Source organism: Rhinopithecus roxellana, chromosome 14 (assembly GCF_007565055.1).
Source record: "Rhinopithecus roxellana isolate Shanxi Qingling chromosome 14, ASM756505v1, whole genome shotgun sequence".
Taxonomy (NCBI): domain Eukaryota; kingdom Metazoa; phylum Chordata; class Mammalia; order Primates; family Cercopithecidae; genus Rhinopithecus; species Rhinopithecus roxellana.
The window spans coordinates 7105656-7249834 of NC_044562.1; the positions used below are offsets into that span (position 1 = coordinate 7105656).

At 37.3% G+C, this 144179-nt stretch overlaps 1 non-coding gene across 1 annotated transcript; it reads right to left on the minus strand.

The window, feature by feature from the left end:
- Positions 1-17040: 17040 nt before the first annotated feature.
- Positions 17041-17204, minus strand: LOC115893363. The gene has a single exon (XR_004053375.1). It is a non-coding gene; the product is annotated as a U1 spliceosomal RNA (small nuclear RNA).
- Positions 17205-144179: the final 126975 nt, after the last annotated feature.

The following is a 144179-nucleotide window of genomic DNA, read 5'->3' on the forward strand; positions in this document are numbered from 1 at the left end:
TGCCAACTTGATAGGCTTGTGTGTAAGCCATCATAAGAATGAGTCCTCCAGCTGTGGCTGAGAAATCCCAGCTGAGGTCTCACAAAGCTGAGATAAACATCTCCTCAGAAACCTCTCCAAATTGCAGATTTGCAACAAGATAAATGATTGCTATTACAGTCCTAGCAACTGAGTGTTGGGTTGTTTGTAACCCAGCAGTAGACAATTGGGATAATATACAAGCACCCTCCATAGTTCTCACTTCCTTCAATTCTCTATTTTGTATCATGTATGTCTTTATATGTAGTTAAGCAGAGGGAATTAGCTTTGAATATGGGCAGTCTAGAGAAGTATCTGAAAGTATGGGGCAAACAAACTTAAATGACAGAAAGATCCACTGGTGTTTGCAAAAGTAGTAAAAGTATAAACTCAGAAAAAGTGACAGGAGGTGCATTGGTAATTTTACCACTATTGTTCATTCTCTATGTCAGCAGTCCCCAACCATTTTGGCAATAGGGACCGGTTTTGTGGAAGACAATTTTTCCATGAATCTTGTGGCGGGGATGGGGGATGGTTTCAGGATGAAACTGTTCCACCTCAGATCATCAGGCATTAGATTCTCATAAGGAGCATGCAACCTAGATCCCTCACATGCACAGTTTACAATAGGGTTTGTGCACCTATAAGAGTCTAATGCCGCTGCTGATGATCTAACAGGAGGCAGAGCTAAGGCAGTCATGTTTGCTTGCCAGCTGCTCATCTCCTGCTGTGCAGCCAGGTTCCTAAGAGGCCATGGACCAGGCGCACAGCGGGAGGACTGGTACTGGTCTGTGGCTGGGGGTTGGGGATCCCTGCTCTATATCATGTCTCTTACTTCTCTAAAGTTGATAATGATAGTTGTATTTTCAAGCTGTTGTGTAATGTATAAAGTTCACAAACAAAACACTAAGAAAGTTAATAGTTCAATTTTAAAAATATAAAATTAATGTTGAGGACAAATGAATATTTCTATCTATCATTTAACAACAACACAACAAAAATCTGTTGTCTTAAACTTCCTATGCACTTTACTGTGTACCAACCTTACAGCAAAGCACAATGTGTTAGATTCTGTTATTTCCCTCAAGTTGGTTAATGGCTGGAATTTTCAATATACTTTTGGAGGTCAAAATACTTAGACCAAAATAAGCATCTGCTTGATGTCAAATGCTTTACTGGTTATTTGTGTTTACATATTTACTGAACTCAGACAAACAGTTTTGAGTATGTAGGGTAAAATTAAGCAAGAACCCTCCAAACATGTTGTTTGTTTACCAGAAATCCCAGTTCAGAGACAAAACCACAAGCCAATGGCACCCGTCAGGCGAGGAACCAGACAGCGAGCTCTTCATCACTCTCTTGCTCTTCTCTTCAGGCTCCTCTCTCAGAGAGTCTAGAATTCCTAAACTGGGGCTTCCAGGAAAACACAGCCCAGTGTCCATCATCACAAAAAGTTCAGTAGTCCAATAGCTTGTGATCTTTGCAAATAAAGTTGCCATGACTGTTTCACTGGACACTTTGACAACAGAATTCAAAAACATTTTGGAAGTTCCTCAAAAAATTAAAAATTGAGCTACTGTATGATCCAGCAATCCCAATGCTGGGAGTATACCTCCAACAAAGGACATCAGTGTATCAAAGATGTCTGCACTCCTCCGTTTGTTGCAGCACTGTTTACAAAGCTAAGATTTAGAAGCAACCTAAGTGTCCATCGACAGATGAATGGACAAAGAAAATGTGGTGCTTATATACACTGGAGTACTATTTACCCATAAGAGAGAATGTGAGCCAGTCACTTTAAACATGGATGAAACTAGAGATCGTTATTTTAAGTGAAATAAGCCAGGCACAGAAGAACAATCTAGCTTCTTTATTGGTTATTGGGACAGATTTACATCCATATACAACTATGAACATTTGATCTCAAATGCAAACTAATAGAATAATAGTGTTTAGTTCAATTTACGTAGTTCAATTTCTTTTTCAATGAGAAGGTCAAAATTCAGGATTTGGGGATTTTGTTTTAAAATATATTTTTAACCTTACTCTTTTACTTTTCAGTATGTATTTTGCTCAGGATGTTAGAGTAACCCCCAAAAAGCTGTCGATAGACACTTGTAAGATAATATAATCACTGTTGATTTAGTGTCTGCTCACAGAACTATTTCCCTCTAAAAGAACTTATTTAGTGTGCTGTTACAATTTTATTCACATGTATTGTTATTATTTGACAGCAGCCTTCATTTGCTAATGAGTAGGATTTAAACTGTTCAATCTGGTCACTCCAAGGTGGAGTTATACTTATTGTCTCCTCTAGTCAGCACAAACCCAAAGAGATTTCTAGAAAAAGACCTCCAAGATGATAGAAGCTCAAATCTTCTCTTTCAGATATTCAGATTTTTGATCTCTAAAAAAGTTTCAAATTTTATAAAAATCATCATTTTTTTCTGTTTCATAGGAACTGTGTCTTTATCTTTCTAACAATTATCTACAACTGATAATAGATTTAAAATATATTATTTAGAAACTGTAAGAACACTAGAGCCGTTATACATAGTCATTTTTAACTCACATAATTTTTTTCAAAAAAGTCCTCTCTTAAACAATTACAAATGTTATTTGCAAAGCAACCAAATCTGTCTCATTCTCTGTAATTATTTTTATTTTCTCCTTGAAAAATTAATTTAAGTTACAATTGTGCTATTCTGAACACAAAGATTACCTCTTTGATGTATTTCTGGAAAAAAAAGTAACATTTGTAGTGATATATAAGTCTCTTACCTGTAATTAGTATAATTTTTGATTGTAAAATAATATGATTGAAGCATTATTTCCTTTGATATGCATAAAAATTCACTGGTATGTTTACATGTCAATTCTAATGGCTTTGATGAACTCCAATACAACTTTTCTGGAAAAGTAGATAGATTTTCACATAGGGCATCCTTTCTCAAGAGGAAGTAAAGCTGTCATCATCCACTTGTAAAGTAATGTCAGAAGACGCTATTCTTACATATACGGGTTCTAATATACTAAGATCACCAGCTAATAGATTTTGCCTTTTATTTTTTAAAAAAGAGAATCCACCAAGAATGAAGAAATTAAGAGACTATTATCTATTCTAATTTTGGCAATTATTATAGAATTTGATTTTTGCAGAGTACTAAGATCCACTGACTGAATACAAAGCCATGTGTATGAACTACATGATTCATCTTTTGTGGAACTATCAGCTTAAGGGCATATTACCTTTACTATAATTATTGAGGGCTTAAATTGTGATGATATTCAGTGTCTCCCATATGGATTAATTTAGAATTCCAGGAGAAAATAATATTTTATCTGAAAAATTGGTGTGCTTTCTCACTTCTGATGATAATCATACAATCAAAAATATTTTCTTTTCCCCTGATTACCAAGAAACTTAAGGTCCAATTACCTTTTCATATTATTATTTTATGATTATCAGGCAAACAAAATTTCTTTGTACTATGCTATTTCTGACTATTGTTAAATTATTGTAAATGAAAGATTGCATTCTAACCCAACCCTTGTCATGATTATTACACAAATTAAATTAGTAGGATCCAAATTAAAGGACAGAGGAAAGCTGTGGAAAATAAAGTATGTTCTTGGAATTTATGGTGTAAAATAACCTGTCTTAATATCTCAAGGTATTTTTTTAGATTGGCTTTTGATCTGAGATTCTCAAGGCTGGCAGTTATAAATAGCATATTCCTCTTAATTCTGTGATATCAAATCTCCTATTCTTTTTCATGAAGCAATTTGGTTTGGGGAAGCAGCTCACATACAAAACCAGTAAGAGACAGTACTGTTTTTCTCTAAATCCTTATGCTGGATCGTATTGCAAGATGAGTGTCAGGGTGAGAAATTATTTGGACAAAATCAAATAAGAAAATGAATATACATTCGTAATAAAGCTATTCATTCAGCATTTGTTTCTGTGAATACAAATCAGCTCTATTTCCTTTTCCTTATAATTCATTATATGAAGTAATTCTCATTATAACAAAGAGTCAAATTGCTTCTTGAAATAGTATCTTTATCCTAACATATTATATCAGTTTTTTAATGCAGTTATAGCAGGCATTTCTTTGAGAAAAAGGAAAACTGGTTGTCCTCCCATCATGTTCATTAACCCCTATGGTACTCTTAAGATGTCATGAATCATTGATCCTTCATTTTTCTGCCTAAGATAAGAGGGATCACTTCCTCATCCTGAGGGGACTGGGTAGTAGAGAAAGTAATAATCCTTCTTGTTTTATAAGTGACTTTCAGTTAAAATAACAAAAGCTCATAGACATCCCAAGGGTTTGCCCCTGTGAGTATAAGGCTAATAAATTAATTGAAGATCCCTAACAGAGAATGTTGTGTTAGTGTTATTTCAGGAAGCTGTGCAGCTATTTTTTGATATTGTATATGAAAAAGGAACCTCAAATATTAAACCACAAGGGAAATCTTTCATCAGAAAGTGGTTTCCAAGTCATGGACATAAGAATTGAAGAGGTATCCTCAGTGTATGTCAGAAAGTTCACACCATAACACTGATATTGCAGTGTAGGAAGTCATCACTCCAGTTAAGACAATTTGAGTTTCCCCTTTACATGGATTTTATCTCTGTATTTCAGTAATTTTAGTTATCCACACAGCTCTTCTCTGTTAACAGATCCTTTGTTCTTAACACTGCATGAATGTAGCACACAATTAGTCCCTAGGCTCCTGATATTTGCCCTGAATTGGCATTCAGTCTCATCTGTAACTTTTCTTATCTCTGTATGCCTTTGTCTGCCCAAGAGACTTTAGCTCTCTACATTCTCTGGCTTTGGCATCTTGACTGATCTACTTCTTGATTTTTTTTTTACCTGTTAGGTTTCTGGTTAATGGCTCATCTACTCTTCTCTAAAATGCCTCTTTTTCAGCTGCCTACACAAAACCATTAACCTGAATCCTGACCTCAGTCATCCTCCTGGAGTTTCCCCATCCATACAGTCTTCTCAACAGGCCCAGGGAACCATGCCCCAAATAAAACCCTGTTGAAAACACAGTTCCCTTCGTGTGTGTGTGTGTGTGTGTGTGTGTGTGTGTGTGTGTGTGTGTGTGTTTTAACCATAGTCCTTCCCCAGGTGTCTTCAACACAGCATCACATTCTGGTCTCACCTTATTGACCTTAGACCATATATTCAGAGACTATCTTCTCTTCTTCTGAAAAGTAATTACTCATAGTCTCAGTGGAAAGCAGAAGCCACATCTCATTGGCTCACAAGGGATGATTGTTAGATATTCCAATATTTTATGAGCAGGTTTTCAATCCATTAATGGCTTAACATCAGCCATGATAAGAATATTTACACCACAGAATTCGCAAATGCTTTAAATCAAAATTTTCTCCATCCTCCCACGCAATTCCCCATTGCCTGTCTCTCCTTCCAGCGAGTTTACTATGCACCACTGTTCTTTTTCCTGAGCACCATCCTATGAGGCAGAAATAAATCAGAAAAGGTATTAAATCTAGCATGTGGTAATGTGCTATAATATATCCAAAAACATTTGTGTTTAACAGAAATTCCCTGAAGAATTACATGAACTCAATATTTCCCAAATGTAGTACCCATCAGAATCGTATAAGAAGTGTATAAAATTGCAAAAGTCAAGACTGTATCCCAGGCTCTTCTGCATTTGAGCCCTGGACATCCTTATTAACAAGCTTCCTAAGCAAATTAGAGTCCAGCAAAGTTTGAGAACCATTCAGACAATAAATCTCAAGTGGTAACTTGTATAATATCAGAATAAGAAAATGGAGAGTCATTCAGCAGAGCCTTTCCCATGACACTTTGGAGATGATTATCCATCATATTCCAAAATACACCCAGATGTATATAAAGCAAGCAATTATACAGTGCCTGTACTAAGCCACATGATATTGATGTTCTTTTATAATTTATTCCATAACAAATCCCTAAACAGTGGTGAAAGATATAAACACTCAATTTTCAGACTCAGAAAAAACCACTGCAGACTTTAACAGTTTTACTGGGTCTTCCTATACAAATAAAAATAATTCAATTGTTTTTTCAGCTTTATCTATCTTAAGATAATTTTATTAGTTTGCAATGCTATGAATCTGCAAAAAAAATGCTTCTAAGGATCTAGAAAATTTCTAGGTTGCCCTGTTTATGCATGAACAAATCATTTTGATATTTTTCCCTCAAATATTGGGTTTGAATACTATGTTTTAAAAGATACTTACCCATCCTCTCTGTCTCCTTATTGGTTCTCATTTGAAAATGAATGAACAGAGAGAAAAGTAGGGGAAAAAAACAGTTAACAGAGAAAAAGGAAAATGGATGCAGTGATCCCTGAAGTTTAAGTAACAAGGCTCTTTATGTCAGTGCAATTTTTTGCCCTCTTTTGACACTTTAAATAAGATGTATATGCTGGTGGATGTCTCAAGTTTTAAATGATGAACCAAGGAGTGTAATATATCAGAAGAGCGTTCCTCTGTAGACATTTTTCTGAATGAGAAATGTGCCACCCAGAATGTGCTACAAAATGTTAATGGCTTTGAGTCTATACAAATTTGAACTTTATTGAAATGTGCTAATAATGAGATAGATTTAAAAATTATATACTGGTTTGTAGAACAGTAGGATTATAGCAAGGAAAGCACAGGGAACAATGTATCACCCTGCCATGTAAAAGGACCCTAGGCATTCAGCAGTCAAGAGATGGGTTCCACTAACCTTTCCCTCACTGTGTTTTCTCACAAACCTTAGCAGCTAGGGTAATTTTGCTTGACTTTGGTAATGAGATCAATAGTTAAACCAAGAGGCAGGAATGGCCAAAGGGAGTAGGTGTTTAAAAACTCATATTTTGTTGTGCTTTAAAGTCAGTGGGTTGGTCACGTTTAACCACCCTGCTCCCCCTTCAGCACAAGTCAGGAGAATCACTACTGAGTATCTGCAGGCAGAGATCACATTCTTTCCATCAAAGTTTTGAAAGTCATTTCTTGCCATTTACAAAATGGCCATTTTCTACAAGGAAACTAGAAAGAACTGTATTCTCTCTTGATGGCATTTGCATCTGAGTTGGTTATCACGATGCTCACCAGTGGCTTCTTACAAAGAAACTATGCTTGTTCTTTCCGTGTTGAAGCCTAGCCATATTATCATCATGTCATATTTTGTGGACTTCAGTTTGATCTGGAAAGCACTCCTTTTAAGCTTCCATTCATAACAATATTCTTAAAAGATTTATTTTTAAATTTCACTTTCAAAGTACATGTTACCTTCTGACAAAATATATTAAGCATGTATATGACATGGTCCACACTCCACAGATGAAATACTTAATGACCTCTTCTTTGATTCTGACATTTTTTGTTTTTGCCAAAAAATAAGCTTACAGAATAGGGTACAACTGAGAGGTCAATAACAGGTAAAAATAGGGAATATTATTTTAGACAGATAAAGCAGGCTAAATCCAAGTTCCCATTCTTTTTTGTTAAGATATCACCGGTGCTTTTAGCTATCCATTATTCACCTTCACAAAAGTGTTAAGTTGGAAAATAAACCCTGCCATTTATCTCCAATGCTCACTTAACAGAAATAAATGCAACTACCACCTTCCAACTCTAAATGATACGAGATGAGTGTTTGAGTTACTGACTGTAACCTTGACAAGGTGTCTCATCACTTGTATGAGAAACTCAATCAGCCAGCATCTAATCATACACTGGGATGAAAAATAGGGTTAGAATCTTTGAATCCAGCATGGAGAATGGGGTTTATATTTGAGGGGCAATTTTATTGGTTAGCAACAGCTTGCAGATTAGCAAGATAGAACTCTTGAGGATTGGAAGAAATTGCAGATTTGGACCCATGATTACCTATTTCTATAATCCTCTGTTATTACAGAAATAAGATGTGTGCATGTGTGCGCGTGTGTGTGTGTGTGTCTAATAATCACAATCGTCAACACCAATGTAACTGCACTTTTATACAGGCTTTCTCTTTCCTGTATTAACACAAATTCTTATGTGTATGATATATAATGTCAGACATCTTTGAGAACATATAACAAATTCAAAATTTTACTTGTATTATGTCTGTTTAAATACACAATGGACACCACATTTCAAAAACAGTAAATCAATCAAGACTTGTCAGCAGCATGAAGGTGAACTATTCAGCTCTGTAAATAATATTTGCAGAATATCTGAAAGCTTTCACTTCTGCTTATCTCTCCAAGGTATGATATAATTTTCTATTTGAGCCGTAAACCAAAAAAATGCCAGAAATGTATGTGACTAAATAAACCATACAGTCTAATACCATTATTAGAGTTTAAGTGAGCAAGACATTGTGAAGGTAGTTATTAACAAGCACCTATGTAGTAGTAATTGTGTATAAATCACTACTTTCAAAATCTATAAATATTAACTTATTTTATCTTCATAACAACTAATGAGAGTACTATTATTACACACATTAAATAAGTGAGTAAACAGAAATACAAAGACATTAAGCAACTTGCCCAGAATCACCAGCTAGTAAGTGGCAGATACAGGATATAAATCCAGGCAATCTGACCAAAGAGGATATACTTTTCTGCAATTCATGAAAGTCATGACAAGAACTTTTCAGGCCCAAAAGACACCCTATTTGCTGACCTCAGTGATTTGGTGACAAAACATTTTTCTAGGTACCATTATAATGTTCTTGCCCAAATAGGGGTAATAGCTAATATTAGTTGAGAAGGTACCACCATTTTTCAGGATGGATTTGTACTTTATCTCATTTATCTTCACAGAGACCTATATAGACACTAAAAAACAAACAAACAAAAAAACAGGTTCTCACTCTGTTGCCAAGGCTGGTGTACAGTGGTGCCATCGTGGCCCACTGCAGCTTCAAGCTCCTGGACTCAAGTGATTCTCCCACCTCAGTCTCCTGAGTAGCTTGGACCACAGGTACATGCCTCCATGCCTGCATAATTTTTTTGTAGAGACGAAGTCTCCCTATGTTGCTCAGACTGGTCTCGAACTCCTGGACTCAAGCAATCCATCTTCCTCAGCCTCCCAAAGTGCTGGGATATGGGTGTGAGCCAACTCATCTGACTCACATTTTTATTTATATTTTACAATTAGGAAATTGAGGGTTAGAAAAGTTAAGTAACTTTCCCAAGATCACACTGCAACCAAACACATTCTAGTCTACTGACTCATAATTTCACTCCCTACCACATACCACACTTTCTAAAATTATATACGACTGGAAGATTTGATCTGTGGATTTCTTTAGGAAAGTCAATTAAACTTACATTTTTGGTTTTGCCTAAAGACCCCAATTAATGTCTTGCACTTCATATTTCCATATGATACTTTGGAAATTATCATAAACTCAAATTGTCCATAACTAGTCACTAAGAAGGGAGAAAATCTTTAGACAAAGTCATAAAGAAATGTTCAGCAAATGTACATATGTAAATAATATATCCTCATATGTGAAGGCTTCAATCAAGTGAACAAATTAATATTTTCATTAGTACAAATAAGTAAACATAAATTTATTTAAAATCTCTAATAATTTGACTCAACACCACAACTATTACCTTTGACTGTTCTTAAATGTAAATGCCACTTTGAAGGCCTAGTGTCTCTGAACTCATGTTAATTACAAGGTCCAAGGAAACTGGAGTATCTGGGGTGTGGAGGGAAGAAGGTAAGTTCATAGACTATAGCAGTCTGCCAGGTTGTAAATCCTGGCTCATCCACTGACTTGGACAAGCTATGCAACCTCTCAGTGCCTCAGCTTCCTTATTTGTAAATGAAGATAATCATAGTCTATTACTCACTAAAGATTAAATGAGTTACATGTTGAATAAAATGACACATAATAATTGTTTGATACTCTTATAGAGGATATTAAAATATTTTTTGACCTGTATCTTACCAGTTTTGCTCTTTCTTAGATGCGGTAGGAAACCCTGAGTTTCCTATAGAGATTGAGTTGTTTCCCTAACACTAACTTGTACACCTAAAGGAGTTATAAACAAGTAAACCTAACTACTTTATACAACTACTGTTGGGTATTTAGCATTAATTGTTGCCATATGCACAAGTTTTGACTGAACTAAATGGAAATACCTTGTGATATACAGCTATTTGTTTGCAATTTTAATAAATACTATATTAAATATTAGTTGTCTTGTGGTTACTAGAAAGACCACCTAAAAATAAAAATTGGATATAAATGAAGCCTCTATGTGCTTTTGATCTACATTTGTTTCATGCTCCATAACCTTTGGTCAAGTATCGACCGAGTTTATTTAACATTATTATTAATAACAAAATCATGTGTCTCTCACATTTTAGGATTTCTGACCACCTGGATCAGTGCTAAGTAGTATTTCGATGGCCATACTATAGACAGTTCTAGAAGATAAGCATTTACTGGGTTGTGAGGACACCATGGCAGTCACTCCAAGATCTTAAATAGTGGGTTAAAATGGATGTGATTTCTTCTTGGCTTTATCCAGTAGCATGCTACTACAGCCTTCAAGGTAATTCATAACTCGGTATTCTTGAGTGTCATCATCATGATGTGCTAGAAGTCTAACTTATATGGCAGAGTCATTATCTATCCATCTGTCTCTCTACCTGCCTACCTATTTTTGCTATCTGTCTATCTATCTATCTATCTATCTATCTATCTATCTATCTATCTATCTATCTATCTACTTACCTGTCTGCTGGTCTATCTCCTGATCTATCTATTTATCTATCTTCCTATCTATCATCTATCTATCTGCCAATCTATCTCCTGATCTGCTGATATCTCTCTCTCTCTCTCTTTCTCTCTCTCTCTATGATTCTCCTGTAAGTTCTCCTTTTGCTCCTCTACTCACCCATTTTCCCCATATTAAAACGTTTAGGTTTTTCTTTGCTCTTTGCTCCAGGAGAAAGATTCAACCGATTAGAAGACAGGGAAAAAGAGTTGTAGTTTGAGATTTTTATCTCCACAAACCTTGTTCTTTAATGTAAACTAAGAAGATACCAGGCATATACACTAGGACATTTCCACCTATTGTTGGCTAGACTTGTGTAACCTCTGGCACTAAGGTTTCCGCCAAAATATGTAGTTTAATCTATTTCCATTTGCTGAAGTGGTCCAGATAGTTAAAAACAGCCCCAGTTTGAAGGAGAAAGGAGAGAAGAAACTAAATTGAGAAACTTTAGATACTAATGGGTCTTCTGCAGAGAGAACCTGCAATGGGGATTCTGAGAAGAGCCATGGGGATGAGGAAGTCCTCCAGGATTAATTCAAGACCAACTACCATCCAAGTGGCAGGTCTAGGGTAGCAAGTTTCCGGCATCCTCATTGAGGCTTCTGCCCTCCCAGGAAAGCAGAACATGGCAAACTAATCCCTGTGATCCCAAGTATATCACTAATGTGTCACTGAGAGCTCTGGGGCACAAAAGGACTGGTTAAAGAGCAATAAATTATGACCTGGCATTTCACAAGAGTGAAGAAATAACTAGAAATGACCCTTTGGCAGTTCTTTAGGCTCCTGCCACTTGAACACAGATGCATGGATCAAGAAAGAGCCTGAGAAATTATTATTTCAGTTTCTTCCATTCTAGCTGAATGAGGATGTAAAATATAAAATTGAGTAATAGAACAACTTATCATTCTCAATATACCTGAATTATGTGGCTTGAGATTTATACCACCTATGCGTATAATCAGATGTGTTTATGGTCATCTTTGCTATTACCAATACCTTTGTCATGGTAAATTTTTCAAGTGCTGATGTTCTACTATTGTTATTTTTTTTCTTCTTCACTTTTGAAACCAGCTCTTTCTAAAGGATGTTGCACTACACAACATTGTTGCACTGCCGATTGCTGGCTCACAGTGATGTAGCTCTTTGCCATGTGTCATGGTCCTCCCTTTCCCAAATCTACATGCTCACAATTGGGAATTTTAGGTGTGTGTGTGTGTGCCCTCTAATGGCCAGACACAGCCTTACACTTAGCCATAACCCCTGCTCTCTCTACCTCTAGGTTCTAATATGCAGATAGGTCCTGTCTCCCAGACTTCCACCTCACCTGTGGCTATTTTCTTTCAGAGGAGTCACAGTTTTTCCTTCCAGTTCCACCTCTTGAGTGAAACCTTGTCCATTTCCCCAATTTATGTATTTCTTATTCACAAATGTTAATTTGTTCAGAGTGACTGGTCAGTTTGGTATGGGTCAGTTAAATAACTTTCAGAGCATTCTAAAGCAGTAAGGCAGCTGGTTTGCCAATGGAACAAAGAGGATCTCTTGGGGTTTACAGGACCTAACTCCAAAACCCAGCTTAACTGACTCATGGCCAAATCTTTTGTTTCCTGACTTATTTAATCCCACTATCAAAGTGGTTTGTGTTTTTGAGAGCCACAAGCAATAAGAAGATGAGGGAGTAACTTGACATGTTTCCCTTACGAGTATTTTTCATCTTTAGGTATGAAAAGCTACTTCTCTCAAATGAGTCATTCAAAAACAAACTGACTGTAAATAGCTATTTTGTAAGAGAGGGAAAAAGTGTCCTGTGTCGAGGTCATGGTCCAGGTCTGGAGATAAATTGCCCTTAAAGCACCTCATGTCCGTAACTTCCCTGTTAGTATTTTGATCAGTGAGCTGACCTTGCTTGTGTGGTTATCCAGGGTTATTTCTTACATGCAGGACAAAAAATTATCATTTATTAACCTAGAGAAAGTTCCCTGATGAAACAAAGTCTTTCTGAATGTACAGTTTAAATGGATTGTAATCCATTAAATTTCATTATTAAGTCTTTATTCTCTTGTGTTTAAGCCCTTTAAGATATGAATTTATTAGCATAACCATGATTTAGTTAAGAAGGCTTTACAATGTTGTAAGAAATTTGAGTCTTTATCACTAGGGAAGGGATGGATATTAATTCTCTAGCTGGTTGCTAAACATAGGCACACATGGATTAAGTTAATGCACAGTCATACAGATTTCAATATTACATTTTCCTCAAAATGGTAGTATAAATGCTTACTTTGGAAGAACTCCACTTTACAAAGATCAGCTTAAAAAGAAGCCAAGATACTTGTATTTTCCCATTTTTGTCAAGTCTCTACAGGGTTAGTCTGTAAAAAAAATAATACTTTATAAATCTAAATTATTTTACACTGAATGTATAACAGTCTCGTACTAAAAAAGCTGTTATATTTCTCTACCTCATGACAGACCAAACCAACTGAATAAATGACAAGATTATATGAGAACTGAATTTCATTCTTGTGTAAGTTTATAATATGCTATTGATTATTCCTATAACCTACCCCCAAAAATTGTAAAGTTAAGATATTTAAAAAGTTGGCTTATATTTTTCTTCCCATGCAAGCACATAATAACTTAGTAATAGTTTTGAAATTACAAAAACCATATTAATCATATTATAAAACCTTTCCCAGTGGTTGAGTAAGCACAGAATTCTTTAGGCTTTAAGGAATTTTCTTTCTTAAGATGAAATGGAATATTTAACATAGTGTTTATGTATTTCTTGACCACTTAAAATGTGTAAAACTGCTACTATTTTAATTAGGTTCCTATCTTTATTATGTGTTACTAAGTTTTGGAGTGTTGTCTCAATCCATTTATCTCATAAGTCATGCGTTGTGTTCTTTTTAATTAAGCTTTCAATTAATTTATTTAATTTAATTAAGATAATTGTAAATTTACTTGCAATCATTAAGAAACAATGAAGACAGATTTCTTGTACCCTAATCCAGTTTCCCTAATGGTAACATATTGAAAAATACAATATCACAAACAGGATAATGACATGAATACAGTTAAAATACACAGTATTTTCATCAACACATGACATTTCATGTAGCTCTTTTGCAGCCAGACCTACTCTCCTTTCACCTTGACCACTTCCTTAGCACCTGTTAACCCCTAATCTCTTCTCCATTTTTATAATTTTGCCAATTCAAAAATGCTTTATAAAGGGAATTACACTATACAACCTTTTGAGAAGTACTCTTCTTCACTTAGGATAATTATCTGGACATTCATCCATGTTGCTCTGTGCATCATAAGTTTATTCATTTTTATTGCTGAGTATTCCAGAGTATGGAAATACCATATTTATTTAACCCTCTACCTGTTAAAGAATATCTGGATATTTTCTGGTTTGGAGCTATTATAAATAAAGCTGCTATAAACATTCAAGTCCAGGTTTTTGTGTGAAAATAAGTCTTCATTTCTTGGAGATAAAGCAGCTTCTAGTTGCGTGTTCAGTTTTCTTTAAAAAACTGCTAAACTATTTTCCAGAGTGACAGCAATATGTGAGTGATCTAGTTTTTTGGTATCGTTGCCATGATTTGGGTTATCACTATTTTCTTATTTTAGAATAAGAAAATATACCTTGACATGCGTATAGAGATAGCTCACTGTGGTTTTAGTTTACATTTCTCTAACAGCTTATACAGTTGAACGTTTTTTCATGTGCTTAATTATATCTGTGTATTTTCATCAATGAAATTCATCTTCATATCTTTGGCCCATTTTCTAATCAGATTGTTATTTTCCCCTTGACTTTTAAGGGCTATTAATATATTCTACACATCACCTTTTGTCAGATATGTACTTTTCAAGAATTTTTACCCACTCTGTGTTTTCACCCTGTTAATGGAGCTTTAACAGAGCAAAAATTTTTAATTTTCATCAAGTTCAATTTTTCAACTTTTTCTCATGAATTGTGCTTTTAGTACCAAGGCTAAGAATTCTGTCAACCTGTAGATCCTGTGTATTTTCTTCTAGGGTTTTTTTTTTTTTTTTTGTAACAAAACTATTTTAGTTTTATATTTTACATTGAAGTCTGTGAATTCATTTGGAGGTTTTGCTTTGTTTCGTTTTGTTTGTTGTTGTTTTGTTTTTTTAAATAAAGCATGAGACTTCTCCCACGGTCTTTTTGTTTGATTGTTTTGCCTATGGATGTCCAATTACTGCAGCATCATTTGCTGAAAAGGTTGTCTTTTCTCCATTGAAGTGCTTCCGCATCTCTGTCAAAAATTAATTGGCTGTATATATATATATATGGGGATATACTGTATTTCTGCATTCTCTGTTTCACTCCATTTGTCCTTTCATTCCACTAACACTACTTAGTCTTGATTAGTGTAGCTATAAAATGCATCTTAGGTCGATGGGTTCCTCCCACTTGATTTTTTTTCTTTTTCTTTTTTTCAAAATTGTTTTAGCTATTAAGACTTCTTTGTCTTTTAACATAAATTTTAGAATTCTATTTTCTATATCAACAAAAATCTTGGTGAGATTTTGATAAGAATTATCTAAAACCTGTATATATATCTGGGGAAACTGTCATCCTTACCATGTTGAGTCTTGTTTTGTTTGTTTGACTGTTTTTTGAGACAGGGTTTTACTCTGTCGTTCAGCCTGGACTGCAGTGGTGTGGTCGGGCTCACTGCAGCCTCAGCCTCCCAAGCTCAAGTGATCCTCCCACATTAGCATCCTGAGGATCTGGGACTATAGGCAGGTGCGTGCCACCATGCCCAGTTAATTTTTGTATTTTTTGTAGATAGAGGGTTTCACAGTGTTGCACAGACTGGATGTTGAGTCTTCTAATCTATGAAATCTCTCTATGTTTATTTACATTTCCTTTGATTTCCTTCATCAACATTCTGCAGTTTGCAGCATACACTCCTGCACGTGTTTTGTTAGATTTGCTCCTAAGTATTTTCTTTTCTTGAGTGATTGGAAATGACATTTTAATTTCAATGTCAACATATCTGTTACTGGTATATAGATATTCAATCCAACTTTGTATGTTTATCTTGCATTCTGTAACACTGCTGAAATCACCTATTAGTTCTAGGAGTGTTTTTCACAATTTCTTGAGATTTTCTTTGTAGGCAAATATGTCATCTGCGAATGGACACTATTTATTTTGTCTTTTCCAATGAGCATGCTTTTTATTCCTTTCTTTTCCCTATTGTACTGGCTAGAACTTCCTGTCCTAAGTTAAATAAGGGTGACTGAATAAAAGCAGAGACACTAGCCTTGCTGTTCATCTTAGGAGAGAACATTCAGTCTTTTACCATTGGTATACATTAGCTGTAGGTTTTTTATAGATGTTCTCTATAAAGTTCAGGAAGTTCTCCTCTATTCTCATTTTTCTGAGAGTTTATATCATGATTAATGTTGAATTTGGAAAAATATTCAAGCATATACACACACATATATATGTGTATATTTGGAATCCACTGATATGACCATGAGAGTTTTCTGCTTTAACTTGTTAATATGGTGGACTACACTATTTTATTTTCAAAATTAAGCCAGCCTTGTATCTCTAGATTAAAACCCACTTAATCATGATATTTTTAATATATTACTGATTTATATTTGCTAATATTTTACTAAAGATTTTTGTGTCTATATTCAAGACAGATAATGGTCTGCAGTTTATATTTTGTCTTTGTATTTTCTATGTCTTTGTATGATTTTGGCTTCAGGACAATTCTAGCTTAATAAATGAAATTGGAGTATTCTTTACTCTTTTATTTTCAGGAAGGGATTGTATAGAATTTATATTAATTTTTTAAACATTTGAAATAATTCTTCAGTGAAACCATCTGAACCTAGATTTTTTTGGTGTATTATTTAAATTAAAATTTTAATTTTCTTAAGAGTTATAGGATTATTTAACTTACTGATTTTATATTGCATGAATTGCAGTAGTTTGTGTTTTTCTAGAAACTAGCTCATTTCACCAAAATTGCTAAATTCACATGTATACAGTTCTTTATTGTATTTCTTGGTTATCCTTTTGGTGTCCGTAAAGTCTATAGTGATGTCCCTGTTTCATTTGTGATATTGGTAATTTTTTCTTCTATTTTTTCTCCATCTGTCTTGCTAGTAGTTTGTGAATTTTGTCAGTCTCTTTTTTTTTTTTTTTTTTTTTTTTAGGGGAAAGCGCGAACGCAGTCCCCCACTACCACAAATTATGCAGTCAAGTTTCCCACATTTGGGGAAATCGCAGGGGTCAGCACATCCGGAGTGCAATGGATAAGCCTCGCCCTGGGAAAACCACCTTCGTGATCATGGTATCTCCCCTGCCAGGTAAGTATTGTTGTCAGTCTTTTTAAGAACCAGCTAGCTGTTTCATTGTTTCTGTTATTTACTTTTTGTTCCAATTTCATTAATTTCTGCTATTTCTCCTCCTTATTATTTCTTTTTTTTTTTTTTTTTTTTTTTTATGTTACAAAGAAAGCATTAAGCTTAGACCTTTTGGTAACATTTGGATCTGTTTTTTTAAATTTGATTACATTTATATATAACAGAACTCCATGAAAATGGTCAGTACCAAACCTCTTACTATTCTGCCTTGTCACAACTCTAGGATGCTCTAGGGATACTTGTGTTTTGCAGAAATAAAATGGGAATTTTTAGAGCTTCATATACTTAAAATGAGACTGAGAAAAATGTATTAATTGGTACATACAAGAGAAATACATTCAAATGAAATTAAATAAAAATAGATAATTGTTTTTATATGACTTAAAAATTAAAATAGGCCAGACACGGTGGCTCATGCCTGTAATCCCAGAACTTTGGGAACCCGAGGCGGGCAGATCACCTGAGGTCAGGAGTTCAAGACACCAACCTGGCCAACATGGTGAAACCCCCGTCTCTACTAAATACAAAAATTAGCCAGGTGTGGTGGTGTGTGCCTGTAGTCCCAGTTGCTCCAGAGGCTGAGGCAGGAGAATAGCTTGAACCCAAGAGGCGGAGGTTGCTGTGAGCCAAGATCGTGCCACTGCACTCCAACCTGGGTGACAGAGTGAGACTCTATCTCAAAAAAGCCCCCCCCCCAAAATTAAAATAGTAGCAGATGATAGTGAAAAGTCCTTTATGACATCAGTATAGCTAATTATATTCATGGATTTCAGAACCATTTCTATATATATTTTATTTCAAGTTTTATAATAGTTAAAAGTATAAAAGTATTTACCTTCCAATTTCAATGATTATCAAGATGTTACTTTTTTACTTGCAGGGATGTTTCTTGTATTCAAAAAGCCACTACAAAAGTATTATTTTATTTTGGAGTGGGGAGGATAGTCCCAAAAATTTAGTGATAAGCCAATAATTTAGGATTAGATTTAGTAATTGACTTAATGCGTAGAATATCAAAGAAAATGACTGGCACCGCGGCTCACATCTATAATCCCAGCACTTTGGGAGGCTGAGGCAGGCGGATCACCTGAGGTGAGAAGTTCGAGACCGGCCTGGCCAATATGGTGAAACCCCCGTCTCTACTAAAAAATACAAAAATTAGCCGGGCATGGTAGTGCACACCTGTAGTCCCAACTACTCAGGAAGCTGAGGCCGGAGAATCGCTTGAACCTGGGAGGTGGAGGTTGCAGTGAGCTGAGATCGCACCACTGCACTCCAGCCTAGGCAACAAGAGCGAAACTCCATCTCAAAAAAAAAAAAAAAAAAAAAAATATATATATATATATATATATATACACACACACACACACACACATATATATAAAAGAAAAAGTTTTTGCATATTAATATATGTATATTAATATGCCTAGGTATTCACAAAGTTAGAAATCAAAATGAATACCTTTTTTATTCAGAATGTTAGTATATATGGCAGCTATGAATTTGTTTAAATGAAAGATACTTTTTTTTTTATTATACTTTAAGTTCTAGGTTACATGTGCATAACGTGCAGGTTTGTTACATATGTATACTTATGCCATGTTGGTGTGCTGCACCCATCAACTCGTCAGCACCCATCAATTCATCATTTATATCATGTATAACTCCCCAGTGCAATCCCTCCCTCCTCCCCCCTCCCCATGATAGGCCCCAGTGTGAGATGTTCCCCCTCCCGAGTCCAAGTGATCTCATTGTTCAGTTCCCACCTATGAGTGAGAACATGCAGTGTTTGGTTTTCTCTTCTTGTGACAGTTTGCTAAGAAAGATGGTTTCCAGCTGCATCCATGTCCCTACAAAGGACGCAAACTCATCCTTTTTTATGGCTGCATAGTATTCCATGGTGTATATGTGCCACATTTTCTTAATCCAGTCTGTCACAGATGGACATTTGGGTTGATTCCAAGTCTTTGCTATTGTGAATAGTGCCGCAATAAACATACGTGTGCATGTGTCTTTGTAGTAGACTAATTTATAATCCTTTGGGTATATACCCAGTAGTGGGATGGCTGGGTCATATGGTACATCTAGTTCTAGATCCTTGAGGAATTGCCATACTGTTTTCCATAATGGTTGAACTAGTTTACAATCCCACCAACAGTGTAAAAGTGTTCCTATTTCTCCACATCCTCTCCAACACCTGTTGTTTCCTGACTTCTTAATGATTGCCATTCTAACTGGTGTGAGATGGTATCTCATTGTGGTTTTGATTTGCATTTCTCTGATGGCAAGTGATGATGAGCATTTTTTCATGTGTCTGTTGGCTGTATGAATGTCTTCTTTTGAGAAATGTCTGTTCATATTCTTTGCCCACTTTTTGATGGGGTTGTTTGTTTTTTCTTGTACATTTGTTTGAGTTCTTTGTAGATTCTGGATATTAGCCCTTTGTCAGATGAGTAGACTGCAAAAATTTTCTCCCATTCTGTAGGTTGCCTGTTCACTCTGATGGTAGTTTCTTTTGCTGTGCAAAAGCTCTTTAGTTTAATTAGATCCCATTTGTCAATTTTTGCTTTTGCTGCCGTTGCTTTTGGTGTTTTAGACATGAAGTCCTTGCCCATGCCTATGTCCTGAATGGTACTACCTAGATTTTCTTCTAGGGTTTTTATGGTATTAGGTCTAACATTTAAGTCTCTAATCCATCTTGAATTAATCTTCGTATAAGGGGTAAGGAAAGGATCCAGTTTCAGCTTTCTACTTATGGCTAGCCAATTTTCCCAGCACCATTTACTAAATAGGGAATCCTTTCCCCATTTCTTGTTTCTCTCAGGTTTGTCAAAGATCAGATGGCTGTAGATGTGTGGTATTATTTCTGAGGACTCTGTTTTGGTACCAGTACCATGCTGTTTTGGTTACTGTAGCCTTGTAGTATAGTTTGAAGTCAGGTAGCGTGACGCCTCCAGCTTTGTCCTTTTGACTTAGGATTGTCTTGGCAATGCGGGCTCTTTTTTGGTTCCATATGAACTTTAAAGCAGTTTTTTCCAATTCTGTGAAGAAACTCATTGGTAGCTTGATGGGGATGGCATTGAATCTATAAATAACCTTGGGCAGTATGGCCATTTTCACGATATTGATTCTTCCTATCCATGAGCATGGTATGTTCTTCCATTTGTTTGTGTCCTCTTTTATTTCACTGAACAGTGGTTTGTACTTCTCCTTGAAGAGGTCCTTTACATCCCTTGTAAGCTGGATTCCTAGGTATTTTATCCTCTTTGAAGCAATTGTGAATGGAAGTTCATTCCTGATTTGGCTCTCTGCTTGTCTGTTACTGGTGTATAAGAATGCTTGTGATTTTTGCACATTAATTTTGTATCCTGAGACTTTGCTGAAGTTGCTTATCAGCTTAAGGAGATTTTGGGCTGAGATGATGGGGTTTTCTAAATATACAATCATGTCATCTGCAAACAGGGACAATTTGACTTCTTCTTTTCCTAACTGGATACCCTTTATTTCTTTCTCTTGCCTGATTGCCCTAGCCAGAACTTCCAACACTATGTTGAATAGGAGTGGTGAGAGAGGGCATCCCTGTCTTGTGCCAGTTTTCAAAGGGAATTTTTCCAGTTTTTGCCCATTCAGAATGATATTGGCTGTGGGTTTGTGATAAATAGCTCTTATTATTTTGAGGTACGTTCCATCAATACCGAATTTCTTGAGCGTTTTTAGCATGAAGGGCTGTTGAATTTTGTCAAAAGACTTTTCTGCATCTATTGAGATAATCATGTGGTTCTTGTCTTTGGTTCTGTTTATATGCTAAATTACGTTGATTGATTTGCGAATGTTGAACCAGCCTTGCATCCCAGGGATGAAGCCCACTTGATCATGGTGGATAAGCTTTTTGATGTGCTGCTGAATCCGGTTTGCCAGTATTTTATTGAGAATTTTTGCATCGATGTTCATCAGGGATATTGGTCTAAAATGCTCTTTTTTTGTTGTTTCTCTGCCAGGCTTTGGTATCAGGATGATGTTGGCCTCATCAAATGAGTTAGGGAGGATTCCCTCTTTTTCTATTGATTGGAATAGTTTCAGAAGGAATGGTACCAGCTCCTCCTTGTACCTCTGGTAGAATTCAGCTGTGAATCCATCTGGTCCTGGACTTTTTTTGGTTGGTAGGCTATTAATTGTTGCCTCAATTTCAGAGCCTGCTATTGGTCTATTCAGGGATTCAACTTCTTCCTGGTTTAGTCTTGGAAGAGTGTAAGTGTCCAGGAAATTATCCATTTCTTCTAGATTTTCTAGTTGATTTGCGTAAAGGCGTTTATAGTATTCTCTGATGGTTGTTTGTATTTCTGTGGGGTCGGTGGTGATATCCCCTTTATCATTTTTTATTGCGTCTATTTGATTCCTCTCTCTTTTCTTCTTTATTAGTCTTGCTAGTGGTCTGTCAATTTTGTTGATCTTTTCAAAAAACCAACTCCTGGATTCATTGATTTTTTGGAGGGTTTTTTGTGTCTCCATCTCCTTCAGTTCGGCTCTGATCTTAGTTATTTCTTGCCTTCTGCTAGCTTTTGAATGTGTTTGCTCTTGCCTCTCTAGTTCTTTTAATTGTGATGTTAGCGTGTCAATTTTAGATCTTTCCTGCTTTCTCTTGTGGGCATTTAGTGCTACAAATTTCCCTCTACACACAGCTTTAAATGTGTCCCAGAGATTCTGGTATGTTGTATCTTTGTTCTCATTGGTTTCAAAGAACATCTTTATTTCTGCTTTCATTTCGTTATGTACCCAGTAGTCATTCAGGAGCAGGTTGTTCAGTTTCCATGTAGTTGAGCGGTTTTGATTGAGTTTCTTAGTCCTGAGTCCTAGTTTGATTGCACTGTGGTCTGAGAGACAGTTTGTTATAATTTCTGTTCTTGTACATTTGCTGAGGAGTGCTTTACTTCCAATTATGTGGTCAATTTTGGAAGAAGTGCGATGTGGTGCTGAGAAGAATGTATATTCTGTTGATTTGGGGTGGAGAGTTCTATAGATGTCTATTAGGTCTGCTTGGTGCAGAGATGAGTTCAATTCCTGGATATCCTTGTTAACTTTCTGTCTCGTTGATCTGTCTAATGTTGACAGTGGAGTGTTGAAGTCTCCCATTATTATTGCATGGGAGTCTAAGTCTCTTTGTAAGTCTCTAAGGACTTTCTTTATGAATGTGGGTGCTCCTGTATTGGGTGCATATATATTTAGGAGGGTTAGCTCTTCCTGTTGAATTGATCCCTTTACCATTATGTAATGGCCTTCTTTGTCTCTTTTGATCTTTGATGGTTTAAAGTCTGTTTTATCAGAGACTAGGATTGCAACCCCTGCTTTTTTTTTGTTCTCCATTTGCTTGGTAGATCTTCCTCCATCCCTTTATTTTGAGCCTATGTATGTCTCTGCCTGTGAGATGGGTCTCCTGAATACAGCAGACTGATGGGTCGTGACTCTTTATCCAGTTTGCCAGTCTGTGTCTTTTAATTGGAGCATTTAGTCCATTTACATTTAAGGTTAATATTGTTATGTGTGAACTTGATCCTGTCGTTATGATATTAACTGGTTATTTTGCTCATTAGTTGATGCAGTTTCTTCCTAGCCTCGATGGTCTTTACATTTTGGCATGTTTTTGCAATGGCTGGTACCGGTTGTTCCTTTCCATGTTTAGGGCTTCTTTCAGGGTCTCTTGTAAGGCAGGCCTGGTGGTGACAAAATCTCTAAGCATTTGCTTATCTGTAAAGGATTTTATTTCCCCTTCACTTATGAAACTTAGTTTGGCTGGATATGAAATTCTGGGTTTAAAATTCTTTTCTTTAAGAACGTTGAATATTGGCCCCCACTCTCTTCTGGCTCATAGAGTTTCTGCTGAGAGATCTGCTGTTAGTCTGATGGGCTTCCCTTTGTGGGTAACCCGACCTTTCTCTCTGGCTGCCCTTAAGATGCTTTCCTTCATTTCAACTTTGGTGAATCTGGCAATTATGTGTCTTGGAGTTGCTCTTCTGGAGGAGTATCTTTGTGGCATTCTCTGTATTTCCTGAATTTGAATGTTGGCCTGCCCTACTAGGTTGGGGAAGTTCTCCTGGATGATATCCTGAAGAGTGTTTTCCAACTTGGTTCCATTTTCCCCCTCATTTTTAGGCACCCCAATCAGACGTAGATTTGGTCTTTTTACATAATCCCATACTTCTGGCAGGCTTTGTTCATTTCTTTTTCTTCTTTTTTCTTTTGGTTTCTCTTCTCGCTTCATTTCATTCATTTGATCCTCAATCGCTGATACTCTTTCTTCCAGTTGATCGAGTCGGTTACTGAAGCTTGTGCATTTGTCACGTATTTCTCGTGTCATGGTTTTCATCTCTGTCATTTCGTTTATGATCTTCTCTGCATTAATTAGTCTAGCTGTCAATTCTTCCACTCTTTTTTCAAGATTTTTAGTTTCTTTGCACTGGGTACGTAATTCCTCCTTTAGCTCTGAGAAGTTTGATGGACTGAAGCCTTCTTCTCTCATCTCGTCAAAGTCATTCTCTGACCAGCTTTGATCCGTTGCTGGCGATGGGCTGCACTCCTTCGCAGGGGGAGATGCGCTCTTATTTTTTGAATTTCCAGCTTTTCTGCCCTGCTTCTTCCCCATCTTTGTGGTTTTATCTGTCTCTGGTCTTTGATGATGGTGATGTACTGATGGGGTTTTGGTATAGGTGTCCTTCCTGTTTGATAGTTTTCCTTCTGACAGTCAGAAGGACTGTCTGTTGGTCTGTTGGAGATTGCTTGAGGTCCACTCCAGACCCTGTTTGCCTGGGTATCAGCAGCAGAGGTTGCCGAAGATAGAATATTGCTGAACAGCGAGTGTACCTGTCTGATTCTTCCTTTGGAAGTTTCCTCTCAGGGGTGTACTCCACCCTGTGAGGTGTGGGGTGTCAGACTGCCCCTAGTGGGGGATGTCTCCCAGCTAGGCTACTCAGGGGTCAGGGACCCACCTGAGCAGGCAGTGTGTCCGTTCTCAGATCTCAACCTCCGTGTTGGGAGATCCACGGCTCTCCCCAAAGCTGTCAGACAGAGTCGTTGGCGTCTGCACCAGCCCCCGCTGCTTCCCCTGTTGGTCTTCAGCTGTGCGCTGTCCCCAGAGGTGGAGACTACAGAGACAGGCAGGCTTCCTTGAGCTGCTGTGAGCTCCACCCAGTTCGAGCTTCCCAGCGGCTTTGTTTACCTGCTTAAGCCTCAGCAATGGCGGGCGCCCCTCCCCCAGCCTCTCTGCTGCCTTGCGGATAGATCGCGGCAGACTGCTTTGCTAGCAGTGAGGGAGGCTCCGTGGGCGTGGGACCCTCCCGGCCAGGTGTGGGATATATTCTCCTGGTGTGCCTGTCTGCTTAAAGCGCAGTATTGGGGTGGGAGTTACCCGATTTTCCAGGTGTTGTGTGTCTCAGTTCCCCTGGCTAGGAAAATGGATTCCCTTCCCCCTTGGCTTCCAGGTGAGGCGATGCCTCGCCCTGCTTCAGCTCTCGCTGGTCAGGCTGCAGCAGCTGACCAGCACTGATTGTCTGGCACTCCCTAGTGAGATGACCCCAGTACCTCAGTTGAAAATGCAGAAATCACCGGTCTTCTGTGTCGCTCGCGCTGGGAGTTGGAGACTGGAGCTGTTCCTTTTCGGCCATCTTCTATTATTTCTTTTTTCCTTCTGATTGGCCCAGGTTTATTTTACTTATTTATTTATTTAGTTCTTGAGACGGGAGTTTAGACTATTGATTTAAGACATTTTCTCTCTACTAATTATGCATTCAGTGGTGTAAATTTTCGTCCCAATACTCACTAACTTTGCCTTACAAATTTAAATATTTTTTATTTTTATTTTCATTCAGGCAATGTATGTTTTTATTTCCATTGAGACTTCCTTATTTATCCATGGATCATTTAGATGTATATTGTTTAGTTTCTGGGATTTGAAGATTTTTCCTTTATCTTTGTTATTGGTTTCTAGTTTGATTCCATGGTGTTTGAAGAACGCACTCAGTATGCTTTGAATTCTTTAAATTTGTTGAGGTTTGTTTCATGCCCCAGGATGTGATTTAGCTTGGCATATCTTTCCTGAACACTTGAAAGAAGTGTGCATTCTGATGCTGTTGGGTGGAGTGTTATAAAAATGTTCATTAAATACTTTTTATTTGATGGTGTTATTGAGTTATTCTACATCCTTTTCTATTTTTGGTCTACCAGTTGTTAACTTCTCCAATCATAGTTTTGTGCATGTGTTTATTCTTTCAGTCCTCTCAGTTTTTCTTCATCTATTCTGTGGTTCTGTTGTTTTGAGTATACACATTTAGCATTGCTTCCTAAATGGTCTCCACTACCACTAGCAGGAAAGACAATTTCTATTAGGTAGTGGTGAATGTCCTGGCATTCAATGAGGCTTCCTCTGACCCAAATAAGTGAAAGAAGGAAAAAGAGTAGAAAGAACAATAAATTTCCTTACCCTCAAACTAAAATTAGTGGGGAAACAAAGACTTCTCAAATAAAATAAAAACAAATTTTAGAAAACTGCCACACTTTACACAACAAATATAATACTGGGGAATTTCACAGGCACGAGCAAGTTGATGAGAAACGGCATGACATTCTGCAAGAGTATCAAACAAAGATCAAAATTTAACATGAGAAGCAAAAACATCACTCAGAAGTTCACTAAGTGATAGGAAATTTTAATAATAACAATAATCTAATTAAAGTAAGGACTAAAAACTATACGATAACATAAAGATAATAGAAGAGATTGCTAATTGAAAATATAAGAGTATTATTTTTAAAATCTAATAAATAGTTTTAAAATAACAAAGAGACAAGGCTGAAAGTCATAATTCTAACATGAAGAAATGCTTATGCAGTTTCTGTTCATAGACTGTTAATAAGGGTTTGGTTTGGTTTGGTTTTGAGAGGAAGTCTCACTTGGTTGTCCATGCTGGAGTGCAGTGGCCTGATCTCCGCTCACAGCAACCTCTGCCTCCCGGGTTCAAGCGGTTCTCCTGCCTCAGCCTCCCGAGAAGCTGGGACTACAGGTTCCCATCACCATGCCCTGCTAATTTTTTCGTATTTCAGATAGAGACAGGGTTTCACCATGTTATCCAGACTGGTCTCAAACTCCTGAGCTCAGGTAATCCACCTGCCTCGGCCTGCCAAAGTGCTGGAACTACAGGCATGAGCCACTGTGCCTGGCCTAAGATTTTAACAGAGAAAATGTAGTTATGAAGAAGAGGCAAAAAGGACCCAACACAAAGACAGCTGGTGTTTCTGAGGCCTCACGCCCAACAAATGGGCAGATACGAACTGAAAAATTTATTTCCAGAAACGTTTTATGACATAAAAAAGCCAATGTTCAGAATAAAAGATAATCTATGTTTCAGAAAAAAAAAAAAATGATATAGGCTGGGTGTGGTGGCTTATGCCTCGAATTCCGGCACTTTGGGAGGCCCAGGAGGGCAGATCATTTGAGGTCGGGAGTTCAAGACCAGCCTGGCCAACATGGTGAAACCCCGTCTCTACTAAAAATACAAAAATTAGCCGGGTGCTGTGGAGCGCGACTGTAATTCCAGCTACTCGGGAGGCTGAGGCAGGAGAATCCCTTAAACTTGGGAGGCAGAGGTTGCAGCAAGCTGAGATTGTGCCACTGCACTCCAGCCTGGGCGAGGAAGCAAGCAAGACTCTGTCAAAAAAAAAAAAAAAAAAAAAAGAAAAAGAAAAAGAAATAAGTGGTACAGATTGCTCACCAATGAGGTGCATAATAGTTAAATTAGGAAACTTCTAATATTAAAAAATAATTCTTCAAATATTTAGGCTGAAAAACCCAAACTATCTGCAAGAGAAAAAAAAAATCTGGCTTGACTCAAACTACCACATACTAAAATTCAGTGGCATAAATGTCTACAAACTTCTCAAGGAAATAAAGTTTGAACTGCAAATATCATATCCAATTAAGATGTAAGTCAAATAAAAAGGCAAAACATAAAGTATCTACTCCATGAAGCAATACAGATAATATCCAGCTTTAATTTATTCAACAAATATTTACCAAGCTCCTATTTTATACAAGGTAATGTGATAACTGCCATTATGAGTATTCTTTGGGTAAATTTCTTAAAGTTGAAATTCAACCAATTAAGACATGAATCAAATTAAACATATTTAAAGGTAAAAGTATTGGGGTACAAGAGCTCCTAGTAAGAATCAGTTTGCACACTATAATGAAAATATAGAATAGTATTTGACCATTTATTATGATGGAAAAACTTTATGTACACACATATATATGTATATCAATACACACAATTTTCAATTATATATAAAACTATATATATGCATGCATCATTCTGTGTGTGTGTGTGCGTGTGTGTGTGTGTATATCCAAATATAAATAGTTAAGAATAAGTGGAAGAGGGATTCTACTCCCAAAGTATTCCGACTTCAGGGCCTGGGCTCTTTACTTCTATACTAAACTTTCTGAAATAAATACTAAGTAAAGTTACAAACTTTGAGAACATAATTTAGAGAACATTAATGCTATATATAATTGTGTAATAATGGTCATATAACTAGTAAGAAGCAGGAAGTAAAGAACAGTGGTGGAAGAATTGGAAGAGGATCACTTTCCCAACCTTCATAGCAGTGATCAAGGGATATTTTCTTAAATCACGCCACTGCACTCTGTCGCCTGGGCGACAGAGTGAGACTCCATCTCCAAAAAAAAAGAAAAGAAAAGAAAACATGGTTTATAGGAGGTGGAGGTGGGTGGCTCACTCAAGGCCAGAAATTTGAGACCAGCCTGGGCAACATGGTGAAACCCTGTCTCTACTAAAAATACAAAAATTAGCTGGGCATGGTGACAAATACCTATAGTCTCAGTTACTTGGGAGGCTGAAGTGGAAGGACGGCTTGAGTCTGGGAGGCAGAGATTGCAGTGAGCTAGTATCATGCACTGCACTCTAGCCTAAGTGACAGAGCAAGACCCTGTCTCAATAATAAAAGAAGAAGAAGGGGAAGGAGAAGGAGGAGGAGGAAGAGGAGGAGGAGGAGGAGAAGGATGCCACCTTTTAATATTTTCAATAAAAAAATACACAGATGGAAAACTCCATCTGTCCTACACCAAGATATGCTGAGACCCTCCACTGATGGTGTGCAGACAGATGGCCTTTTCTAAAGAGATGAGACAATGATGAGATACCCTCTTTGGTAACCCAGATGGTTGACAGCAGCTTGCTTTAACTCCTTTTTAAAGGAAACTAAAAATAAAAAATAAAAATTAAATATAAAAGATATTTTTTAAGTGGCAAAGATGCATAGTTTATTATCTTACTTTAAAAGTTGAATTAGAATGTGCATGTACTATTTATTAAAAAGGAGGTAGAGTGTATCATCAATTGTCCCATCAATCAATCCCCCTTTCAATATTCTTGCCCTTATGTAGTCCCTTTCACAGTATCTTGGGCTTGGCCATGGGACTTGCTTGACCAATGAGACATGGGCAAACATGATACAAGCAAAGGCTTGGTGAGTGTTTGCACGTTGAGGACTGCACTCTTGTACTACAGATGCCACCAGCTGAGAAATCCCAGTCTTGTCTAGTGGCCTTAAGGAACAATGACCACATGAGGAGAGAGGTTCGGGGATTCTCCAGCTGAAGGATGCCACATGTGTGAGTCCAGGCGAAACTAGTAGAAGAATGCCCATCCCACTGAGAGAATTGTGAAAAATATTAAACTGGTTTTAAATTTATTTTTATTTTAAGTTTCTGGGGTACAGCATGTGCAGGTTTGTTACACAGGTAAACATGTGCCATGGAGGTTTGCTGCACCTATCAACACATCACCTAGGTACTAAGCCCAGTTTGGATTAGCTACTTTTCCTAATGCTTTCCCTTCCCCCACCAGACGCCCTGACAGGCCCCAGTGTGTGTTGTTCCCCTCTTTGTATCTATGTGATCTCACTGTTCAGATCCCACTTATAAGTGAGAACATGGAGTGTTTGGTTTTCTGTTCCTGTGTTAGTTTGCTGAGGATAATGGCTTTTGGCTCCATCCATGTCCCTGCAAAGGACATGATCTCATTCCTTTTTATGGCTGCATAGTATTCTATGGTGTATATGTAACACATTTTCTTTATCCAGTCTATCAGTCATGGGCATTTGGGTTGCTTCCATGTCTTTGCTATTGTTAGTAGCTCTGATATGAACATACACGTGCAGGTTTCTTTGTAATAGAATGATTTATATTTTGGAGGGGTATATAATCAGTAATGGGATTGCTGTGTCAAATGGTATTTCTGGGACTATAGGCATGTGTCACCACACCTGGCTAATTTTTGCATTTTTGTTAGAAATTGGGTTTTACCATGTTACCAAGTTTGGTCTCAAACTCCTGGCATCAAGTGATCCACCTGCCTCAGCCTCCTATAAGCTATGTTTTATGTAGGCATTTAGCAATCCATAGCAAATTCTTCAGCATGTTGTTCACTACCCAAGTGCTCTTGAATAAAGACATAAAATTAAACATTTGTGGAATATAATGTTATACCAAGAGCATGCCCATTTTGAAAGGCAGTAGGAAATAAACATAGAAACTCTACTCTGATATGTAGCATTAATTGAATGTGCATAATGTACACCCTATATTAAGCATTTCACATAAATTATCTCTTCAATCATCCCAACAACTCAATTAAGTAGTACTGTTATTCTTTATTTTACATATGAAGAAATGTAGGTTTAGAAACATGAAGTGGCTTTCCCAAAGCAACATAATAAGTAATTTGTGAATCTGGAATGTGTAGACAACTGGATCTGATTCAAAAGACTCTGATTTTTTAATTTTTAATTTAATTTTTATTTTTAAAACGTTATTTTTAAAGAGTATTCAGATAGGAAGAGAGGAAGTCAAATTGCAGATGACATGATCCTATGTCTAGAAAACTCCATCATCTCAGCCCCAAAGCTTCTTAAGCTGATAAGCAAATTCAGCAGTCTCAGGATACAAAGTCAATATCCAAAAGTCACAAACATTCCTATACACCAACAACAGGTAAGCAGGGAGCCAAATCATAAATGAACTCCCATTCACAATTGCTACAAAGAGAATAAAACACCTAGGAATACAGCTAATGAGGGAAGTGAAGAACCTCTTCCAGGAGACTACAAACCACTGCTCAAGGAAATAAGAGAGGACACAAGCAAATAGAAAAACATTCCATGCTCATGGATAGGAAGAATCAATATCATGAAAATGGCCATGTGGCCCAATGTAATCTATATATTCAATGCTATTCCCATTAAACTACCATTGACATTCTTCACAGAATTAGAAGAAACTATTCAACAATTCAATGGAACCCCACCCAAAAAGTTCTCATAGTCAAGACAAACCTAATCAAAAAGAATAAAGCTGGGGGTATCACGCTACTGAACTTCAAACTGTACTACAAGACTGGAGAGACCAAAATAGTATGGTACTGGTACAAAAAATAGACAGACTAATGGAATAGACAAAAGAACTCAGAAAGAAGACCACACATCTACAACCATCTGATCTTTGACAAACTTGACAAAAATAAGCAATAAGGAAAGGATTCCCTATTTAATAAATGGTGCTGGGAAAACTGGCTAGCCATATGTAGAAAACTGAAACTGGATCCCTTCCTTACACCATATACAATAATTAACTGAAAATGGATTAACAACTTAAATGTAAAACCCAAAACTATAAAATCCCTAGAAGAAAACCTGGGCAGTATCATTCGGAACATAAGCATGGGGAAAGATTTCATGACGAAATCATCAAAAGCAATTGAAACAAAAACAAAAATTAACAAATGGGATCTAATTAAATGAAAGAGCTTCTGCACAGCAAAAGAAACTATCATTAGAGAGAACAGGCAACCTACAGAATGGGAGAAAACTTTTGCAATCTATGCATCTGACAAAAGTCTAATGTCCAGAATCTACAAGGAACTTAAACAAATTTACAAGAGAAAAATGAAAAAACCCATTAAAAAGTGGACAAAGGACATGAACAGACACTTCTCTAAAGAAGATATTCATGTGGCCAACAAACATATGAAAGAAAGCTCAATATCCCTGATCATTAGAGAAATCCAAATCAAAACCACGAGATAACATCTCACTCCATTCAGAATGGCAATTATTAAAAAGTCAAAAAACAACGGACGCTGGTAAGATTGTGGGGAAAAAGGAACACTTTTACACTGTCAGTGGGAATTTAAATAGTTCAACCATTGTGGAAAACTACTGGGTTTTGTTTTAAGGTGTTTTTATTGAGGGTGGGGGGTTTCAAGCGATTCTCCTTTCTCAGCCTCCAGAGAAGCTGGGACTACACATTTGTGCCACTATGCCAGGCTAATTTTTGTATTTTTAGTAGAGATGGGATTTTACCATTTTGGTCAGGCTGGTCTCAAACTCTTGGGCTCAGGTGATCACCCACATCGGCCTCACAAAGTGCTGGGGTGACAGGCATGAGCCACCATGCCCAACAAGGTGTTTTTATTAACGCATAAATAGATAGCTGATGCACTTATCTTAACAAAGCACTTAAAAACTTGAGATGTCATGCCGAAAGAACACAAGGAATTATCAAGCACATCTGTTTCTAGATGAAGAAATAATTGTCAAATGATAAAGTTTCTGGAAATTTGTAGCCTGAATTTTCTAAAGATCTGACAAGGTTTGTTTTGTTTTGTTTCATTTCTTGGATGAAGAATTGATTATTAAAAGCTCAGCAATGTTTTTAATTTCACTTCAATTTCTCTTTTTCTTGGTAACTTTGTGAAGACTTTAAATTAATAATTTTATTTAGTATGATACGATTCAATGTTGAGTGTCGGTAAAACTTTCTTTTTCTCTTACTCTCTTTAATTCTCTCTCCATCAATATAAACATACCTGAAGTAAATTTTATTAAGAGATAAATTATTTTTAACACTATCCTCAAACTTTGGTCTATTGTTTAAAGTATTTATAATTAGTATGTGTACTTTTATTTGATAGTCATAATGAAATTTTAACATATACTAAACTTTTCTTTTTTGCAAATAGATTTTTTAATTTAGGATTTTAACTGTCCAATATATAAATATATTTTTCCCACAAATAAACTTTTTTTTTAAGGATTTTGTTTTGTTTTGTTTTGTTTTTGTTTTTGTTGTTTTGACAGAGCCTCATTCTCGTCACCTAGGCTGGAGTGCCGTGACTCTGTCTCTGCTTCCTGCAACCTCCGCCTCCTAGCTTCAAGCGATTCTCCTGCCTCAGCCTACCAAATAGCTGGGATTACAGGTGCCTACCTCCATGCCTGGCTACTTTTTGTATTTTTAATGGAGATAGGGTTTTGCCATATTGGGCAGGCTGGTCTCGAACTCCTGACCTCAGGTGATCTGCACACCTCAGCCTCCCAAAGTGCTGGGATTACAGGAGTGAGCCCTCACGCCTGGCCTTTTTAGGGTTTTAACTGTCCAAGATAAAAATGTATTTAACAAAATTTTCCAACATAGGTGGCCCAAAAGAAAAGAAACCGCTCTGTAGTCATTCACAGCCATCTTGCCTCAAAGAGCCCATCTAGAGGTTGGAGAAACTCTAGAAGATTTATAGTTTTTGAACTTACTTGTGATTATCATTTATTATGAGACTTCTGAGTAAGTATTCATATTATATTTCCTATTTAATAATAAACATTTCTGTGCATAATATAGCATAGTATCCTAATAAATACTAGAAACTCAGAGCTTGAATTCTGCTTATTTATGATTATGTTATCTAATTAAGAATAGAATCCCTTGAATCCAATTAGCTGAGATTTAGTGAATACATTACCAAAGCTATCTCAGTATAAGTCTCTCCAGCTTAGGTATCACCATGGTATGAAACATATTACCATTGGTCTCTTGTGCTATTGTAGCAACCTCTCAACTGGTCAGCAGTTCTTATTTGCATTTGCATTTCAAGATGGAGACGTCATTTACATCACTCTACCTTGCAGATTTTTTCAGTCTACTTCACTACACGTTAGACTGAATTTGATGCCTTTTCCTCTGGATTTGTACACGTTCTTCCAGGAAGATCCCACACATATTTTCTTTGTAAGCACTGCAGTAGTGTGGTTTCATAATTTACATAAATGTTTTACTCTCAAAGACTGCAAGCTCATGGAGGGCTGAATGCATGTGTTTTTCACCCTTTTCTCTGCAGCACCTAAAACAATAACTAGACAAAATGTTTCAATCATGAGTTAGCGAATACATGTATATCTGAAATAAATCAATGAACTAATTATGCGGTAAAAGATTATTTTTAGAATATTAAGTTCCAAGTTCGAGATAATTTAAAGACTTTCCTAAAATTTTAAAATGGGATGTTGAACCTTTTATACATTCGCTTGGGGTGGAGGGAATATGACTAAGAAAATAAACTATTCTCTTCATTCTTGATGATTTTAGAAATGATTAGGTAATATAAGGACAAGACAGTGTGTTAAGTAAAGACAATATGTGATGATATTTGCAGGTTTTAGCCAGACAGACAGAAAGTTAAATTAAACAAAAATTATATCTGTAATATCAAAACTTACCAGCCAAACTATTTAATCTCATAAGGATGCTGTTTAGCATAAAATAAAATTTGGTATTTTGTACGTATTAAAAATATGTATAGGGATTTTATTTTTACTTTTAAGTGACTGACAAAACTCAAGCTTTAAGCCATTTCTTTTTGAGAATTTCCTTTACTTTTCTTACATTTACCATGTCACAGTGATCTTCAGAAAGCAGTCAAGTTGATCCTGACAAGTAAACAATTGAGACAAGATTCTATTCATTATTGAAAAAATATTCCAGTACTGATGCTTACAACGACCTCAAATAGAAAGAGAATCTTCCCACTACTCAACTCCTAGCATTCATATAGTGGGTCAGGCTGTCCCAGATGGCACACTGCCCTGTGTTTAATGGTCTGAATATTTAAAACATTCTAGTTAGTAAATAAATTAACTCTTAAAAGCAGGTAGCGGCTTATCTGTGGCATTACTCTCGAGGGTTCAAGTAGAGTGAAAATATGCCAGGTCAGCTTTGAGAGAGGATCTTCATTAGGGTGGCCTTCATATCAATGTGGAGTAGGAAAAAAAGCAAGTCAGTGTCTTCAAGATCATTTCTCTGTATTCTTTCTCCTTCAGCGATACATTCCACCCTTTTGACCGTATTTTTTCTCTTTATTCTTTGTTTGAAAATAAACATTCAAAAAAGGATCTAAGACTACCTATTTATTTTCACACAAATTAAAATCAATATATACTATATACCCTCTTCCAAAGTATTTACATTTGAAACCTTACCTATGATAGAGAAATAAGTGATTACATGTCATTAATGCAATTTCAGGCATTAGTATATGGGATCTGCAGCAGTGAGGTTAACCAAATAATCACATTCCTGCTGTGCTACAATATTACCTAGATTTATCTCAGATGTTCACAATGTAAAGAAGTAATATAAAGTTAAGAAAAATGATGAATTATTTTGGAAAACTAGCACAGGTTTGGTTTTCACTTTTATATTTTTCTTACTGTAGAACATTCAAATAAGTTAGCAAAGATGACTTAAAATTTTTATTGGCACCAAATTCAGGGAAAAACACATTCTAGATTTCTACATAGTCATATAGAGCATCATGTAAATTAGTAAGTTTTCACTTCTCTGCTATTTTTGGGAAGGCTGGAACAGGGGAGGGAATTATTTTCCTATAAATTACTTTAATTCTGGAATTGACCTTCCATTTTTCTCTATTCACTGAATTGATTCAAACTCAATTCAAAATTACAGTAACCCATTTCTTGAAAGCACCCTAGTATTATAATCAAAATCACAGATTTTTCTTGCCATTCTTACATATTCTTAGAAAAGAGAAATGAAAAAAGAAATTCCTATTCTAAGAGTTCTTAAAATCTCTGGTGGAGAAAGTCAACAATGAAAATGCCAACACTAAGTAAATTAACATTAACAACACTGATTTTGTCAAAAACACATTTTTTTTTATTTTTTGCTTATTGTTGTTAAACTGGTATTGGACAAATATCACCATCATACTATCAGGACACAGATATTACATACCATTCCTACCAAAATACATTTTAAAAAGAAAGGATAGCAAGGTCAGGTGCGGTGACTCATGACTGTAATCCCATCACTTTGGGAGGCCAAGGTGGGTGAATCATCTGAGGTCAGGAGTTTGAGACAAGCCTGGCCAACATGGTGAAATCCCATCTCTACTAAAAACACAACAATTAGCTGGATATGGTGGCAAGCGCCTGTTGTCTCAGCTGCTTGGGAGGCTGAGGCACGAGAATCGCTTGAACCCAGGAGGTGGAGATTGCAGTGAGAGGAGATCAAGCCACTGTACTATGGCCTGGGTGACAGAGCGGGAATCCATCTCAAACAAACAAACAAACACATGAAAAAGATGGCAGAAACAACCAACACCTCAACCTCAGAGAGCCACACCTTATAAATCCATTATTGAACATGATACAGAAGGACTAAATAATGAGCAGAGGTTATATGTTTGTGTATATGTGTGTGTATGTGACACTTTTCCATTGTGCCTAGTTCAATCTTAAGTAAGCTTCCCAGAAAAACTCAACTTGAGGCAAAATACTTGGGTGGCTTCAAAATCTATTTAGTCTCCCAGAAAAATCTTGGTAAAGCTTGGTTTTATGGTTATCTTGCATTTATCTAAACTAAAGTCTTAAAAAAAGACAGGTCATCCATACTCCTGTTCATATCGACATCAAGCCTATTAGATCTAGTGCAATGAGCTCTGTACCAACAAGGTAAGAAACTTTTTATTTTTTAACTCAGGCATCAAACTTACTGTACTGTGCACTAAAGCTTAGTAGTAATGTTTCAGAAGGAAGCACCTGGCTTAGCCATGCTGTCCCACAGCACAAGATCAACTGCTGGTTTGGATATCAGGTTTATTTCTTTTTTGTACCCCTTTCTTGCTAATGGACAAATAAGACAAATGAGGTAGATGGAAGAAACTATAAATATATATTTGCCCTTTTATTTCTACTTGTCCTTTTGATTTTCTTCATGGGTTTTCTTCAGAGGAAAACAGATGGGATGATTTGAAGCAAGCTACAAGATGGTAGAAAATTTACAAAATAAGATCTGTGTGGGAAAGTTAAGAGAACTGTATGTGCTCAGTCTGGGGGATATAGGAAGACAACGTGGAAACATCAAAGCTGTCAACACATATATAAAAGGATATCAAAGCGATGTGTTGTTGCCATTGACCACAATCAGGAGAAATTGAGTTAAATGACAGCAGAAAATATTCTGAGGAAAGGCAAGCCTCACCCCCACCCTACCCTCAACCCATCTTAAATCGATGTTGCCACATTCTCATATAAAAAAATAAGGGAAATCTAGCCATTATTCACATTTAGTAAATTCTGAAATAGTTCAAGTCGTTCCATGACAACCAAATGAAGACAGATTAGCCAATCCAAGCACTTACTCTAAATGCCTGGCATCTATCTCTATGTATGGGTAACTACTCAGTTGAAAGTCACATTTGAAGGACAATCTGGACATATAGGGTTGAGGGGCCAGGACTATCTCTATTCTGTCATCACACTGCCATAACCTCCCCATCTGCGGGCACTGGGAACACAGCTTCCTGCAGAGAGACTTCAGGGAAAGACGGGGTTCAGGTTCTAGTGTGCAATTAAACAGAGTCACATGAAGAAGGTGCTGGGGAGTCTCTAGGTTCTTTCTAGCTGCATCGTCCATGGTGGGAGGGAGTTGTTTAGAGACTATTCTCTGCCTTAGTTTATTCTTTTATTAGAAAAGTTGTGAGCTGTGGTTTAAATATAAAAACTGTACTTTACAGCTTGCTTTCTTCCTGTATCTTATTTTACGGAATCCTCACAACTTTCTGAGGAAGATATTAACCAATTATACAGACTCTGAGAGTTTCATAATGGCATATTATCACTAAGAGCAGATTAAAGAAGAATCTTAGAGTAGAAGTCATGAATAGCCATGCTTAGCATATGGGCATAGAAATCCAGGGGAAGTGAAAAAAAAGCAATAAATTTATGAGCAAAGAGATGGTGGCCATGTCATTGAAGAAATATATGCATTATGTAATGAAATCTAATTTGGTATTCAATTACAATATTATATCAGCTAATTAATCAAGATGTCAGCAGTGTCATCCTTTCCTTTGTGACCTCAGAAGAATCATCTCAAGCTCCACCCTATTTACATGGAAAGCCCAGTGCCTTTTTCAACCTTTCTTCTAATTCTAGCACTTTCAAATGTTATTCATGTTCCTCATGAATTCTCAATTTTATGTTATGCATTTTATTCTGTTAATTTATTGAGTTCCTCCTGGAATACAGTTTTTACTTCTTGATTCCATTCCTACAACCTCCAAAAAACTGCCATTCATGGGATATCTAGAGCTTGCAATAGGCTTTTACAGAAAGGAGATTCATGGGGGTAATAGAGACAAGCACTTCATTGCAAGATTATAGAGAATATTATTTAAAACAAAACATTATATTTTCCTGTTACACAAATAAAATCCTTTAGCAATTTTCATCAACTTACCAGAGAAGATGGGCTGTCAGTTTCCTCTCTCGTCTCCTGCAATATCATGTTTTTAAAGCTTCACCATTTCTACCCCAATCGGTGTCTGTTTCTAGGTAAAGAAATTTCTTCTTTAAGAGAAATACATGTGTCGTGTCCAGCAGGGAAACAATTTGAACTAACCTTATTTCACAGGTGAAGAATTTCATAATGGTGTGTTTAATTAATGTGTCTGAGGTGTTCGCTTACAAAGTACCAAATTCAACACATGAACCCTAGTCATTTCAAACTTGAATGCTTCCAAAGACAACATGTCTTACCTTATGTGTAGCTTACCCTAAACAGGCCTGACTCATTGGAGAAACATATTGTTAGAGATTCCCTGTTATAGTTCACCTTTATGGAATATACTAGGCATATGGAAATCTTCCAATCTGTCAGCTATCAGGATTGAACCCCAATGATTCACTAATTACACAAGGCTGACATAATGATCTCCCTTCAGTGCTCATATATTTTCCATTCCTTCCTCCATGTTATGAATACTCTGGAGATATTTTCTCTTGGACTAACTCTGGTCTCACTGCAACTATGCAGATTTATAGGCAGGATAGAAACCTGACTTCCTGAAAACACCCTGGCACTCATGACTAGACAACAGCAGCTGAACTCAAGCCTATCGTTCTTCCGAGAGCTTATCTAGATCTTCAAGAGATCCTTCCCATTACTGCTTTTAGTATTGGTGAGCAATCTGTGTGTTCAATTGGCAGAAAGGATGTTGGACCATCTCAGCTAATGTCCCAGAGTTCTGACAAGAGTACCCTGTAGAAACCCATCCTTGCCTATGCCCAAAAGTCCTTTCTCTTTGGGATCTTTTTTTTTTTTTTTTTTTTTTTTTTTCCTGACTCGTGAGTGACACTCATGCAATGTGAGGGGAAAATAAGACACTAAGTCAAATCTACCTCGGTAATCACCAGCATGCTTTCATATACTTTAGTGCCCCTTTAACTCTAAACTTCTGGATCAGCAAGTGAGTGGTCTTTAAGAATCTTGACCTCATTTTCTTTTCTCATGACTTAACTAACAACCCCAATTAGGTTACCCAATCAGAAGGACCATGTACTAAATATCCTTTTAAAAAGCAAGGGCAGAGACAGGGCTCAGTGGAGGAGGACTTATTATCAGAAATGAGAGTGAATTAAGTAGACTTTAAATTATTTCTCTTTTCTAATTTCTCTTTAAATTATAATGAAAATTATTCATTAGCTTTCTGATTTAAAAAATGCCTATTTTAAGACATTTACTAGGTACCTTCTACATCATTATACAGTGGAGAGAACCCTGAAATATGCTGTGCACAGTTGCTAAAATCTTTCTTGGAATATGTTAATAGCATTTCTCTAGTCTTTCAGAATGATGACATTCTGTAGAATGATTATGAACTTGGATAACAATCCTGAAAAACAGTTCTGATAATAAAATATCTTTGAGTCTAATTTTCTGTCCAAAACTCATGTCTACTTTGTTAAGGTCAAATAGAACTTTATAAATGATATGACTAGAATAAAGTTGTTGTTTCTCTTGTGCCGTACTTTTCCTTTTATAGAAATATCAGCCTCTATCCTCCTCCTTTTCTGTGGTATCCTATATCTCAACAGATAATGGGGACCCAAAGAAGCTACAAATATCCAATAAATAAATAAATAAAAACATTGTACTAACATTAAGAATTTTCCAAAATTCCCAGACTCCTGTGAAGGACACCATGTGGGAGACACTCTGCAGTAGGCATACACCTCTTCCCTACTCATGGATATACAAGATTATTCAATGGATCTCATGAGAGATAAAAAGGTGACCCTTTCATTGATGCATAATTTATGTTCTACTTTCATGAATTGTGGATTTAAAATAGAATCTTAAAGTATACCATGCACATCACTATAGACTGTTTTTGAATATTTTAATAATCTCTCTAAAATCTTTCTATTATGACAGTCTTCTATAGAATGATTAGAAACTGAAATATCAGTTTGTAAAGCCAGTCTGATTGTAAGGTATTTTTGAGTCTCCTTTCTACTGTAACAGTGAGTTCTGCTGAGTTAACATGAGTTAGAATCCTTAGAGCATATTTTCATCAGCTGATGGGCTAACTTAACCGGGGTTGAAAGAGCAAAGTCATGTTGGAAGGGAAGATAATGTATATCAAGACAGAAAAATGTCAGATAAGGTCTGATAAAGTCTTTTACCTCAGGAAGTTATGATCCCTCTGGCACAGTTGAAAGTACAAGCCAAATGGGTTCATGCCTGTATTAATCAGGGTTCTCTAGAGGGACAGAACTAATAGGATATATATATGTATATATGTAATATATGTGTATATATTTATATATGTAATATATGGGTATATATTTTGTATATATTTATATATGTAATATATGTATATTTTATATGTATAATATATGTATATATTTATATATGTAATATAAATGTGTAATATATATTTATATATGTAATATCCTATATGTGGCACATTTTATATCATATATGTCTTATCTTATAAACGATATATAAATGAGAGCTATATGTCTCATATATTATATATATGTACACACACACACACACACACACACATATATATGGGAGTTTGTTAAAGAGTATTAATTTACATGATCACATGGTCCCATAATACGCTGTCTGCAAGCTGAGGAGCAAGGAAGCCAGTCCTAGTCCCAAAGAACTTGGAGTCTGATGTTCGAGGACAGGAAGCATCCAACACTGAAGAAAGATGTAGTCTGGGAGGCTAAGCCACTCTTGTCTTTTCATGTTTTTCTGCCTGCTTTATATTCTGGCCATGCTGGCAGCTGATTCCATGGTGGGCACTCAGATTAAGGGTGGGTCTGCCTTCCCCAGCCTACTGACTCACATGTTAATCTCCTTTGGCGACACCCTCACAGATACATCCAGGATCAATCCTTTGTATCCTTCAATCCAATTAAGTTGACACTTAGTATTAATCCTCACAGTGCCTAAAAGTTTTACCTGTGCAACTGAAACATCAAGGATTTTCCAAATTATTTGTTATGCACTCCTTCCTCAGTTTTCCTACCCCTTACATTTTTGTATCCCTTTTTAAATATTCTGAAATTATAAGGGAGTTGGGCCAGTTTTATGCTGATATCTGTCTCATTAAGCTCTCATTAGGAAATAAAAATTTTTCTAAGAGTTTAATTAGCTGATATACATACACCCCTCCCCAAACTATCCATAATGTAAAAGTGTCCAAAATCAAAACAACAGCATTAGAAATTCTAGTACAGTTTACCACTAATAATCAAATACTACATGCAGTTGTCCAGGAGTTAAATAACATTTAACTTAAAATGAGAATTCCTTCACTTTTCCTAACACAAATGCTAGAAATAGAAATCCCACCAAGTAGCCTGTTGGAAATTGTCAATTATAAAAATATACTGCTGAGCTGTCAGCCCTGAAGAAGATGCATAGGGCAAGGTATGGAGAATAAGGCTGCAGAAGCTCCTAACACTGAGATATTCCTCATTAAGAAATAGGAGAGGCATTGGTGAGCCCCAGCTCCTCTCTGCATCGTGAGTGTGTGATCTACTGCTTACCCTTCGCATTCTGTGCTAAATCCACCATCAGTGAAAGTAATCTTGGTCAAGGAGGTCAGCTCATTATTCTCAATTCTCACACCTTGACCAGGCTTTATAGTCTGGCCTAACTCAAAGTTCTTTTTTTCTTTTTTATTATGATTTGAATCTTTTAAACTAAGTTTATTATTTGCTACATTTAGAGGCTTCTTTCAACTTATGAGTTTTTGGAAGACTTTGTGTTTTTTTTTTTGTTTTGTTTTTGTACAAGGAGCATGAGTACAAAAACATCACTTGCTGCATGTACATAATATCTCTATCTATACATCTAGTTAGCCCACTAGCTAAAGGTACAATAACAGTTATCCTTAATTCTTGATCCTTAGGGAAAATGCTAGTAATTAAATGAACTTAGATACTTTTCACAGTTCAATCATCAAATCAAATATTTAGTTGAAGAGATACCTTCTGCCTTGACTGAAATCGTTTCTGGACTGTTTGAATTTCAGAGCAAATATCCTGTCTACACAAGGTGCAAAGTCTTACTGCAGCTGAAAATCAGTTATCCTTCATATTAGACATGTAAGCTAATATACAATTCAAGGAACTGGTCATTGTTCTGCCTGCAGACATTCGTGACAGGCCTTTAGCTGTAATGTAAATTGCTATTATGTCTCTAATTTTGGTTCTTTCCTTCCTTCACCGACAGTCATTGCTCTGTGCAGACCCTCATAATTTCTCACCTCGATCCTTGTAATCCCACTGAATACTGTCCCGTCTCCTGACTCACTAATTGTATACATTTATTATTTTTCTCTTGCCAGAGTCATCTTTCCTTTTCTCAAATCTGATCCTTCAATACTTTCTCCTAAAATTTTTTAATGGTTCTCTAACATCTATCTATGCAGTGAAATTTCTTATTCCTCTACTGGGCGTTTCCTATTTCCCTTTGATTCACAGTCTACCCTTCATCACCCTGCTCTGTGTGCCCTAGGAGCCTGATTTATACTGGCATCATCAGTTGCCTTCCTTCCCGTCTGGCTTCTGGTTGGGTTTAGCAATGAGAGGTAATGGCAGGAGATTGGAAGTAACAGAAGAATGAGTTTAGGGTGTTAATTCTCCCAGGTAGCAAGTTGGTGATATTTCTCTACTGAATAGGAACGCTTTCCTAGGGCTGCAATTAACTCTCTGTAATTACTCTTTTGTAATCACTTTCTGTCTCCATTTTAGGCCTATGTGTGATGCCAGCTGAGGAGTACTTCACTATCCCTTGTTAGTTTCCCTTAACCTGTTCATACATTTATAAGGAGCCCCTTCATTAATGTGTCCTCTAGGACCTGGTGAGTGTATCATCTACAAGTGTGTCATCTCCGCAGGGTCTCTTGCTAAGACATTGGTTGATGTACATGGCATCCGGGGTACTTCATCATCTTGCTCCCTTCTAGTATTTGAGTTTTTTCCTTTAAGCCTCATGTTTATTCAATATGAAATTGTCCTGCTTATAGTTCCTCAAACAAATTATGCCCTTCCAAGTCTCTCTATATATTTGCTTATGCTTTTCATTCTGCCTTCAGATCACTTTTCTTCCTTATTCACTAAGTGGGTTAGGCTGGTCCTGTATTACTATAAAGAAAGACATAAGACTGTGTCATTTATAAATAAAACAAATTCCATTGGCTCATGGTTTTGTAGCCTTTGTAGGAAGCATGGTACTAGCATCTATTCAGCTTTTGGGGAAGCCTCAGGAAACTTAAAATCATGGTGGAAGGGCAAAGTGGGATCAGGCATTCACATAGCCGGAGCAGGAGCAAGAGAGAGAAGGTAGGAAGGGCCCCGCACTTTTAAATGACCAGATCTTGTGTGAACTCGGAGCAAAAGCTCACTTATCACCAAGGGGATGGCCCAAGTCATTCATGAGGGATCAACTTTCATGAACAAATAGCTCCCATCATGCCCCACCTCCAACATTGGGAACTGCAACTCAAAATGAGATTTGCGTAAGGACAAACATCTAAAACGTATCACTTGGATAACCACAACTCATTCTTCAGGTCCCTGTTTGAAGTGTCTTTTCTGTCAAGCCTTGCCTAGCCTTCATGATCAGACTTGGAGAGCCCTTAGCATTTTGTGCATACCCTAATTTCATCACTGTTTGTATTTGTTTATTCACATATTCATTTATTATTACTTGTTCATCCATTTATCTTCATCCAACACATACTAAATACATGCTTTCTGTATGCCAAGCATTCCCTTAGGATTGGCGTTATCATAGTGAAAAAAGAAGATAAAAACCCATGATACATTTCAAGGGGGTGAGGATATAGAGAAGAAGAAAAATTGATCAGGAAGAACCCTCCGGCAAAAGACCAGGCAGTGCAAGTCCAGAGGCAAAAGCCTGGTTATGTGTTTAAAGCACACCAAGGCAGACAGCGTAACTGCAGCAGTAATAACAGAAAGGAGAGTAAGACAGGAGATCAGAAAAATGAGAAGATCTGCAGGATCAGGTAGGTCATTGGAAGGACATTGTGTTTTACATAAGTGGAAATGGACTTCCACTGGACAGTCTGAGTAGAAGTGTCGCATGATCTGGGTTATATTTTTAACAATATCACCTAGTTGCTGTTGAAAATGGAGTGATACAAGAGAAGAGACAAAAATTCAGCAAAGGCAGACCATAATATTGTTTTGTTCCACATATTTTCAATCATTTGTCACTGAGATGTCTGAACAAAGGGTAGAAATATATTTACAGTTATGAACAAAAATTACATGTGTAAAAAACACAAACTTTGGAATCAGATAATCTTGGTTTTAAATATCAGATCTGCTTCTTACTGTGGCATGACCTTGAATATTTTTTCAACTTTCTCATTTCTTGAAAAGAAAGATTAGTAATTCCAACCTTATAGTGTTATTATAGAGTTATTTTAGGATTGTTGAAAAAGTATGTAAATATTTTGACAGAGAGTAAATGCTCAGTTGGTTGTAGTTATTGATATAAAATCTTCTGCACCAAGTGAAGCATGCAATAAAGATAAATTGGTCAATAAATGTTTGTTAAATACGCTGATGTTTATATCATGCAGATTTTTTTTTTAAAAAGTCAGATTTCCAAGTCCACAGAATAAATGAAATGGCTGAAGAGAAACTAGGTAAGTGCACATCTTTTATGTGGTGATTTTTTTCTGATCTCTGCATATATTTAATTTTGCTTCCCAAATCCTGCTGATTGATTAACGAAATTAGTACACATTAACTTTGACAGTACCCAACAATGCCCATATCTATATATCTCCATTGTCCTTTCAGCCTTTTTCTCTCTCTCACTCTCCAAACACACATGTGCACACACATACTTTCAAATATAAAGCCCAAAATTCCAATAAAAGGTATAATAAAGGGTAGTTTTAAAATAAATATGCTTACATTTCAATGTCAACTGATTGCCGATGCTGTCCTTTTTTGATTACTGAAATATTTTGTAATTCTATTTGTATTCTAAGAAGCACACTATCTAGATAAGGGTTTGGATATTCAATTCCGAGGTTTTTTAGACTGAGATATTTTGCCTCTCTGACCAGGGTCTCCACATACAAATTAGGCCTGGGCCGCTGCATCTTCTGGCTCTTGTTTGGTGGATCTGTTCCAGAACATGAAGCTCTGTGCAGAGTGAGGAGGGTCAGAGGAACATAATTTATAATAATCACATGAAAAATTTCCAATTAGTTATGTTCTGATTCATTCTTTTGTTTATAAAATTGTGGTAAAATTTGAATTGATGCTTCTGCATGACTGAAACTGCTACAGAAATGCCCATCAACACAAGGGAAAGCACGCTGCTCCATTTTGTCATGGGCATCATAGGCAGTGTCTTCCCTTTGTAGAGTTGCAACATCAAAAGGATTTTATTCAGTGGCAATTGTCTACCATTTGTCATGCTTAAACCACTTCCTCAATCCCCTGAGGTTACTTCTGATTGATCAACATGCTATTTTTAATTCAATACAAAGCAGATTCCCCCAACCCAGCTGATACACAGTGTGACCACCTTTGTTATGGGAGAGCAATTTGGCAAGATACATTAAACCTAAATGTGAGCTTACTCTTCCACCAACAACTCTATTTTCAGTTGCAAAATTCTCATGCAAGAGATAGGAAGCCATTTGTGAATAACTCTTTGCAACTTTTGTTGTAAAATTATAAAATAAAAACAACCAAATGTCCCTTGGTACAAAATACTGTGTGATAACCACAACCACAACTGTATACAATTGATACAAAAGTTAGAGAGCAGAAACTAGGTCTGCAAATATCAACAGGAATACATTTTGAAAAATGTCATATCAAGTGAGAAAAGAAAATTGCAAAATGATACCTACAACATGCTGTTATTAAAGGAGAATTTAAAACAACTTTTGTAAACTACTAACACTGTGGCATAGAAATGCAAATAACAAGGATACAAACCACCTTGAACATGGTGCTTTCCTCTAAAAAAGGAAAATGGAAACAGAGTACAAAGAAAACTTCAAATCATTCTGTTATACTTTATTTCTTCCAACAGGTGTTCATAATATTATTACCTGTACTTTTCTTTATATTTGGAATAGTTGGGATTAGTCAATCCATGAAGAAAACCTAAAACCGATTTAAAAAATTCATAATTGTATACCCACATGAATGAACAGAAATGCTGTGAGACTGGTCTTAAAAGACTATTTCGTTAACTCAGGGGAACCTGTGGAATTGACTTTTGAGGACTTCTGATTGAACTATGTCTGTGTTTGCTGATTAGTATTTTGTAGTTGACTAATCATAACTTCAATGTTACCAAGAGAGAAAAAGATTCCTTGATTTCAGTTGATGTATAGAGATACATTTCTTATATTTGACTCCCCAGATCAGCTGGTGGATTCATAGACAGAATGGTCACATGTCTCATGCTTCTCAGAGCATTTAGGAATGACCACAGGAATACATACAACTACTCCTACACGCACACACACACACACACACCACCCCCAGGAGGTGTGAATCTTTAGTGGATTAGCACTCCAGCACTCCATGTTGACTGTACGTCACTTTCATGGGATTTGAAGACTGATAGTTTAGCTGATCCAAATGGTAAGGGTGACCAAGTGTCATACTCTCAGGAGCCATCTGTGGGTATTTATGTGTTTTACATCTTTTATTCATATTTGCATTATTTTGTCTGTCACTGTCCCTCTTGTAATAGCTGCACAAATGTAAAAGCTCACTAATACAATATTCACAAATTAAATCTAACATTATTAGACATTAAATGCATTTTTAAATAAAATATCATGACCACATAGGTTTAACATCCTGAAGTCTTTTGATTTTCCTCACTACATGAAAGTTTAAGTATGAAGAAAAACATATTCATCTCAATGGATGTACCATAATAGCATTTAATACATTTCATTACCTATTCCTGTTAAAAATCTTGATAAGGTAGAAATGGAAAAAAATTATAAAATACACTAAACATATATCTTATTGTCCACTATTGGCTGAGCAAGAAATTGGGGGCCAGATAAATGGTTAATTGTGGTCCATTAATTGGACTAATAGTAATTTGTTCAAAATACAGCAAACATTGGTATTTCTCCTCATATCAAACAAGGAAATGCAAATGCCTCAGATGTGTGAGTATAGCTACATCTATGTAGAAAATAAGCACACGAATATATGGAAGCCATGTGTATAGGAAAGAATATCACCCGAAAAGTCTGGAGACTAAGTCAGAACTCTTCAGGATGCCTGTTTCACTACTTCATACTGTGCATCTTTGTGTGAGATACACTTGAGCCTTACTTTTCTAACATATAAAGTGAGGGATATGAGTAGCACTCTCATGGATTAAATGTAAAGGTTAAGTGAGAAACCAAATGTAAGTCACTTAGCCTCATGTGACATGTAGCAGGTGTCCAATAAATGGAGTTTCAAATCTGTAAATTCCACATATATGCAGATAAATGTACTTAATGGAGCAAATGGACTCAGTTCATTCAAAGTCCATTTTTGTCTCTTCTCTAGAATTTATAATTAATGAAGTTTTACAATATCCTTTTACTGCTCACCAAATCCATGTACAATTTGCATACATTTACCCAAATAGCTCCTGTAAAAGGAAATGTCCTAGAAAAGTGGCTCTAAATGTGATGGTTTAATTAACCCTTTTCTTTCTGTGCATGTAAAATATCTCCTGCTTAATTTTGCCTGAGGGATTATTTTTATTTTAGCTACAATTTCTATTCAGCAAATATTCAAATGAACTTTTAAAGTAAGGAGTGACAGGCCCTAGGCAATAAAGAACTAGTATATAATAATATACTTCATTTCACTCAACATTAATATTCTTCTGATTACTTGAACAATGAGCACAAGAGTATAGATATAATTTCCTGAGAGTACTGTAAGCATGAAAATATTAACCTTAAAACTTTGTTATGCCTATGGTGACCCTGCATTTCTCATTTAGATTTGTAGGACTGGAAACCCATATGAGTTTCTTTTATTTGAAAAGATGCTGTAATCCATAATGCATCTTTGGGAAAGCAACATAGCTCAATAAACTAAAGGAATAGAAGAATGAAAAATTTTAATTTACAGTTCTGTCATTAATCCTCGTGCAATCTCAGGCCAGTTGCTTAATCAGGGTGCATGTCAAGAAACATTACAAAACACATCAGAAGTGTATTAGAGAAATATGTACTGGAAATCAAGCTAAGCGGACCAAGGGGAGTCAAAGCAGCATGATTAGAAACTTGAGTGTTTTAAAAGATGTGTCCTGGCACTTGCCCTTGCCCTTAAAAAAGAATAAAGACAGAAAGAAGTCAAAGCTAATGATGTAGTTTGGAGAAATGTAAAGATGATTCTTCAAAGATTATCACACATAACCTTGGACTGGTTATGTAACTTCTTTGAAACTCAGTTGCTTCATTTATGAAATGTTGACAATAATGCTTCCTGCAGTACAATTCCTGCACGATTAAGAAACTAAATTCATATAGATAGAATAGCACAGGGACTGTCTCTGGGCAAATCTTTTCATTTTAATCATTAGTAACAATTAACCATATGGTTGTAGTTCAACAAACAATTTTACCAGGACTTATGATTGTCATTCCACCTTCCAGGAGAAAATAGCCAGAATTCCAATATCATGTATCCTTGGTTAATTACCGATCTATGTTTGGTTACATACACACACACACACACACACACACACGTATATATGCATAATATATGCTATATACAAATATGTGTGTATACACACAAACATATGTGTGTGTGTGTAATATATATTATATATATATATATATATATACACATATTTATAGATATAGACACAGATTTGTAAATATATCCTATATTTTGCTATAAGGGGTTTTAGCCCCAAATCCTTTTCTGATCTCCTGCCCTGGAAAGCATGGCAAGGTCACAAGCAACCTATGTAGACTCATTTTGTCACTTTTATTTATTTATAGTCTAGGCTGGAGGCAAGCTGGGAATTTTGCTTCCTCGCTGCTTCTTTATGTCTCAACCTTGTTACAGGTCCCTCACAGCTTATATTTTATCTACCTGAGTGAAATAAGCCAGTCACAGAAGGACAAATACTGTATGGTTCCACTTACATGAAGAATCCAAAGTAATAAAATTCATATGCTTCTACAATGGAATGGTAGTTGCTAGGGGCTGGAGGAGGAGGAAATGAGGAGTCGCTAATCAATAGCTATAAAGTTTCAGTTAAATGAGATGAATAGGCTCTGGAGAGCTGCTGTACAACAGGGTACCTATAGTTGACAATAATGCATTATACACTTAAAAATTGTTAAGAGGGTAGATCTCAGATTAAGAGTTTTTACCAAAATAAAATAAAGTTTAAAAAAGAAAATAAAAAAAATATTTTTCTCAAAGCCTAAAGCCGAACTGTACTAATACTCTTCTTACGTGGTATAGATTCCTATTAGGGTGTCCAGAGGCAGAACCAATAGAGTGCATGTGTGTGTATACATAGATACATCTGTACTATATCTATATCACAGCTATACTCTTGCTATATCATATATATCTATATCTGATATATATATCAGATATTTTTGTATCTGATATAATTGATTATATATATAATCAATATATATTGATATATATATCAGATATAGATAGATATGATATAGCTAGAGTATAGCTGTGATATAGATATCTATACTATATAGATACATCTATACTATATAGATATCTATATAGAGATATAGTGTATAGATATCTTTAGATATAGATTTATGTCTATAGATATGATATAGATATAGTATAGATATATCTACCTATACACACATACACCCTATTGGATCTGTCTCTAAAGAATCCTGACTCATACACAAATTATTCATACATAGTCAAAGATTATAGAATACTTGCATTGGTGTGCACATATTCCTTTTCTAGTACACTTCCCTGTGTGTAGTATATCTACAAAATAGGCACACTAATGTATATAGATAAAGCATAGATACCTACATCTATCACAATATAGATAGTATATAGATATAGATACTATAGAGAGTATATCTATATTATATATATGATATATATATGATATATATAGTATAGATAACTAAATTTGCCATAATATAGATAGTATAGATACAGATATAGATACAAGATCTAGTTACACTATACATATATAGTATAGATATACATATAGAATAGATATCTATATACTATATATTATATAGATTTACTACCTTATATATGGATAATATAGACATAGTGATATATACACACATCTATAGATATAACTATGTCTATGTATTTATAGATATATAGAGAGACAAAAAGGAGAGAGAGAGATTTTAAGAAATTGGTCCACATAATTTTCGAGGCTGGCAGGTCCAAAATCTGCAAGATAGGCCTGCAGGCTGAAGGATCCACAGAAGAGTTACAGTTCAAGTCCAAAGGCACTCTTCTGGAAGAAATCTCTCTCACTTGTGGGAGGTCAACCTTTTTCCTATGGCTTTCAACTGATAGGATGATGTATTACAAACGGCAGTCTTCTTTACTCAAGATGTCAAGGTCTACTGATTAATATGTTTAGATCATCCCCCCAAAAAATACCTACATAGAAGCATCTAGAACAGTGCTTGACTAAATATTTGGGTACCATGACCAAGCCAAGCTGACACATAAAATTAGCCATCACAATTTGTTTAATTAAGATATGCAGATAAAACGCTAAAACCCAAATTCATCCCAAGTGCTACAATACAGGAAAAATATTAGTGTCTTTTGAATATTGCCTTCTTCAAATATAATATCATATTATATTACAGCAGAAAACATACAACCTGTTTCAATCTGTGATTCCATATTTCATTAAAATGCAAAAGGAAGGGCAAATCCTTACTTTAATTCCCTTGTCCATATTAAAGAACATAGTATATGATTAACCAGTTAATAATGACTGACCAGTTAATAATGACCAGAGGAACCAATTTTCAAGGGTATCTGTATCTATGTGACTTCTGTGCAGTTTAAAAATTAAGGAAAGGGGCAGTAGCGATGGCACATTTGTGACTCTCTCCTAATCCCACATAAGAACAGAGCAATGATATTGCAAGAAACAAACAAACAAACAAACAACAACAAAAAAAATGAATAAAACCTGTAGACAGTATTTACCAGAAAACAAGGCCACAAGGTTTCTCCACAAACCATAATATTGAAGCAGGTGAGGAGACTTGTACGGTAATAGTATCTGTGTGGAAGCAACAGAACAAGGGATGCCCGTGAGAACAGAAAAATCTTAAAATACCCTGCAGGTGCTTATTGGAAATCACACTGGTCCAATTTGATAATAGCTGTTAAAACGGGAGAGGTGTTGCCCAATCCAGGAGCCAATCAGTGCTAAGGGCCTGAGATAAAGCTGCAAAGAGAAGAAGTCTAGATCCTATAACTCCTTGAAACTGACCAGCCTGGCTGTCTTCCAGAACAAGGATTTACACTGGGAAGAAACTGATAGTGTAAAATTAAAGTGGAGCAGGAAAGGTGCCAATTAGAGGAGAGGAAGAAAATGTGTTGATAGGTCAGGTGCAGTGGCTCAAGCCTGTAATCCTAGCACTTTGGGAGGCTGAGGCACGTGGATCACCTGAGGTCAGGAGTCGTAGACTAGCCTTGGCAACAGGGCAAAACCCCGTCTCTACTAAAAGTCCAAAAATTAGCCAGACGCAGTGGCACACGTCTGTAGTTCCAGCTACGGAGGCTGAGGCCCGAGAATCTCTTGAACCTGGGAGGTGGAGATTTCAGTCATCCAAGATTGCACCATTGCATTCCAATCTAGTCTAGGCAACACAGTGAGATTCTGAAAAAAAAAAAAATAAATAAATAAATAAATAAATAAAAAATGCTGATAAAAGTGACTGGGCAGGGATGATAGGGATGGGATGAGGAAAAGAACCAGAAATGTAAGCAAGCCATCATAATTTTGAACACTTTACAAAAACAACAGAAGAAGATGTCTATGAAGTGAGAGAAGCTATCTTAAACCATGCTTTCTTCTAAAATTTTAGGAAACTGATTTCACATAAAAATGAGCAACAGAAAAATATCAAAATCAAATCTGAACAGTGTTACCACAGAAAAGAGGGAGAGAATGAAGAGCAAAATGAAATCCCTACAAACAATTACAAAATACAAACAATTGCAAAATACCAGAAAGACATGTCCACCAATCAGAGCTCTACAACATTCCATTTCAAAATGAGTTGAAAGACATTAATGAAATGATTCAACACATTAAAGAATAACAAAACTCAAAATTAGAAAAACTCAGAAACAAGATAATGGAACTATAAGAAAAAAACTATAACAAAAAGAAAAAAATAACTTTTGAAATAAAGACTAAATTAGAGGGAACACAAGAAGGAATACAAAGAATATGGTGCCTTAAGAGAAATACAAGATGAATTTTTTTTAATCAAAAAGAAATAAAGCAGAAGATATGAAAGATTTGAAAAAAAGGGCAAATGTTAACAATAGACGAAGATCTAACATATGAAAACAGGGGTCTTTAAGGAAAACTTAAGCAAGAGAACAGAATAAAAACTAAAATCATAAAAGCATTTTTGAAATTATAAAAAGAAACTCCATATTAAAAAAGTAAATCACATACCTGAAACTAATAAAAAGATATTTTACTAAAATTACTAAATGTCCTTTAGAAAGAAAGAAAGTTTCTTTCCTCTAGCAAAAACATTTAGTAATTTAAAAGTAAGGAAAAATTAGATTATCATTAGGCACTTCAATGGTGACATGTTATGTTAGAATAAAACAGTTACAAACTAAAGTAATCCCCCCAAATTAAAATATGCATAAATGATTTTATATCCAAGAAAACTGACTTTCAAAATATGGACCCAAATGTATATCAACACGTAAGAACCCACCGAATATTTTTTTCTGACAATCTTTCTTACAAATCTTACAGAGACTGAATTGCATAGAAGCTTGACATAAGGCTGGGTGGTGATAAGGCTACTTGTAGAAGGAAGACTAGCTGAGGTCTAAGAGGCAAAGAACATTGTAAAGGTAAACTGAGGCTGGAGCTGAACAGGGAATGAAGACACAAGGCAAATGGCAGTGAGAATAGCCTTTATTAGGACTCGCGGGCGAGGTTCCCCGGTCCAAAGGTGGGGGTCGAGGAAGTCGCGCTGAGGGAGGAGGGTAGGGGCTTTTTATAGCCCAAGAGGTAGGGAAGCTTCCTGTACAAACAGGGCCTGGGGGGTCTTCAAACTACTAGGGCAGGAGTTGAGTAAGGGTCACGAGGAAGGGGTCTTTGGAAACTGTTAACCGAAACTGCTGTTTACGAACTTGTGGAATGCAGGTGAGCTGCAGGTCACGGGGGAGTGTGGTTGCCCAGCCAGAACTCTGATGCATGTAAGTCTGCAGGTGTGTACAAGGGTGAAGGGAGTCTTTAACAAAAGGCCTGCTATGCCGGGTAACACCACCATGTTGGGTCTAGATTCTTGCATAACATTCCGACCTCTTTCTAGTAAGAAAATGGGGCAACATGTTCATCTGGCTGCTTCCTGCTGGTATGGGTCATCATGGGGTTCTTCAGAGGTCAGAACTCAGATATAGGGGTGGAGCAGCATCTGATTGAAAATGACCTGGGAGACTTCCTTCACGTGGTCCTGGATGAAGCGGGGGACACAGGGAGCTATGAGTAGCAAGAAGCCAATGCTTAGTAAGGGGCTTAGAAAGGGTAGGACTTAACTGGCCACAGACGACTGCCACCACCTAAGTGAGGGACTTGATCCGAGGTTTTTCTGGTGAAGTCTTTCCCAAATCTTTTCTAGAGTGAGGAGATTGGTTTCTACTAGTCCTGACTCACTGATTTAGTGTTCAACCGAGAAGGGGAAAGGAGGGGGTTAGGTTAGAGGAGTTAAAAGGTCTGAGTAAGGGTACCGCAACCAGTGGGGGCTTATTCAAGGCTGCACACAAGAAACAACGAGAGATATTGTGTACCTCGGCCATGTGTACCACTTGAGCCCCTTCCCTGACTAAGGTTAGCCAGGAAAAAGGATTGCTGCTGTCCTGGGGCTTGCTGCCTGGGCTAGAGCTGAGATGGCTTCCTCCTGTTGTCTGATGTCAGAGGCCAGGCTGACGAGGCTGCTTACAACTTTGATGTAGGCCTTAAAGATCCTGAGTCGGCCCATGGGATAAGACTCACTGTGCCCACCAGTCCTAGGAAGGACAAGATCTCTTCTGCATCCTGAGGAGGCTGGAGAGTTTCAACGAGGCTTATTCTATCTGCTTTGAGGCTTTTTGTAGTGGGTGTGAGGAGTATGCCTAGGTAGGTGACAGAAGGGCTGCAAAGTTGAGCCTTAGCCAGGGTAACCTGATAACCTCGGTTGCCTAGAAAATTTAAAAGTGTAGCAGTGTCTGCAAGGGAGCACTCCCAGGAAGGACTACATAGTAGTAGATCATCTACGTATTGTAGAAGGGTGCTATGGGTTAGGGGGCAGAGGAGGATGTCCCCTGCCAGTGCCTGTCTGAAAAAAATGGGGGCTATCTCAGAACCCTTGAGGCAAAACAGTCCAAGTCAGCAGGGAAGAAATATGAGTGTCTGGATCTTCCAATGTAAAAGCAAACAGAAAGTGGCAGTCTGGGTGTAGAGGGATGGTAAAGAAGGCATCCTTCAGGTCAAGGACAGTGAAATGGGTGGTGTCGGGGGAACACGCGAGAGGAGTGTATATGGATTAGGAACAACTGGAAAGGTAGGGACTACTGCCTCATTGAAGAGGCGTAGGTCCTGCACGAGACGATAGGCCCCAGAGCTTTTCCGTACAGGCAGGATAGGAGTACTGCATGGTGAGTTGGCGGGAACCAGAATGTGCTGTTGGAGCAGGTGTGTAATGATGGGTTTTAGTCCTTGTCAGTGTTCAAGGGAGATAGGGAACTGGGTTCTAGAGGGGAACTTGGAAGGGTCTTTTAGCTGGATGCAGACTGGAGTGTGGTGCTGGGCAATGATCGGGGTGGAGGTGTCCCACACCTTAGGGTTAATGGGGACTGGAAATGGGAGTAGGGGGTCAGCCTGGTGGGGTTTGTCAGGTGAGAGAAGGGGGAAGAGGAACGCGAGATGTGGGGAAGGGTTGGGTCAGAAATGAACTGAGGCCCCTAGCTTGGAGAGGAGATCTCGTCCTAACAAGGGGACTGGGCATGAAGGAATGATAAGAAATGAGTGCAAGAAGAGGGAGCCATCCAGGCGGCAAGACAGAGGAGGAGTCTGGCGGTAGGTGGAGAGAGTGGCATCAACTCCCATGACTGTGACAGTGGAGGGGTGGCTGGGGCCACTGAAGGAAGGCAAAACAGAGTAGGTAGCCTCTGTGTCCATAAGGAAGGATATGGACTTACCCGCAACCTGGAGCATAACTCTGGGCTCGGTGAGAGTGAGAGGGGTCCCCAAGTCTGGGCCTCTTCAATCTTCATCGGTGTTGAGGAACTGGAAGGCACCTCCAATACCTGGAGGAGGGTCGTCACGTGGAGGCGCAGCGACTGTCCTTAGGTTGGGGCAGTCTGACTTCCAGTGGCCCATCTGCCGACAGTTCAGACAGGGGCAGGTTGGCTCCTTTGGGGTGGGGCACTGCTTGGCCCAGTGGCCGTCATTGCTGCACTTGAAGCAGGCACCAGGTGGCGCTCGGGTAGTACCTACTTTCTGGGAGCTCCTGGATCCGGCCAGTCTCAGGGCTGCTACCAAGGCCTGGGTTTGGAGTTATACCTTCTGTTTTAGCCTGACCTGTCGTTGGGCCTCAGCTGCTTCCTCCCTAAAGTTGTAGACCTTGAAGGCCAGTTTTACTAAATCCTGGATGGGAGTTTGAGGGCCTTCCTCTCCTTTTAAAATTTGTTTGGATATCAGGGGCTGACTGAGAAATGAAAGTGCCTCAGTCAGCCGGTTAAGAAAAATGGCCAGATTTTCATCTGCACGTTGGACTACCTCCTTTAGCTTATTAAAATTGACTGACTTATTGGAGGCTGCCCGTATGCCAGCAAGAAGGCATTGGACCATCATATCTCGGCAGCGGCGGCCTGCCTGACCAACCTGCTAGTCCTAGTTGGGCTCAGCTGAGGGCACCGCCTCAGTGCCAACTGGCATGGTGTGGTCAGTTAAATGAACCTGGTCAGCGTGCTGCCTAGTTGCTGCTAGGATATGCTCCCATTCCTCAGGGGACAGGGTTGAGGTCATAACGACATGGGGATCATGCCAGGTGAGGTCATACACCTGGTACAGGTATCTGAACTCTTTGAAATAGTGAGTGGGGTTGGCCAAAAAGGAGCCTACATGCTCTTCAGTCTTAGACAGGTCTGCCAGTGAAAACAGCACATGGACCTGGACAACTCCTTCGGCGCCTGCCACCTCTTGCAAGGGACACAGGAGGTCGGTCCTGGACCGAGTATGGGCTGAGACAGATGAGGAAGGGGAGGAGGTGCAGGTAGGGGAGACAGAATCTGTCAGGTTTGGCAAGGGCACAGGAGGGGTGGAAGGGAGGTGAGGTGCTGACGAAGACGGGGATAATGGCGGGTCAGGGTAAGGAGGAGGTTGGGCGGGAGACCGGAAGGGTGGCTGGGATAAGGTGTCAGGAGGCTCAGAAAAAGAGGAGGAATCATCCCTCTCCTTGCTCGAGGGAAGAGACTTTGCGAGTAGGACCTGAGCTAACGAGCATTGAGAGCAGAGATCTGGGTGAGAACACAAGTCCTAAAAGGCTTGAACGTAGGGCATCTCGTGCCATTTGCCTAGTCTCTTGCAGCAGTTGGTCAGATCTGTGAGGATGTTAAAGTCTAGAGTGCCTTCTGCAGGCCATTGAGACTGATTATCCAATTTATATTGCGGCCATGCTATTGTGCAGAAGAAAATGAGCCGCTTTCGTTTTATGTCTTGGCTGAGACTTAAAGTCTAGAGATTCACCAAGAGGCACCCCAGAGGGGATTTTTGGTTTGGTTTGGACTGGGTAGTTCCCATGGTCTCAAGGCGAGCAGTCTGGAGGCAATGGGAGCGTCCTCTCACTGCCACGCGGAGTGCGGGGTACGGTGGCTTCTGGGGAGGCTGGACGTCTCCTAGTCCCCAGTGCTGAGGTCACAGTTGACTGGAGAGAGCCCCTGATGCAGCCACGCATTTTGGACAGGGAGTCCCGGAGGGAGCGTTCAGCCCGGGGCGGGGGGGGGGGGTGGATCTTACCCAGCAGTGATCAAACTGAGTCTTAAATTTGGTGAGACGGCTCCAGGCTTGAGGAGGGGATCCCGGCTCGGGGAGAGGAGAGCCTGCCCGACCTAGCAGGGGTCCGGGGAGGGGTCTTTTCCCGGGTTTCGGCACCAAATGTAAAGGTAAACTGAGACTAGAGTCGAACTGGGAACGAAGACACAAGGCAAATGGCAGCGAGAATAGCCTTTATTAGGACTCGCAGGCGAGGTTCCCCAGTCCAAAGGTGCAGGCCGAGGAAGTCGCGCTGAGGGAGGAGGGTAGGGGCTTTTTATAGCCCGAGAGGTAGGGAAGCTTGTTGTACAAACAGGGCCTGGGGGGTCCTCAAACTACTAGGGCAGGAGTTGAGTAAGGGTCATGAGGAAGGGGTCTTTGGAAACTGTTAACCGAAACTGCTGTTTACGAACTTGTGGAATGCAGGTGAGCTGCAGGTCATGGGGGAGTGTGGTTGCCCAGCCGGAGCTCTGACGCATGTAAGTCTGCGGGTGTGTACAAGGGTGAAGGGAGTCTTTAACAAAAGGCCTGCTAAGCCAGGTAACGGTGCCATGTTGGGTCTAGATTCCTGCCTAACAAATAAAATATGAAATGGCTATATGTTCAGGTAATGTGGGTATGGTAAAGCTATCACAATGGGGAAAGAATTAGGAATACATATTTAAAGATATGTTATTTTGACAGGGATATTAGTACAGTTATTCTCAGATGAGTGTGTGTGTAATGATGGATAAAGTAAATGAATAATTATGGGATAGTCTGATTCAGCCATCTCCTGTGTCCTTAAAAAGCAGGTTTCTTAGTGTGAAAGAAAGGAGATAAAGAAGTAATATAGACTAGATTAAGAAAAAAAACTCCATACTTCTAAATTTGACTTAGAATTATCAGTATGAACTTGAGTTTATCATATATATATGTATGATAACCATATATGTGCATGTTTATGTATGAATTAACAGTTATGTTTTCTAGCCAGGCCACTCAAAAGGCCTAGAAGCAACAACCAACACAATATCATGAGAATCTCTAGCATCCAAATACCTTGTGGTCTTAAAATGCTTTTTTTCCAAGTTATTTCCCAATGCTATTTCCTTCTTGAGGAAATGGCTAAATCCATTTACACAGCAGAAAATGTGCAAGATGAGCCTGAACCTTCTTACAACTGCTAAAAAGATAACTGTTAATGACAGTAGAGTACATGAGACTAACTGAGGCAACATGAGCTTCAAAAGAGGGAACTGCAATGTATTGGATCCCAACAAATATGGTAAAATCTAGTGTAAATAATAATTTAAAAGACAGAAAATGAATTGGTCCCCTTTAGAAAAGTCAGTAAACTAAAAATTGAAGAATCACGAATTTATCTTATTTTTCCTATGTGAATTTTACTACTGGGTTACTAATAGATGAGGAAAGCATATTTTTATAAAAATCCATATAATACATGTAACTAGTCCAATTAACACATGAGAAAGGAATTATAGAGCTAGAAAATTATCATTTTGCAACTCTCAGTGAATAAATGAATCATAGAGCATCAGCAGCTGCTAATTATACAATAAGTGGGACAACTAGGCATTATGAGCCCCCACTGGGAAAACACATCACCCCACAGTCTTGAGAGTAGTATTAAACCTGAGCCTGGTGAGGACTTTTAATCCCACAGCCAAATCTCAGGATATACACTGAGAAACTTGTCAAATAGTCTCACAGCATCAACAACATTGAAACTAACCATCTAAATGGGCAAGACTAAAGAAGATTGCCTAGAAATGCATATTTGGATGACAAAAACATGAGGAAGTATCGGGAGAACCCGCTCCCAATGTTTAACATGGGTTCTTTTCTATTTCCTAAGTGTCTTGGCTGCTTTGAGAAATAAAGGGAAAGAGCATGAGAGAGAAATTTAAAGCTGGGTGTTCGGGGGGGACATCACATCTCGGCAGGATTCTTGATGTTTCCCGAACCGTAAAACCAGCAAGTTTTTATTAGCGATTTTCAAAAGAGGAGGGAGTACCTGAATAGGGTGTGGGTCACAGAGATCACATACTTCACAAGGTAATAAAATATCACAAAGCAAGTGGAGGCAAGGTGAGATCACAGGACCACAGGATGGGGTGAAATTAAAATTGCTAATGAAGTTTCAGGCATGCATTGTCATTGATAACATATTATCAGGAAATAGGGTTTGAGAGCAGACAACCTATCTGACAAAAATTTATTAGGTGGGAATTTCCTTGTCCTAATAAGCCTGGGAGCACTGTCAGGCCTCTGAGCCCAAGCCAAGCCATCACATCCCCTGTGACTTGCACGTATATGCCCAGATGGCCTGAAGTAACTGAAGAATCGCAAAAGAAGTGCAAATGCCCTGCCTCGCCTTAACTGATGACATTCCACCACAAAAGAAGTGAAAATGGCCAGTCCTTACCTTAAGCAATGATATTATCTTGTGAAATTCCTTTTCCTGGCTCATTGTGGCTCAAAAATCTTCCCCACTGAGCACCTTGTGACCCCCACTCCTGCCCACCAGAGAACAACCCTCCTTTGACTGTAATTTTCCTTTACCTACCCAACTCCTATAAAAATGGCCCCACCCTTATCTCACTTTGCTGACTCTGGTTTCAGACTCAGCTCGCCTGCACCCAGGTGAAGTAAACAGCCATGTTGCTCACATAAAACCTGTTTGGTGGTCTCTTCACATGGACGCGCATGACAAGCACCACAGGAGGCGGGGCTTATTTCATCCCTTCAGCATCCACCATAAAAGACAGCAGGGCTTAAAGGGGCCGTCTATAAGCCTACCTTCAGGGCGCATTCTCTTTGTCTGGGATGTTCCTTGCTGAGAAAAAGAATTCAGGGATATTTCTCCTATTTGTTTATGAAAAAGGAGAAATATAGCTGTGTTCCATGGGGATCACTGGCCACCAATTCAAAGTTACCTCTCTTGTTCCCTGAACATCACTGTTATCCTGTTCTTTTTTAAGACGCCCGGATTTCACGAGGTGGCGGGCGCCTGTAGTCCCAGCTACTGGGGAGGCTGAGGCAGGAGAATGGTGTAAATCCGGGAGGCGGTGCTTGCGGTGAGCTGAGATCCAGCCACTGCACTCCAGCCTGGGCAATAGAGCAAGACTCCATCTCAAAATAAATAAATAAATAAATAAATGCCTGGATTTCATATTGTTCAAACACACATGCTCAACAAACAATTTGTGCAGGTGACACAATCACAGCATCCTGAGGCGACGTTCATCCTCCTCAGTTTACGAAGAAGATGATGGGATCAAGAGATTAAAGACAGGCATAAGAAATTATAAAAGTATTAATTTGGGGAACTAATAAATGTCCATGAAATCATCACAATTTATTTTCTTCTGCCACAGCTTCAGCTGGTCCCTCCGTTCGGGGTCCCTGACTTTCCGCAACAAGGAAGAAATACAAGAAACTGATTGCTGTAAATCAAGATAATTGTTACTATTAAGAGAAGACAAGGATTGTGATTGGAACAGGGTACAAGAGTCTTCTGAAGTGACTAGCAAAGTTGGTGGTTGCAGGGGTGTTTGCCTCATAAGATTTAAGGTGCGTATACCTTCTGTGTGATTTTTCTTTATCCATATTTTATTTTACAATAAGAGGGTGAATGTTTTCACAATAAAATAGGTGCTCTATTTTACCATAAGGTTTTAAAAAATCAACAAAGCCTAATTGTTCTACTAAATGAATCCATAGTTTCAGATTGCGGCTATAAATTCTTACACAATTCGCTTGTAATAAGATTTTAAAACTGTGCTTGTTAAGTATTTATAGAAAAATTAGAAAACACATACAAGCAAAATAAAGAAAATTGAAATCACTCTTAGCATATCTTCTGACAGACTTTTTCCTGTGTATATATAGTTTATACTTTTTTGATAAATATTAATAGAATCAGTGTTTGCTATTTTGCAATCTGCTCCCATTACAGAAAATATCACAAATATATTCAATTTTGTTACATATAATTTTGCAATATTATTAAAAGACTGTATTTCTATTGATTATATTGAAATAAAAACATATGTGCAGTAAATCATCCACACTCCATACTTGGACATTGATGTTGGTCTTTCCAATATTTATTATTGTATATAAGCCTGAAATAATCATGCGTATAGCTGAATATTGGTACATATCCTTAATTTTTTACTGAAGCTAAATTTATCAAAGTGGAATTACATGTCAAGGTATTTTTCTGGTATGAATTGTAAAATTGTAAAATTATTCCTCAGTAAGATTGGGCTAATTTATAGGAGTATTACGTTATTCAGTGAGGTTGATTTTAATGTCAGGGCATTAGACAAAAATCATGTGCAGCCAAAACCACTCTGGGAAATTATTTAATATCTCATAAGGTACGGTATGCATGGTTTTATGTAAATAAATTGGAAATAGTATAAACGCCAATGTAATTTTATTGGAGAACACATTTAAGGTGTTCTCTTCATGGCACTTCAGAAGCAATTAAGAACAACATTCATATTCTAGTTTCTAATAACTTGCTCTTTCCAAAGCTCCTAGAAAATAAGATATTTCTAGACTCTGCTTACTTTATTTTTTTTACCATATTTGCCACATTTGGATTGTGATGGTTTTTAAAATTATGAGCTTCCCCACTAAATTAACAGATCCTTGAAATCAGAAAAAAGTTCTAATTCTTTTTATAATTACCTCAGCATCTAGCCTGAAGTGAAGCCACCTGGAAGAATTTACATAGTAAATAAATATTCACTCGAGTCATTTCTATATAAATATTATTGCAAACATTTTGAACACTTACTTTGTACCAGGAACTATGCTAAGTTTTCTCCTTCCATTATTTCATTTAATACATTATGACATTTGTATCATTATTATGCCAATTTTACAGAAGTAAAATCTGTCTTAGTAAGTAACAGAACTAGAATTTATACCTGGGCTGTTTGACCCAAGTTATAACCAATTCTTCTGCTATGGAGAATGTAAGTGTTCATATAGTCTTTTGAAAAAGAATAATAATGTTTCTGCTTATAGCTTATTTTCACATAATTCTGTGAGATTTTCCTTATCTTTTTAAGATTTACTAAATTTAAAGCTGCCTAAAAACAAAGTGTGGTAACTGGTTGAATTCAGGAAAGCTATTTCTTTTCGAGATATTTAATATTAGGTTGGATCAGGTTTTCATTTTGCATAGTTATATACTTGGATTACAGCTAATTGTGGTTGAACTAGCCTTAAATATTTGCCTCTTGTACTGTCGACTTAGAGGTAGGAAGAACAAATATCACCAGATGAGGTGAAAAACTAAGGACACATCACAAGTGAAGTAATTACTATCCAGTACCTTCTTCAGAATTCTGACTACGAGTTGATATTTAGGAAACTTTATAATCTGCTCGTAGACCACAGTAATTAATGTTTCTTCCTGGAAGAGAAAATTAACAGAAGATAAAACAACTTTTTTTGTGTAATATTTCTGGTACCTTTACTTTTACGTCCTATAGAGTCACATCCTAAACAGGAATTCAAGTCTAAAATCGGTATAGATGGTTAAAAATAAAATCTACCATAGTCAAAATTAACTCTAAGACCCTGTTGTAGGTCGAATTTTGTCCCTCTACCCCAAAATATGTTGAAGTCCTAATTCCCAGAACCTGTGAATGGAAGCGTATTTGGTAATTAAGGTCTTTGTAGATGTAATTAAGTTAAGATGAAATCATTAGGGTGGGTTCTAATCAAATAAGACTAGTGTCCTTATCAGTGGAGAGAGACAGCTTGGCACAGGGAGCAGAGCACATGACAGTGGAGGCAGAGATTGGAGTGGTGCATGTACACATCAAGAAACGCCCAAGATTGCCAGCAACACTAGAAACCAAGAGAAAGGCATGCAGACAGATTCCCCATAGAGAGCATGGCCCTGCTGACACCTTGCTTTCAGACTTCTACTCTCCAGAACTGTGAGAGAATATATTTCTGTTGTTTAAAGACACCCAGTTTGCGGTACTTTATTTTGACAGCCCAAAAAAACTCATATAGATGCATACAGAAGCACTGCTTTAGAGAATAAAGTACTAGTCCCAAATTACAAACATTCAGCCCATGCATTTGTTTTCCAGTTAGATTTGGAGTGCGTCACTGTTCCTTCATTGAGCATCACATCTAGTGGTTAGCTTGTGTTTTGAAACCAAGTTGGATGAAAAGTAGGTAAGTATTTCCTAGCACTAAATTACTTTTAATATGGTGAGCTATATACACTCCGAGGGGAATCAAGTAACATGTCTCTTCCCAAGTTCATCCCTGGTGACTGGTAAAAAGATAAGCTGAGTCTCCCATACTAAAAACATTATATCTCCTTTTCTCTCTTCCTCATCTGGGCAGTTCAGTGGAATCTGCATAGGTGAGATCCACTACTGTGAAATTTCCACAGTATCTTGTGCTTTACACTTCATTTATTTTAGTTGTCTCATAAGAATATGATTTATTATAATTGTTTCAGTTTTCTGAGAGTTTCAAATATATGCTTTTCACTACCCTTTAAATTGTCTAAAATCTAAATTTAAATTTAGGAGAATATTACATATAAAACAACTTTTTTTGCTCATAAAACTATCTTTCTTGGTTTATTGAGTATAGACATATGGTTCATTCGAGCAAATAATACATACTAATTTAATTTACTTTTAAATCTGTGTAAATTTAGTTATAAATGGAGCTGTGAACTGCTTAACTTTAAGGAATTTGCATCACATTTTTATCTCATTTCAGAAAAGGCAAAACTTGGAACAAAAATTACCCTCAATATAAAAAGAAATTTAAAATTGCCTGTTGGAGTAAATGCCTTCATTTTGACACTAATTTATAGAAATTGTTCAGTTTATAAGGAAGTGGACGGGCGCAGTGATTCATGCCTGTAATCCCAGCACTTTGGGAGGCCGAGGGGAGAAGGTCACGAGCTCAGGAGTTCAAGACCAACCTGGCCAACACGGTGAAACCCCGTCTCTACTAAAGATACAAACATTTAGCTGGGTATAGTGGTGTGTGCGTGTAGTCCCAACTACTTGGGAGACTGAGGCAGGAGAACTGCTTGAACTCACTTGATCATGCCATTGCACCCCAGCCTGCATGAAATGGCAAGACCCTACTTGAAAAAAAAAAAAGAAAAGTGAGGGTCAAGAACGTGTTTTTAAAAGAAACCATCCTTTGACTGCTACAGAAATAAGTACATGCTACTTGTAGACTGCATTTCAACATCAGACCTTTGAGATCTGGTTTGGAGGACAGAAATGCTTTCACCAAAGTGTACAGCAAAAGTCAACATATAGAAGCCTACAAGAAGTCACTTGATTCTTCACTTCCTGGTGAAGAAGCCAGGGCCCCATAGAAGCAAAAATGTGTCCTGTTTAATTTATAAGCTACAGTGTGTAACTTATCTTCATTGCACATGGCCTTAAGGTTCCAACAAAGCTTTCACATCAAAACTTCATATCCATGCCCTTATAAATATTTTTATTTAAAATGAAAGCAGTAAAGGAATGCATTGTTGGATATTTTATTCATCTTTCCAAATACAAGTTTAAAATATAAATACTCCTAGTTTTGAAGCAAAAAAAAAAAAAAAAGAAAGAAAAAAAAAGAGTAAAGTAGTTAATTTGTTTCATTTCCTTAGTTTTAAACACTACTACAGATTGAGATTTTACTGTCAATGCTCAAACCGGGGGCACCACAAGGATTGTTTTCCAGTCCTTTTCTGCATGGCTTTCTTTTTCCGTTTTCTGATAAGGTATACAGAAAAGCTAAATGAAAATATGTGATTTTATGATTCGTTTTCTACATCCACATTTTTTAACTTGCAAATTAAGTCAGCAGAATTCAACTTTCCAACAGGTGGAATTTGACTTACCATTTCATTTTGTTCTAAAGACTTTTCTTTAAGAATCCGATACAGCTAATAATTAACAGATTAATTTCAGTTGTTCCCAGTTTCCTAGTCTCTGAATTAAACCTAATTTGTTTAATAATCTGCCCACCCATGTATGGGAAGTTCATATTCAACTGCATTAGGAAAATTTGTATGTATTCTCTCTAATATAGCTTATTTACAGAGGATGCCTTTTCAGAGTTTATAAACATTGAATGCCTGTAGTTTACCATATGATCAGATTTTTAACCATATAGATATTACTTATATTTTCCTCATTTTACCAAGTGACTCTTAGATGCATATAACCAAAGAGGTTTATTAGAGGGTGATTACATAAGGTACATATATGACTACTTAATCCCTTCAAGCTTTTATGAAATTTTGCAGAAATTAATTTTTAATGAACTATTGCTGGGTGGAGTATTCTCCCCTTTTCTTAGCACTCCAGGATATCCACAAAATATAAAGCAAACTATCCTTCTGCACTGTTATACTAAGAAGTTTAATTAACAGAAAATACTACATAACATATACACCTAGTATTAAGAGTCGAAGTCCTCATTACTTCTCTTCTGGAGGAATGTCAAAGGCTCCTCATGTTCCCTCTGTTTCTGGTGACTCTTTTCTCCATGCCCTGACACAGCAATCACATTGATCTCTTTAAAGTAAAACGCCTTCAATGTCTTCCCATTGTTTAAGTGATGAAATAAAATTCTAAATAACTGTTTAGATGCTGACCTAACCCGTGAAAATTTACTCTACAAAACTCACTCCTCTCAGCACCTGAAGGTTTTCGTTGTTGTTGTTTTCTTTTCCTTTTTCTTTTCTTTCTTCAAAAAATATAAACCCGCTATTATAGAACTCAACTAAAAGAGTCAAGTTCATTTCTTGCCAATGCCCAAACTGCATATATTTTCATCTAAACCAGATCTTTTTACTCTTGACTTCATACACCAAGGTCACTGAGCCCTGGAGCGAAGCAGAAAACCCAGCCTACATCCTGCCACCTGCCTTAAGAATGCAAGTTGTAGTCAGTTACCATGACTGCAGTCTCCAAGCATATTGAATCAGGCCACCATGCGGACTCTCAGTTACAAATTTTCTGTGTTTCACTGGAAATCATGAACACATATCACTTCTACAAGGATTCCAGGGTAGAAATTTTCCTGCAGGTTACTCCATTACTCTATTTTTTCACTTATGTTCTTTTGTATTCAAGAATGTGTTTCCAGCCCCCATTGCTTACTTTCTTTCTTAAAAAAAAACATTTTTGTCCATCCTGTTCTCCAGCCTCTCTCTCCTCTCTCTCTCTCTCTCTCTTTCTCTCTCTCTCTCTATATATATATATCTTTTTGCATAATTGTGTGTGTGTAGAAAAAGATACGGAAGTAGAAAGCACAAAGATATATAGAAACACACAGTGGCAGGCAGCAAATCTTGTTTTAACATCAGAATTTAATTCATTAGCAGATTGACCCAAAAAGTGTAAAGTAGGCAGAGAGTTCTAGTTACATGGTGGCAGGCAAGAGAGCATGTGCAGGGGAACTGCCCTTTCTAAAACCATTATGCCTCGTGAGACTTAATCACTATTACAAGAACAGCATAGGAAAAATCCAAACCCCATGATTCAATTACCTGCCCTCAGGTCCCTCCCATGACAGGTGGGGATTATGGGAGCTACAATTCAAGATGAGATTTGGGTGGAGACACAGCCAAACCATATCATTCTGCTCCTGGCCCTCCTAAATCTCATGCCCTCACATTTCTAAACCAATAATTCCTTCCCTCCAGTCCCCCAAAGTCTTAACTCATTTCAGCCTTACCTCAAAAATCCACAGTCCAAAGTGACATCTAAGACAATGCAAGTCCCTTTCACCTATGAGCCTGTAAAATCAAAAACAAGTTAGTTACTTCCTAGATACAATGGAGATACAGGCATTGGATAAATACAGCCGTTCCAAATGGGACAAATTGTCCCAAACAAAGGGCCTACAGGCCCCATGCTACATATTTTTATGAGCTCCTCCCCCCATTCACTCTGATAAAATACATTGAGTTCTCTGGTCACAGTCACAAGCTTTCATCAAGAAATTTTCTAGCACTACAGTCTTGTAGCTTCTTCATTTTCTCAACGCTTTATCCTTTTTTATTGTTTCAAGTCACCTGCCTATAACCTTGGCTTTATACCTTGAATCTCACCACCTCTGAGCAATGATCCACTGCCAAAATCTTCAATTTTGAAATGATATTCCTTGATGAAAACTTCTACATTTATACTAAAACCAAACGAAGTCAGTCTTCTTTCAAGTTCTGCCACCTTTATGATTCATTTGAAAGCCTTATTTTTAGCACTGTCTGCAATCTAGTCGTAAGAGATAAAGATAGCTCTAAATACTACCATGCAACTTTCACAGCATTCTCTGAGTAGATATTTTGCTGAACTGAAATTGTCATCATCTTTCATCAAGATACCAGGGTAGTTAATAAAAGCCAGGCAACTACACAATTTTTATAATTACCTGTGTGCCCATGAATATCAATGGGTAAAGATTTGGCTTGGCTAATGCTTTTCTTTTCATCTGTAACTCCTTCCAATCCACCAGTTTCATGTTAGTCAGTGCATGCCAAGAGCTAAAACCACTCCACTTGCCATGAGCAGTGAAGCCCTACTTGTCATCTGACTGTGGGATAAATTCATTCCATGACTTCATCATGAAGATCTGATTTTGAAAGCCACTTCTGGTATCAACTGTCTTAACTTAGGGTTTTGTCCTGGAAACAAACACTTAGATAAGGACTTGGATGCAGATAATACATTTGGGTGTCCTGCAACAGAATTGAGAAAGTGGGACCATTGATTCCTGGGAGAGAGAAAGGGAAAAGTGTACCAATATGCTGATTATTTATGTGAAAAACTGAGGTTCATTCCTGCTAGATAGCCTCTAAGAAGCCATGTACAACAGGCCTCAGCATTTTCACACAGAGGACTATAGAGCTGGGGCATCTATCCTTTGTATTAGTCCATTCTTGCATTACTATAAAGAACTACCTGAGACTGAGTAATTTATAAAGAAAAGAGGTTTCATTGGTCCCCAGTTCCACAGGCTGTACAGGAAACATGACTGTGGAGGCTTCAGGAAACTTGCAGTTGTGGTAGAAGGTCAAGAGGAAGGAAGCACTCCTCACATGGCCAGAGCAGAAAAAAGTGAAGTGGAAGATGCTACACACTTTTAAACAACCAGATGTCATGAGAACTCACTCATTGTCATGAGAGCAGCAAGGGAAAAATCCACCCCATCATCCAATCCCTTCCCAGTCAGTCCCTCCCCCAACATGAGGGATTACAATTCAGCATGAGATTTGGACAGGGACACATATCCAAACCGTATCATCCCGAAACTACATTCCCCTTGATTGCGGGTTTTCTTTCAGAAATTCACTCCTCCACACTCCTGGGTTGGTCTTCAGGTTGTTGAACGATCTGTAGTCTAGGAGGAAGTGAAGAAGAGAGAAGTATCTTGGCCTGACTTTGATGTGTGTCGCTGTTAATGATGCCTGGAACTGTCCATCCAGGGATGCTAAAACCAGAAGGGCTGAGATGTTATGTGATCCATGGCAAGGTCTCTTCATTATAATTTAATGACATTTTCTTAGCTCTCATTATATGTGAACCTCCTCGCAGCAGTTGATATTTTGCCTAATTCTTTCTTAAAACACTGCTCTTTAGTTTCCATAAAACTGTGGCCTTTTAGATTCCCTCCTATCCCTTACTTCTGTAACTTTACTTTTTCCTTCATCCTTCTAGATATATTTTTTATGTGTAACTTCAGTCTTACTGTTTTATGTCTCTCACCTCTCTTCCTTGTTATTTTCCAATTTCAACTAGCACCTATTAATCTATATTTCAGTTCTCTAGCCCTAGCTCTTCATTTTCACCTCGTAGGCATCTCCAGTGAAAAGTTCCAAAAGCAACACAAGCTCAACATGTCCAAAATACATCCATCTCAGATCTGTGTATTTCCTCAATCTCTTATTTCTGTCTGAGGCATCATCTCTCAATGTTCAGACTGAATATCTCAATATTGACATCTACCACTCATTTATTTCTTTTCCCATATCCAATTAGTTTCCAAGTACTCTCTATTCGAAGGTTTATTTATTTTGTAAATCCTTCCCTCAATTCTAATTTCTCACTATTTCTGTCTTAATTCATGCCCTCACTCCCTCCAATTAGGAGGACTGCAAATGCTTTCTAATGTGCTTCTCTTTTCAATTTATTCTACACAGGGCCACATCATTGTTTTAATATCAAGTACATCTCTGATTCAGACACATTCTTCTAAAATACTTTTGATGATGAAGCAATAGTAATAGATAACATTATCTATCTATCTATCTATCTATCTATCTATCTATCTATCTATCTATCTACACTACTTCCTACATACCAGCTTCTATTCTATAGACTTTGCATTATAAAAAATTATTTGATCTTCATAATAATCATCTTATTTCATAAATGAGAAAAAATGCCTAAAATTATATACCTACAAACAAGCAAATCAGAAATCAAACAGGTGGCCTGTTTTAAAAATCTGTGCTACTAATCACTATACTAAAATGACTTCTAAGGCCACATAGAACAAAAGCCTGCAGAATAAAATGGCAAACGCTTAAGACCCTTTATAAAACTGTGTCCCAAATTGCTTTTTAAAATTAACTCCCAGTTTTAATGATTTATTTGGGATATTCTGTCCTAAACTATTAATACACATTATTTTATTTTGTTCTCCCAATGATCTCAAGAAATTGATATTATTCTTACTCTCATTTTTCTCATGTGGATCAACTGAGGCTTAGAGAGGAGGTATTATTTGCATAAGGTCTCATGCACAATAGATTGTAGAGCTAGGAATTGAAATCATGATCTTGCCTTCCAAGTCTACATTCTAGACAACTGTACCATTCTGCATTAATTTGCCCTTCCTGTTAAAAAGATGGTGAAATAATCATCATCCATATATGTCCCTCAATGCCTGGCCTCCATGCTACCACTTATATGTCTTCCTTCAAAGAAAATACATTTCTGCCTTACTCTGCAAGCCCAAATCCTGCCTATTTTGAAATTTTCCTTGAATATTACCTTAATTGAATATAGTCTCCCCAGGCTCTGTGCTGAAAAGCCCTGTACCGCTCTAGGAACAATATCACTTTCTAACCAGAATTTATATTACATACCTGCATTCTCTATATCTCTATGTTCAGGGAGAAAAAGAGGTCCATCTGTAGCTTCCATAACACCTAGCATGTAATATTTTTGGAGGCTTGATTAATTTATTTTTGTAAGAGTTACTGATCAAGAGGAGAAAGGTATTTTATTACCCTTCTAAATATATAACCCTAAGTGCAGAAATAAAATAATATTTGAAAAAAGGAATATAACAGTACAAAGACTTGATAATTTATAACAATTGAATTCCTAATTGCCTAAACAAAATATATCACCTAAAAGTAGCCATTAGGTAAGAAACCTAGGGGCAGAGCAAGATGGCCGAATAGGAACAGCTCCAGTCTCCAACTCCCAGCGCGAGCGACACAGAAGACCGGTGATTTCTGCATTTTCAACTGAGGTACTGGGGTCATCTCACTAGGGAGTGCCGGACAATCGGTGCTGGTCAGCTGCTGCAGCCTGACCAGCGAGAGCTGAAGCAGGGCGAGGCATCGCCTCACCTGGAAGCGCAAGGGGGAAGGGGATCCGTTTTCCTAGCCAGGGGAACTGAGACACACAACACCTGGAAAATCGGGTAACTCCCACCCCAATACTGCGCTGTAAGCATACAGGCATTCCAGGAGAATATATCCCACACCTGGCCGGGAGGGTCCCACGCCCACGAAGCCTCCCTCACTGCTAACACAACAGTCTGCCGCGATCTATCCGCAAGGCAGCAGCGAGGCTGGGGGAGGGGCGCCCGCCATTGCTGAGGCTTAAGTAGGTAAACAAAGCCGCTGGGAAGCTCGAACTGGGTGGAGCTCACAGCAGCTCAAGGAAGCCTGCCTGTCTCTGTAGTCTCCACCTCTGGGGACAGCGCACAGCTGAAGACCAACAGGGGAAGTAGCGGGAGCCGGTGCAGACGCAAACGACTCTGTCTGACAGCTTTGGGGAGAGCCGCGGATCTCCCAACGTGGAGGTTGAGATCTGAGAACGGACAGACTGCCTGCTCAGGTGTGTCCCTGACCCCTGAGTAGCCTAGCTGGGAGAAATCCCCCACTAGGGGCAGTCTGACACCCCACACCTCACAGGGTGGAGTACACCCCTGAGAGGACACTTCCAAAGGAAGAATCAGACAGGTACACTCGCTGTTCAGCAATATTCTATCTTCGGCAACCTCTGCTGCTGATACCCAGGCAAACAGGGTCTGGAGTGGACCTCAAGCAATCTCCAACAGACCAACAGACAGTCCTTCTGACTGTCAGAAGGAAAACTATCAAACAGGAAGGACACCTATACCAAAACCCCATCAGTTCGTCACCACCATCAAAGACCAGAGACAGATAAAACCACAAAGATGGGGAAGAAGCAGGGCAGAAAAGCTGGAAATTCAAAAAATAAGAGCGCATCTCCCCCTGCAAAGGAGCGCAGCCCATCACCAGCAACGGATCAAAGCTGGTCAGAGAATGACTTGGACGAGAGGAGCGAAGAAGGCTTCAGTCCATCAAACTTATCAGAGCTAAAGGAGGAATTACGTACCCAGCGCAAAGAAACTAAAAATCTTGAAAAAAGAGTGGAAGAATTGACAGCTAGACTCATTAATGCAGAGAAGATCATAAACGAAATGACAGAGATGAAAACCATGACACGAGAAATACGTGACAAATGCACAAGCTTCAGTAACCGACTCGATCAACTGGAAGAAAGAGTATCAGCGATTGAAGATCAAATGAATGAAATGAAGCGAGAAGAGAAACCAAAAGAAAAAAGAAGAAAAAGAAATGAGCAAAGCCTGCAAGAAGTATGGGATTATGTAAAAAGACCAAATCTACATCTGATTGGGGTGCCTGAAAGTGAAGGGGAAAATGGAACCAAGTTGGAAAACACTCTTCAGGATATCATCCAGAAGAACTTCCCCAACCTAGTAGGGCAGGCCAACATTCAAATTCAGGAAATACAGAGAACGCCACAAAGATACTCCTCCAGAAGAGCAACTCCAAGACACATAATTGCCAGATTCACCAAAGTTGAAATGAAGGAAAAAATCTTAAGGGCAGCCAGAGAGAAAGGTTGGGTTACCCACAAAGGGAAGCCCATCACACCAACAGCAGATCTCTCGGCAGAAACTCTACAAGCCAGAAGAGAGTGGGGGCCAATATTCAACGTTCTTAAAGAAAAGAATTTTAAACCCAGAATTTCATATCCAGCCAAACTAAGTTTCATAAGTGAAGGAGAAATAAAATCCTTTACAGATAAGCAAATGCTTAGAGATTTTGTCACCACCAGGCCTGCCTTACAAGAGACCCTGAAGGAAGCCCTAAACATGGAAAGGAACAACCGGTACCAGCCTTCGCAAAAACATGGCAAAATGTAAAGACCATCGAGGCTAGGAAGAAACTGCATCAACTAACGAGCAAAATAACCAGTTAATATCATAATGGCAGGATCAAGTTCACACATAACAATATTAACCTTAAATGTTAATGGACTAAATGCTCCAATTAAAAGACACAGACTGGAAAACTGGATAAAGAGTCAAGACCCATCAGTCTGCTGTATTCAGGAGACCCATCTCACATGCAGAGACAAACATAGGCTCAAAATAAAGGGATGGAGGAAGATCTACCAAGCAAATGGAGAACAAAAAAAAGCAGGGGTTGCAATCCTTGTCTCTGATAAAACAGACTTTAAACCATCAAAGATCCAAAGAGACAAAGAAGGACATTACATAATGGTAAAGGGATCAATTCAACAGGAAGAGCTAACTCTCCTAAATATATATGCACCCAGTACAGGAGCACCCAGATTCATAAAGCAAGTCCTTAGAGACTTACAAAGAGACTTAGACTCCCATACAATAATAATGGGAGACTTCAACACTCCGCTGTCAACATTAGACAGATCAACGAGACAGAAAGTTAACAAGGATATCCAGGAATTGAACTCATCTCTGCACCAAGCGGACCTAATAGACATCTATAGAACTCTCCACCCCAAATCAACAGAATATACATTCTTCTCAGCACCACATCGCACTTATTCCAAAATTGACCACATAATTGGAAGTAAAGCACTCCTCAGCAAATGTAAAAGAACAGAAATTATAACAAACTGTCTCTCAGACCACAGTGCAATCAAACTAGAACTCAGGACTAAGAAACTCAATCAAAACCGCTCAACTACATGGAAACTGAACAATCTGCTCCTGAATGACTACTGGGTACATAACGAAAAGAAAGCGGAAATAAAGATGTTCTTTGAAACCAATGAGAACAAAGATACAACATACCAGAATCTCTGGGACACATTTAAAGCAGTGTGTAGAGGGAAATTTATAGCACTAAATGCCCACAAGAGAAAGCAGGAAAGATCTAAAATGGACACTCTAACATCACAATTAAAAGAACTAGAGAGGCAAGAGCAATCAGATTCAAAAGCTAGCAGAAGGCAAGAAATAACTAAGATCAGAGCAGAACTGAAGGAGATAGAGACACAAAAAATCCTCCAAAAAATCAATGAATCCAGGAGTTGGTTTTTTGAAAAGATCAACAAAATTGACAGACCGCTAGCAAGGCTAATAAAGAAGAAAAGAGAGAGGAATCAAATAGATGCAATAAAAAATGATAAAGGGGATATCACCACTGACCCCACAGAAATACAAACTACCATCAGAGAATACTATAAACGTCTCTACGCAAATCAACTAGAAAATCTAGAAGAAATGGATAATTTCCTGGACACTTACACTCTCCCAAGGCTAAACCAGGAAGAAGTTGAATCCCTGAATAGACCAATAGCAGGCTCTGAAATTGAGGCAACAATTAATAGCCTACCCACCAAAAAAAGTCCAGGACCAGATGGATTCACAGCTGAATTCTACCAGAGGTACAAGGAGGAGCTGGTACCATTCCTTCTGAAACTATTCCAATCAATAGAAAAAGAGGGAATCCTCCCTAACTCATTTTATGAGGCCAACATCATCCTGATACCAAAGCCTGGCAGAGACACAACAAAAAAAGAGAATTTTAGACCAATATCCCTGATGAACATTGATGCAAAAATCCTCAATAAACTACTGGCAAACCGGATTCAGCAGCACATCAAAAAGCTTATCCACCATGATCAAGTGGGCTTCATCCCTGGGATGCAAGGCTGGTTCAACATTCGCAAATCAATCAACGTAATCCAGCATATAAACAGAACCAAAGACAAGAACCACATGATTGTCTCAATAGATGTAGAAAAGGCTTTTGACAAAATTCAACAGCCCTTCATGCTAAAAACGCTCAATAAATTCGGTATTGATGGAACGTACCTCAAAATAATAAGAGCTATTTATGACAAACCCACAGCTAATATCATACTGAATGGGCAAAAACTGGAAAAATTCCCTTTGAAAACTGGCACAAGACAGGGATGCCCTCTCTCACCACTCCTATTCAACATAGTGTTGGAAGTTCTGGCTAGGGCAATCAGGCAAGAGAAAGAAATCAAGGGTATCCAGTTAGGAAAAGAAGAAGTCAAATTGTCCCTGTTTGCAGATGACATGATTGTATATTTAGAAAACCCCATCGTCTCAGCCCAAAATCTCCTTAAGCTGATAAGCAACTTCAGCAAAGTCTCAGGATACAAAATTAATGTGCAAAAATCACAAGCATTCTTATACACCAGCAACAGACAAGCAGAGAGCCAAATCAGGAATGAACTTCCATTCACAATTGCTTCAAAGAGAATAAAATACCTAGGAATCCAGCTTACAAGGGATGTAAAGGACCTCTTCAAGGAGAACTACAAACCACTGCTCAGTGAAATCAAAGAGGACACAAACAAATGGAAGAACATACCATGCTCATGGATAGGAAGAATCAATATCGTAAAAATGGCCATACTCCCCAAGGTTATTTATAGATTCAATGCCATCCCCATCAAGCTACCAATGAGTTTCTTCACAGAATTGGAAAAAACTGCTTTAAAGTTCATATGGAACCAAAAAAGGGCCGGCATTGCCAAGACAATCCTAAGTCAAAAGGACAAAGCTGGAGGTGTCACGCTACCTGACATCAAACTATACTACAAGGCTACAGTAACCAAAACAGCATGGTACTGGTACCAAAACAGAGCTATAGACCAATGGAACAGAACAGAGTCCTCAGAAATAATACCGCACATCTACAGCCATCTGATCTTTGACAAACCTGAGAGAAACAAGAAATGGGGAAAGGATTCCCTATTTAATAAATGGTGCTGGGAAAATTGGCTAGCCATAAGTAGAAAGCTGAAACTGGATCCTTTCCTTACCCCTTATACGAAGATTAATTCAAGATGGATTAGAGACTTAAATGTTAGACCTAATACCATAAAAACCCTAGAAGAAAATCTAGGTAGTACCACTCAGGACATAGGCATGGGCAAGGACTTCATGTCTAAAACACCAAAAGCAACGGCAGCAAAAGCCAAAATTGACAAATGGGATCTCATTAAACTAAAGAGCTTTTGCACAGCAAAAGAAACTACCATCAGAGTGAACAGGCAACCTACAGAATGGGAGAAAATTTTTGCAACCTACTCATCTGACAAAGGGCTAATATCCAGAATCTACAAAGAACTCAAACAAATATATGAGAAAAAAACAAACAAACCCATCAAAAAGTGGGGAAAGGATATGAACAGACATTTCTCAAAAGAAGATATTCATACAGCCAACAGACACATGAAAAAATGCTCATCATCACTTGCCATCAGAGAAATGCAAATCAAAACCACAATGAGATACCATCTCACACCAGTTAGAATGGCAATCATTAAGAAGTCAGGAAACAACAGGTGTTGGAGAGGATGTGGAGAAATAGGAACACTTTTACACTGTTGGTGGGATTGTAAACTAGTTCAACCATTATGGAAAACAGTATGGCAATTCCTCAAGGATCTAGAACTTGATGTACCATATGACTCAGCCATCCCACTACTGGGTATATACCCAAAGGATTATAAATTATTCTACTACAAAGACACATGTACACGTATGTTTATTGCGGCACTATTCACAATAGCAAAGACTTGGAATCAACCCAAATGTCCATCTGTGACAGACTGGATTAAGAAAATGTGGCACATATACACCATGGAATACTATGCATCCATAAAAAAGGATGAGTTTGCGTCCTTTGTAGGGACATGGATGCAGCTGGAAACCATCATTCTTAGCAAACTATCACAAGAACAGAAAACCAAACACCGCATGTTCTCACTCATAGGTGGGAACTGAACAATGAGATCACTTGGACTCGGGAAGGGGAACATCACGCACTGGGGCCTATCATGGGGAGGGGGGAGGGGGGAGGAGGGAGGGATTGCATTGGGGAGTTATACATGATATAAATGATGAATTGATGGGTGCTGACGAGTTGATGGGTGCAGCACACCAACATGGCATAAGTATACATATGTAACAAACCTGCACGTTATGCACATGTACCCTAGAACTTAAAGTATAATAAAAAAAAAAATAAAAAAAAAATAAAAAAAAATAAAAATAAATAAAAAATAAAATTAATTTTAAAATAAAAAAAAAAAAAAAAGAAACCTAAGAAAGAGTTCAGGAACTTTATTTTAAATCTCATAAACATAGATGCTCTGCTTTTTTGGCAAATATTTACTGAGTCCCCATTATGTGCCAGACACCAATGTGATATGCTGTGGGTACAACACTGAGCATCACAAAGACCTCATTTCTGACCTTAGGATCAGTCTATTGGAAGAGATGAACATTAATAAAAATACCACACAGATGCAGGAAACATTGCAATTATAATACATTCCACAAATAAAGTTTTGAGTATGGGAATTTGACAAGAAAGTAGAATAAGGCTACTTCTATTGAGTTCTGTAGCATTAGTTGTAGTTAAGGAAGACTGGGGACAGCAAGAGTATTCTATGCAGAGAATATGAAGAGGGTCAGTGGAGTGACTAATGCAAAAGGTACAAAGAGGTTGCTATTTCAACTTACTCAATTAGACTGCTAGATAATTGTATTAGTCAGGCTTCTCTAGAGAAGGTGTAAGTATTAACTTACACTATCACAAGTTCTCACAATAGGCTGCCTGCAAACTTGAAGAGCAAGGAGAGCCAATCCAAGCCTCAAAACTGAAGAACTTTGGAGCCCAATGCTCAAGGGCAGGAAGCATCCAGCATGGGAGAAAGATGTAGGCTGGAAGGCTAGGCCGGTCTTGCCTTTTCACATTTTTCTGCCTGCTTTACATTCACAGGCAGCTGATTAGATGGTGCCCACCAGATTAAGGGTGGACTCCCCAGTCCACTGACTCAAATGTTAATCTCTTTTGGCAACACCCGCACAGACACATCCAGGATCCGTACTTTGTATCCTTCAATCCAATCAAGTTGACACTCAGTATTAACCATCACAAGTCCACCTCTTGTCAACTTGAACCCATACACATCTCCTGAGATCATACATAATCTTCAAATAAAGACAATAATAATTGTCATAATTGCACCTAACAATACAAGTATCCTTTGTACAACTGGAAACACACCAATACCCAGCCCAAATACTACTACATAAAGTTAACAATACTTAAATGCTGATATGAAGTCAATAAATCTATGTCACATAATAAAAGAAAAGAAAAGAAAATGAAGATATTTTCTTAGTACAAGTGTATACATGCACAAACATGTTTTTAACAAAAGGAAGAGGAAATACTCGTAACAGTTACAATCCTCCTTTCTGCAACTGGTCACATGATAATAGCTGGTATTGATGACTACCTTCTTCTACTACCCATTCTGTATTCCCTTTGCCTTCAGCAAACTCCACAGCAGGTCACGGTTTTTTCCCCGGTGGAGAGACCCAAACCTTCATTCCTGAGAGATCTGGACCACTTGTAGTCCTGCCTAGATTGGGCTGTTGTAGTTTCCCATTGACCTTCATCACAGGGCATGGTAATACAAAGAGACACCTTAATAGATCTCCTGTATTTCATGCATACTATTCCTTACCTCTGATATGGAATAGTAAATTGATTTCATCTTGATAGTCCAGGTCAATCACCCCAGCCAACACTGTAACTCCTTTCTTAGTCTGTTGACTTAAAGGTAGGAGGAGCCCAAAGTGTCAAGGTGGCAATCTTAACTTCCAGTTTAACAGAATCACTGCTGTGTCTCCTGGTGACAGCATTCCTCCTTCTGAATGTTTTGAGAACAGGAAGCAAAAATTTTGCTAGTGGATCACTAGGTGTGATGATGGGTGGTTCCACTTCCACTTCTACTTCCACCCCTTGATTCCTGGACCCCTGAATCCTGGCTATGGGAAAAACAGTACTATATATTGGACACTGATTCAGAGCATACATGACCTTCTGGAGGACTTTGCCCCAGCCCTGCAAAGTATTGTCACCTCGTTGGCATTGCAATTGTGACTTCAAAAGGCTGTTTCACTATTCTATGAATCCAGCTACTTCACGATGATGGGCAACATAGTAAGACCAGTGAATTCCATTAGCATGAGTCCACTGCTGCAAGTTTTTAGCCGTAAAGTGAGTGCCTTGGTCAGAGGCAATGCTACGTGGAATACTATGATGGTAGATAAGGCATTCTGGTGAGTCCACAGATGGTAGTCTTGACATAAGCATTGCATGCACAATAGACAAACCCATATCCAAAGTGAGTGTTAATTTCAGTGAGGACAAACCTTTGCCCTTTCTATGATGGAAGAGGTCCAATATAATCAGCCTGCCACCAGATTGCTGGCTGTTCACCCCGAGGTATGGTGCCATATTGAGGGCTCAGTGTAGGTCTCTGCTGCTGGCAAATTGGTACTCAGCTGTGGCCGTAGCCATGTCAGCCTTGATGAGTGAAGTCCATGCTGCTGAGGCCATGCATAACCTCCATCCCTGCCACCATGGCCACTTTGTTCATGGGCCCATTGGGCAATGACAGGGATGGCTGGGGAAAGAGGATGAGTGACATCCACAGAACAGACCATCCTATCCACTTGATTATTAAAAGGCTTCTCTACTGAGGTCACCCATTGGTGAGCATTCACATGGAACAAATATCTTCATGGTTTTTGAACACTCTGAGAGGTCCATCCACATACCTCTTTCCCAAATTTCTTCATCACCAATTTTCCAATCATGCTTTTCCCAAGTCCATGACCATCCAGCCAAATAATTGGCTACAGTCCATGAATCAGTATATACTAGCATATCTGACTATTTCTCCTTCCATGCAAAGTGCACAACCAGGTGCACTACTCGAAGTTCTGCCCACTGGGAAGATTTTCCTTCACCACTGTCCTTCAGGGATGATCTAAAAAGGGGCTGTAGTGCTGTAGCTGTCCATTTTCTGGTGATGCCTGTGTATCGTGAAGAACCATCTGTGAACCAGGCCCTGATCTTCTCTTTCTCTGTCAACTGATCATAAGGAACTCCCCATGAGGCCATTAGTGCAGGCTGTGGAAGAGAAGGCAGGGTGGCGGGAGTGGAGATCATAGGCATTTGAACTGCTTCCTCATGTAACTTACTTGTGCCTTCAGGACCTGCTTGAGCCTGATCTCGTATACACCACTTCCATTTGATGATGTCATGATGGTGTGCACAACCCATTTTATGGCTAGATGGTTCAGAAAGCACCCAGTTCATGATAGGCAGTTCAGGTCGCATGGTGACCTGATGACCCACAGTCAAACGTTCAGTTACCACCAAAGCCCAATAACAGGCCAAGAGCTGTCTCTCAAAAGGAGAGCAGTCATCTGCAGAAGATGGCAGGACCTTGCTCTAAAATCCTAGAGGCCTCCCCTGTGATTCACCTATGGGGGCCTGCCAAAGGCTCCAAACAGCATCCCTATCTGCCACTGACACCCCAAGCACCATTATATCTGCTGGGTCATATGGCTCAAGTGGCAGAGCAGCTTACACAGCAGCCTGAACCTATTGCAGAGCCTTCTTTTCTGGACCCCACTCAAAACTGGCAACTTTTCAGGTCACTCGATGGGATGGAGTACCATACCCAAGTGAGGAATGTGTTACCTCCAAAATCCAAATAGGCTCACTGGGCATTGTGCCTCTTTCTGGGTTGTAGGAGGGGCCAAATGTAGAACCTTAGAAGGAATTCCTCACCTTAGAAGGAATATATCGACAGGCCCCACACCACCGGACCCTTAGAAAATCTAATGAGGAAGAAGTTCCCTGAATTTTAGTCGGATTAATTTCCCATCCTCTGGCAAGCAAATGTCTCACCAATAAGGCCAGTGTATTTGCTACTTCTTGCTCACTGGATCCAATCAGCATAATGCCATCAGTATAACAGACCAGGGTGATATCTTGCAGAAGCAAAAAGAGATCAAGGTCTCTCTGAATAAGATTATGACACAAAGCTGGAGAGGTGACATACTCTTGAGGTAGGACAATGAAGGTATATTGCTGGCCTTGCCAGCTGAAGACAAATTGCTTCTGGTGGGCCTTATGGACAGGAATGGAGAAAAAGACATTTGCCAAGTCAGTGGCTGCATACCAGGTACAGGGAGATGTGTTACTTTGCTCAAGCAATGAAACCATATCTGGTATAGCAGCTGCAATTGGAATCAGCACTTGGTTAAGCTTACAGTAATCCATTGTCATTCTCCAAGATCTATCTGTCTTCTGCACAGGCCAGTTGGGAGAGTGGAAGGAAGATGTGGTGGGAATCACCATCCCTGTGTCTTTCAAGTCCTTGACGGTGGTACTAATCTCTGCAATCACTGCAGGGATGCAATATTGTTATTTAGTATTTTTCTTTTTTCTTTTTCTTTTTTTCTTTTTTGAGACAGAGTCTTACTCTGTTGCCCAGGCTGGAGTGCAGTGGTGCAATCTAAGCTCACTGTAAGCTCTGCCTCCTGGGTTCACATCATTCTCCTGCCTCAGCCTCCTGAGTAGCTGGGACTACAGGTGCCTGCCAACATGCCTGGTTAATTTTTTAGATGGGATTTCACCATGTTAGCCAGGATGGTCTCCATCTCCTGACCTCATGATCCACCCACCTCGGCCTCCCAAAGTGCTGGGATTACAGGCATGAACCACCGCACCCAGCTGTTTCTTGGTAGAGACAGCTCTAATGGCTTCCATCTGGCATTTCTGACCATAATGACCATCACCCTACCAGTCAGAGAGACAATGTGGGGGTTCTGCCAGCTGCAAAGTATGTCTATGCCAATTATGCACTCTTGCACTGGGGAAATGAACACAGAATGAGTCCAAGGACACACTATAAGTGGGGCCTGAGCTAAAACTCCATTAATTACCTGAACTCCATAAGCCACTACTTCAACTGGAGGACCACAACGACATTTTGGGTTTCCTGGAATCAACGTCAGTCCAGAGCCAATGTCCAGTAGTTCTCGAAATGTCTGATCATTTCCCTTTCCCCACTGCACAGTTACCCTGGTAAAAGGCCAGAGGTCTCCTTGGGGAAGGATAGGGAAAAGATTCACTGCATAAATTGTCAGTAATGTAGTGGGGTCCTTCCTCTAGGAGACTCGGCCTCCTCTTCATTCAAGGGGTTTTGGGTCTGTAAACTCGCTCAAATCTGGAAATGAACTGAGGGGCTATGATTCTGTTTTTAGAATTCAAATTAGTCTTTTGTCCATTTGACTTAGAAGTTTTATCCTTATATAAATTAAGTAGGAATGCAGTAGGCTTCCTATCAATTTCACTTCTAGGAACATTATGATTTATTAGCCACTGCCAGAGTTCTACACTAGTCAGACTATTCTGATTGCTGCTTTGTCTCTGCTATCCATTACAGTAGTCACACCCACCTTGCTGTTTACAGTTGAGTGGCACCACTTGGCCCCTGCCACCTCAGGATCCTAGTTTTTCTATTGTGTTTAAATTTTGTGGTTGAGTGACTGCGGTTCCCACTGTTAGCTCTGACATACAGAGAAGAGCAATTACAGGGCTTTTCAAAGATGCAGGTGCTGCCCTCACAAATCTATTTCACAAGTCATTGGTCAAGGGTATATCTTCTGAACCCTCCCAGCTGGGATGAGTAGGTCTAAAGTGACTAATCCACTCCACCATCCCATTCTCCCTAAGCCTTTGGATCCCTTCCTCTACATTAAATCAAGGAAGATCAGGCATTTCCACCTTGTTCACAGTGGGCCATCTTTTAATCCATATTTCTATTCATCAAGCAGATAAACTATTAGAACCTTTTTTAACTCCCAGAGCTGCAACAATAAAAGCACAGTCCCTACTTAGCAGGCCCAAATGAATACATTCAGCCTGATCCAACTCTATGTTCCTTCCCTCATTATCCCACACCCTTAATATCCATTCCCAAGCCTGTTCTCCAGATTTCTGTTTATATACTCTAGAAAACTCAACCAATTCTTTTCAAGTGCAGCATACCTCCTCATGGGTCACACTCTCAGTCTTACCTCTAGAGGCCCACCAGGACTTTAGTTTAACTATAGGTCTAGAAGCAAACAGCGGTGTTGTGGGTGGTGCCTGAAAAGAATCAACATTATTTTGCAAGGCAACTATGTGTGAAGGGAGGCCATCAACATTTCCTCAGGCAGCACAGGGTTTATCTCCTCAGACTAAGGTAGAAAGACTGATGGCAGCATGCATTGGGGAAGGTATGTTCCCACTACCGGGGATGGGGAAACTGTTCCTTTTGGCAAAAAAAAATGTTTCATCAGAGTTTACAAACTCCATGTCCCCAGTTTCAGCAGGGTCCTCCCATATGTTCCCATTCCAAGTTTCAGGGTTCTATTCTTTTCCAATCAATGCCCTCACTTTAACAGTAGACATCTGTTGAGGCTTTGCATGCACCTTTCTTGACAGATTAGCCACTCACATGATAAGAGCTTGTGTCTGTCTTTCCACAATTTCAGCTTTTTCTCTACAGAAGACAAGATTCTCACTCAAGGCAATCTTAGAGATTTGAGGTTCAGTATTTGCTGGTGAAGACAGGAGACAGAATCCCTGAGTTCATCATTTTCGTTCATCACTTTGTCCACTGAATTTAGGAGCAACCAACCACCTTCATTATGTTTCTTGGTTCTCCACATATGATCAAAGCTATTATATATAGAGCCACTTAATACCTTGCCTCTCACAAGCAGAGTGGTGAATCAGGAATGTCAGATGCATTTATTTTGCATAACTCTGAACAGTTCATGCCAAGGACTATTGGTGTTTTCCATACTATTAGAAGTAGATTCCTTAGCATTTTGGGGTCTAATCATATTAAGCAGCCAACTCCGGAAACCCCAAAACCAAGGAAAGAACTCCATCCTTAATATTCTGTTCCTCTAGAACCACTCCCGATACCAAAATCTGTATTAGTCAAAGTTCTCTAGAGGGACAGAACTAATAGGATGCACACACACACATACATATATATGGAAGTTTGTTAAGTATTAACTTGCATGATCTCAAGTTCCCACAGTAGGCTGTCTGAAAACTTGAAGAGCAAGGAAAGCCAGTCCAAGTCTCAAAACTGAAGAACTTTGGAGTCTGATGTTCAAGGGCAGGAAGCATCCAGCAGGGGAGAAAGATATAGGCTGGAAGGCTAGGCCAGTCTCGCCTTTTCACATTTTTCTGCCTGCTTTACATTTGCTGGCAGCTGATTAAATGGTGCCCACCAGATTAAGGGTTGGTGGTTCTTCCCCAGCCCACTGATTCAATTGTTAATCTCTTTTGGCAACATCCTCACAGACATACTCATTATCAATACTTTGTATCCTTCAATCCAATCAAGTTGACACTCAGTATTAACCATCATAATGATTCAGTGGGTAGGAGGTAGCGTTCAGGGTTGGTTACTTGAGTGTAGAAACTTAAATAGAATGGAATGAAATGGTGAGTCATAGCAAATTAAGCTACAAATAGTTATTAGATTACCTAACCTCCAGCTTAGTATTAATGTTCACGGTAACGGAACAATATTTTTATGTTTATTATTTTATCAATTGAAAGAACTCAGGTGATCTACTGAGGAAAATAATTTAAATTCATTCATTGGACCCTTTGAGGTGATAGCTGTCAACAAATCTTAAATATTTTCAGCGTTCAATTGATTTTTATTAGCAGTGAGTTGCTCTAAATTAATTTGTTTCCTTTTAAACATGTTTTTTTCTCGACTGAACAACCCCAAATTATTATTTTAAGATTACTTTTAACATTTTCCTAGGTTAAATCATTTTAATGAAAAGCTATCATAAATATTTGTTATCACTGTATTTTAGATTTTCATAGCATAGGGGAAACAAATCAAGTTATTAACACTAATAAATTTGATTTTATTTCTACAAATGAGAAATAAAATACATTCTTGCAGGAAAAAAATATACTCAGTAGGATTATGAATCTATTAATCTAAAAACATTTTCTAACTCCTGTCGTATTTCTGGAAGTTTTCAATATCAGAAGAGAAGCTTCAAGACACTTCTCAGCCTGTGCTTTCTATGTCAGCCAGAAGCATAAACTACCTTTGAATATTGAAATTTTCTAGTAGCTCCATTAAAAGTCAAAAAGAAATAGGTGAAATTCATTTTAAATGTTATACTTAATATAATGTAAATATAAGTCATAAATGAGATATTGCATATTTTGTTACTAACTTCATATTTTTGTATATATTTTAAAGTTACAACATGTCTCAGTTTGACTTTATTCCATGTGCTAAATAGCCACATGTGGACACTGACTGCTGTATTAAACATCGTCAGTCTTAGGCCAAACTAGTCTTTAGAAGAGTTTTCTCAAATCGTCGCCTTTTAATAAAAAACCTGAATTGTCTTGTATATTTGTTTGAGTTCTTTGTAGATTCTGGATATTAGCCCTTTGTCAGATGAGTAGGTTGCAAAAATTTTCTCCCATTCTGTAGGTTGCCTGTTCATTCTGATGGTAGTTTCTTTTGCTGTGCAAAAGCTCTTTAGTTTAATTAGATCCCATTTGTCAATTTTGGCTTTTGCTGCCGTTGCTTTTGGTGTTTTAGACATGAAGTCCTTGCCCATGCCTATGTCCTGAGTGGTACTACCTAGATTTTCTTCTAGGGTTTTTATGGTATTAGGTCTAACATTTAAGTCTCTAATCCATCTTGAATTAATCTTCGTATAAGGGGTAAGGAAAGGATCCAGTTTCAGCTTTCTACTTATGGCTAGCCAATTTTCCCAGCACCATTTATGAAATAGGGAATCCTTTCCCCATTTCTTGTTTCTCTCAGGTTTGTCAAAGATCAGATGGTTGTAGATGTGTGGTATTATTTCTGAGGACTCTGTTCTGTTCCATTGGTCTATATCTCTGCTTTGGAAACAACCCCATCAAAAAGTGGGCAAAGGATATGAACAGACATTTCTCAAAAGAAGATATTCATACAGCCAACAGACACATGAAAAAATGCTCATCATCACTCACCATCAGAGAAATGCAAATCAAAACCACAATGAGATACCATCTCACACCAGTTAGAATGGCAATCATTAAGAAGTCAGGAAACAACAGTTGTTGGAGTGGATGTGGAGAAATAGGAACACTTTTACACTGTTGGTGGGATTGTAAACTAGTTCAACCATTATGGAAAACAGTATGGCAATTCCTCAAGGATCTAGAACTCGATGTACCATATGACCCAGCCATCCCACTACTGGGTATATACCCAAAGGATTATAAATTAGTCTACTACAAAGACACATGCACACGTATGTTTATTGCGGCACTATTCACAATAGCAAAGACTTGGAATCAACCCAAATGTCCATCTGTGACAGACTGGATTAAGAAAATGTGGCACATATACACCATGGAATACTATGCAGCCATAAAAAAGGATGAGTTTGCGTCCTTTGTAGGGACATGGATGCAGCTGGAAACCATCATTCTTAGCAAACTATCACAAGAAGAGAAAACCAAACACCGCATGTTCTCACTCATAGGTGGGAACTGAACAATGAGATCACTTGGACTCGGGAAGGGGAACATCACACACTGGGGCCTATCATGGGGAGGGGGGAGGAGGGAGGGATTGCACTGGGGAGTTATACATGATATAAATGATGAATTGATGGGTGCTGACGAGTTGATGGGTGCAGCACACCAACATGGCATAAGTATACATATGTAACAAACCTGCACGTTATGCACATGTACCCTAGAACTTAAAGTATAATAAAAAAAAAAAAAAAACAAAAAAAAAAACCTGAATTGTTCATCAGGTTAACAACACACTTCTTCCTATTTCACTGTTGTACTTTCATTACTTAGTCACCTCTAGGAATTTACTCTCATCTTCATACTTCCCTTGATTTCATCTATGATCTCAAAGTCACATTCAGTGCCTTTAATTTTAAATACTGTAGTACAATGTACATATGGATATAGATATATGGTATGTTGTATAATATATGTGTTTGATATATATGATATACATAAATTGTGTAGTGTGTGTGTGTTTGCCTGCCTGTATGTGTCTCCTTCAAGCATTACACAAATATTTACATATACTCTGTATACATTAGGCTCAGAGTGAAAAAATGGTGAAATGTACATGGTCACTACCCTCCAGGAACTGAAAATCTATCTGTGCCTCTCAGTCCTTTTGACTGAAGGTGCATCCATCTTATGTATCTCAGTAGCTAAGAGACTAAACACAAATATCCTTCACTGACTCCCTCCATTTGCTATTATTCACGTATCCATAATTCCTCCAATAGCAGAGACACTTTGCCGATTGCCCATGTTCAAAGTCTTCAATTCATCTTTAATTCCTTTCTCATTTTCTCTCCACATTCACAAATACTTTCTATCTCACAATATCCAATTTAAAAGCACACTCAGGCCTGTTTCTTTTCACTCATTGTAGTACTGTGACTTTATCCCTGGTTTACTTGCCCTCTCGTAAGTACCTGTATATAATATTTCTATCTTCCTTTTTCTTCCTCAAAAATGAAAGTAATTTAATGTAAATTGTAAAATCACACACGTTTACTGTGAAAATAATCCTTTAAATGTAAATGTAGAGCAGCAACATGCCTCTTGATCTCCTTGAAAACAAATTTGTTGGGAAAAGCTGCCAAAATTCTATATATCTACTACTGATAAATTTTACAAGTGTTTCTTTTGTGAACCACCAAAATTATGACATTAAATTATAATATGGTAACATGGTTTGGTAACTTATAGCATAATCTCAAGAACACTAAGTTTAATAATTGTTTTGTTGATGTTTCTAGAAGTATGATATTTAAAAAATGGATAAATCATTTATAGAGAAACCTTATATAAAAGTTGTCTGTAACAGCTAAGCTTGTAGATTGTTATAAGCATTCCTTATAAAAGAATATATTCTAAAATTCATTACGTTAAATACTGATATATCCACTTTATACTTATTCATTTTATTAATAAAGAAAAAAGCACTTAATATTGAGATCTTAGTTTAATATCCTTGGTAATATGTCATTAATAGCAAATCAGTGGTAGGAAACTGCAGCTCTTAAGACAGATATTCAATTTCTGTGAATATAAAAGTAAGTACTATATAAGTATTGATTATTTTATTCTACTTTCCTATTGCATAATAACATGAAAATGATAAGAAACTGGTAGAATTCAATTTCTGAAAATTTACAAAATGGAAGGAAGTCATTCAATGAGCTATTGTCACAATAAGTATAATTTATAGCTGAGTAAGACAACCACTTTTTATGTGACTGGCAAAGAAACACAGTAACAAATATAATAAACATAATAAAAATTCACAAATCCGCTTCTTGAACTAAAAGTAAGAGAACATTTTCTTATTAAAAATGTGATTATCTATGCATGCCACCAAAACACACTGCTGGAAAATAGAATGAAAGAAGTTAATGTTGTTTGCTGAATGATTATTTCTGATTCCTCAGACTAGCTTCTCCATCATCAGATGAAATTAGGTTAGTCTAGTATGACTTACACTTAATGGTGATCCCTGATTTCATTCCTAAGTGTACATAAATCATTCCTTTAATAATATTTGTTAAAATCTTTCCCAAAACTAATATTGAGAGTGGCAAACTCAAATGTCTAGAGACCAAGAGATGACAGAAACAAAAGGACTGGAGAACATGTACCTTTTTGAAGGTAATGGCTGCCACTAGGTTCTAGCCAACTGTGGGGGTGAAATCTGATTCCAGATGTTCACAACTAATTCTCTACTTTTGTTTGTTTAGTTTTTGTTTTGTTTTAGACATTGGGAAATCCTAATTGCTTCTGTAAGTCACATTCACTTGTCATTTTACAGTCTCTGTTACACAGTTTAATCAAGATTCCCTCTTTCTTTTAAATTCAGAAGACCTCCTGACAAACACCCCATGCCCCCCAGTTTCTGCACACACACAGTACCAAGACTATTGACAGAGTCCATGAAAATCACATAAACATGTTGTGAGCCACTGAAACAATCTGCATTTGGAATTGCTTTTGAAGACACAAGCTCTTGAGGAGTAGTCATTCACTCAGAAAATGAAAAATTATCTGCATTTAAAATAGAATTTATACATAATTTTTAAAGAAATCCTTATATGTGGGACCTGTTTTTAGAAGCTCAAGACCATCAATTAATGGATATTTTTTGAAGAATTGATTCTTTTTCAGCAAGGGCACAATTATTTCATACTTAATTTACATAGTTTGTTATGTTAGTGTTTCTCAGTGAAAAGATGAATCAAATCACTTACATGATTGAAATCACTGACCAGCTGATTCAACTGTTTAGTGAAGACACAATTAGTATATTAAATAAAGCTAATATTGTACCACAAGTAAGTAACTTTTATTAATTCCATTGCTATGAACATTATTCCTCTGAACATTATGTTCATGCCAACTCTAATTATTCAGAAGTCTTTAATTCTTGCACACCATGAGATGGAAAAACTTTCACTCTCTCATTAAGTCACATTTTCTACCTCATGTGCTTACCCTCCTGAATGTGAGTGAGCTTATTTTGCCAGTTTTTCCTCGTAACCTTACAGATTCTAACTGTGAAACAGAAAGATAGAATGGTGCTTATGTAAGACAGTTTTGTTGCTTGACTGTAAGGTATAATTTGGACAGAGAAAACGAGGCATCTTTATCTTTGCATTCTATCTGTGATCACCTTGGTTTCAGCCATTCAGTGGTGCCATCCTTCTCCTCACACAGGGACAGATATCTGAGTGTCAGCTATGGTGCCTGTAGATCATGCACTGAAATAAAAATGTTCTGACTGCTAAAGCCATCCTTCAAACACAATCTCAGCTCCATTGACTCCCTGACTCCCCTCTCACCCAACCACCCATAGGAGCACAGGTTTATTAGGTTTGGGGCTTAGGTGTTTTATGCTTAACTTCAATTCTTTGACTCAAGGCTATCTCGCATACATTTCGACTCCTGCTATACCATTTATTTTAATCGCCTCAATTTTCTCCCTGATTATGAGCTTCAACCTTTTGCAATTATTTTAATGACTGCAAATCTCATAATGCTCTTTGTCTAGAGACAGAGGCTATGCACTCTAATGTAGCTTTTTGGAAACATCATAGAATTTTGTTGAACCATTCATAATATTTTCCCTATTTCTTTATCCTTGATTTCTTTAATATTTTTCAAGCCAATATTTGTGAGAATGATAGCTAAGATTAAAGGACTAGAAAGATCAAGGTTAACTGATCCATAAAAACAATGGGACAATAATCATGACATTGTAGTGCCAATTTTCTAAACAATTTTACTAGCCAACCACCTGTGGTAGCCAAAACTGTCAAAGAATACTCATCTAGGAAATCAAGGATGGGCTCTTAATTTATTTAGTTGTAAAGGTACTCAGTAAGTGTTTCTTGAACAAATGAGTAAATACTAATGTTTATACATTTTCTGTTAGCAAACATTTTCATTTGCAATGCATGGTAATAATCAAATTAAAATAAAATACATGTTTTCCTCTTCACTTCATGATTTACTAAATATTGTGATTAAAGAGAATTGGAAAATCAAAGTTCAACACACTTAAGATTAAAAATTGGCTAATCTATTTTAGAAGGTATTTTCCTTTTGATTGTATATTTGTATTATGCAAAAATATGCACATTCTATAACAACATTTTAAATGTAAGAGTTCCCATGGTAAAAATGATATTATTTATAATAATGTTGATGAGATTCAAAATATATGGGTGTGTGTAATAATGTTAACCTAGAGATTGCAAACATAACCCACTGCCAAATCATTAATATTCATATTTGAATACAATGTAAAGCATTCTAAATATATTTAGAATACTATATATATTATTTGACTTATAAAATGTGACTTACAGTTTCATTACTGCAATGCTTTCTGCTAATTTAAATATCAAATTGGGCATGACAGGGGCAAAATATTAATTCAGATCTGAAAATGAGTGTTTGAATATTCTAAAGGTTTTTTTTGGGAAATAATGTCAAAAACTTGATAGACTAAGAACTCTTTATAAACTGCAGTAACCAAAACAGCATGGTACTGGTACCAAAACAGAAACACAGACCAATGGAACAGAGCAGAGCCCTCAGAAATAACACCACACATCTACACCATCTGATCTTTGACAAACCTGACAAAAACAAGAAATGGGGAAAGGATTCTCTACTTAATAAATGATGCTGGGAAAACTGGCTAGCCATAAGTAGAAAGCTGAAACTGGATCCCTTCCTTACACCTTACACAAAAATTAATTCAAGATGGGTTAGAGACTTAAATGTTAGACCTAAAACCATAAAAACCCTAGAAGAAAACCTAGGCAATACCATTCAGGACATAGGCATGGGCAAGGACTTCATGTCTAAAACACCAAAAGCAATGTTGACAAATGGGATCTAATTAAACTAAAGAGCTTCTGCACAGCAAAAGAAAATACCACCAGAGTGAACAGGCCACCTACAGAATGGGAGAAAATTTTTGCAATCTACTCATCTGACAAAGGACTGATATCCAGAACCTACAAAGAACTCAAATATTTTACAAGAAAATAAAACAAAAAAAAACATCAAAAAGTCTGCAAAGGATATGAACAGACATTTCTCAAAAGAAGACATGCATACAGCCAACAGACACATGAAAAAATGCTCATCATCACTAGCCATCAGAGAAATGCAAATCAAAACCACAATGAGATACCATCTCACACCAGTTACAATGGCGATCATTACAAAGTCAGGAAACAGGTGTTGGAGAGGATGTGGAGAAATAGGAACACTTTTACACTGTTGGTGGCACTGCAAACTAGTTCAGTCATGGTGGAACACAGTGTGGCTATTCCTCAAGGATCTAGAACCAGAAATACCACTTGACCCAGCCATCCCATTACTGGGGATATACCCAAAGGATTATAAATCATGTTGCTATAAAGACAAATGCACACGCATGTTTATTGCGGCACTATTCACAATAGCAAAGACTTGAAACAAGCCCAAATGTCCATCAATGACAGACTGGATTAAGAAAATGTGGCACATATGGAATGTGGCACCATGGAATACTATGCAGCCATAAAAAAGGATGAATTCGTGTCCTTTGTAGGGACATGGACGCAGCTGGAAACCATCATTCTCAGCAAACTATCGCAAGAACAGAAAACCAAACACCGCATGTTCTCACTCATAGGTGGGAATTGAACAATGAGAACACTTGGACACAGGAAGGGGAACATCACACACTGGGGCCTGTTGTAGGGTGGGGGAAGTGGAGAGGGGTAGCACTAGGAGATATACCTAATGTAAATGATGAGTTAATGGGTGCAGCACACCAACATGGCACATGTACACATACGTAACAAACCTGCACATTGTGCACATGTACTCTAGAACTTAAAGTATAATAAAAAAGAAAGAAATAAAAAAGACTTCAGTAACCTTTTCATATTTCAGGTAGGAATTTCAAGGTAGTGAATTTCTACTTTAGTATTTATGGTGGTCAGAAGTATGACAATCACAACATTAGGAACAGGATAAAAAGAGCAAGTAGGATGTGATCTTTTCTAAGAAACAAATATTAAAGCTGAATTTTATGTTTCTTGTTGATCTCTCCATTTCATGACGACATACAGTAATTACTTCACATACCCTGTATTTTGATGTCAATAATGCTTAGCGCTTCAGTGTTTACTCCAAGACTTATTCTGTTTTTAATGTAAAATTGCCTTTCTGTACACATGACAGTACCACTAAACAATGACAACTTCTCTGAGTTCAAAGAATATTTCACATAAATCATTTATATTCTCTTGCAAAAATCTAACACAACTTCAGTCAAACAGTAGATATTTAATAAGTGTTTGTTGAATTAATTTGTTGAAAAATTGAATAATTCATTGACTTATTTACTAAATAAATAGTGTGATTACGATGTATTAGGCTGGTGCAAAAGTAATTGCAATTTTTACCATTAAAACTAATGACAAAAACCGCAAGTACTTTTGCATCAACCTAATATAAAGCACTATCATAACAATTTTTTCTTCTTAAAAATATAAAAATACATTTTTACAATGAATCTCACAATATTCCCCTGAAATAAAAAAAAATTCTATAATAGATGAAGGAGATTTTCAACTGATGATTATTCATAATATAAATTTTTTGAATACTTTTCTTTTTTTACCTCAGATATATGTTTTATAGGTATAATATTTTTAACATATACATGATCTATTTTCAAGACATGCACGATCTACATGATATTTATTTAAAGCTGCAATCAATTATTTGTAATAACTATTAACATTAAAAATAAAAATACATTTGCCAAAAATTGTTCAAAAAAGCATGAATTTAATTGACTGTCTTTCACCATATGCTATCTTTTTGCATCTCAAAGTTCAGAAGTCTTCTTAAGTTCAAAGATATATACATTGTAGATCAGTCATTCTGTTTTCCAGATCTTTTCCAATCTCTAAATCATATGAGCCACGTAATGCCTCACATGTTTATGATGTCAGTGAATTGTGTGCTGATACATTAACAAGTTATTTTTCACCAGCTGCAGCTTTGTCCAGTAAACATAAGCTACACCAAATCCTTCCTAGATTCCCACTAGATTCCCAACTTGGATTACACATTAGTTGCTGACTTCTTTCCCATTAGGTAGTTGTCTCAGAGAATACAGTTATTTAAATATGTGTGTGTGCAAGTGTTTGTAGATGGCCCTTCTTTAGCTTCTCAAGTTTTTCCCCACTTTCTGTTAACCCACATGTGAGATGAAGCTGGTCTCTCTGGCAGGCCTGTCACAAACACACTTGGGATTTACATCAACAGTGCATGGTCAAACCTCAGGAAAAGCAATGTTACAGTCAAGATGAAATTGATTTTAAAAATTTATTGCTCAGAATTTGTTGTCAGGGATTAGATATGAAAAGTATGAGTATGTTTTCCGAAGTGAGCATCTGAAAGCCCCATAGTCTTTGAAGGGATTGTGGTAGAAGAAAGAGAGGCTATAAGAACGATGAAAAGGTAGACTCGGGAAACAACAAATAGATGCCAATGCATCAGTTCATTTCACAAAGAATTCTGTGAAGCACCGAGGAACAAGACTCTAGTCCTCACTTGGAAAAACCTGTTTCCTAAAAGATAGAACAGCATGTCATACTATTTCTTGTTTCCCTCTTCTTTGGATAGTTCACTTATAATGGAGTAGGGGGCCTGGTGTGGCCCAGTGCAAAACTCAGCATGAGCCAGCACCTATTTTTCCTGGGAATTTGGACAGGAACATGTAAAGAAAGGGAAATAAACAGCAAATATTAAAATTTAACACAGCTTATATATGCACATGAAATGCAGAGAAGAACATACGTTTAGGTTCACAATTACATGTAACTTCTATTTTTTTAACATTTTGGTCAAAGTCTGTGCACTTGCATTCTGAGTTCAAAGCTTCTTCTGAATTACTCTTGGTCATATGTATTCATAAATAATGACATGGTGACATTGATGGTCACAGTGTAAGTTCATGGTTTTTATCTACTTACCATTCTTAGGATGACAGTATAGATTAAGGAATTTATTATTTTATTAAATTTATAGATTTATTTTTCCCCTTAAATTGAAAAATCTTCTTTTGAAAACTACTTGGAGCTTTTAAGAGATAGACCAAGCTACCAAGTGTCAGGACATCCTGACACACAGATTGTTTTAAACTCTCCCCTAGATTTGAACATTCTCGGTTTACTCTTGATTCTTGGAATTTCTACCTGTGATGTTACTGCTTGACTTATAACAGAAGTTACCGTCTGGAGATACAGTAACTTTTGTTTATTTTATATTTGGGAATAATCTTTTTCAAAGCATATTAAGAAAGAATTAGGGATCCAAATGCAAACCTAATATAAACATTAGGTCTTTACCAAAGCAAATAATATAACTTAGATAAAAATAAAGAAACAGCTTTCCTTTCTGTACAGCTGAGATTATATCTGCTCAGGTGGCCAGAAAGCTGTTCTCTTTTTTTTGCTTTGTTTAGAAAATGCAATCTGATTTCAGAAACATGAAAACATGGGTGAGCGAAAGCACTTTTTTAGAATTAACACAGTGTATATGATATTGATTCATCTTTATTTTTATTTTTCTGCATGAGAAAACTGAGACCCAAAAATTTAAACAATGTACCTAATGTTATATAATCATTAAGTAGTAAAACCAGAACTTAAACTTAGATGTGTCTTTATTAAAAATCTAAATGATCTAGTTCTATACTCTCTAATATGGTAGCCACTAGCAGTGTGTGACTATTTTAACCTAATTAAAACTAAATAAAATTAAAAATTATTTTCCTTAGACGCATTAACCACACTTCAAGTGTTCAATAACCACAGGGCTTTGTCGCTGTCATTGTGAACAGGACAGATTATAAAACATTTACTTCATCACAGAAAATGTTCTTGCTCAGTGTTAATGTATAGAAGATCATCTATTTCATGATAAAGGATACAGTCTCAGGAAGGTTAAAAGATTTTCCCAAGGTATTCAGCTGGATTGGCAGAGAATTCCATGTAAATGCCAAGTCTCCTGAAGTCTAAAACAGGGTTATTTCTGTTGTACCCTGGTCCAAACCATTCTCAAAGGCAACTCTCTCTCTCTCTCTTTCTCAATCTCTCTCTCAATCTCTTTCTCTCTGTCTCTCTCTCGCTCTCACACCCACACACAAACACCCCTCTAAAAGCACCAGCTTCTTCTTCTCTAGTTTACATCCAGTATGAAGTTCACATTCTCTATAAAAACTATACATAGCAGAGTAGAGAGGAATTTTCTGTCCATATTTATGACAGTGGTTCAGGAATATCAAGGGAGCCAGTGAAAGTGCAACTTTTCTTGTAGAACACACTAGTGAAATGAGCCACTGTTGATGAGTAGTAGCCACATAGAACAGAGGAAACCAAAGAATGTGCATGATTGATATTCTTAATAGTGTAAGCTTTTGCTACTCTGTTTTTTTTCCCAGAAAATTATTTTGTAATATATTCACATAGAAGAAGTCATGTTTTATAAAGACTTTAAATTTTGAATCAATTTTAAACATAAAGGTTGCAAGAACAGAACAAAGAATTCTTGTAAACCTTTCACCCATATGTGCTTTATGAGTTTCTACTTCTTCCTCTTTTTGCCTCCCCCTGCACCTAATACCCTCTTCCCTACACTCCTTCTTTGTATATATATTTTTTAAAAAGAAGTTGCATGAGCCATGCTTTTAAAACACTAAATGTTTCAGTGTGTAACATTATATAATCACAGAACAACTATCAAAATCAGAAAAAATTAACCTTGCATCTAATAATTTTGACTATATTCTAGCACTTATTTTTATACAATTGACTCTATAAACTCCTCATATGAGCAAAAGAAAAACATCATGTTAGTCTTAACCTAAATCAACTTTTCCTGTATAGACTGTTTATGTAAAGTATAATATTTGCTAAAGTTTCCCAGGAAGGCCTTGTCATCATATTTGTTTTATTTCAGGAGCACACCTTGGGCTAAGCAAATGTTTAACCATTAGCATAGTCAATAATCTTCTCCAAGGTCAATCACCATGTATTTCAGTCTTCTAATTCTGTCAAAACAAGACCATGGTCTTTTAGAAATGAAATTAACTGTTTTCATCCTCCAATTAAAATAATTGTAAAACTCCAAATCTCCTTTTTTCTTAGTCCCTTCTTTTTCATTTGTGTAGTTTGTATCTTGTTACATTGGTATTAAGGAAGTGGAAAACTAAAGATTAATACAGGATATCTAAGAACGAAAGTGTCCTCTCGCAGGGGCATTATCATGCAAAGGGTCTCCATTTCTCTACTATATTTCTTACTTTTTTAAACTAGACACTAGTTTTATTTCTCTCACATACATATTTATACTTGCTACCAGTAGGTTAGTAGAAATACTCCTTTGCTAAGTATATGCTCAGGGAAAATAATTAGTTGACTCCAGCCTATGTGCTTAACTGGATTTAGACTGACTAGTGTGTCCACAGTTAGAAATTATTGTTAATTATACTCATACAAATTCATCATGGAGAAAATAGAATTAAATACGTGTCCTAGGATAATGATCCTAATATTTAAAAACATTAAGTGGCCGTCCTTTCCCTTCAAAAGAAAATGCATAGGTACTCACCAGCTATGCCTCTTGCCTTTTGAAATTACTAGACTCATCTTCACATGAAAGTCTTGTGATCTTGGCATTGGCAAAGCCTGAGCATGCATTTCAATGTTAGATGTTCTGTGATCTGTGAAGTCCACTTTGTACCCAGGGGAAAATTAGTTAGCTAGCACAAATCTATCAAGGGAAGTCTGCCTTTAGCAGGGAACAGCTACGTATTCTCACAGTGCTTTGTTTCTGAACACCCTCTTGCAAGTATTTTTGTTTTCATGGCAGAAGCACACAACTACACACATATGTGATATGTAGATAAATAGGTATTACTTTTCTTCCCTTAACTTTATGAAAAATAGCCCTCCCAGACTTGAAATCCTGCTTCTTTCTTGCAGTAGAAGAGTTACATTCTGTGTGGCCTACGCGACTCTGAAGGCTTTCTGGTAGAATCTTTCTGGCTAGAGGAAAATAAACAACTGCTCGGTGTTTGGAGATTGGGGGAAAGTCTTGTTCTTAACCCTGAACCCTTCTACATTGAAAGAGAAAAACCATGGCAGAGCAATTAACAATGAAAACAAGCCTGGAGGGTCTTGAGTCTCTTGCTTCTGCCAAAGGGACTCCTTTCTTTCCATTTATTCCAATTCCATTGCATAGCTTGTTTTTAACAGTTTTAGAGAGCCTGCTTTCTTGTATCAACTGTCTTGGTCAAGTAGCTATGATTTGCTCAGGAGAAATTATTCTGATACCAGGTGGCCATTTGTGTCTATGGGATCTTTCTGTTGGTGGAAATGCCTCTGGTCAAACTTTCTCTAAATTTTCAAAAGCCTATCAGGATTGCCAGTGATCAACAGCTTGCATTGTGGTCTTTTGTACTGTTAGACCCTAGAATGTAAAGCCTGAAGGAACTTCAGGATTCATCTAATCTAATTTCTCCAACAACATTTTAAGCACTTTGGGGCATGGTACCTTGTTTCTCTCTTGAATCTCAGCACCTAGTGTAGTGCCTAATTACGATAGGTATTCAAAAACTGTTAGCATGTAATGGAATAAACCAGCACCTTAATGATTTAATAAAATTGTGAACCGATATCCAGAGTAGCTGAGTAATTTTTCTATTATCACACAGCCTGTTAATTAAAGAGCAAGAAGCTGGAAACAGGTCAGTATTAAATTCACTGCACATCCATTCCTCTGTGCAACATTGTCTTAAACCCAGTTGATGCCAAGCAACTGCTATAATTACCTTCCTGATACTTAGCAAAGTATTGCTAAGTATTGCTAAGTATCATTGGTCAGATAAGAAGTTCAATTTTCACTTAGACTGTACATGTGCCTGGTGCAAATAGCACAGGGTTTGGAGTAAAAAATGTAGGTTATGAGTTTGCCCCTTAGTAGCCACGTGAACTTAAATTTCTCTACAAAATAAAGATAACAATTCCAGCAATAACTAAAAATATTCTAAATTTTTTGTACATATGGCCTTAGATGTCCTTTTATTTGAGTCAGAGTGCTCAGAAATACTCTACTAAGAAGGGAATTATTTTCTATTATATAAGTGGTCCCACTACTAATAAAGGAATTATTATTTTAGTTATCTATAATATTGCATATTATACATAACATGCAATATATATTTACATATACCATAAACTAGTAAGTAACTAATTTATTTTGTAGGGGCTGAGTCAAAAAGGGCCTGTTAGGTTTATAAACATGAGAAAATCCTTGCTACAAGTTCAAAATGTCGGTTAATATATAGGTATATATTGGCTCAAAGGCAATGTCGAATAAAAATAATTAATACTGAATGAGAACCTCCCCAAGGCTTTCTTTTTGCTCCTCCTCTTGCATATTATGCCCTAAGCGGCTTAACTCACCATGCTTCATTACTTCCCCAGGCCCAGGCCTCATGAGCCAGGAGAATAGTATATGCTACATTCTGAGAGCAAAAGCTCCTGGTGTGAGACAAATTAACACAGCACTGGGAGCCATTTAACAAATTATCTTTTCCAGTGCCTCTACTGGCAACACAGTACCCACTATGGACCCACATTCACATCAATTAGATTAGCTACTCAGTCCCAGAGGTCGTTTTCTTCATGCCGACTCAGGCTCTGACCTCCCCATTACAACTAGAAAATGAACAGTCCTCAGATGGACAGATGAATTTTTGAGACAATTTCTTTAGGAGAGTAAAATCATCTACCTTAGAAATTGTCTAGCTTTTTCACTTTGGCTGTTTCCAACTGTGTGTGCCATATTTTGCTTTCTAAGTATATATACCAAGACCTTGAGCATTTATTTCTAACTCTTTTAATGTTTTGTACCAGTATGAATAATAAATAATTTCACAATAAAGTGTTATTTCAAGGATTCATCTATTTTTGCTTCACTTTTCTCTTCTTTAGGTGACCTTCAATTTCTTTCCTAACCTTAGAGAGTGTCTGATTGACTTAGATATTAAACTGCAATCTAGGAAGAAATTTCTTGTAACGAGAATTCCAAAGGATGGAACTAAAACAGACTAAGAAGAAAGAAAGTGGTGTGGGAGAAAAGAGAAAAATAAAAGCGGTGAAACACGTAAAAATATTCCCAGAGAGGTGTACAGAAATAACTAACACTTTTACTGAAGTCTTGGGGTATTTTATGGCAGTGCAGAGTGTTTTGTAGGGGAAAAAAAATCATAACATGGCACTTTCTATAAATGCAGCACTTTTCCTTAGCATCTCACAGAGTCTTTTCCTATTTATTATTTAGTTGATCTTTTCACAGGTTTTTTTAGTAAGAACCTGGAATACTAAAAGATTTCACATCATTGTTCCATCATTTTTTTTGGGAGAGTGAAAGGAGGATGAATATAGATAAGAGATTGGGAAGGCAAGTGATCAACACATCTCTGCCCTGTAACTTCTGCCATACGACATGCAGGTGGGTGTCCAGTACCCTTACAATGGTTACTTCCTGAGGTTTTCTTCTTTTTCATTGTACTTCCAAGCAATTCTTCTTCCTGGTACCAAGAGAAAAAAAAAAAAAAGAATGTGAACCTTAGAAGAATTAAATTAAGTACCAAAAACAAAAAGAAAAGAAAAACCTTCCCCAATCCCTTATAGCAAAGGAGAATTTTCAAAGCAAGTATATACTCCCAAAAGAGCAATAGGTCTGAATATGGAAGCTGCAATGTGCAATTCCTGGAATTTTACAGTGTTTGTGTGGGGGAAACATGGAAGAGACAAAAGAGACGCAAGGCTAGAAGAGAGTAGCAACTTGAAGAGTGGTGTTCTTCTAGAATCCCAGGACATTATCTGCCTCACAGACTTTGTCAGAGCCAGTGTCATGAAACACATCAATCCTGGTAATACATTTTCTTTCAGTGCCTTATTTGTGACTAAGGTGATAATGGGCTCAATTATAAGTCTGATACTCAGATCAAGTTTTATTTTCCAGTCTTAAGTGGGCAGATTTACATCTTAGGAAGGTAGACTATTTCTTGTCAATTCTATAATGAACATTTTTGTATGTCATTCTCTGGCAAGGTTATACTCTTGAACATGGGAGCTGAGAAAGGAACAGGGAAAAAAACAAAAATAACCTATCTTACAATACTTCATGTAAGTTGCTTTGCACTGTTTTCTGATCCTAAATTTAAGTCAATAATTTCTCCTAGGCAATTGGATGTGGGGTCGAAGGTATGAAGTCTACTGAACTCTAAGGGGGATTTTAATTACTTTTGTGATTTATTACTTACTGGGATAATTCTTGAGAGTCAGCAGACTTGCTTACTAAAGCTATGAGAAATTGCTGGTTGTGAGTTACAGGTGAGCCACATTAATCATTTCTGGAGTTTTGTCAGCATGGACTTTCACCCCATGAAGCTTTTACCCAAACAGTGAGCCATAATATGCTAATCCTGCATCACTACTCCTTTAAATCTGAAATTAACATATCTTTATATCTTCCACCCTGATTAAACTTGAAAATAAAAAATATTGTCCTATGAGACTAATATGACTCAAAAGCAATGAGACTAATAATATCTGCTCTAAGTTTGAGTGTACTTTTATTAATTCACAGATTTAGAAAATAAGTTATGTGTTGTTTTTAGTGCCCAATTTTTTTTTTTAGTGCACTAGTTAAGGTGCTTGAGCCACAATAGTAAATAAAATCGAAGTCCTCACTCTCATGGAGGTTACCTTCTAGCGGTGGGAGACAGAAATAAATACATTTATAAAACCAACCATGTGGTAATAACTGGATAGAAAGTAAGAGTGAGGAATGCTATTTTGTATGGGTGGTCAGGGAAGATTTCTTTGTTAAGGGAATATTTGTGCAGAGATCTACAGAAACTGAGGAAGAGACAATGCATAAACATAAGGAAAAGCTTATCAGCCAGAGCACTTAGCACTCAAGGGGCCTAAGGCAAGTGTGTTTAAGGGAAGGAAAGGAGGATGGTGTGGTTGAATTAAGAGTGATGAAGGTAGCAAGTGATCAAAGAATAGTCAGAAAACCAGCTGGAACTGAAATATACAGGACCAAGACCATAGCGAGTTGAAGGTTTGAGAAGAAAGTAGTATGATCACATATCTGTTGCATTGTCATCACTCTGGCTGATGTAGGCAGGAAAGAAAATAGCAGACAAGAGAGGATTTGGAGAAACTATTTGAGGCACTACTGCAAATAGGCCAGGTGAAAAATGAAAGTGGTTGAAAGTGATCAGAAGTGGTCACATTTATGTATTTAAAGGCATATTTGATGACGTATTCATAAGTGAGAGAGACAGACAGTAGCCTTGGTTTATACTGCCATCAAATGATAGAATGTTGATCCACATAATGACCTATTTAACCAGGGAAAGAGTGGGTTAAGTACATTTTGAATTAAAAGTTTATTTTTGAACTTGTTTAATCTGAAATGAGATGTCTGGATTTCATTAAAAAGGTCCAGATGGAAGAAAAAAATGGAAAATATCAGGTAGAGGTCATATTTAAAGCTGTGGGACTATATGAATTCAGTTAAAGAGTAGATCTAGAGAGAAAAGACAGAAAAAGATCAAGCTTCTTGGTGTTTCTACATCTAGAGTCCAGGACGAAGAGAATAAAAACAAACAAAAAAGCAAGCAAACAAACAAAAAATAGAGACAGAGGAGGAAGTAAACTCGGAGTGTTGTGTAAAAAAAATTGTGACAGTCACAAGTGTGCCTTTGACAATTAGAATAAGACAAGGGCTCAGAAATTGCCTTTGGATTTGACAATGATTGTCATTGGCATTGTTAGTAAAACTCAGGTATCCTCTCCACCATTTATCTCAAGGATCAATTAGCCACAGATACCTCTTTTCCAATCAGGAGCCAAAATCTTTTATTTTTTTATTTTTATTTTTTTTTTTAAGAAAAAGTACTATCTGAACTAGCTAATGGGGTGGGTTGTGGAGATGGTTAATGGGTGCAAAAATATAGTTAGATAGAATGAATATGATCTAGTACTTGATGGCACAGCAGGGTGAACTATAGTCAGCAAAAATTTATTGTACATTTTAAAATAATAAAAGAATATAATTGTAATATTTCTAACACAAAGAAATGATAAATGCTTGAGGTGATGGATACCCCATTTACCCTGATATCACTATTATACATTGTATGCCTGCGTCAAAACATCACGTGGATTCCATAAGTATGTATACCTATTATGTCCAGATAAAAATTAAAAATAAAATAACAAATGAGCAAACAAAAAAATTAAAATTGACACTAGGGGAGGAAATAATAAATTAACATCTTTTCCTCTTTTGCAGACAAGATCATGTTAATTTCACAGTCATATAAATAAAATAGTGTTTTATCCTGAGTTTTTCCTTTTGGGAAAAACACACATTAATGAATAAACTTATTTTTAATTTGGCTGAGTTTGTGTCAAATCTAAGTAAGTGAGTCAGGCATGTAAGAAAATAATTTGAATGGCTGACCATTCAAAAGACTTATTTTTCAATCACTTGAGTCTGGAGTCAACCATTAAAGGAATGTGTTTTTCTCCTTTGTAATGACTCTGATTGCATAAGTTTGAATATACTCTATTTTCTCATTCTTCCCTTAATAAATAACAATTTATCAATTTGATCAATACAAAGTACAGCCAAAGTTTTACTGATTCCAATCCAAATTTTGTATTTAATTATTGCAAGGATAACATCTTTTATCTTATTTATATTTTTAACTTATGCATTTGGTTTTATGTATGCCAACAGAAATTAGACACAACACCTAGTGGTGCTCAATAAATATCTAAAGAATGAATAAATAAATTATTGAATAAGTAGATTTTTCCATAGCCTATTTTCTAACGTGTTGATAGACATGACAGAATTATCTGCCTACTCAGTATTGATGCAAGAAAAAACTGTCTCGGTAAAACAAATATTTCTACTCTAAGTTTAAAATATTAAACTTCTTTGATGCCAAAACTGTATTAAAAATAGTTATGTGGAATAACATTCACAGAGTATTGCCTAAATCATCTGAAATTCCATATGTTCCACCAAATTTTGTTATTGCTATTATTGAACATTTCCTATAAATTTCTTAAGGCTAAACCAGTCTTCAGAATTCTTTTCCTAACATACCATTAAATCACAATCTACCATTTGTTCTGTTTCCTTATTTCCCAGGACCCATTATACCCTATAGTTATTTGTATAATTACATCTAAGTCACTTTGGTGACATGGTTTGCTGTAGTTTGTCACCTTGATTAGACTCTGTATTCTCTGAAATTAGGACCTTGACTTAACCAGCATCATATTCCCAGTCCTAAACACTGTGTCTGGCATGTATTAGTTACTCATTAAATACTTATGGATAATAAATGAATTAAAAGAAACAGCCCTACAAATTCATTATTTTTTGTATTGTACATGTTCTTAGGAGCATTGTTCTATGCATTATACCATGTTTATTTTACACATATTAATGGTAGGAATTAACTTCAATTCATACAATTAGAAAAAGTAAGCAAAAAGAACAATAAACTCTCCTTCCAACAACCTGCTTTATCTGGTTTTTCTTTATGACCACTTTGTATCCTGTTGGTGAGTTTGTTGCAATCTTTGCATTCAACCTGCTGGACTACAAAACTGAATACTTAGCTTACCTCTAGCATGTCTTAAAATAATTGTGACGTACATTAGCGTCATATTCGCATCCAGTTCAGTATAATGCCAAAACCCATTGCCTATCCACTAAATCACAAAATTTAAACGTTGGGCCAGAGAATATTAATCAATGAACAAAATGATAGAATAAAAGCAGCAATGTGTTTAGTTGGCCATCCAACTTGGGAAGAAAATAAAGTTGGAGGATTAGGTATTTGTTAGTTTATTTTCAGCAACTTTTCTAAGGGGATCCAGGGAAACTTCAGATCTGCCCCCAAGATCAGGAACAAGACAAGGATGCCCACTCTCATATCTTATAGTTAATATATTTCTCAAAGTCCCAACCAGAGCAATTAGGAAAAAGAAATAAGTAGAAGTCATCTGAAAAAGAAAGAAAGAATTTAAACTGGCTCTTTGCAGATGACATAATTTTAACCCACCAAAAAACTATCAGAACTAATAAATGAATTCAGTTAAATTGCAGTATACAAAATCAACACACACACAAAAGTAGCATTTCTATATACTAAGAGCAAACTTTTCAAAAATGAAATCAATAAAACAATCTAATCTACAATAAATGCCATCAAACAGAATAAATTTAACAAATAGTGTAAGAGATCTGTACACTTAACACTATAAAACATAGATGAAAGAAACTGAGGAAGACACAAATAAATGAAAAGATATCTAGCATCCATAGATTGGAAGAATTAATATTGTAAAAATGCCAATACTACCCAAAGTGATCTACAGATTCAATGCAATCCCTACCAAATTTCCAGTGACATTTTTCACAGAAATAGGAAAAAAAAAAAAAAAAAAACAATTATTTTTGCATGAAACCACAAAATTCCCCAAATAGCCAAAGTAATCTTGAACAAAAAGAAGAAAGCTGGAAGCATCACACTTCCTGATTTCAAAACATATTATAAGACAATTGTAATCAAAATAGCAAGGTACTAGCATAAAAATAGATGCATAGACCAATGAATGGAATAGAGATCCCAAGAATAAATCTATGCATTTACCATCAATTGATTTTTGACAAAAGTACCAAGACTACACAATGGGAAAATGACAGTCTCTTCAGTAAATGATGTTGGGATAGCTGGATATCCTCATGTAGAAAGAAGAAATTAGACAGGCGTCTCATGCTGTATACAAAAATCAACAACAAATGGATTGAAGACTTAATTGTAAAACTGTAAACTATAAAATATTTAAAAGAAAACATAGGAGAAACACTCTATGACATTGGTGTGGACAATAATTTTTTTGGGGGGTATGACCACAAAATTGCAGACAACAAAAGCAAAAATGGACAAATGGGAGTACATTAAAGCAAAAGGCTTCTGCACAGCAAAGGAAACAACAGAGATAAGATACAACCTACAGAATGGATAAATGTACTTGCAAAACATACATCTGACAAAGGATTCATATCCAAAATATATAAGGAACCACACCTCAATAGTAAGAAAGTAATAATAATCCAATTTAAAAATGGACAGAGGACCTGAGTAGTCATTTCGCAAAAGAAGACATACACATGGCAAACAGGTACAAGAAAAAATGTTTGACATCACTAATCATCAGGGAAATACAAATTAAAATCACAAGATACCACCTCACACTTGCTACAATGGCTGCTATCAAAAGAACAAAGAGAAGTGTTGGCAAGGATGTGGAGAAAGGGAACTCTCGTACACTGTTCATAGTTATGTAAATTAGTAGAGCAGTTTTGAAAAACAGTATGGAGGTTCCTCAAAAAATTAAAAATAGAACTTTCACGTGATCCAGAAATCCTACTTCTGGGTATGACTCCACAAGATATGAAATGACTATGTCAAAGAGACATCTGCACTCTCATGTCTATTGTGGTACTATCACGATAGCTGAGAATCAACCTCAGTCCATTGTCTTAGTCCTTTCATGCTACTCTAAAGCAGTACCTGAGCCTGAGTAATTTATTTAAAAAAATTATTTGGGCCGGGCGCGGTGGCTCAAGCCTGTAATCCCAGCACTTTGGGAGGCCGAGACGGGCGGATCACGAGGTCAGGAGATCGAGACCATCCTGGCTAACACAGTGAAACCCCGTCTCTACTAAAAATACAAAAACTAGCCGGGCGAGGTGGCGGCGCCTGTAGTCCCAGCTACTCCGGAGGCTGAGGCGGGAGAATGGCGTAAACCCGGGAGGCGGAGCTTGCAGTGAGCTGAGATCTGGCCACTGCACTCCAGTCCGGGCGACAGAGCGAGACTCCGCCTCAAAAAAAAAAAAAAAAAAAAAAAAAAAAAAAAAAAAAAAAAAAAAAAAAAAAAAAAAAATTATTTGGCTCACAGTTCTGCAGCCTGTGTAAGAAGTGTGGGACCAGCATCTGCTTCTGGTACATACCCCAGGAAGCTTCCAATCATGTTAGAAGACAAAGGGGAATAGGCATGTCACATGGAGAGAGAGGAAGCAAGAAAGAGGAGGAGGTAGCAGGTTCTTGTTAACAATCAACTTTCAAGGGAAATGATAGAGCAAGAAGTCACTCATTACCTCTAGAATGGCACCAAGCCATTCATGAGGGGTTCACCTCCGTGACCAAAGCACTTCCCACCTGGCTCCATCTCCAACTTGGGAAGCAAATTTCGACGTGGAATTTGGAGGATACCAATATTCCAATTATATTAGCCATCAACTATGAACGGGTAAAGAAAATGTGAGATAAATACACAATGAAATATTATTCCGCCTTTAGATTGGGGAGAATCCTGTCATTTGCAACATGTATGAATCTGCAGGACATTATGATAAGTAAAATAAGATAGCAACAAAAGACAAATACTTCATGCTCTCACTTATAAGTGGAATCTAACAATGTTGATCTCAGAGAAGCAGAGGGTAGAATGGTGTTTACCCAAGGCTGGGGGTGGGGGGATGGGAGAGGTTGTCAAAGGATACAAAATTTCAACTAGACAAGCAGTGTAAGGTCAAGAGATCTAATGTATGTAACTACAGTTAATAACACTATATTGCACCCTTAAAAATTGCTAAGAGAGTCGATTTTAAGGCTTTTCACCACACACACACACAAAAAAACTATGTGAGGAAATGCACATGCTAATTAGTTTAATTTGGCCATTCCACGGTTGATACATATATCAAAATATGTTGTCCACCATAAGGATATACAATTGATATTTGTCAAGAAAAAAGAAAAAAGTGATTTCATTCATTTTCCAATACTGCACATATACATGCATGCATGTATGTGTACACACATACACACACAGAAACACAGCAAAATAATAATTTGTAAAAGTGAGTTAATATGCTCTATGACTGGAATACAATTATAATTTTCCCCAAATTGCAGCTGAGTGAATTGAGCACGTTTAATGAGTGCACTATCTCAGGTTTTTACTGTGTTTCTCCTTGGAGACAGAACAGGGCAATGCTTATCCTCAAAGCTTGAGGCAACCCAATTTATGAATGTCAGCATGAGTATTTCATAGAAAGCAGAGTAATATGATGAGAATAATTTCTGTCACAGTGCTTGCCTTTCCTAGATTATTATTATGCAACGGAATTTGCTGGTTTCTTATTTTCTATGTGTACACCCATTGCCAAATAGCCTCCAGGTTCATGAACAATAACAACAAAGATGAGGAAGATGAGGTGAAGAGCAGTACTAAGAAAACTACTTGTTGCAGTGCTACAATAAACATAGTACGTGAACAGTGGCTTGCAACCTTCACAATACTGCCCCTTTGAGACAGACAAATTTAAAATCATGGTCTGAAACCACATCAAGGACATTCATTGAGAAGAGCTCTGTTAGATTCACGAACAAGTTTCCAAAGAAAATAGTCATTCCTTAATTTCACTCGGGATAAATCTCAGAGCCATTATCAGAACTGTAAGAACTAATGTCAATTGCAAAGTGATGTCACCAACACAGACACTGTCCCAAAGCTGGCCAGAAGGCAAACTTTGAAAAACTTGTGAGAGGAATGTTAAACTGAACCCTGGAATCAGGCAAAAAAAAAAAAAAAAAAAAAAAAAAAAAAAAGCTCCAGGCCGGGCGTGGTGGCTCATGCCTGTAACCCCAGCACTTTGGGAGGCCAAAGCAGGCAGATCACAAGATCAGGTGTTTGAGACCATCCTGGCCAACATGGTGAAACCCCATCTCTAATAAAAATACAAAAATCAGCTGGGCATGGTGGAACATGCTTGTAGTCCCAGCTACTCAGGAGGTTGAGGCAGGAGAATTGCTTGAACCAGGGAGTTGGAGGTTGCAGTGAGTCGAGATCGCGTCACTGCACTCCAGGCTGGTGATAGAGCGAGACCCCATCTCAAAAACAAAACAAAACAAAACAAACAAACAAAAAAAACAGCTCCAGCACAGGGACTACATGTAGTTGGCATTTTGAAAATTTTGACTTTTGTAGTCAACCTATTTTGTCAGTAATATTTACTGAGACCTCACTGTATGTTGAATGTTATAAAGCATATAACAGAATAAAATAAAAGCTATCGTGATGTCTGTTGACAGTTAAAAGAAACACTGACACCTAAAGATAAACATTATTTAGGATCCCCCACATCTAGGATTTGTAGCCAGAGGGAAGGGAAGGTCATTTACAGACCTACAGCAAATATGTCCACTAGAAAGAAGAGATAAAAAGGCATCCTGATAATGCTCATCTCAAAAAAGACAAAATTCTTAAAATTTAGTGCAAAGAAATTGCTCAGTATATAATCCCAATTGTATGTTCATTTTGTCTGTATAAACTGCAATTTTCAAACTGCCAATTACATGTAGGCGTGTACTGGGTACTTGATGTTTACTTCAGAGTCCTGTATTAATTTTTTTCTCATGAAACCTCCACAGTTTTTATTACTATTATTAAAGCATGAAAAAGAGGCTAGACAGTCCTCTCTGATTATTTGGATCTTCTTTAGCGCCTTAAAAAAAAAAAAAAAGTGTCGTGCTACAATGTTCTTATTATTTCTTATGCTGATGGAAAGAAATCTTGAAGACATAGTCCACTTAAGAGAAATTAAGGTTCTGGGAAAGTCCCTTAGCTACAGTGAGAGATATGACAGATACTTTTCCTCTTTTATTTCTTCAATTAAATTTGCAAAAGGGTTAGGAGAATGTATATAATGGGTCAGGATGAGAAGGCTGTGTACTGTTCTTGACAATTCTAAATCCAGTCACTAAAGCAGATGAAAATAAAAGGAACAATTGAAACAACAATCCCACTTCCTGATCTTTAACTCTACTTTCCATTCACACGGGGACTTACACATGCAAATTAATGAAGTAAATTCTCATAAAATTAAAAAGACAAATATCAAACAGTAAACATTCCAAAGGCATACAGAGGACTGAGAGACATTTTGCATGTGAAGTCCAAAGTTGGAAGGATCCTCAGTTAATTAACAGATCTGTAAATACACTTCAACTGTGGAAGCAGCCTTGAATATCTCAGTTTATCTTCAAGTTTATTTTAAACTATTTGGGTAAGCTCTATATTACGGACAAAACACATCACAATTTCTATATCACAGAAATCAGAGGAAGATACAAAATTCATTAGAAGGAAGCCTGTGTATTCAAAACTCCTAAGTACTCTACTTGTTATTATCTCACCTCCAGAGATAAGAGTGAGCATCCAGTTGCTTCTAGAATTGCAAGTTTCGTGATAAGAAAGCAGATGTAACAGGCTTGTAATCATTACTGCCTACCAGAAAATGTGTTAGTTGCTCTAGCTGCTAAATTTCACCATGAGAAGAATTACATCAATGTGAAATAAAACGTTGCTTCAATGCAACTGTTTTAGAGGAAGTAAAGTAACAAGAAACTGACCCTGGTCTCTGGGGAAGTGATCCAAAGGCAACTCTTGACAGGACTAAAACTAGGTCACGGCTGAGGCTAATGCTGTATATGTCTTTGTTGTTTCAAATGATGCCTTGAGACTCAGTTTAACTTATCAGCTTTCCCACAAAAAACACCCTATTGGCCTGGGGCGGTGGCTCACGTCTGTAATTCCAGCACTTTGTGAGGCGGAGGCAGGCGGTTCACAAGGTTAAGAGGTTGAGACCATCCTGACCAACATGGTGAAGCCTTGTCTCTACTAAAAATACAAAAATTAGCTAGGTGTGGTGCCGTGCCCCTGTAATCCCAGCTATTCGGGAGGCTGAGGCAGGAGAATTGCTTGAACCATGGAGGCGGAGGTTGCAGCGAGCCTGCCACTGCGCTCCAGCCTGGCGACAGACTGAAACTCCGTCTAAAAAGAGAGTGGGGGGAGGGGGGTGAGAGAGAGAGAGAGAGAGAGAGAAGCACCCTACTTGCCATAGGTCTTACTATTAGTCAACCAGCTGAATTCATGATTGTGACAGTATATTGCCTTATATCCAATGGTTGCAAAAATGGAAGCATTGCAAATTGGTGCCAGAATTAGACATCTGTTGTGTTTTTCTGCCCAATTTATTTTTATCTGCGAAGGAACTACCTTCCCTCCTCCTATCAGTTCTTGCAAAACAAAATTTTTGTCCATTGAATACACTGCAAAATTCTAAGGCTTACCTTGACTGACTGACTATTCTCAGATCTTGCCAAAACAGACTCTTAGTACATCAATGTTTAAGGTATAAAGAACACTCTGTTGCACATCATCTGACTTATGCAATTCTTTCTTCCATTGCATCTAAGTTTTATTTTTGGAGTCACGCCTTTCATAATATCTGATTTAGTTCTTTCATTTAGGCTGTTGGTTTTTAATTCTTAATCTGTTATTTGACCTCAATCACAAATTCTTGAGAGTTATCTATTTAAAATATATTTTTTAATTTTAATAAGAGGGACTAATTTCTGATATGGTTTCATAATCATTACATTATGTAGTATAATTCAAGCATATATACCTTTATGTACTCCTTTAGATCAACATAGATAAATACATTAAATGCATTATTAAGTAGAATGCAAGGATTCCTGGTTGTTGGTGGAATAAAATTGTTCATTATTATTTTCCATGTAAAGATAATAATGTCTGGCCTGTGAATTAGCTTCTTTATTAATCCTATAAGAAAATCATTCTGGTCGCCTCAGACACTCTGAAACTCGAAGGCTGAAATGGCTAAAAAAAAAAAAAAAAAAAAAAAAGAAAATCATTGACATAGTCAAAGTATATATTATGATTGGATCCAACATATTAATGGTAGCAATCATCTTCCTAACATTAATCTCTGATTGAACACCCTATAGTCATCATGCTCCATTACTAGTCATAACCCATTTGATTGAACAAAATTTAAAATGTGTATCCTTATTAGAAGATACCGAAATCATTGGCAATTAACATATACCTATGCTGTGGATGCTGAAACGACAGTCTTTCTGCAAATTATTTGTCACCCACTGTCAACAGTTGATAACGGTTCTTCAGAATCACTGAACTGTTCCTTTATTATTTCTCCAATAGCTGTTAGCCTCTCTCTATCCAATTACAGTCATCATTACGGATTTTAGTGCACTGTGTTCTGTACCCTTAACCCCTCACTTGGTCATTCACCCTTTAAGGGCAGGGACTAAATTTATAAACAAAGCGTAGCACAGTGTCTTTGCCCTTACAGGTACCTGAAACATTATTGTTAAAATGGGGAATCCTTCTCCAAAATACAGCAAAATGAGTGTGCTGAAGCTTAGTGTAATAGAGAAAGGAAGAATCTCATCATCAATTATACTGAGAAAATTTTAGATTTATTACAAGTATATAATAAACTTTGTAACTTCAGAACTTACCATGCTTTAATCGATAAATGTATGGCACGTTTGTCAATCACAAAATGTGGTGGATCACCAAGGGATAAGATAACTGATTATGGCTTACAGTATTTTTGCCATCATATTTCTTCAGACTGCTTCCAAGGACCAAGTTTTAAAGAATTCATCTGGGAAAATATGGTGTAGTGGCCAAGAATACGGAATTTGGAACATGGGATGTGTTCAATCTATCTCTGCCACTTACTAGTTGTGAAAGCTTATGTAAATTACTGAACTGAACCTTAATATAGCCCTAATGAGATTCATAATATTTAAAATAAGAATCAAAATAGCTACAAATGATTATACTGTAAGGACCACATATCATAATATATGTGAGGTATTTATCATAATGTCAAATATTCAAAACATACTAATTTTTTGAAAAATTTTAGTTGAATTGATTTGTTCATGTGAGTTATCTTAGTATTATTTATTCCTGGTTCTTAGCTTTTCTTTCTACTCTGTCAGTCTTCATTTGGCAATTTTTTTTTCCCCCCAGAAATTGAGACCTGTGTTAAAGGACCTTGCAGTTAATATCTAAGCTCCAAGGGCATACATGAATCAGACCCAAGCAAAAAGGCTTTACCATGGGAAATTTAAAATACCCTTTAAAAAATGTGACTCTATGAAACTTCTGATGATATTTCAGTTCTTTAGGTTGCTAACCAAATCAAGCTCCTTCCCTTTATAGAACAGTGTTTTGTTTTCCTTATGGACCATTGTTTCCATTGTTTGACCAAAGTTCACCTCATTAATTTATCCTTGGTCAAAGAACAAGCCTACTGTCAAATACACATTCCAATGACTAAGCAAGCTCTTTTTAGACTGACTCTCTCTTTTGCAGAAGGTGTTGAGGAAAATGTGCTTTTCTCTGGTTATTTTCAGGAACCCTCCTTTGTTTCACAGACAATTCTTTTTAATTTTGGTCTTTTGTGCATGTGCAATAGCAGGCTTAATCCAATCAAGGGACAGCTTTCCTTCACTACGTTATCAACTACAGCCAGAGTGAAGGGCTATTGTCTGGCCATGGGCCGGACCTCTACAATTTGCATGCTACCTAATTCCAATTCTGTTCTATTGCACTGCTGTGCCTTACCTGCTTCTCAGCTGGAAGAAAAGTCAACCAAATGCAGCAGTGTCTCGATCAATGCAGAACCACAAAAATATGTCTAAACAAAAGGTCATAGTGTGAACTCAAAGGCTTTGAAAGTAATCCGTAGAGGAAAAAGAAAACATACATAAACATACATCGAAAACATTTTTCCTTCTTTGTGCTTCATTCTCTTTGAGCTATCCTCCTCACACAGCAACCCTCTTCTTGAGCAAAGTAATACCCACCTATCAGCATGATGACTTTCCATTTGTGGTGATTTGAAAACAAGCAACTGCAATAAAGAGAACAGTCACAGAAGAATGTAATTCAGCAGGTGAAAAAAAGTCTTTCCCAAAATGAACAGGAGGTGCCAGCAAAAGGATAGACACTGTATTAAGAAAATAAACATGTCTCAAGTTCTGTTTCTTATTCCCAGGATCTTTTGACATTGAAGTTTTTTTGCTATAATCAACATGTAAAGCAGACAAAATTAGATAAACAGCAATATCATGGGAAAGCAGAATTTGTTTGCAAAGAAATAGATTTTAACACCAGCTGCAGTAGCAGAGGGATCACTTAATAGAGGGAAATAGAGAAATTGTCCAGTTAACACTTAGTCTAGGAAATAGCAACAACCAATATTTTCCTCTGCAACTGCATCAGTCATTTACAGGTGTTCATAAACAGTAGGCTTTTTACACATTATTATCACATTCGAGGAAAGCAAAATAGCAGACATGTTCTATGTTGTCCAGAATCTGACACAGCAAGAAAGGAATGGAAATACCTAGATAGGGCACTAAAAACAATTCAGAAATACAGTTTGGGGTTGTAAAACTTCTGTACTTTGAGGTCTGAATGTTGAACACATCTAGGCAATGGTGACAGAAATGCTTTGTCATTGATAGATCCATTCTAATGTAAAGGAATAAAATGATGAATCTGATATGTATAAATGTAGACAAAGGTAAGATGCTGATCAATTCATTCTGGAAATATATATTGAGTGCCTACCTCCATAGTAAGTGCTGGAAAGTCAATATATGGTCAGTTGGGTTTAAATCAGTACTTGGAGAGTTAAGTGGTTGCTTTACCAACCTCACTTGGCTATAAATTCTAGTCAATATTAGTGAATGATATAATTTTCAGAGTACACAAGAAAACCTGAATAAGAACAAAGATAAGGCTTTACTAATACCCTAGTGTGGCAAGCCTGGTTTCTAACATCACACATAATAAAGTTATATCCATATTTTACAGGGAGAGAGAGAGAGAGACAAAGAGCAAAGAGACAAAGAAAAGAGTTAACAACTGATAATTATGTTTAAGCATTTAATCCACAAAATATTGAATTTTGTGGTATAAATTATTCTATGATTGTTATTATTTCGGCAAGTTAAAAATAATCTTTCTTGTCAATACTGCTTGTGATACACCTCCAAGGATGATAATTTCTACTTATTCCATCCCTGTATGAGCATTTCAGTCCCAACACATACCCTTAAAGAAGCTGAGCTATGTAACCGTTGATATACAGAAGATGAGGGATCAGAGTTTGGCTGTGATTTCTGAAGAATGCTGCACATGTCCTATTGATGTATACATAGTGTCTCAAGATGACTGTCACTTGGATGGAACCTGGTCCTAATTCTAGCATGAAAGCACTTGATTTGATTCCTGTAAGAATCCAGTGTGCGCTGACGAAAGGTTCTTTTTCCCTTCTATCTTTTCTAATATATTTCTACGATAGTCATCATCTCATTTTCAGGCAGCTTAATTGACTGCATTCTAGTTTCAGGTTTTATTGTATCTCAAGTGAACAATAAAACTATTGCATACAACTCTTCAAAAAGACAAAATGAAGTCTGATCGAGTTGTATATTCATTTCAAGTTTCAAGCATGTCAATACTTCAGACAGTAATTAATTTGGCTCAGAAGTTCATTTTACTTTGACAACACTGCATATCTTCCATTCTTCTGAAAATATGCTGATCTTGAGAAGCAAGTAATTTGTAGTTTCACCAGTCTCTTCTTGTGGAAGAAATGTATCATGAGGCCATTCACCTATAGAAATCCTTTCTATATCAGGACCACCAAAGGCTCCCTAGGGTTCCAAAGCTTCATAGCACAGCCCCTTAGCATTCCATGAACTCATTATAATATGTACCATATCAGTTCAATTGGAAAACAAAGTCATATCCAAATTAGGCAAACCCTCAAATGCAGAAACAGACAGGCACATGATGAGGTAACAACCCTATATATGCCCCTCTATATTTTGTCCCTGTATCTCAACCTAAGTGTTAGTATAATTTTATTTACTTATTCTCCCTACAGATACAGATCCAACACTATTCTCAATAAATTTCATTTCCTTGCAACACATTGCAAATCCCTTTTACAAACTGATTACCATTCAGTACGATAAGCATGCCTCTTATCTATGCTCTTGTCCAAAGCAGCTGTTGTCTTAATTGAGAGGCTAGATTTCCACTAAATCTTGAACAAAGTCCTGGAATGGTATAAGAGGGACCTGAAGAAGGGATTTAACATTTCTGGAGGGCCGAAACTCCATTCCAGAACAAATGAATAAGTGAATGAATAAACACACACATATATCTTAAGTGAATAAATAAATGATCAAACACACATATTACTCTTAGCTAGTTTTATTAAAATGATTTCACAACCATGTACAGCAACAACATATCTTAACCTTTTATTTTGGACAGAAGGCAAACATATCCAAATGACAAAACAGAACAGTGCAACATATGTGACTCCCCTGCCCTCCAGGCGCTTTCTGTTTACCAATGAGTCAGGTTTTGCATCTCTACAATTATCATGCATGCCTTGCACACCATTTTACAGATCAAAATATGATTTCACTTATAGTATCTCATTTATGCTTGACAGCCCACTCAGAAGCAGAGAGGCAAAAGATATGCTTCATGTTTTACAAATGAAGAAACAAAAAAATTTTGTCTTTCTTTGTTTTTATTTTGTTTTCTGAATTCACCCTACAAAGCATATACTCAAATAAAGTCTTCTGATTCTTGAGTTAATACCTTTCACTTAACTCCTATTTTGGAAGAGAACTGAAAGATAAGTCCAGTGGAGCTTGGACAGGCATGGGTACTCCTAGAATATCTTTTGTTTGCTATAGCAATATCTTTATTAAAGTTAATGTGCCCACATTATAATACACCAAAAATTGGAGGTAGAGTTGAGTCATGAAAATGGCCAAATATATCCAAGGAGTGAGATAAAACACTCCAGGAAACCATTCATACTCCCCAACAACTGGGCTGGCAATTGAGAGGAGACCTAGGATGGTAGGAAGGTCTCAAAGTTTAAAGTAAAAGTAATCATTACATCAAAAAGGCAGCTATCAGCTGGAATTAACAAATCAAATAACGCAATTTATAAGATTTATACTTTTCCAAAAAATACCGAGTGCATCTAAAAGTAGAAAATATCTCTGATTTCTAGTCTTGGTAGTGCAGTCAAACTTGTCTGACGCTTCTTTTGTTTTCTTGACCCTGGAGCTGAGGTGCAGTTGCCTGAGGCCACATAACTGCTTTACCTACAGTGGAGGACTGAGTTAGCCGGCTTATCTTCCCACACAACACAGTCAGGATGAGCAAGCCCCAGGCATGTCCCCATTTTTTTTTATCTCCCAGGCAGCACTGCACTGTCAGGCATGCAGCTCCCTTGTCTCCAGCCAGTTCCTGGAAGCTTGGTGACAGGTAATTATAAGCACTAAATAGACTTGGCATTGTCATTTTCAGAAATTGCTTGCAAAGCACACAAACTCCACTTGCTACACTCCCCCTACTCGAACATCCAAGACAAATTAAAAGGATTTTTATTTGGAATTTTATATTCCACAACCATTTTGTGATTATTTTTCTCCCTACAGAGAACTTACATCTGCTCTAAGTAGGAGTTTATTTATTTTTTCCTTTTAAACCAAGCTGTTTAGTATGGCTGACCAACAGTTCAGGTTATTACATCCAATTAAAAATTTAAAATGGAGAGGCTTCAGCTCCAGTGATGCAAGAGATAATGGAGAAGTTTCCATTCATCATGCTTCCAAAGTTTTCCCGGGAAGGAATTTGTTTCTTAAGCTGCCATGTTAGATTTTAACAGCTTTTCCATTTCCTGAGGTCTGTTCATTTAGACAGCAATTCACTCAGATTTCTCTACTGCTGTGTTGAAGTGTGGGAAATAGTATTATTATAAAGTACTTGGAAACATATAGTTCAACCTAAAAGAGCAGAAATGCCTCATATTGGCTTTAGTCAGTTTATTTTTATTAAGGGAAAGGATGTTGTTGACTTCTACACAATTGTCCTTTCAGGATTCATCTTTTATATTTGCTGGCTTCTATAGTTTTAACTTAAACAATCATGAAAGAGCTATTTTCTTATGCCCTCCATATCTTAACCTTCGAAATGTACATATCTCACAGTTGTCAAACACAGATTTCTGTTTGTTTGTGTTCAAAGAGAGAGTAATATTCTTCTTTATTGTCTTTTATTCCAACTCAATGGCTTTCATCTCTCTACCTGCTCAATAATTTCATCATATAGCTCAGTACTCCAAAGTGGTAAACCCAAGTACAGCAATGAAGACATTGTCAATTCTAATTTGGGGAAAGTTTCTGATCTTAAATCCTGAGGGTGTCTGCATAGCACTTAAACTTGTAATGGAGTGATAAACATTGCTTTTATTTTCAGGTTTTTTTTCTGGTAATCCAAGCTGGGACTTCCAGTTATAATAATATATATACTGGTTCAGTGTGAAAAGACTTATAAATTGGAATTGGTGTCCAGAGGTCAGTTCAATAGGAGAGTCAGAGAAGTAGGGAGATTGTCAAAGTCAAGCATATGTCTGAGAAGATTCTGGTAATTTAGTTTGCCACCTGAGCATCTGATCATTTATTTAGCTCTCCTGAGACATTTCATAATGTTTTCATTTGCTATTTTGCAATTGGAGTTTTTCCAGTTGCGGGGGCGGGAAAGATCAGAACTAGTTAGTATCAACAAATGTTGAAACATCTCTTCTGGGTACTTAGAAAATAAATTGCATTCAAAAACAGGAAACAGATGAGGAGGAAAGACATGGGATGCTGAGTGGGAAAATGGAAAGGCAATGCTGCATGCATTTGCATAAAACCACCCACTTCTCATTGTGAACAGTATATCAAATAGGGCAGGGTGGAACAATTAATGTAATAGCATTTCAGAGACTAACAAAGGCAAGAGTCCAAGTCTCCACAGTTTAAATAGACTAGAGTGCATATTCCCCAGCAGACTAAATAATAACTTGTTGATGCCAGATCTACTAGGATAATGCTATTGGGGTCAGATAGAAGAACTTTCATTGAAAACATGACTTGCCCTGATGCAAACCAGAGAAGAGAGTTCAGAGGGTGACCACTACCACCTGCCTTCAGGGTTACTGGATAAGAATCTCTGGGTTGTGTCTACTCTACACAAAAATGCTTGATTAAAAGGAAATCTCCAAATCAACACTGGCTGGGCCATTCCTCTCTGACAAATGTTAGAAAGTTTCTTGGGAAGTTGGGAAATTCAAACTGCAGGGCTTCCACTGTGAGATAGATGGGGTCTGACTAGTTCGATTCCCATCAGGTGGGCAGCACTGTTGTGAGCAGAGATGGCATCATAGCATCCCCTTCTTTTGAAAACCCCTTCTTGTGATAGTGTCAGAACCTATCATGCCATCACTCCCTGTCCCAGACTAGTTTTCCTTTCCTCTGGACACATGGGAAGCACTGGGATCCTAACTCATTCTGAAGTTGCTTACATCACCTCTAGGCTGCTGGACCAATCCTCCTCACCTACCTACAATTCCAAATATGTGTATCAAGTGCTTTCTGGCCACCTTTTCTGACAGTCAGCAAAACCTCCATGTCTGTGTACCTGAAATCCAAGGCATCACATCCTACACAAAACCATGTGTTCTCTGACTCTCATCCTGTTATTACTGGCTCCCATGCTTCCAATGATAGATGAAGGAAAATTTGGGTTATCTTTTGAGCCTTGTCTCTCCTCTAAAAATCACATCTGATAAGTTTTAGTGTCTTTTCATTTTACCTTTCAAAGAGATTTCTCTATTCATTCTTATCTGTACTATTCTTTTTGTTGCCCAATTTACCTTTTTAAAGCATAATGTGATGATGTTAATGCCTTGCTCTAAATCCTGAATGGGACCTACAGAGAAAGTTCAGCCTACTTCAATTGTATTAAATCCCTGTTAGGTCCATTTCCAGCCTCATCTCTCACAATAGCCCCCACACACTGTTATGGGCTGAATTGTGTCCCCCCAAAATTTACATGTTGAAGTCCAGCCCCCAGTACTTCAGAATAACTGTATTTGGAGCATAAACCTTTAAAGACATGATTCCATTAAAGTGAGGCTGTTAGGATGAGCCCTAATCCAACCTAAGTCAATCTGACTTGTATTTTTGTGTGGGTATTTGTGACAGAGTCTTGCTCTGTTGCCCAGGCTGGAGTGCAGTGGTGCAATCTTGACTCACTGCAACCTTTGCCTCCTGGGCATTTTAGTAGAGGCAGAGTTTCACTATATTGGCCAGGCTGGTCTTGAATTCTTGACCTCAGGTGATTGACCCACCTCAACCTTTCAAAGTGCTGGGATTACAGGCATGAGCCACTGTGTCCAGACATTTTTTTTTTTTTTTTTTTTTTTTTGAGACAGAGTCTCTGTCATCCAGGCTGGAATGCAGTGGGGTGATCTCAGCTCACTGCAACCTCTGCCTTCCAGATTCAGGTGATTCTCCTGCCTCAGCCTCCAGAGTAGCTGGGAATACAGGCACCCACCACTATTTCTGGCAAATTTTTGTATTTTTAGTAGAGATGGGTTTCGCTATGTTGGCCAGGCTGATCTTGAACTCCTGACCTCAAGTTATCTACCTGCTCTGCCTTCCAAAGTGCTGGGATCACAGGCATGAGCCACCGTGCCCGACCTTGACTAATCTCTTCATAGGAAAAGAAGACCAGGGCCCGGATATGCTTGTGCACCAGAGGAAAAGTCATATGCAGGAATAGGGAGAAGACAGACATTAGAAAACCAAGAAAGGAGAGCTCAGAAGAAACTAACCCTGCTAGCACCTTGATCTTGGACTGCCAGTCTCCAGTCTGAGAAAATAAATTGTTGTTTAAGCCACCCAGTCTGTCATATTTTGTTATAACAACTCTAACAAACAAAGACATACACTTTGAAACTTAGTAACACTGTAGTATTTTCCAATGACAGAAACATTATTCCAATATTTTCTGCTCACCATTTTGTACATTCTTGCTGATATTTAATGTTTCTCTCTGTCTCTGAATTTGTTGTACTCTTAAATAATTAGCTCAAATGTTCCCTTCTTTCTGAAAGTTATCTCAGTTTCCTGAACTTGGAGATAATCCTTCTTCTGGTCACCAATAACACTTTATTTTTAACTCTAATATAAAGTAACTACCACAGCCCAACACATGCTACGGTCATAGGTATACTTATCATTTTTCTTAGTGCACTTCCAGTCCTTAAAAGCAAGTGCCTTCTGTGACATCATTGGAGCCTCCATAGCACCTTCAACCATGCTCTGCACACGGGAGGTGGGACTGTAATTTCCATTGTGGAAAAGGTCATGTTTACCTTATTCATCGTCAAGTTTCCACCATCAGCACAGTGCCTATATAAAAACAGTGTTTAGGTTGGGCACAGTGGCTCATGCCTGTAATCCCAGCACTTTGGGAGGTTGAGGTGGGCATATCACCTGAGGTTGGGAGTTCGAGACCAGCCTGACCAACATGGGAAAACCCCATCTCTACTAAAAATACAAATTAGCCGGGCGTGGTGGTGCATGCCTGTAATCCCAGCTACACTGGAGGCTGAAGCGGGCGAATTGCTTGAACCCAGGAGACAGAGGTTACAGTGAGCGGAGATCACACCGTTGCACTCCAGTCTGGGGAACAAGAGCAAAACTCCATCTCAAATTAAAAAAACAAAAACCGTGTTTAGTAAGTATTTGTGGCATGAATATGAATGTGCTAAAGTAAATTTATTAAAATGAAGCTTAGAAATCATGCAGTTAAATTTCTTCCCATTCAAGCAACAAAACTGATTTACAGAGAACATAGTGCCTACCTTTTACTCTGCTAGTTAATCAATAGTCATCTAGCTAGTGCTGCAGACTGCATATCCTCAGTCCATGGCTCTTTTCATAACATGGTATTGTCCTCCTGGAATAATAGGATCCTATGTAAAACTTAGTGTATTCTTATGGAAGGAAAACAACATGAAATCATTAACATGTGGTTTTTAAAATTGTATTAGATACTTATAAGAGTGCAAAGTCTTGAGAGAATGGGACCTGGATAATCAAATGTATAAAAAGTGACATATAGAATGATAGAAAATGTAGATTGATACCTGATCATTTACTCAATTACGGTTCTTCAGTGAGATAGCACAGCTTGTCAGGAGTAAGCAAAAAGACATTAGGATAGCAAGGGATGTTTTACTGTGGTGTGTGCATTTCTGTGTATGTGTGTATATATGCATGCATGCATGCTACAGCAAAGAAGCACTGAAAATTGAGTTCAGGAAGACGATGGGGAGGATAAGAAGCGCGCTGATGACAAATTCAAATTACTTCAAGTTTTATCCAGCAATTGTTGTTGTATAGTGTTGACTCAGACCATAAAGAATATCCTGGGCCGGGCGCGGTGGCTCAAGCCTGTAATCCCAGCACTTTGGGAGGCCGAGACGGGCGGATCACGAGGTCAGGAGATCAAGACCATCCTGGCTAACATGGTGAAACCCCGTCTCTACTAAAAATACAAAAAACTAGCCGGGCGCCGTGGCGGGCGCCTGTAGTCCCAGCTACTCGGGAGGCTGAGGCAGGAGAATGGCGTGAACCCGGGAGGCGGAGCTTGCAGTGAGCTGAGATCCGGCCACTGCACTCCAGCCTGGGCGGCAGAGCGAGACTCCGTCTCAGAAAAAAAAAAAAAAAAAAAAAAAAAAAAAAAAAGAATATCCTGAAATTTCAAATTCCATTAGGCCAAGGTCATTAACTGCTAACATATTTGTAATAGAACTCACTTTAAGATAAAGATGTGTTTTTCAATAGCTAATAATTAGTAAGAGTGACACTTTATCTAGTACTAGCTCTCATTATGCAAGGTTTTTCATGCTCTGCACCACTGATTTGTGGAGTCAGATCATTCTTTGCTGTGGGGTGTGTCCCGTGCATTGTAAAGTGTTCAGCAGCCTCCTTGGCCTCTACCCACTACATGTCAACAGGACTTTCTCCCAGTTGTTTCCCGACATTGACAAGTCTTCCCTGGGGAATAAAATTTCCCTGAATGAACAGCCACTGTTCATAACAGATAAGCTTTTTTGAGGTTCTGTTGTTTAAGGCAAGCTGGCTACTGTTACCAACACAGACACAGACACAGACACACACACACACACACACACACACACACACTTCCAGTGGCTGAACATAATAGTTCATTTCTTTCTCTAAAAAGAATTTGTTATGGGTCTGGATTGTGAGGCTTGTCTCATGCCATGATGAAGGTTACTAGGGACCTGCCACCTTCATGTTTGTCCTGACCATTGGCACACAGTCAGCAGGTGGGGAAAGAGCTGGGAAGAACATGGCTGGTAGATTTCCACTAGCCAGGCCTGGACCTGGAGCACAAGCTATCCATCCACATGCCTAGTGAAATGGGGACTGGTGGCTTTGTTGAAACTCAGTCACGAAGCCTCATTTAATTGCAAGGAAATCAAAAATAGAGTGCAGCTCTGTGGAACCAAATGGAAATATTTTGGTGCAAAAGTAATTACGGTTTTGCCATTACCTTCAATGCCAAAAACCACAATTAACTTTTGCACCAACCTAATAATTTTAGTATTATGGTTTCTTTTGTATATTTAATAACAATTTTTAAAAAGTTGTGTTACATTGCATTTCTGCTGAATATATTACAGATGAGGGTGCTGTGGGCTTGCACTGGGCTCCGGAAGTCATTTACTACGAGTAAAGGACGATCCACAGTATGCTTCAGTTAGTTTTCTTAGTCTCTGAATCACGGATGACCTGGGAGAAAGAGTATGTCTTTAATTACATTTTGATCCATTTATATAGTAGACCAAATGTGAATTAAAATATACTTTAAAAAATAAATGTATATTTCATAAAAGTTCTCACGTGGTGTCTCTGAGATGATATGTACTTTTAAAAATCATCCAACTTTGGAAGATTTAAACTTGAAAACAAAACATGGATTATAACAATGAACAGTCCTTCTTGGGTGCAATAGACATTTATCTTCTAAAGAGGGCAGGAGATTGAATCTTTTTTGTAATTTTTGTTTTTTTATTACTGGGAATACTGGGAAATGATTTGTGTTGTTCATGGAACACAAATACATGAAAGGGTTGGCTGGAATGGAAAGAGTTCTTTTTATCACCGTGGTAGCATAAAGCTAGCATATCACACAAGGGTCAGATCTGTCATTCTAGGCCTATGATGTCTGTACTTTGCATGCTCTAAGAATGAGCTGACCATAGATAAACTATCTTTCTTCCACTTTATTTTTGGACACCGTCTACCCTTAGGATTACATCTTACCCCAGAGCTATTTTTCAAACTGTTTCCTCTCAATTCAACACATACTATCAAGAAAAATCTATTCAAAAATATCTACCTATGCCATGGAGTGATGCAAAAACACCAACTCTGCTCTCTGGGAAAGAGAGTCATGCAAACAGTGAGCCACAGTTAATGTGACAGAAGAGAACAGCCCAACTGTAGCAGCTTGCAGATACTATAGAGTGCAGGTGATGGAATAATTAAGTTTAATTGGGGGGCTATTTTCAAATGACTCAGAGAAGAGTTTGAGTGGAACCTTGAAGGGTATATGACTTCTAATAAGCTGGAGATAGAGAAAAGATAATTGTAGGCTACAGGAATAGTTTGATCAAAGGTGCAGAGGTGTTTTTGTGTATCTGGTGTGTTCGGGGAAGGCTGACAAGGTGACAACACAATATTTAAGACAGGGAACAGCCAAATGTCGTGAACCAAAGACAATCTTGCTCACCCTAGCTCCACTGTACTTGTTTAGTCTCATATCGTCTACTTTAGATATGCCCTAAATGAACTGTGCACACTCTCATATTCATAGTTTTCTTCATATATTTTCACACAAACAAGAAGTGTCCTGTCTAATAAATCTACATTTAGACAACTTCAGTGTCACTTCTTACAGTTTTTCCCTTTGAGGCCAACTTCTTTTTATCCACCCCTTGCCCAAGATTCACATACATTCAGTACTTTCTTCCCAGATTGTTTTCTAACATTTAGAGACCAAATACAGTCATACCATATATTCTCTTATTTCTGCAGGTATGGTGTGGTTCATCCATTTGCTGAAGTATGCATGGACAAAAACCATGACTTACACTTACTGACAGTACCTTTCATACCTATCAATAAACATATAATTGCTTCACTACAAACTTAATTAAATAGGTCAGTATCTCAAGATGACAATATCAACTTTGGGATTTAATTGCAACTTTAAGACGGCAGCCAAAAAGTAATACATAACTTTGGCAAATATTCACCTTTCCATTTAGCATTTAGTATGGTTTAAATGCATCATTGAATGTCCCTCTACCCATTGTATATCTTTATTGACATACAAGAAGGGTCTGCATATATAATTTATTTTCTTGTTCTAGAAAACTCCATGACCACCCAGATGAAATACTGAGAGAGATATTTCACAAGGGGAAGGGGATTCCATTTTTTTCAATTCGTGGAATGCATTTAAAACTTCTGAAATTATAACAAGCAAATAATTGTTTTAAAGTAGATCCAGATTAAGAAAGAATTAAAGGACAAATAGAGTTTTGCTTGTTCTGTCTGCACAGTAAGTCAAGTTTCACTTGCGGAAAAACATTTATGGCAGAAAGTTTAGGTAATGATTAAATATGTAAAACTTGGAGGTAGTCTGCTAGAATTTAAATTCTGATTCTGCCTCAGTTTCCTCACTTGCAAGATAAGTTACAACCCATAGAAGTAACACCAATAAATTTTAATTTGTAGAACTGTGAACTGAGTCAATACAGTCAAAATGCTTAGACCAGTGTCCAGCACAAAGCAAACCCTTCTTAAGTATTACAGGAATCTCTAGGCCAATGTAATTCATTTGTGAGGTGTTTAAACAATTCTAAAACTTAGGATTTCTCCTTATGTTTTTTTTGCCTATTTGGTCCAAGTGAGTTCCTTGTTCATAGTAAATTAACCATGCCTATGATTCATGTGAATAAAGGGTTGAATAAATGGTTGATATGAAAAATAATTTTGGGCAAATATCACAACATTTCACAATTCTGGAATGGTGAAAGAACTAATGAAGCATGTAAGGAGTTCACTAAGGACAAAAATAAACTCCAAATTAAAATTGCAGAGAGCCAGCCAGAATGTAGGTTTGACCTACTTTGCGTAATACTTCTATTTTATTTTCAAAACCACAAATTATAGACTTCCCCATCTTGGGGAATATTTGATTGATAAAATTAAATATTTTTTTCTAAAATTTCTGGTCAATATTAATTCTCAAGGAATACTTTGCACATCAGTCACATGTGCAGAGATGTCTTTTCCAACCAGGAAAATAAAGGCATTAACAAGAATTTGGCAGTTATGGTAACAAATGGGATCGGTCTACTCTGAGCTGCTCTAAAAACTTCTTACTTGCATTTGTGACAGTAATTGCAAATAATGTCTCCTTTAGTCCTCCAGTAAAAAAGAAAAGAAAAGAAAAAAAAAAAAAACCTCTTTGTGAAGATTCCTTGAAAGCTACCTGACAGACTGAGCTCAGCATATTCTCAAGGACTTTATAGATATCTTCAAAATTCAGGGATGTAAGGATGAGATGACCCAGTTACTTTCCTTCTCTTAATATCATGTAATAAAATACTAGATAGGAGTCAAGTTTCTTTAGTGCTTACGGTTGTTTAATTTATAACTAAAGGAAACAAAAAATAACTTCCCATTTTCAAGTTGCTGCAGAAAACAACACTGAATTGGGTTCACTGAAAACTTACTTTTTAAAGAAAATAGCAGACATCAATATATCAATTAATACAATTTTAAAACTACCAGTTGTGTATGTGAATTTAGTTGTCTATGAACATTTCTCTGAACATATACATGAATGTCCACTTGCTAGGGTCAGGCCCTAGAACCAGTAGCTTTCTTAACATGGGAAAGGAAAGAATTTTAATTAATTTATCTACTTATAACTATTAAAAGATGACTGTTTTAATAGGACTGTCCAAAGTGTTGTCATTCCTTTCAAAATTAGAAAAGAGTAATAAAAATATGCATTGCTGCCTCAGCAGCTGGGGGGCGGGGGGGGAGGGAAACTTCATGTATAAAAAATTCCTCAGGGTGATATAAGCATTTTGTATTCCAACAAAAAAAAACTGCTTTTCTATCTTTAGCATCCATGTCTCTGTTACACATATTTATGAAAATTCATTTTTATAGCATTAAACTTGAAACATTGATTTTAAGTTTTTAATAGGCACACATATTTTGTTATATTTTGCATGGAAACATAATGTATTTAAAAATATAGACCTATTTAAGGGCAGCACTAAACCCTTCCAAATAGATATACTTTCAAGGTCATCAGATGCATCTCGATGCATAATTTGGCGATGAATATGCTCTCTGACTGCAATTCAACTATATTTGGGCTGTGGTTTACATAAAAATACAATTTTTAGAGAAAAATCATCATCTTATCTGAAAATGTATCTGGGGATAGCTTTTTGCCCAGTGATTCATTCCCACAGATGATGGCAGATAAACTGAATATATTTAAAGGCAAAGAATGCCACCTGCTACAAGACGAATTAATTTATCAGGCTTTCACCTTAGGTGGTCTGCTGGTGATGAGGGCTTCAGCTCTGGATATCTTCATTGCAGATGAAGATATGTTCCAGGAGAGCAATCTTCATTTCTCTGCTACTGCCTTCAAATTACATAGAGCTCTGTGCAGGGATAAACTGTAATATATGGCCATGGCCCTAAACATGTGTATATAACTTTACTTAGTTCCATAAAATGAGAAGCCTGCACAAGCAATCATTATTTAAACTGCGTTACTATTGAACTAGGCAACATGCTACAGCTCTATCTTTTGCTCTTTTTCACAGAGACACACAGAAACACTACTGAGAGTTAGTGTGCTTCTATATGGGGGATGGAGACAGCTATTGATTGGTGTTTGCTTATTGAGAATACACTATACTGGCTACAAGTTAGCATGCTTTTGTATTTAAGTACTAGACAAACTGTCCTACAATACAAATATATTTATTATCTCACGTAACAAGAAGCCCAGAGCAAAGGTGTGCACTAGTACTGATTGAGTCAGTGGCTCAGTGGTGTTACCAAAGTCCATGTTTCTTTCTAGCTCTCTTTCCTTACCCATCATTCCTGGAGTGTTGGCATCATCCTTACCCTAGTTTTCCTTGTTGTCACAAGATATCTGCTCCACAGCAATAGAGGCAGAATCTTCCTGTTCACAATCATTGGGGAAAAAACCTCAGCATTGAATATTAATAATTTTCTTTTTTTTTTCATTTTTTTATTATACTTTAAGTTCTAGGGTACATGTGTATAACGTGCAGGTTTGTTACATATGTATATTTGTGCCATGTTGGTGTGCTGCACCCATCAACTCGTCAGCACCCATCAATTCATCAATTAATAATTTTATTTGATCTGGTTGACTCTACCTTAATCAGGTATAAATTCCCTATCTAGCACAAGTAGTCAGAGGAAAGTTGTGTCCTGGATGCTTTAAAGATACTGGGCTCTATTTCTGCAATGGGGGAAAGAAAAAGAATACCTGAATAATATCAAGGTACCTGCTAATGAGGAAGAAGAGAAAAATGATTGTTCTTGTATAAGATCCACACTGTCCACCAGAAATAACCTCAAGACAGATCTGACTACATAATTCAACCAATTTAGCGTATTACAAATTATCAACTCCTGATGCTCTCTTTATCATTTTTAAAATAAGAATTACAAATCACAGGATAGTTATGATGATTGGAAATAATATACAGGTACGATTTAGCACAGAGTATGACATGTATAAAGGGACAAAGTCACCTGTTCCAAAAAGTTAGTGAGAAGAAAAAGGAGAAATTATTGTTATCGTTTTGTTATGAGTATAATGGACTGTAATGTGGAGGACTTAAGTGCAGACATGCAGCTAAGAGAGTAGATTTATTTCAAGGAAAAGCAAATGGCAATCTCTAAAATATGTCTAATCATCCTGTAAAGATGTTCATCAGAATCTACTGAGACTTAACCATTTAGAAAATAACTGTACAGATCCAGTGCCAGCAGGCATCACTTCAGGAACCCCAGGGCCCAGGCTGTCACAATGCCAGTCAACATGCTGGCTCTCCATCCTGCCTGGGATGGGGAGGAACACAGAGGCTCCACCATCTGCTGTGACCCAAAAGTCGAATGAATGGGATAACATGACAATTTCCAAAGGGAATTCTTCTGAGCTACTATGTAGATGGATACATAGATAGATAGAGAGATAGATAGATAGATAGATAGATAGATAGATAGATAGATAGATAGATAGATAGGCACATAGATAGATAGACAGACAGATATTCCAATTAATTGAGTCAGCTTTCTTACTATTTTAGGGCAGTTATTCTTGACTGCCTCTTAACTGATACATTCATTACTGGTTTTTAATGCAGTTTTAAACTTGTGAAATTTATTCTAATGGTATCCATTTTGTTATTCTTTCCTTCTGCAGAGCACTCTCTACCTTTCCTTTAGGATATAAGTGCACTCCAAATAAATATTTTGTCCTGATTGCTATAGAATGCATTATATCAGTAATTTCTATGCCAACAAAGTCAAGTTGATACTTTACTATAAATTATTTTCCCAGACAATGACTCATTTATGATTTAATTCAATAGATCTAAAATATAGTTAGGTCCTGTCTGGCTAGCTTCCTGCAAAATGCTGTAATCATCTAACTCATTTTTTCCCTTTTCTATTTTTATCTCTTTATTCATATTTCAAGGTGCAACAGTGATGTGCCTTCCCCTCACTCTATGTGTGATATATGATATACACATTAAAAGGTAGCAATCAACTGCAGGTGCATTGATTAAATTAGGCCGTCGTGAAGAAGGATTGAATAAATTTTACATTTATATAAGTTTCTTCTTCCTCCGCTAATCCTGCCTGCCACTGTCTTTCATAGGATGTTTACTTTGGTTTCAGCATGTGAAGCATAAGTTTTAACATATAAATTAAATATTTGGGAGAAAATAAAGTAATAAATAATTCTTTATTAAATAATGGAATTTTTCACATGTATTTGGCATATGGTGTAGATCATATGTTTGAATTTAAGAGTTATTTGGGAGTATTAATATAGCAAACAAAAATTAGAATATATTAAAAATTGTATAATTTACTTTTGAAAAGATTTAAAATTTCAGGTACAAATAAAATATAATTGATGAAAGTGAGTGAATTGGTCCTCCACAGAAAAATTAAAAGATAAGTATGTCAAAAATCTATATAAAATGTATACTTACCACATGTCTTAGTAAGCTCAGGCTACTATAACAAAATACCAGACTGAGTGGCTTAAACAACAGACATTTATTTCTCTGTCTGGAAGTGCTGGAAGATGGAAAGTTTAAGACCAAGGTGCTGGCAGATTCAGTTCTTGATGAGGGCCCTCTTTCTGGCTTGCATATGTTCTTCTTGCTGTGTGCTCCCATGGAAGAGAGAGGAAGTTCTGATGTCACTTTGTATTCTCCTAAGTACGTTAATGCCATTATGGGAGTTCCACACTTATGACCTTATCTAAGCCTAATTACACCCCCCACCCAAAGACCCACCTTCTAATACCTTTACAGTGAAGGTTATGGCTTTAACGTGATTGTTTCTGAGGAGACACAAACATTCAATCCATAATACCATAACCCAGAAATCTAATGCTTACATGCTTACTCTCCCCAAATTGAAAACTTGTCTATACAAAGATCTGTATATAGATGTTTATAGATGGAAGCCTTGTTCATAATCACAAAAAAAATGGAAGCAATAGAAATGTCTTAACTGCGGGATGAACAAACACATTGTGGTACATCCATAAAATGAAACACTGCTCCATAATGAAAACAGCAAACTGTTGATCCATGTCACAATGTGGGTGATGTGTTTATCACACAAAAGCATTGTGCTAAGTGAAAGAAGGCAGGCACAGATAGCTACTACCATATGGTTCGGCATATGTGACATTCCACAATAAGCAAAACTATTGGGACAGAAATCAATCAGTGTTTTCCAGGGGCTGTACTTGTGATTAGATGACTACACACATTTATTAAAATGCATGAAATTGTGCAACTATATAGAAACTGTACCTTAAAAAAGCTGACATTAAAAAATACCTAGACAACTAACATGATCGCAGGATGCCCTTAAGAAACTCCTTTAAATAGACATCAACTATAACTCCAGTAAAATTGTTATGTGTTAAAAAGGAAACAGAACATTAATTTCTGAGTATTGGAATGACCTATTCGGCATACTAGTTTCCACTTATGAAAAATGTTACTATTGTTACCTGGTTGTCTCAAAGCTTCAGAGCTACCTTAGTGAATATTAGGGGCTGCCTTAGTTAAAGGCAGAAAAGTTCTACCCGTACAACCATGTATTCAGGAACCTCAATCCCAGCCTTTTCCAAAGTCTTCCTCCATGTTTCACCATTGGGCATGAAACTTTCATCAGTATCTCTCTTCTGGATTAAGTAAATAAAACAAGAGACTGAGATGGGAACTATGTTTCTTACAAAATGGAATTTGTCACAGGTATTTGGCATATTAAGGCTTATATGATTCATTAACAAGCCACAGAAATTAGTGAGAACATCCAGCAGAAGCACATTAAAGGAGCATCTTAACACATGTTGACATTAGTTCTGATCTGCTCTTTTTACTAAAAGGCAATACAAGATACAAGACAGATGTTACAAAGACAGGAAATAAGAAGGTTGCTTCAAATGCTGACTTGGCTCTTTTAGAGCTTTTCGTGTTAGTTCAGATTACTTAACTACTTTTGGTCTGAGTTTCCTCATCTATAAAGAGGAGAAGAATAATGTATTACCATTCAGGGTGGTTTTCAGGGGATACTCACACCCACAGTATCATTCAATACATATACAAACAATAATTCACATATAGTAAATGCTCAGTAAATGTTAGCTATTACTAATAATTATTATTATATCATTTCTTCCCATTTTAAGCCTTTTAAACTACTAATCAAATATATAAGTTAACGTTTGGTGTTTGCTGAGTAACAAACCACTCCGTATTTAGTGGCCTAAATCAAAAATTATTAATTATTGTTGACAAGTTTATGGAGCAATTGAGCAATTCTGTGGATGTGTGACAGGCTTTGCTGATGCAAGACATGCTTGCTCTTGTGTCTTTGTTCAGCTGGTAGGAGGTCTGGCCAGTGTCTGTCATCAGGACGACAGTGGTTCTGGGTCTTCTGTCTCATTATCCAGCAGGCTAGCTTGGGCCTGTTCGCATGACACAGGCAGATTCCAAGAGGGTTTGTGGAAATGGGATAAGCCTCTTGAATTCTAAGCTTACAAATAGCACATCACTCCTACATATACTACTTTATTCTCCCCTGATGCTTTAAAAAGCATATATCCTCTTCAGTTGTCTCTGTTTCTTTCTGGGTTTCACTTGATTTATAACATATTCCTAGGCATATCTAATAAAGGATAATCCATAATTTCCACACACAGTATACCTCAAAAAAGCATATGTAATAGATACCTAGCATAACAAAGTCATACACCTTACATGTTAATTGATTATAGATTGCACTTCTCCACTAAATGTAACTCCTTATATGTCATCTCTTTTTATTTTATTTGTTTATTTATACTCATGGCATGATGCATTTCTGGAAGAGAGCGATTAGGTGAGTTTTATTCTTATATCTCCATTTCCTAGTGTGTCTTATATGGACAGCACGTATTTGTTGGAAAAATCCTATTAGAGGTATCATGTAGCAAGAGAGAGGCCTTCATTAGGGATTATCAAGGGAGGCTGAGAATAAGGGTAGATCTTGAATTCTGGGAAGGAATTACATTTGGGAAAGAGTCTTAGTGAGCAGCCCATCCAACATGAAGAAAGTTTAGAGTGGGAAACAGGTACCGTGAATGAACAAAGACTTTGGCTTGAGCAAAGTGTGGTTTTGAGCATTAATGGGAATTGGGGATAGAAAGAAAGTCAGGAAAAAAACTCCAGATGGCCTCAAGTTAAAGAACTTAGTTTAAATCCATTTATTATTTAATTAATGAGAAATACTTAACACATTAATTAAATAATGAGAGAAAATTAAGCCATTAACTCTCATTGCCCATTAAGCTTATCAGACTAGTTAGTCTTTACCTAAACAAGCAATGACACAAGCAAATTTAACCAGGGTAACTATACTCTGAAGAAGGGTGACACTGATGGAAGGGGTCATAGATTAGTGTATTGTGTGAAAAAGTCAAGTTTCTGTGTATTATGAGAACAATTAGAAATACCTAAGAACCTCAAGGACCTGAAGAGAAAGTGAGTTTTGACAGACAGACAAGTCACAAGTCATGACTCCATAGTACAGTCCCTCATTGACTGGCTCTGACACACATAGACAGAGTTAAAAAATAGTTTATAAATCAATCTTGGACATTCTATATATAAATTCTCCTCTATTTCATTGGTCAGAACCTAACTGCAAGTTCTCAGTCTCCTACAAGGAAGCCTGGGAAATGTCCTCTCCATTTGGCTTACCTACTTTTTTTTTTTTTTTTTGAGACGGAGTCTCACTGTGTCGCCCAGGCTGGAGTGCAGTGGCCAGATCTCAGCTCACTGCAAGCTCCGCCTCCCGGGTTCACGCCATTCTCCTGCCTCAGCCTCCCGAGTAGCTGGGACTACAGGCGCCGCCACCTCGCCCGGCTAGTTTTTTGTATTTTTTTAGTAGAGACGGGGTTTCACTGTGTTAGCCAGGATGGTCTCGATCTCCTGACCTCGTGATCCGGATCCGCCCGTCTTGGCCTCCCAAAGTGCTGGGATTACAGGCTTGAGCCACCGCGCCCGGCCTGGCTTACCTACTTTTTATCACTTAAAATATGACATGAAAAGTTGTACCAAACAGATGAACCTTTTATGCAGAGCACAAAGTAACAGTTGGTGAGGGATTTTCTATAGACTTAATATGCGCATATCTGCACAAAAGCACAGACATACATATAATTTGACATTTACAAATTTGAATACTTCAAATGGAGCTAGTGAGGAAAAAATATAGTGAGTCCTAAGAGGAAAATAAGGATATATGTCAGGAAAAGATACACTAGTAATTTTCAGATTTTAGCATGATTCAATTCACTTGAGGATCTGATTAAATATACAGATGCTAGGCCCCAACCCCAGAGAGCCTAATGATTTTAAGAAGATCTCTGATGTCATCATGGGATTCACTTTGACAAATATTGCTCCAGCCCTGTCTATTCTTGAATGACTTATTGGATGTGACCTTGTTTTTTTTTTTTTTTTGTTCTTCTGTGACCTGTTTATTTTGGTTAACATAACATTCTTTTTTTTTTTTTTTCTTTTTTTTTTTATTTTGAGACGAAGTCTTGCTCTGTAGCCCAGGCTGGAGTGCAGTGGCCGGATCTCACCTCACTGCAAGCTCTGCCTCCTGGGTTCATGCCATTCTCCTGCCTCAGCCTCTCGAGTAGCTAGGACTACAGGCGCTCGCCACCTCGCCCGGCTAGCTTTTTGTATTTTTTGTTAGTAGAGACAGGGTTTCACCGTGTTAGCCAGGATGGTCTCGATCTCCTGACCTCGTGATCCACCCGTCTCGGCCTCCCAAAGTGCTGGAATTACAGGCTTAAGCCACCACGCCCGGCCAACATAACATTCTTAAGCTTCACCCATGTTGTTGCATTTCACAGATTTTCCTTTTGTTAATGGCTGAATAATATCTCACTTCATGTATATACCAAAATTAAAAATAGAATTACAATATGATTTGGCAATCCCATTTCTGGGTATTTATACAAAAGAATTAAAATCAGGATCTTGAAGAGATATTTGTACCTCCATATTCATTGCAACATTATCCATAGTAGTCAAGACATATAGGAAACAATGCAAATGTCCATTGATGGATGAATTGACATACATTTTCTTTTTAAAAAAATTTTACTTTAGTTCAGAATATGCAGGTTTGTTAAATAGGTATACGCGTGCTATAGTGGTTTGCTGTACCTATCAACCAGCATGTGATCCTGTTTCTTCCATGTCTGCTGTAAAGTACAACATACTGATAATGGCTATAGCCAATCTAAAACATGCCCAGGTGCCTGATTGCAAACTCGTCACTGAGTTTATAAGTCCATCACTTGTTTCCCAATTTTTTTTCCTGTTTTGGAGCTCAAGAACGCATTTCCCTCAAAAGAACAGTTGAGAGAGAACCTGACACTCTAAGAGATGTAAAATGTAGACTCGCACTTTAGCTAATGCATAGCGCCTTCTTATATATTTTGTCTTTTCTACCAAAAGTAAAAATTGATCAACGTTTTGAAATTGTCAAGATTACTTTGAAAAATATTTTAAAAAGATAAATATATATCTTCGAGTGTTCGGAAGAAAAGGGATGGGTCATTTACAGAAATCAAGATTACTTTAGTTGCCAGACCATAGTTAAGGATAGATAGTCACACCATTGAGTAACCCATCATCTGTAGCTTACCAACAAATTCAGTAGCTGGATTGCTTTGTTCACCAGATAAAGTAACTATTACTTCACAGCATATCATAGTAATGTAATATATCTTATCTTTCTTCTTTTCTCTTTACTGCTGTTGCCCGTTTTATCATTTTACAAAGTTTTGAATGTGTGTGCTTTCTTATTTATTTTACCTTTAAGGGTTATCTGTTAGCTTAACTAAACCCAAAAGAAGAGGATTTATTTACTTCTCAGGGACTTCATGATTTTTATTTTGTTTCTAATTGACATAACAATTGTACATATTCATGGGTACAGTGTGATGTTTTAATACAAGCATATGCTGTATAATCATGAAATCAAGGTATTTAGCTGTATTTATGATCTTATATATTTATTTTTTGTAGTGAGAACATTAAAAATCCTGTCTTCTAGCTATTTTGAAATATACAATACAATGTTTTTAACCATAGTCACATTGCAGTATAATAGAATACCAAAACTTTTTTCTCTCAAATGTTAAGTAAGTTTTTAAATGGTATACATACATAATGAAATACTATTTGGCCATTAAAAAAATGTATTTTGCCATTTTCAGCAACATGCGTGAAACTAGAGAACATTTTATTATGTGAAATAAGCCAAACATAGAAAGACTAATATTGCATCACTCATATGAGGGAGCCAAAGGAGTTGATCTCATGGAAGTAGAGAGTAGACTAGTGGTTACCAGAGGCTAGGCAGTGTGGTGAGAATGGTGAGTTCCTGAGATTTGGTCAACGTGTACAAAGTTACAATTAGACAGAAACTTCCTTATTAGAAAAACTGATAGAGGTGCATTTTGGTTATGTTTTTGTATTAGCACATCCTGAATATCAGCTAAAATCCAAATGTATCTTCAAGACTTTCGATTTACACTTTGATAATGCAAGACAGGCTTCTGCCTGAAACCTGGACTATTGACAGAATTATTTCTAAATTGATACTACCGTCCTTACACCTTTAATATATACTGTGTACACAATCAGAGAAGCTTTCTAGAGCACTGCATGTATTATTCCACCTCTCTGTTTAAAATTTTAATGGCTCCCTACTTCCTAAAAGAGAAATATTGAGCTCTTAGCCTTACACTTAATGCTTTCCAAATTTAGACACTAAATATAGCATTACCTAAGCCAGATAGATTGATCCATCTCCAGACATGCCTTACTTAACTTTTTTCTTTTGGTTTTACAATTGACATAGTTCTTTTCTCTTCTGTATTATTCCTACCACATCTAGATGCTTACATACATAGTGGATTTCTCACTAAATCAAGACAACCTCATGAATCACCTTCCAACAAATGGGAATTCATCCTCCTTGTTTTTGTCTGTTGCTAGTTCTGAAAAGTGAGCTGCTCTCTTTCTACAACTGAATTCCACATTGTATCTTAGTTCCCATTAATCTTTCCAAAAGAAGAAAGAAGTTTATTCCTGTGGATTCCCAATAGGCAGGAACTGGAGTCCTCATGCTCAGTCTTAGTGCATTACCTGAGGCCATTTTGCCTACTGTTTTCAGGTTCTCCTGCCATTGACTTCCAGACAGCTAGCCTAGGATGATGGATTTCCCTGGACTGTCACAGCTGTATCTCACCTAACTGTTGGGTCATCCATTACTGCAGGTAGAAATCTCTGATGCCAGAACTTTGTCTGATTAATAACTCATTACTATAGCTTGCCATTTGGGTGGAAACACAACTATGCTGTGTTCTTCTTTATTGGATGAAAAGGAGGTTTCTTGACAAAATTGTAAGGGAGACATAATGTCTAGGAGCTCAAACTTGAATAGTTCTCCTTGGGAAGATGCAGGGAACTTGGATAGAGCAAGCATGATATTAAAATGTGTGCGGATCACGAGGTCAGGAGATCGAGACCATCCTGGCTAACACGGTGAAACCCTGTCTCTACTAAAAAATACAAAAAAACTAGCGGGGCGAGGTGGCGGGCGCCTGTAGTCCAGCTACTCGGGAGGCTGAGGCAGGAGAACGGCGTAAACCTGGGAGGCGGAGCTTGCAGTGAGCTAAGATCTGGCCACTGCAGTCCAGCCTAGGCGAGAGAGCGAGACTCAGTCTCAAAAAAAAAAAAAAAAAAAAAAAAAAAAAAAAAAAAAAATCTGCAATGCAGAGTTTCCCATTTTCCCGTTTTTAGTGGGAAAAAAATAAAACAGTACTCAAAACAGCAAAGTTATGGTTTCATATCTGGTGTATAAGTAGCAAAACAAAACTCTGAACTCAGCCGGGCGTGGTGGCCCAAGCCTGTATTCCCAGCACTTTGGGAGTCTGAGACGGGCGGATCACGAGGTCAGGAGATCGAGACCGTCTTGGTTAACACGGTGAAACCCCGTCTCTACTAAAAAATACAAAAAACTAGCCGGGCGAGGTGGCCGGAGCCTGTAGTCCCAGCTACTCCGGAAGCTGAGGCAGGAGAATGGCGTAAACCCGGGAGGCGGAGCTTGCAGTGAGCTGAGATCCGGCCACTGTACTCCAGCCTGGGCGACAGACCGAGACTCCGTCTCAAAAAACAAACAAACAAAAACTCTGAACTCCAGGCTGTCCAAATCTTGTGCTCTTTCTGCCAGACCATGCTACTTTTTACTTTGAGAGAGAAGGTATCATTGTTTTCTGTATGCAAATCAAGCTTCTCCTTACTACAAAGCAGTTGAATTGCTTCGGGGAAAAAGGTAAACAGAAAGTGTGCTCCTCTGATTGGGGTGAAAAAGTTGGAGGAGGAAGTTGTATTCTCCACACAAAGATCTAGTAATCAGTTTCTACTGCCTTGGGGTGAGAAACAAAGGTAATGATAACCTATCCATGAAGGCTTTCCTTCTCACAAATGCAAATGGTTTTAGCAGTATTCATGAATAATGAGGGTAGGAAGTATGTGTTGCTAAGAGAGAAGAATGGAGAAAAAGACACACATGCAGAGAGAAAAAAAGACAAGAAGAGAGAGAGAAGGTTCTGAAGCATCTGCATACTATACTAACTCTCCTTAATTATTCTTAGATGCAGGGTTAATTTCAGAGCTCTCAGTGGTAATTTGGTAAAGGTCAAATGACCTGTGCTACAGAAAGAGCTGGGATTTCTGGGTCACATGAAAGGAACATAACTGAAATTTATTGAGCATCTATTCTGTTTTGTATTATTAGACATCCTAAAAGGTAGGAGTTTTATGCTCATTTACAGATGAAAAAACTAAAGTTCAAAAATATTAAATTATTTTTCCCAAGCCAGACTGCCAGAAAGCAGCAGAGCCAGGATTTAACACCATGTCTATCTTTCTCCAAAGTTCATACTCTTTCCTCTGAAGATACTTTAAGTTAGGTCCTTATATAGATATCATTTTAGCAGACTAAGCTATTGAATCAGCTCACGCTAAATACTGAAGCAGTCTATTTGCTGACTCTGCCTCTAATAATTCTTTTTTGCTTTAATCCACCCATTATATATTTCGAAATTTAAATGCTGGCAGCTTTTCTAAAAGATAAAATCTAAAATTTCCAATCTGGTCCCACTGCCTTTGTCTAATTGTATCTGCTGTTTCTTACTACCACCAACCAACTATCCCAGCTGATCCCCTGAACTATGTGTTGAGTACATGCCACACATTCTTTCCTCTTAACATTTGTTCTTGCAGTACTCACCGTCTGAGTTATTTTCTTTCCTCACTTTCACATCCAGATAATTATTCTCTTGGCACTTACTGCCTCCACCTTTTCTCAGCACTTACCTTGTTTGCTTCTTCTTACATATAGTTATGTTTTGTTCTGCTATCTGGCTACCTGTTCATACAGACAGTAACTCTGCTTTACATTTTAAGTGAATTTAACAGACAGCTTTTGAGAATGAATTATGAGCCCTGGCATGTGCTGGATGCTTTAGACAAAGAGATACAAAGATATGGTTTCTGCCTACAAGATTTACCCATATGTGTGTTTCCACATAGTACTCAAAGGCAAACTTGCCACACGGCAAGTGCTCTGTAAGCACACATGTTAAGGCATAGCTGAAATGATATGGAGAATGGCCTTCTATTCTGAATTGTCTCCATGTTGCTTCAAGTTTTCATGTTTAAAGTGCTTGAATTATATATACCCTCAATGCTGCCCAGCTAATTGCAGCTTCGGATCATTAGTTCCTCTGTGTAGTGCTCCATTTTGTGGCACAGGTTTTCATAAAGTTTAATGGGTTAACATTATTAAATATCTCCATGGTATGTTTCTGCTCAGATGGTTTGAATAGCAGATTACTTTCTAAATGTAAGTTTGACTCCAGTGAGTTCCTCTCCTTCCTTTTCCGTCCTTCTTTGCTTTTCTCTTGTTAGTATTACTAACAAGAGATATTTGCCTAAAGAGAGTCATCAACACAAAAAAAACAAGATGACTAATAACAAAAGTCAGGTTGGTTCCGAGAACTCTGAATTTGTGATATTCATGAGAGTTATTCATTACTGTAGTGGCCTCTAGGGCCCAGATATTCAAGTCTCATTTGCTTTCTTTGTTTGAAATTGTGAAGACTCAAGTTAAGAGCTTTGTTATTTTCTCACCATGTTCTTTCATTTCAACTACCAAACATGTTTCATTCCAGAATTCCTCTGCTATCTGACTACCTTCTCATACAGACAGTAACTCTACAGTTAGATGCCACCACCACCACCATCAAAACTTTCCAAAAAAGACATTTTTCCTTTTTTTTACATTTCAGGAAAATAATATTTCTTTGGGAACACATTTTTGAGAGTCATTTCAAAGAATTTCAGCTTGATAAATACACGTGTTAATGCATTATACCACCACCTAACTTCCATAGTTTCAGTAGATTGGGCCTTTTTTGGTGGGGAAAAATATATGTAGGTTTGTGTATACATATATGTATGTACATGCACATATATGTATGAGTATATATGCACATGTATATACTGCACATGCATGTGTGTATATGTATATATACATGCACATATGTGTGGACAAGCATACCACTAATAAATTTAAATGGGGGATGTAGTATTCATGGTATATTATATAGGTTGTGGAATATTCTTAAATTGTGTAGTAAGTAAAGCTTACTCGGTTATATTTGTTTATCCATTTTTTAAGCATCCACAAAAATGTACATTGTGTTTTGAATATCAAGGTTGCAAAATAAATGGAAAATAGCAGTGAGAAAACTTACATGATAACTTTGGAAAGAGCTGTAACATGAGAAAATAAAGTTATAAAATTGCCTAAGTCTCAGTACTTCCCAAGATGAGTAAAGAAGATACCCTTTAGTCACAAGCAAACAATTAATTAGAAAACATTCTCTCCGATGTTAAGTCTGAACCTGTAGATGAGTAAAGCTAGTCCTAAAATATCAAGTGGCATACAATTAATATTCATATTGTGAAAAATTAGCACATTTATCATTCATCTTCTTGCTTATTATAAAATCCTCTAAGATAATGCTAATATGTACAGATTAACTAACTGCAATTTCCATAATTTTTTTCATTTCTGAATACATTAAAATTCCATTTTTCTTATTTTCTCAGCTTAAATTCTTTAGATAACCCCAGAGAAATTCATGCTTGCTCTATTGTATAAAATTGTGGCTTTCTTTCAGACTACTTATTTCATTATTAGACACATGCTCCAAGTTTTCTCATTATGATAACTATATATGTTTATGTAACTACATATGTTTATATCTTGTGCATGTTCATAGTTAGTTTTTACTCACTTTAAACTTTACTTGAGGGCAAATTTTAAATTTTACTTGAGGGCCAATTAGCCTGTGTCCAAGCCTTTAACAAATGACACTTTGAAAATACTTCTTAAATGTTGCTTGTGCTCTATCAACTCTGGTATAACAGTTATCCACCTGTCTCAATCACTGCTAAGAAGAGGAGAAATATTTTGGTAATATGTTATTCAGGGAACTCAGCTCATGAGGACTAATTAAAATAATAACCTGACATGCATATTCCTCTTAGATTACTGTCTTATGAACTGGTTGTTCACAACTTTTCAATGCCAAATCAACGTTGTCAGAACACAACTGCTAATTAAAATGACAAACTGGCTAATTCACAGTCAGAAAACTGTTGACTTATAGACATAAATGTCAAGTATCAAGGGTAGTGATTCATTAAAACATAGAGTAATGTTATCTCCTCAAATATCTAAAGAATATTTTAAGGCCATATAATAAGAATAAAAATAAAAATAATATGGTAAAGAACAAGAACAAGAAAAGGAAGAAGACCATATTACAAATGCACAAAAATGATACTCAAAATCAATATATCTTCATGTGCCTTTGAAAGTGTTCACAACACTACATGAGAGATGAGCTTTAGAAAGGCGAAAGGACTTGCTGGATGACACACAGTCAGCATTTTCTGTCTCACAGAATAATACATTTTCTGGGTTGAATTCTTGCAGCTGGCTTTCATTTCCACAGTCAGTTTCTCAACAACACATATTAATATACAATCTGTGTAAAAGACAATGTATCAGAATTTACAGAGGAAAAAGAGCTCTGATTTGTCTTTGGTGAAACTTCAAAAGCAACACACACATATGCACAATTACACACACAGAGAGACATGCACATCAATTACTAAATGAATAAAAGCAAACTAAATTTAGTATAATTCAGTGCCTAAGGAGGCCAGTTAAAATGGATATATATTTTTTAATGTATGAAGACTTTTTACTTTAATTTTTCTTTTTTTGTAAGTTCAAGGGTACATGTGCAGTTTTTCTATTTAGGTAAACTTGTGTTGTGAAGGTTTGTTGTACCAATGATTTCATCACCCAGGTATTAAACCTGGTACCTACTAGTTACTTTTCCTGACCTTTTCCTCCACCCACCATCCACCTTCCGACAGGTCCCATTGTGTGTTGTTCTTCTCTATGTGTCCATGTATTCTCATCATTTAGTTCCCACTTATAAGTGAAATCATACAGGTTTTGGTTTTCTTAGCAATAGTTTGCTAAGGTAATAGTCTCCAGCACCAACCATGTCCATGCAAACAAAATGAAATCATTCTTTTTTATGGCTGCATAGTGTTCCATGGTATATACATACCACATTTTCTTTATCCAGTCTACCATTGATGGACATTTAGGTTGCTTCCATTTCTTTGCTATTGTGAATAGTGCTGAAATGAACATATGTTTGCATATGATCTTTATAACAGAACAGTTTATATTCCTTTGGGCATATACACTGTAATGGGATTTCTGGCTTGAATGGTATTTCTATCTTCAGTTCTTTGAGAAATCACCACACTGTCTTTCACAATGGCTGAACTAATTTACACTCCAACCAACAGTGTATAAGCATTCTTTTTTCTCCACAACCTTGCCAGCATCCGTTATTTTTTGACTTTTGACTAACAGCCATTCTGACTGGTGTGAGATGATATCTAGTTGTAGTTTTTATTTGCATTTCTGTAATGATCAGTGATACTGAGCTTTTTTTTTTTCATTTGATTGTTCTTTAAATAACATCTACAGTTTCCTAATATAGTACCAAAAACATCTAGGATTTTCAACAATTACTAATCATACCAAAAACTCAGAAAAATCTCAACTTGAATGAGAAAACACAATCAACAAATGTCAATAATGAGAATACACTAATATCAGAATTATCTGGCAAGAATTTTAAAGCCACATTATAAAATTCATAAGTAAGCAATTATAAATATGCTTGAAATACATTTTAAAATGGAAGATTTTAGCAAATAAATCAAAAATAGTTTAAAAACCAAATGGAAATGTAAGAATTGAAAAAGGCAATAAATGTAATAGAAAACCCCAATGACTGAGAACCAACAATAGAATGGAGAGGACAGAAGAAAGAATCATTGGATTAGAAAGAGAACAAGAGAGATTACCCAATATCATTCACAAAGAGACAATAAAAAAAGAGCAGAAATTCAAGGGCCTGTGTAACTATAACAAAAGTTCTAACATTTTTGTCTTTTGAGTCACTGGAAGAGGAAAGACAGAAAATGGGTCTGATAAATTACTTTTTAAAAAAAGTCTGAAAAAGTTCCAGTTTATTAAAAAAAAAAAAAGGCATAAACCAAGAAGATTCAAGAAGCTGAGAGAATTCCATACATGATAACCCAAAGAAATTTATTCCAAGATAGGTCATAATTAAACTTCTGAACTAAAAGCAAAGAGAAAAACTTGAAAGTGATGAGAAAGAAAAGAATGACAATTTAACGATTGTCAATTTAAATGACTAAATGACAATGGATTCTCATCACTACAATGGAGGCCAGAAGAAAGATTATAATACAGTGTATATATATGTGATTATTAATATTGTATGTGAACTTGACTGGGCTAAGGAATGCTCAGATATCTAGTAAATTTAAATAAGCATTTCGATCAGTATATTGAGTAAAGAAGATCCACCCTGACCAATGTTGTTGGGTATCGTCCAATCTGCTGGCCCAAATAGAACAAAAAGATGAATGAAGGGTGAATTCTCTCTCAATCTCTCTCTCTTTCTCTCTCTCTCTCTCTCTCTCTCTCTCTCTCTCTCCCCCCCCCCCCCCACTCTCTTCCCCAACCCCAACCCCCCAACCCTGAGCAGGGACATCCATCTTCCCCTTTTCTTAAACCTTGGAGCTCCTGGTTCTCCAGCCTAGTTATTCTGGGATATACACCAGTGAAATCCCAGTCTCAGGCCTTTGACCTTGGAAGTTATATCCTTGACTCCCCTAGTTTTCAGGTCTTTGAACTCAAACTGATTTACGCGACTGGCTTTCCTGTTTCTACATCTTGTAGAGGGGATACTGTGAGACTTCTCTGCCTCCATAATTGCAGGAACCAATTTCCACAATAAATTTTCTCATATATCTGTACATATCCTATTGGATCTGTTTCTCTAGAGAACCTTAACAAAACAATATATAATATAATAACTAGTGCAAACACTAAACCGTATATTAAGAGTTACACTCAAAAATATTGTAGATAAAATAGATTTTTTAAAATGTTCAAATAACCTACAGAAAGGATTGAAATAAAAAACAAAAGGAACAGAGAACAGAAACGAAATGACAGAAATATGTCGTAATATATCAGTAATTACATTA